This window comes from Sinohyriopsis cumingii, chromosome 13, assembly GCF_028554795.1.
Source record: "Sinohyriopsis cumingii isolate HCF-2022 chromosome 13, ASM2855479v2, whole genome shotgun sequence".
Lineage (NCBI taxonomy): Eukaryota > Metazoa > Mollusca > Bivalvia > Unionida > Unionidae > Sinohyriopsis > Sinohyriopsis cumingii.
The window spans coordinates 62948545-63092723 of record NC_142973.1 but is presented as its reverse complement, the minus strand read 5'-3'; the positions used below and the strand labels follow the sequence as shown (position 1 = coordinate 63092723).

The 144179-nt window shown below is 38.2% G+C and overlaps 1 protein-coding gene across 1 annotated transcript; it reads right to left on the bottom strand.

Moving 5' to 3' along the window:
• Positions 1–63226: 63226 nt before the first annotated feature.
• Positions 63227–124952, bottom strand: LOC149785707 (Na(+)/H(+) exchange regulatory cofactor NHE-RF1-like). The gene is made up of 5 exons (XM_089979574.1): positions 124463–124952; positions 118795–119256; positions 115386–115742; positions 88642–88691; positions 63227–71877 (listed from the first exon to the last, which is right to left on the bottom strand). Exons 1-5 carry the CDS (start codon positions 124851–124853, stop codon positions 71689–71691), a joined length of 1449 nt encoding a protein of 482 aa, XP_089835700.1. The 5' UTR covers positions 124854–124952; the 3' UTR covers positions 63227–71688.
• Between the last annotated feature and the right edge of the window lie 19227 nt (positions 124953–144179).

Below are 144179 nucleotides of genomic sequence, written 5' to 3'. Positions count from 1 at the left end.
TAATTGATATAAAGATAGGTACAGGATGATGGGATGGTATATCACCCAAAAAATCTACTTAACTTCCTTTCACATTGAATTAAAAAATTTAAAACACCTTAGTATCTACAACAAATTAGTGCAGTTTCCACTGGTGGGAAAATAACATGTCAGGAGAAAAGAAAAAAAGAACTATTATATAATTGCATTTTTTACCATGCAGCTTTGGGAGAATCATGACCTTGTCTTTAAGAGATACAATGCCTCCTAATAAAGGAAATTAAGCAGATTTATTCTAAATGTATCATGCAGCCTGACTTTGACAGATGTAAGTTTATGTGTAGGGAAATCCATGATTCATCCAAGTTAATTGAAATGAAGAGTAATTTAATGAGAAACATTGACAGCTATCCCATGATGATTCGTTGTCTGGAGTATGCCGACAATCTCAAGCATCATGAATACGGAGATAAACATTTGTGGGAGTGTAGAATTAGACTAATGCAATAGGCATGCACACAACAACAACATGCCAGCACTTTTCCAAATCCAGATGGGATCACGAAGTGCATATGGTCTAGAGATACATGAAATGTGATTCAAACTGATTGTTTCAATTATGGTTTTTACCTCCTTTGTATCAAAGTGCAGAAGATTTTACTCTTTTCATTGTACCCTTAAGCATAAAATATTGATTTTGTAAAGCACAGTAAAATCAGAAAAAAAGACCAATCATCCTCCTCCCCAGGAAGATGAGGGGTGGGAGGAAAGGGGATAGGAATGGTTTTAAGTTGGAGTAAGTCTAATCAGTTTGAATGTCCATCTGCTATGCTTTCATGTATTGGCTGTAATTTGTAGACCATTTTGTGCCTGTCATCATGACTGGGAAATGATTTGACAATATTTAGGTTCCTGTCTCAAAGGTCAAGGTCATGACAAGATTCAATGAGAATTTCTGACCTGATTTTTTTTTTTTTTGCTGTAATGCTTTTGAACTGCGTGATATATGTACTGGAAACCGTATGCATCACTTTCACTTCCACAAAATTGTTTGATGATCAGGTTCATGACCCAGATATATACAGATCAATGTCATAGGAAAATGGAACATTACCATACACAGACACACAAGATCTGTATTTAAGGAAGAAAGAAGTTATGACATGAAAACAAGCACAACACAAAAGCAAAGAGAAAATCTGAACAATCTACATGTTTGAATGACGGGTAATCTACAGGAAATAGTTCAATAAAGTAAATAATTTTTATTTTTTAAAAAACACTAAAATTGTAAACTACATGTTTGGGTTGTGTGAGAATCAGAATAGTAAAAGCCCATCAAAATAGTAAAGGGTAGTAAATGGTGATCAGTGAAAATAAATGCATGTTACACTGGACAACAAATTTTTACAAAAGTCATGTTACTGAAATAAAATTAGTCAATTCTTATCAATTTTTATGTGCTGAACACGAATATGACAGTCAAATTGCAAAATTGGCTCTAGTTTTTTTATAATCTGCAAGAAATTAATGTTTACATAACGAAATGCATTCCAATAGTAAAAGGTCAACTGTAATAGCCTACCTATAAAAAATCAAGTCATTGACTACATCTTAGATTTCTTCGCCTGTCTCTTGTACAGCTGTTCGGGAGCATCTCTGAGGAGTGTCCAGCAGTAGTCAGCCAGCATTGTAGTGGACCATTTTCCCTGGTATCTTTGTTCCATTGTTGCGATATCTTGATGAAAACGTTCGCCGTGTTCATCACTAACAATACCACAGTTGCTAGGAAAGAAATCCAAATGGGAATGAAGGAAGTGAATCTTTAGAGACATATTGCAGCCAAGTTTCTTATACTTCATCAACATGTCTTCTACTAGTTCCTTATAGTTTTCTGCCCTAACATTTCCGAGGAAGTTTGTAGAAACTAGGCGAAAAGCATTCCATGCTTGTTTCGCGTCACCTTCCAGCAAGTTGTTGAACCGGTCATCTTTGAAAAGCTCTCGAATCTGAGGACCCACAAAAACTCCCTCTTTAATCTTTGCTTCGCTGAGTCGAGGGAATTTTTCATGCAGGTATCGGAATGCTGGCAAAGTCTGGTCAATGGCTTTCACGAAGTTCTTCATCAAACCTAGTTTGATGTGAAGGGGTGGTAGCAAGATTTTCTGAGCCTCAACCAGAGCTGGGTGTTGGATATTCTTCTCTCCAATGGCTACATTCTGCCTGTGAGTCCATTCCTTCCTCATGTAGTGCATTTCCCTTGCTCGGCTATCCCACTCGCATAAGAAACACATGTATTTTGTATATCCTTGCTGCAGTCCCATTAAAAGGGCAACTACCTTCAAATCACCACAGAGGTGCCAGCTGTACTTGTTATACTCAATGGAATTCAGTAGCTGCCTTAAGTTATCGTATGTCTCTTTCATGTGGACAGCATACGCTACTGGAATAGATGGAAGAATGTTTCCATTGTGCAAAAGCACAGCCTTGAGACTCAGTTTCGAAGAGTCCACAAATAGTCTCCATTCTTGTGGGTCATGAGTGATTTTTAAAGCATTCATGAGGCCCTCAATATCGGAACAGAATATCAGATTACTTTCCTTTCTGAAGAAAGGCTCCAATTGCTGGTGGCGCTTTCGATATGCAGTAATTGTGACATCTTCTTCTAGAAGATTCCATTGTTGGAGTCTTGATCCTAGCAATTCTGCCTTGTTCTTTGATAAGTCCAAATCACGAATCAGGTCATTTAGTTCTTCCTGTGTTATTCTGTGTGGGGTTGATGATACACCACAGTGAAAATCTGGATCACTGCATGCTGATGGACCAGGAGAAGAACAGGTCGACTCACCTTTGTCTTCGTCAGATGAATCAAGAGAATATTCTGCTGGAGGTTCTGGAATAGGAAGTCCCTCACCATGTGGAACTGGTCTCAATGCAGACGGAATGTTTGGGTAGACTATTCTCGACTTCTTTCGCTTCGTTATTCCGCCGGAAAGAGGAGGAACCAAGCAGAAGTAACAGTCATTTAGGTGGTTGCTTGGCTCTCTCCACACCATTGGGACTGCAAACGGCATTGATGACCTTTTGCAATTCAACCACTGTGAAAGCTGTGTTGTACATGTAGCACAGCATATATGCGGAGCCCAAGGCTTGTCTTGGTCACCAACCTTGCATCCGAAGTAAAGATGATATGCCTTCTTCACTTGAGAATTGATACTTTTCTTCTGGTTGGCAAATGTCACTTCCCCACAAATATAGCAAAAATTGTCCGCGGTATTAACACACTTTCGAGGCATTACTGTTCTTTATTGTACGTAAATGGATAAAATAATAAGTTTCATGTAACAGTAGCTTGAACTGTCTCACACAACGTCTAAAATATTTTAAATGCTGAACCTATCTGATTGGGCTTTATATAGTACACTGCTTACGTCAGCTTCAGCAGCCGCCTGGCATTAGTATAATAGGCCTACACATGTATATTACACTGCTGACGTCAACTTACTTCAGCAGCCGCATGGCATTAGTATTGCATTGCATCAGAAAATGATGCAATCAACTGTGGATGATGTGAGCATGATGGTATTATGCAATGTTACATCATTATTCCGGATGTTGCTGCAGTCCTACTGGAGAAATTTACACAGTGAAACATAGAAAATGAGGTATATGAATATCTTCAAAACGAGAGCCAATACAAATTTTTCACGGTTATATTCGTGTTCGGCACACCAAAATACTACAGATTAGGGCCTTTTCAAGTCAGTAATGATTTCACTGTTGACCAGTGTTATCTGTTCAGAGAACCAAATTTCTTTGACCCAATTGCAGGTTAATGACAAGGATGAACACCATGCAAAGCAAAAAGCAACATCAAAGATCAAAAACTAGAAGTGATATCCAAGTTATGTATAAAAAAGGTAGTACAGAAGAAATGTCATGTGAATGTCCTTGCATCATAATAATAATAATAAAAATAATAATAATAATAATAATAATAATAATAATAATAATAATATGAACAGTGATGATAATAATAATAATAACAATAATAATAATAATGATAATACATGTAATAACAATAAGACCAATAATGATAGAATTAATGGTAATAATAAAGATAATAATAATAACAATGATAACAATAATGATGATGAAGATAATATTGATGATGATAATAAAAATAATAATAATAATAATAATAATGATGATGATATTACAATAAGACAAAAAATTATAATAATAACAATGGTAATAATAAGGTTTATAATAATAATAATAATAATAATAATACCCAGTAATAATAATAAAGGTGGTTGGACTTAAATGAGTAAACTAAATGAAGATAACAGTGTTGACAACTTGATACACAATTTTAGCATCTTCTGTCCAGGAATACAATGTTTTTATTACATATACCATTTCTTCAGCTATTGATCTTGATAGTTGAGGTGCAATCTTGATAAACCATGTACGAACTTCATAGTTTTGTCATTGATCACTGTTTTATATTCCATATCAGTTTTGTATTTTAGATTTTGGGGCTTTTAGAATGGGATTTCTTTAGTGACAGCCAGACCTGTGTTAGCAATCACCTCTATGTAATGGTCACCTGATGATAAATGTTAGATTCATTCTGTCACATTATATAGCCTGCATATAGTGGTCATCTGCTCAGCAGGGCCATTGTCAAATGTCCCAAAATACACTGTACTGTTTCTATATAAATTTCAAGTCCGTATCATTTATCTTTTTATGTCATGAATGTTTACTGTTCCAATTAGAATTTTTACTTTGCATACATTTGAAAAACAGTTATCTTATGTAATCTAAAGAAATTGAATCAGGTTGCACTATGCATATTTAACACACAATACAAGTCACACAAGTGGCCATATCAGAACACAATTTTGGACATGGCTATTTATTATACAACCATTCACCTTTCATTCTTTCTACATGTATTTTGTTGTGTGTGATCTGATATGTGAGAATTCCATATCCCTCCCTTCCATGTGGTAGAGTGGGAGTTCTCTGATTTCTATGGTATCTTTGCAGATTTTGTATTCTTCCTTCTTTTTCTCTCACTCTGTCTTATTTCCTGTACACTCTTGCTGTACAAAATACATGTATTATTACATCACTTTTATCAGCTACCCACCTTCATGTTCTAATGCCCATGTTCTCTTTTTTCAAGCTGTACACCAACACCTGATGATCTTCACACTCACATATACAAGCACACCTCACATGAAGGTTGAGAATTAAGAGTTTATTTTACCACATGGCATTTTTCTGTACACATATATGTAGTGTCTGTGACTGCATTTAAATGGCTTCTCTAGATGGTCCCAGGACTGTTACATATATTTTGTTTCCCAAAAGAACCATTAATACTAGTTAAACCTCTTTATACAGACCACCTCTGTACAATTATCAAAATCTATGGTCCCAGTTACAGTGTCAAGTTTAGAGAACTTTGTATTTAGATTGTTGCTTTGAGTTCTGATCTGCAAGATTCAATATACCAGTGTTATTTGAACTGTACCATAATGTACCTTTATTATTTGAACTGTAGCATAATGTACCAGTATTAGTTGAATGAAGTGCTATAATGTACCAGTATTATTTCAATTGTAATAGAATGTACCATTATTATTGGAATTGTAGTATAATGAACCAGTATTATTTAAATTGTACTATAATGTACTGGTATTATTTAATTGGTACCATAATTATTTGAATTGTACCATAATGTACCAGTATTATGTGAATTGTACAATAATTTACTGTTATTATTGAATTGTACTATAATTTACTGGTATTATTGAATTGTACTATAATGTACCGTTATTATGTAAATTGTACAATAATTTACTGGTATTATTGAATTTTACTATAATTTACTGGTATTATTTCATTGGTACCATAATGTACTGGTATTATTTGAATTGTACTATAATGTACCAGTATCATTTGAACTGTACCACAATGTACCTGTATTAAATGAATTGTACTGTAATTTACTGGCATTATTGAATTGTACAATAATTTACTGGTATTATTTCATTTGTACTATAATGTACCAGTATCATTTGAACTGTACCTTAATGTACTTGTTTTATGTGAACTGTACTGTAATGTACCAGTATTATTTTAATTGTACTATAATGTACCTGTAATTTATGAAGTGTACTATAATTTACTGGTATTATTAAATTGTACTATAATGTACAAGTATTATTTCAATTGTACTATAATGTACCAGTATCATTTGAATTGTACCACAATGTACCTGTATTATGTGAATTGTACTATAATGTACTGGTATTAATTGAACTGTACTATAATTTGTTGGTATCATTTTAACTGTACACCAATGTATGGCATTATCTGAAGATATTGGTATTATTTGAATTGTACTTGAATATACTGGCATTTGCATTGTAATTCAATATACCAGTATTATTTGAATTATACTTTAAGAATTCTTGCATTTAATGCAGCTATCCTATTTTACTTGTTTCAAATTAGGTACAATATAGCTTTTTTGAAGCATATACATCAGCATGAGTCTTGGTTAATTGTCGATCATTCATCTACATGGCAAAGTAGGTAGGTGTAGACTGCAATATTTATTTATTAGCTGACAATCTTGTCATTAGAGGCTTGGTTTTGTCAGTTATTTTGGAACGGTATATTGGTGATATTTATCTTTTGAGTGGTAGGTACAAAAGATGTTAATGTAGCAATCTAGGAATTTCTTCAAGCTGAACTTTAGTACGAGTACAAATGTCAGATAAGACACAACTATGCCCACATACCCAACCAAATCAAGTTATCCAATTTAATTTAAAAAAAGCTCTCAACATTTGTGGCATTTCTTTATCAAGTTTAATTTGTTTTCTGAAACATGTCACATAAGAACTCTTTGCAAGTCTTTTTCCATGAAGCTTGAAAATGCTAAAAATAGATATTGTAATTGGAAAGGTTAAAGCATAGCTGCTGTCAGGTTTTGAATACAGATCATCTGCATCAGTCAGGCGCACACACTACAAGGCTAGGTGGTCCATACAAGCTTGGTTGGTCAGTAATTGGCATGATATATGACTGACCACTACACTATATATTAAGTCACTGTAACCTAGCATGTCTTTTTTCAGATTCATCTAGACGCCAATGTAAAGTCAACATTTTTCATACTCCCCTTTAAAGTGGCTGCAATAAGTATGAAGAAAATAAAGAAGAAATTTTTAAATAAACAACAATACAATTTCCATCAAATAAATTATATAGTTTTTGAGATATCTTAATTTTAAAATTCTGTTCAAGGATAGTAAATTTTTTAAAACCCACTAAAATATGTGAAAAAGTGTAATAGATGTTGGCTAGAGGTGCGCAGTATTACCAGTATAATGCAGTATTCTGGAGGGTATTATGTACCACTGTACTTTTTCACCATACCAGTACATTGGTAGTTAAGGTCAAAAAGGAATAAACTAAAATTCCAGAGGAATCTAGATAGGACTTTAATAATATCAACAGCACGTTTTCATTATTCATGACAAAATAGTTTTTAAAAAATGTATCCTTTTTTGCAAAACAGTTGTATCTGTCACAAATAATGGTGACACATATGCAAAACAGTTGTATCTGTCACAAATAATGGTGACACATATGCAAAACAGCTGTATCTGTCACAAATAATGGTGACACATATGGTTATATTGATGATCCTTTAATCACATCTTTTCCACCTGTCCCATACATCATCATGATGGCCAAATGAACTGTGAAACAGACTAGGGCAAAATCCAACTACCGGTAATGGACAAATTTCAGATTAAAAAACCAACAAAAATCCCAAACAAAAACAAGTTTTACATATTTACTAGTGTATGTGAATGTGTTAAATATATGTATTCCTTTGTTGGATTGTGAATTATCCTACAATTATCAGGAATGCATCTGAACTATATGTAATTTCTAAAGTCCACAAAATATTTTCTTGCTTGTAAAGTAAGCATGTTTAATGTTTTCTAGTTCTTTCTGATAGATATCTTGCCTGGGTGTTGGCATCCCACTCAAAGTTTCCCTGCCTGTTATATCAATAGTGTACCTAGAAAATTGTAGGCTTCAGTATCAACAGTTGATATTTGTATCAACAGGACTCTAGTGTCAGCACAGTGTCTTTTACAATGTCAGCTGGAGTGTAAGCTTAATCATCCCACTGCAATTATAGCTTTTCCATTGCAACTTGTACAAGAATTAAACATGCGCCTAGCATATTATAAGGTACTAGCCATTTAATTATTGGGGAGGTGGATTTAATATGGTATTATTTTGATATAAATTAGGGCAAGATATTTTTTCCTGTTATTGACAGATGGAATTAAACAAAAAAGTGTTAAGCTCTCGCCGCAGAACATTAAATTGTTGGTCCCCAATATAATTGCATTATTCCATGGTATGTATCGTGGTACATTGAATTGTTGGTCCCCAATATAATTGCATTATTCCAAGGTACGTATCGTGGTACAGTGAATTGTTGTTCCAGAATATAACTGCATTATTCCATGGTACATATCATGGTACATTGAATTGTTGATCCCCAATATAATTGCATTATTCCATGGTATGTATCGTGGTACATTGAATTGTTGGTCCCCAATATAATTGCATTATTCCAAGGTATGTATTGCGGTACAATGAATTGTTGGTCCCCAATATAATTGCATTATTCCATGGTACGTATCGCGGTACATTGAGCAATACTGCAGCACAAAAATTTTCATGGTACCCAGTTCTAATGTTGGCATTATCAATTTGGATAAGTTAAACATATCAGAATTTGGAATCTGAATCATTTTTAAAAAACTTAAATTTCTCCAAGGCTTTACTTATATCATTAAAAGATTCATTTGTTGTGATAATGACAGACATACAAGAAATAGGTGATTTACTTTGTTCATTTGTCCAGGAAACTCCTATTTTTAGCAAATAATTAGATATTTCAGTTTCTCAGTAATATAAATCCTTTTTTTTTCTTTCTCACATGTAAATATTTGTATAAGGTAGTATCAATTTAGAGCTAATAAAAATAAAAGAAAGTGGTTTTTCATACCTTTAAATAATATTCAGATTATTTTTTATCTTTACTTTATATGTGATATAAAAATCTAGACAAGGTCATAAGTTTACAATGAGTTATCTCCCATGATGAATGTTTACATGCCCATAACTTCAAAACCACAATTTTGCTCATTTGACTATTCACTGCTCTTTATAGTAAAATGTGCACATCATTTATTTTTTTTTAAATATACTTTAGTGCCATTTTATTATATGACTAAAGTTTGGAGGATCAGTGCTGACTTTGTTCTCCCACCAGAATTCATTTCTTAAATACAGTAATTTCAGGTAAACCATTTAAGAAATGTATCAAGGTAGGCACTCATGGTTACTGGCATGACTTTGTTCTCCCACCAGAATTCATTTCTTAAATGGTGTACTTGAAATTACTGTATAATTTTACAGTGCAAAGAAAGAGGATAAATGCTGTTCTATTCACTCTACTGGTTTAGAGCACACGGCAGGCAGACATGTTAACCTTAAGTCTTAACAGCTTCTCTTAGCATCTGTTCCCACTTTGTTTGGCATTTACTGCCTAAAGTGGTTTGTGTTTCAAAAATGGATACTTAAGTCACACAACTTTGATTATTATAAAATAATAATTTTGGTGGCAAGATTTTGATGTATAGTCATGCTTGATCAACAGACTCATCATGGTTGATCTTCATTCCTGTCATGCTTGATCCTCATTCCCATAATGCTTGATCCTTATTCTTGTCATAATTGATCTTCATACGCATCATGATTGATCCTCATTCCTGTCATGCTAGATTCTCATTCCTGTCATGCTTGATCCTCAGACCCATAATGTTTGATCCTCATTCCTGTCATGCTTGGTCCTCATTCCTGTCAGGCTGGATCCTCAGATCTATCATGGATGATCCTCTTCCTGTCATGCTTGATCCTCATTCCTGTCATGCTTGATCCTCAGACCTGTCCTGACAATTTTAATTTCATAACATTTAATGAAAATAATCTAAGCAAACCAGAAAATATATTGCAATCTCTGTAATTTTCATACCCATTTAGTTCATTATTTTCAGGTATGGATAAAATAAAATCATTATTATTTTCTAAGGTACCTAAAATTCTGAAACTTTTAATAATGAAAACAAATTTTTGTACCAAAACAGTGGAATAAAACTATACATTTTTTAATGGATTTCTGAGAGTATGAAAAATTAGGGTATATGAAAATTTACAAGCAATACAGTATATCTTAACTCTTAAAATGTAAAAAGAGATTTTAATTCCAATGATATAAGAGGGCAGGCAGGAGCTGGGTTATATACTTGGCTTACCTGTATCCCCATTGGGGGAAGTCCCCCACCCCCACTTTGGTAACTCATCCTCCAACTTTAAATCTAATGGAAGAACCTACAATAGCTTAATTCATGTTAAACACAAGATAAATTTAATTCATGTTATACACAAGATAAATTTAATTTATGTTATACACAAGATAAACTTATTTTATATTATACACAAGATAAACTTATTTCATGTTATACACAAGATAAATTTAATTCATGTTATACACAGGATAAATTTAATCCATGTTATACACAAGATAAACTTAATTCATGTTATAAACAAGATAAATTTAATTCATGTTATACACAATATAAATTTAATTCATGTTATACACAAGATAAGGGGCCCTGAGTGGCCGAGTGGTCTAAAGCACTCACTATTACAGATCACTGCCATCTCACCTCTGTCTGTGTGAGTTCGAGTCTCAGGCTCGGCTAACATTGGTACGTGAGAAAGCCTGCCAGTAGCTTCTCGTGGGTTGGCGGTTCTCCCTGGGGGTTTCCAGGGTTCTTCCTCCACCAATTATCCTGGCCACCATGTATAACCTATCTTGTGCTGAAAAAATGGCATTAAACCCTACAACATACACAAGACAAACTTATTTCATGTTATGTACAAGATAAATTTAATTCATGTTATACACAAGATAAATTTAATTCATGTTATACACAAGATAAATTTAATTCACACTATACACAAGATAAATTTAATTCATGTTATACACAAGATAAATTAAATTCATGTTATATACAAGATAAATATAATTCATGTTATACACAAGATAAATTTAATTCATGTTATACACAAGATAAATTTAATCCATGTTATACACAAAATAAATTTAATTCATGTTATACACAAGATAAATTAAATTCATGTTATACACAAGATAAATTTAATTCATGTTATATACAAGATAAATATAATTCATGTTATACACAAGATAAATATAATTCATGTTATACACAAGATAAATTTAATTCATGTTATACATAAGATAAACTTAATTTATGTTATACACAAGATAAACTTAATTTATGTTACACACAATATAAATTCAATTCATGTTATTCACAAGATAAATAAACTTAATTCATGTTATACACAAAATAAACTTAATTTATGTTATACACAAGATAAACTTATTTCATGTTATACACAAGATTAATTTAATTCAAGTTATACACAAGATAAACTTAATTCATGTTATACACAAGATAAATTTAATTAATGTTATACACAAGATAAACTTAATTTATGTTATACACAAGATAATCTTATGTCACATTATACACAAGATTAATTTAATTCATGTTATACACAAGATAAACTTAATTCATGTTATAAACAAGATAAATTTAATTCATGTTATACACAATATAAATTTAATTCATGATATACACAAGATAAGGGGCCCTGAGTGGCCGAGTGGTCTAAAGCACTCACCGTTACAGATCACTGCCATCTCACCTGTCTGTGTGAGTTCGAGTCTCAGGCTCGGCTAACATTGGTACATTAGAAAGCCTGCCAGTAGCTTCTCGTGGCTTGGCGGTTCTCCCCGGGTGTTTCCAGGGTTCTTCCTCCACCAATTATACTGGCCACCATATATAGCCTATCTTGTGCTGAAAAAATGGCGTTAAACCCTACAACAACATACACAAGATAAACTTATTTCATGTTATGCACAAGATAAATTTAATTCATGTTATACAGAAGATAAATTTAATTTATGTTATACACAAGATAAATTTAATTCATGTTATACACAAGATAAATTTAATTCATGTTATACACAAGATAAATTTAATTCATGTTATACACAAGATAAATATAATTCAAGTTATACACAAGATAAATTTAATCCATGTTATACACAAGATAAATTGAATCCATGTTATACACATGATAAATTTAATTCATGTTATACACAAGATAAACTTAATTTATGTTATACACAAGATAAATTTAATTCATATTATACACAATATAAATTTAATTCATGTTATTCACAAGATAAACTTAATTTATGTTATACACAAGATAAATTTAATTAATGTTATACACAAGATAAACTTAATTTATGTTATACACAAGATAAATTAAATTCATGTTATACACAAGATAAATTTAATTCATGTTATACACAAGATAAACTTAATTTATGTTATACACAAGATAAATTTAATTAATATTATACACAAGATAAACTTAATTTATGTTATACACAAGATAAACTTATGTTATACACAAGATAAATTAAATTCATGTTAAACACAAGATAAATATAATTCATGTTATACACAAGATAAATTTAATCCATGTTATGCACAAGATAAATTGAATCCATGTTATACACAAGATAAATTTAATTCATGTTATATACAAGATAAATTAAATTCATGTTATACACAAGATAAACTTAATTTATCTTATACACAAGATGAATTTAATTCATATTATACACAATATAAATTTAATTCATGTTATTCACAAGATAAACTTAATTTGTTATACACAAGATAAATTTAATTAATGTTATACACAAGATAAACTTAATTTATGTTATACACAAGATAAATTTAATTAATGTTATACACAAGATAAACTTAATTTATGTTATACACAAGATAAACTTACATTATACACAAGATTAATTTAATTCATGTTATACACAAGATAAACTTAATTCATGTCATACACAAGATAAATTTAATTAATGTTATACACAAGATAAACTTAATTCATGTTATACACAGGATAAACTTAATTCATGTTATACACAGGATAAACTTAATTCATGTTATACACAAGATAAATGTAATTCATGTTATACACAAGATAAATTTAATTCATGTTATACACAAGATAAATTTAATTCTGATAGACAAACACAGCAGATAGATAGATGAACTTGCTGCTATATCATGGTGCAAAAGTTGTTATAAATACATTCCTTGATAATTTTTGGTTTATGTGTCACAGTCAATTAGGTGCTCATAGCAACTAGTATGCATACTTTGATGGTGTGTCAGAATGAACCAACTTAGGTTCTCACTGTGACTAGTATGTATACTTGGATGGTGTGTCACAATGAATCAAGGTATGTGATCATGGTGACTGGTATGTATATTTGATTGGCAGATCATAATGAATCAAATTAGGTCATCATAGTGACTGGTATGTATACTTGTATAATGTGTCACAATGAATGAAGCTAGGTGCTCATGGTGACTAGTATGTATACTTGGATGGTGTGTCACAATGAATCAAGGTATGTGATCATGGTGACTAGTATGTATACTTGGATGGTGTGTCACAATGAATCAAGCTCAGTGCTCATGATGACTAGGATATGTACTTGGAGGATGTGTGACCATGAATCAAGGCAGGCACTCATGGTTACTGGTATGTATATTTGGATGGCGTGTCACAATAACTCAAGCAACATGCTCATGGTGACTACTATGTATACTTGTATGGTGTGTCACAGCAAATCAAACTAGGTGCTCATGGTGACTGGTATGTATACTTGTATGGTGTGTCACAATGACTGAAGCTAGGTGCTCCTGGTGACTAGTATGCATACTTGGAGGATGTGTGACCATGAATCAAGGTAGGCACTCATTGTTACTGGTATGTATATTTGGATGGCGTGTTACATTAACTCAAGTAACATACTCACGGTGACTAGTATGTATACATGGATGGTGTGTCACAATGAATTAAGCTCAGTGCTCATGATGACTAGGATATATACTTGGAGAATGTGTGACCATGAATCAAGGTAGGCACTCATGGTTACTGGTGTGTATATTTGGATGGCGTGTCACATTAACTCAAGTAACATGCTCATGGTGACTGGTATGTATACTTGTATGGTGTGTCACAGCAAATCAACTAGGTGTTCATGGTGACTGGTATGTATACTTGGAAGGTGTGTCACAATGACTGAAGCTAGGTGCTTATGGTGAGTAGTATGTATACATGGCATGTCACATTTAAGCTAGGTAATCATGGTAACTAGTTTGTATATTTGGTTAGTGTGTCACAATGAATCAAGCCAAGTGTTCATAGTGACATACATGCATACATGGATGGTGTGTCACAACTATTCAAGCTAGATACACAAAGCAACTAGTATTATTATTTGGTTTGTGTGTCACAATGAATTAAGCTAGGTGCTCATGGTGACTAGTATGTATACTTGGATGGTGTGTCACAATGAATCAAGGTATGTGATCATGGTGACTAGTATGTATACTTGGATGGTGTGTCACAATGAATCAAGCTCAGTGCTCATGATGACTAGGATATGTACTTGGAGGATGTGTGACCATGAATCAAGGCAGGCACTCATGGTTACTGGTATGTATATTTGGATGGCGTGTCACAATAACTCAAGCAACATGCTCATGGTGACTACTATGTATACTTGTATGGTGTGTCACAGCAAATCAAACTAGGTGCTCATGGTGACTGGTATGTATACTTGTATGGTGTGTCACAATGACTGAAGCTAGGTGCTCCTGGTGACTAGTATGCATACTTGGAGGATGTGTGACCATGAATCAAGGTAGGCACTCATTGTTACTGGTATGTATATTTGGATGGCGTGTTACATTAACTCAAGTAACATACTCACGGTGACTAGTATGTATACATGGATGGTGTGTCACAATGAATTAAGCTCAGTGCTCATGATGACTAGGATATATACTTGGAGAATGTGTGACCATGAATCAAGGTAGGCACTCATGGTTACTGGTGTGTATATTTGGATGGCGTGTCACATTAACTCAAGTAACATGCTCATGGTGACTGGTATGTATACTTGTATGGTGTGTCACAGCAAATCAACTAGGTGTTCATGGTGACTGGTATGTATACTTGGAAGGTGTGTCACAATGACTGAAGCTAGGTGCTTATGGTGAGTAGTATGTATACATGGCATGTCACATTTAAGCTAGGTAATCATGGTAACTAGTTTGTATATTTGGTTAGTGTGTCACAATGAATCAAGCCAAGTGTTCATAGTGACATACATGCATACATGGATGGTGTGTCACAACTATTCAAGCTAGATACACAAAGCAACTAGTATTATTATTTGGTTTGTGTGTCACAATGAATTAAGCTAGGTGCTCAGGGTGACTGGTATGTATACTTGGATGTTGTGTCACAGTGAATCAAGCTAGGTGCTGCACATTCCAAGCATTTGTGAACTTTTATAATATTTCTTATCCTTTCTTCTTTTTTCTTCTTCCTTTTATGCTTTTTTTTTCTTGTTCTTTTTTGTTGTTGTTGTTGTTGTTGAGAAAGCGTACATTTCGGCATTTTGACATAAATAATTTAGCAAGAGAATACGAGATCTGACCGTAAAATACTATAACGTCTTCAAAAACACAGTAAGAAATAACAAGAAAAGAAACACTTTTTCCGCCTATGGTGAGACAAGTTGGATACTGCAGTTTTACTCAGTTTTTCTTAGAAAAACTTTATCACCTCAAATTTTAAATCGAAGACTCAAAAGCCATCATGGACCACCTTTGATTCCCTTATGTATAAAACCACAATAAATACCCCGTCTTTGTCGTTCAAGTCTTCAAATTACATCAATAAGATAATGCATTGACAGCTGTTTGTTTACATGTGTCAGTGTTAATCTTGTTACACATCGCGCAAGATTCCAAAGGCTACCTGTTGGAACTATTTCCAGTAGACTGGTTCTGACTGATTTCTGTCATGTGCGGACAGAACGCCATCATCATCAGCGCAGGTTCCGAAGTGTTAACCCTATCTACAGACTTAACACATCAGAACCTTGGCTAGCGAATATGATAGAACATATACAAAATTTCTTCACACACACCCCGCCCAAACTATAGTTTAATTTACAAAATCCGTATATTTCAACAATAAATCAGTACGTCTGCTCGAAGGTCTTTACAGCGGTAAATTTGACCGCTCCGGTGGCCTAGTGGTTAGAGCGTCCGTCTCGGATGCGGGAGGTCGTGGGTTCGATCCCCGGTCGAGTCATACCAAAGACTTTTTAATGTAAAAAAACGGTACTAACAGCTGCCTCGCTTGGCGCTCAGCATTAAGAGGTTAGTGTTAGGACTGGTCGACCTGGTGTCAGGATAATGTGACTGGGTGGGACATCATGCTACATGTCTGCGGCATGATGCCCCAGTCACACTGCAGACATCGTAGCGATATGACTGAAAAACTGTTAAATCTACGCTAAAAATCCAAATCACACACACACACACACACACACACACACACACACACACACACAGAGCGGTAATTTTGTCATACCTCTATTAGAATAACATCTAATATGTCTGCTTGTTCAATAAAATGATAAAGAAGAATTAGAGAACTGTCATCCTAAGATAAAATCATTAGAATATTGACTGTTTTAGCACGTTGTCATTTTGAATCAAAATGAACACGTCATAGAACATAAGATGCAATGCTACATTCAAGTGTACTTTCAAAAAATGAAATAGTTTATTCTATACTATTTTTACTTCTAAATAAAAGTGAAACAAAGTTCTGATAACATTGAATAGAGTGTCTATCTGGATATTTCGATGTCCTGACTGTCTGGTCACCCAGTGCTCGATTAAGGCCTTCCTGGGCCCTAAGCACTGAAACTATTATGGTGCCTCCCCCCCCTCCCAAAAAAAAAAAAAAAAAAAAAAAAAAAAAAACTGTGAAACTAACAACAACAAAATAACAAATAAAAGGCGTCTACCTGCAGATCTAAATGGTCATATATAATCATTAAATTTTGTCATCAACAATTACTTTTAATTTTTTCTGGTACTCCCGTTGGCTCGTGCATTAAGCACGTGCTGTGTGTGCTTTATATATAATCCGGTACTGTGAACACCTCTGTTAAACTCTTCATTCTCCACTAAAGTCCTTGTTACATAAGTAGTGAATGGGGTGAGATTAGCGACAATGGGAATTAGCATTAAAAACACCTCCTGGGTAAGATTAGCGACAATGGAAATTTAACATTAACCACCCTGGGTAAGATTAGCGACAATGGAAATTTAACATGGGCAAAAAACCCTGGGTAAGATTAGCGACAATGGAATTTAACACTGGAGAAAGGAAAAAAAAGGAAATATCCATTCTAGCGACAAAGGCATTCGAACAATGGAAAAAAAATATCGATTCTAGGGACAAAGGCAATTGAACATGGGGAATAGAGTTTGGGTCTGTCTAGGGACAAGGGGAATTGAACATGGGGATAGAGTTTGGGTTTGTCTAGGGACAAAGGTGAATTGAACATGTTAGAAAAAGAAAAAAAAACTACTTTAGGGACAAGGGGAATTGAACATGGGATTTTAAAAAAAAAAAAAAAAAAAGGGGTAGGCAATGGAAAGTCAGTCTCTTTTCGAGAAATGTGGGTGGCCCTGAAAACGGCCTTTGGTTTTATGTTAATATTAACATAGACGGCATCTGTCACATCTTCTTCTTCTTAAACTCCTTCTAACTGCAGGTCCATACACAAGTACCCTCTTGAGGCATCCTTGTCTTTCTATGTAAACTCTTCTCATCAATAGACTAGTATCTGTCCTATCGACAACAGTCCACTTGGATCGGACATACATGGGTATGTCCGTCCTGAACATCATTGTTGACACAAGGGTGGAAGATTGAACGTCGGTCCACATCTTGAGGCTCCGAGAACAGGTGAGTGATTGCACTGAACTGCGCTTATTTATAGGGAGAGGAAGGATTGAAACGGATTGAGTTCATTGACCAATCCAAACACGCGTGACAAAATTCAGTCAGCTCGCATCCAATCCGAAGAGAGCAGTCTGTGACGTCACGTGGTCTATATAGATTCGCTAGCGCCTGTGTGCAGTCAATCGATGCGAGACAGTGATTCAACATGACGGAAACTCAGAAAACGATTCACTGGGGTGCACCAGCAGTGGAGACCGCCCAAGGGAACCCGGACTTACTTTCAGAAGAGGTACATTGGGATTTTGTGGATTTTCTTACCTCGCAAGAATTTGTTCCGGAACCTTCGTCTCATTCTTCATTACCGCAAGTGGAGAATTTTAGACAGAGACAGAAAGAAGAATTGGAGAAATTTATGCAACGACAAAAGGAAGCGGAACAAGCTTTTCTCCTACAGCAACAGCAACAGCAACAAGAAGAGGTAAGAAAAAAAAACAACAACAGGAAGAAGTAGCAGCAAAGAAACAAGAGGGTGAAAATCAAACGGCCACGGTACTGTTGGACATTTTAGCGGAGTTAAGAAGTCTGAAACAAATGTATCAGACTCCTTTATCACGACCGAAGAGAATACGACCTTCCCGAGCTAAACACGCCAACCCTGTGACTAAGCCTATCGTACCACCCTTAGTGATTTCAACCCAATCATCATCAGAAGTAGGCCTCGGCCGTGGCAAAGGCTTAAGGCAGTTAAAGTTGATTGTTTAAACTCACCCCTACACCAAAAAAGGCCCTTTTCAGGGCCACCCACTTCTCTCGAAAAGAGATAGCCTTTCAATTTGCCAATAACTCAAAAATCAACAAAAAAAACAAAACATTTTACCCTTATAGTACGTGTCTGTGTATGAGTGCGTGAGTGTAGCTTCTTATTTAAAATCAAAACTCAAAGACACTTACCTTATATAATTAATGTATTCTTTTCTCCAGAGTTACAATCCAATTCACAATTCACAACAGAACACTTTATAAATTACATTCACTTCTTCTGTTTCTTTTTTTTAACTCTCTTTTTTTTCAATTTCTTCACCGTCACAGTCTTTCCCTTCTCTTCCTCCTCACTTTCTTCCCTTCTTCTTTTCTTCTCCTGTTTCTTTTTCTTCACCTGGCTGCTTTCTTCCTCTGAAGAATCTCTCTCTTCTTCTGAAGAATCCCTCTTTTCTTCTGACTCCTCTTGTTTCTTTTTTGGGCAATCTGGAGACCAATGTCCTTTTTCTTGACAATAACAACAGGTATCTTGACTTTTGTCTTTTCTAGCCCCTGTTTTTTTCTTTTTTGACGGTCTGGACACTCTGAAGACCAATGCCCTTTCTTCTGACAGATATAGCAAGTATCTTGACTTTTATCTCGAAAGGAAGGAAGAGTAGTTCGTCGGCTGGTCTGAAGAGAATTTTCTAATGACCCCTCGCAAAGCTCTGATGAAACGTTCCATCTGGGTAGTCTCTTCCATCGTTGTGCTCGGTTTGAGAGTGAAATGAATAGTGAAAGGACAAGACACACACCCTTTTATATACGCTGGTTTGCCATGACTATAAATTAGTCTATGGTGTTTAAACTTGAGTCATTTGACGTTTTGCACTCAAGATGAAACGATCCTATTCATTCGAGAAGAAAGAAGAAGAAAGTAAGAGGCAGAAACGTGATCTATCGCCTCGTACCAGAGCTGAAGTCTTGGCACAAATTCATGCCAATGATTTTGAAGAGGACATGAGTGAACCAGAATCCGAACCCTCGAAACAAAGTTCACCACCCTTACTCAACCCTGAAAAGTACTATTCCATTCGAGAGACGGAAAAGCGCTCCTCTAGAAAATTTAGAACCACGGCTTACACCTACACAGTGAAGTTTAAAGATTTCAAGTCCGACGTACCATTGGAGAAAGCAGAAGGGTTTATCACCGAAATGTGGGATTCTTTGCTCACCGCACTCAAGCGACAATGTCAACCCAAAGAAGACGATCGCTTGACACTATCCATAGATCACGACAGCTTGAAATCCCCTGTTTGGATCGAGTTTAGCAGACCCGCAGAACTAACCCCTTCCAAAGTCATGGACAAGATTCAACACGTACAACAATCTAATGACCAGTTTGACATCACCGATGGTAAAGCCACACCGAAAATGGCCCACGTCTCTCCTCCTCAAGGGACCGGACAACGCAATAAGGTGTTATTGGTGAACGACCTTCGCAACACCAAAAAGAGTCTCGTCCAAATTCACAATTCTCAAGACCAGATGTGTTTAGCCCGAGCCATCGTTGTGGGACGAACCTATGCCAACAAGAACGACACGGTAGAATGGAAAAGAGCCTGGAAAACTATTCAACGATCCGACCGAGCCAAACAACGAAAGGAAGCAGAACTCCTGTTACAACAAGCCGGACTGTCCAAAGACACACCCTGTGGCATTCCTGAGATGCAGAAATTGCAAGATGTCCTAGCTCCACTCTACACCTTGAAAGTGCACCCTCAAGAAATGCGCGGACCTCTGTTGTTTCGAGGGAAAGACTTTAAGGACGGAAAATACATTCATGTCTATTATCATGATGACCATTTCGACACCATTACCACTATCACTGGATTCCTGGGATACAGTTATTACTGTGAGAAATGTGACTATGGCTATAACAATCGAGAGCAACACAAACATTGCGGATGGAAATGCCCAGGATGTTTGGCCTCTCCACCCTGTCTGAGCGAAGGACAAGAAAGAGTACATTGTCCTGCTTGTCTGCGCACGTTTGTCAGCCCTGCCTGTTACCAACAACATCTGAAGACGCAAGGTTCACAGCAGAAATGTGCTTGTCAACTGCTGAGATTGTGCCCTACGTGTCGACAAGGCCTACGTACCAACAGTACCAAGATATACGTATGTTCAGGAAAAAAAAATGTCACATTTGTCACCACATCGTGGACCTGCAACACGAATGCTACGTTCGAAAATACCAACCCCCACCAGAGAAAGAGGACGGTCACAAGAAGAAAGGCAATTTCATCTTTTTCGATTTCGAATGCATGCAAGAGACTGGCATTCACATTCCTAATTTCTGCGTGGCTCATCGAGCGTGCGAGAAGTGCATTCAAGAACCTATCTTCAGTCATTGCCCTCACTGCAGCAAGATTCCCGGAGGGCGTGAAAAAATCTTTCGAGGACCGAACACGTTAGCCGATTTTGCCCAATGGGTCTTAGATCCCATCGACAAGACGTGGAGCCAAGAGGACAATTTCTCCGGATGCGATGGACAGTTTCTTCTCAGATACTATACGGAACAAGTCACCGAACGTCCTAAAGTCACTTTGAACGGAGCCAAAGTCATTTTCATGCAAGTGGGACAAGTGCAGTTTAAAGATTCGATGAGCTATTTGGCCATGCCTTTGAGTCGAATACCTAAAACGTTTGGAATGACAGAAATGGCTAAAGGGTACTTTCCACACTTTTTCAATACGGAAGCCAATCAACACGCCGTTCTACCCCATTTGCCGGAGGCTCACTATTACGACCCCGACAACATGCGTACTGAACAACGACAAGCTTTCTACGCTTGGTACCAGACTCACGCCTCCGACCCTTTCGACTTTCAGGAAGAAATGCTAAAGTATTGTCGTTCCGACGTGGACATTTTACGGCGATGCTGCGGAAAATTTCGAGAACTGTTCATGGAACACGGAGGGGTCGATCCTTTGAAAGAAGCTCGCACCATTGCCAAAGCGTGTTCCTTAGTGTATCGACAACGATTCATGCCTGAAAACACCGTGGCTGTCATCAGTCCTCAAACGACCCACTATGTCAAACGTCAATACTCGGTCAAAGCCCTACGTTGGTTACATTACTTGTGCGACAAGGAAGACAAATGGATTCAGCATGCCCGCAACGGAGGAGGCGAAAAGACCATCGGAACGCATTCGGTCGATGGCTGTGACTTAGAAAACCCCAAGATCGTGTACGAGTTTAACGGTTGCTTATTACACAGATGTCCCGTCTGTTACCCTGATCGTAGCACTAAAAATCAGTTTTTACAACGAACCATGGAAGACTTGTACCAGGACACTTGTCAGCGACGCCTAAAGTTAGAACAGCAAGGACACCAAGTGGTGGAAATGTGGGAACACGAGTACGATCACCGTATGAAAACCGATCCCGAGTTTAAACGTGCCGTGGAAAGTTACAAGCTGATGGACCCCCTAAACCCGAGGGATAGTTTGTACGGAGGAAGGACCAATGCCACCTGTTTGCTGTACCAAGCCGACGAAGAGAAAGGAGAAGAAATCAAATACTTGGACGTGTGTTCGCTGTATCCCTACGTGTGCAAATATTGTCGCTTTCCTGTAGGGCACCCGCAATTGTTCACGGAACACATCGACCTGAAAAACATTCGACAATACGAAGGCTTGATCAAGTGTAAAGTTTTGCCTCCCACGAACCTATACAATCCCGTCTTACCTCACCATTGCCAAGGCAAACTGATGTTTCCTTTGTGCCGTACTTGTGCCGAAACGTGCAACCAAGACCAACCTTGTCAGCACACCCAGGAAGAACGGGCCTTGACGGGAACCTGGGTCAGCGTAGAATTGTTCAAAGCTCTGGACATGGGATACCAACTGTTAGAAGTGTACGAAATTTGCCACTTTCCCAAGACACAACAATACCACAAGGGTGACCCCAGTCAGAAAGGCATTTTCGCCGACTACGTGGATGCCTTTTTGAAACTGAAGCAAGAAGCCAGCGGCTATCCTTCCTGGTGTCACACTTCCGAAGACGAAAAGACATTCAAAGAGAAATACTATGAACAAGAAGGCATCTCTTTAGACCACATCGAGAAAAACGAAGGCAGGCGGTCGTTTGCCAAAGTGATGTTAAATTGCTTGTGGGGTAAAATGGCACAACGACCGTGTTTACCCAAGACGGAATATTTGACAGAACCTTCCCGCTACTTTCAGATGATTCACGACAAAACCAAATGCATGAAACACGTGGACGTCGTTCGCGAGGATTTGATCTTGGTCAATTACGAAGAAGATCTGGACTTTGTACAAGACGACCCTTTTGGAAATGTCATCATTGCGGCTTACGTGACAGCTCATGCTCGCTTAAAATTGTACGAAGCTTTAGAACCGTTAGGGGAACGTGTCCTGTACATTGACACGGACAGTTGCATTTACATCCATCACCCGAGTCAACAGCACCCTGACATCGAAGGAGACCGTTTAGGAGCCTGGACAGACGAACATCCCGACGACAAGATTCTAAGTTTCGTCAGTGGTGGTCCCAAAAATTACGGCTACGAATACCGGGACCCACAAGGAGAATTGCACACGACGTGTAAAGTGAAAGGATTGACTCTGAATTATCGTATCAGTCGTGTGGTGAACTTTGGGGTATTGAAAGAAGCCTTGCAATCGGGAGAGGATGGAAACTTTAAAGTGACCACCTATCAACCGAACAAGATTGTACGTTTACGCACTCACCACATCGTCAGTCGACCCTTGGAAAAAGTCTATCAAATCGTGTACCACAAGCGAGTGCGACTTTCCAATCATTTCACCTTACCGTATGGACACGTCGGTATTGGTCTGTATATAAAAAGGAACCCTAGGCAAGATCAATAGTTCATTGTGACTACCAAGACCGAGCGAACAAGATGAATACTTTCAGAGAAACACAAAACAAGTTTAGACAGGCACAATTCAAGTGTGGGGCTTCTGAAGTGGAATGCGATTGTGAGCCTTCCGACTTTTCAACCTGTGTTAGTGACGGTGCCAGAAGAACCCGTCACCCAGGACAGGACTGTCGTGGACAGGCCTGAAAGACCCTTTCGGGAGGACACTTGTGTGACCTTACCCCCTATAGAACTGGTCAGAACATTACCAAAAACATGTTGTACAGACACTTGTGTTTATTCCACGTTGATGGTTATCATGTGCCTTTTATCCTTGTACTTAAGCCTTTGGCTTTTATGTATTTTTTGTCTTTCGTATTCATGTTTGAAACATTCAATAAACGTGTTCTGAAAAAAAGTATATAAACTCTCGTCTTGTTTGTTTTCGTGTCACAAGTGACATTCCAGACACTATGGCTACCTCTGCTGTCTCTGCTCCCTCTTACTCTACTGTCAAAGTCATCGACGAACACTTAGATCGTGCCAGTTGGGAGGCTTTGTATCTTCGCCATCCCTTTAACATGCTCATTGCGGGACCTAGCGGTTCAGGCAAAACCGAATTCGTCAAACGTTTGATCGAAAATAAACATCATTTGATCGATCGACCTCCTCAGCGGATCGTGTGGTGTTACAAAGAGTGCCAATCGGCGTTCAGCCTCTTGCGAGAAAGTCAAGGCGATTCCATCGTGTTTGTGGAAGGCATTCCTAAAGAAGACGACGGCATCGTCTCTGACTCCCGTCAAACCCATTTGGTCATTTTCGACGACATGTTAGGAGAAGACGAAGAAGAAATTAAACTGTGGTTCACGCGTAAAGGGCATCACCGTAATGCCAGTGTCGTTTACATCACCCAAAATTTGTTTCAACAAAGTAAAGCCCATCGCACCATCAGTCTCAATGCGCATTACGTGGTCTTGTTTAAAAGCCCTCGAGATAAATCGCAAGTGCAAGTCTTAGCCAAACAGTTAGGGACACCTTGGCTGACTCAGGCGTACGACGATGCCACTCAAACTCCACACGCCTATTTACTCGTCGATTTGAAACCTACGACCCCCGAGGATTTGCGATTTCGTACCCACTTGTTTCACCACTGGTGCCAAGACGGAGGGCCTGTCCTGTACACGTCTCCGTCCTCGACTTAATTTCACTCCACAAAAAAAAATCTATAAAAACCTCAGACCCTTTTCGTCTGTCTCACACACATTTTGAACATGACGTCCCTTCAGTCGCATCTTCCCGTCAAATTGATTCGTGCCTTGTATGGCATCAGTCGAGAAAAAAATCCACAAACACGAGCTCGTGTCTTAGAAGCTAGTCTCAGAGAAGTCTTACGATGGTTCACGGTGACGGCACGTCAATTACTCCAAGGAATCATCCAGATTCCTCATCAAACCAAACGCTTTTTTGATCGAAACAAAGTCGCTTTGACCCAACTGGCCGATCCCCGCATCGACACTCAAACCAGAAAACAAATCATTTTGAAACCTGGAGGGAGCGGTACTCTAGGAGGGGTCATCATTCGCTCTCTCTTAAGATGGGATCCTAATGCCCCCAAACTTCTCCCCAAGAAAAAAGTCAAACGAAGCTCCAAGAAGAAGAAAAAGACCAGGTCCCCAAGGAGAACTTCTCCAGTGGCGGGACCCTCCTCTTACCAGACGCCACCCCGGAAAAAGAAAAGAAGCCCCCAGAAAAAGAAAAGTCGACAGAAGAAAACTAGTCGCAAGAGAGGCACTTCGGCCAGGACGCAACTTTACACTCGCAAACCACGACCTGTCACGGCGGTGACTGCGTCTCCGGCAGCCTCAAGTTCATCCACTTCTCCGATGATGACACCAAGAACTGAAGAGTACTTGGAGACGTTGATCACACCAAGAACATCTCCGTTGATGCTCCCAAAAAGAACTTCCCCAGTGGCAGGACCCTCCAATTTAGTGGCAGTGGCTGCTGCTCACAAAGTACCTTCTCCCACAATCAAAGTCCAAGAAAGATCGGGCATGTTACAAAGTTTACTGGATTTGTCCAAGCAAGAACTGGCTCGATTTAGTCCCTTACGTACCCCTGCACGACGTGTCATGCCTGTCCTCAAACTGATACGACGTAAAGACAATCAGTGGCGACGCGTTCCAGTATAAAAAAGGTCTGTGACCAAGTAGGGGTATCAGTGTTTTTGGTGCTGAAGACTCAAAGATGTCACCCTCCAGAAAACATCCCTCTTCTAAACAGCCCCAAGGAAAGAAAAGAAAAGGTCTGCCTCCTCGTTTAGTTAAACATGGGGACATGTTATCTGTCCTGTCCAAAGCTTCTCCACCCCTACGAAAAAAACTCATTCAATCGGCCTCCAAAGAGGTCATCGATACCGTGTGCGAATGCTGTTTGAACGTCTTGAAAGGCACGATCCCTTTGTCCAAACACCAGAAACAATGTTTAGGTAAACATCGTCACGTTCTTCGCCAAATGGTTCAATAGAAAATTCCCATTCGTCAAAAGAAGAAGATGTTGGTCCAACGTGGAGGCATTTTACCCCTCTTGTTAGGTCCCTTACTGAAAGGAGTCTTGGGAACCATGTTGGGAGGACTGGTGGGAACAAGATAAAAAGGCCCTCGGAAGTCCCAAGATCTCAGAATTCACCCCTGACAACCCCATGGAAGGACGAAAACTAGCTTTAGTGCCTTACAAACGATGGATGGAATACCATCGTTGGCAAGAACAACGCACCCCGCATTTACCTCCCAATCCCCATTTGAGCGAGATGTCCCAGTTACAACACGAATTGCAGTCCTTGATGGATCGCCAAGATTTGTCCGAAACAGAAAAATCGCAAAAGTACGGTCAACTCTTGCAACGACTGCAACTCTTTCACCAGAAAGCTTTAGACGAAACAGCTCTACCCACTCTGAAAGATTTTAAGACCTTGATGAAAAGTCCAGCACCATCACCAGTACCAGTACCAGTACCACCACTACCAGTGACCAAGAGAGAAAAAGGAGAAGAAGAAGAAGAAGAAGGGTTTCAAACTCCACCCGAAAAAGTACGCAAGTTAACAACACCACCTACCTCCAGAATTGGATGGATTAAAAAGATGATGGCCACCCCTTCTTCATCACAAGAGAAAAAGAAAGTGAAGACAGAAGTGAAGACAGAAGTGAAACAAGAACCGATATCCCCCGCTCAGACATCCTCCTCTTCAACACCTATTGCCGGTCGCACACGCAAAGCATTGCAATCCAAGAAAATACCCCAAGAGAAAAAGAGTAGCATCCTCCAAGAGTGGGTGTCTTATTAACACACAAACACAAAAAAAATGGAAAAAGTCTTAGCCAGCATTTACTACGATCCCTCTCATCCTGCAGGTTACGCAGGAGTTCAAAAATAATATCGTGCTGCCAAAACTCGATTGAAAAGTCTCCGTTTACCTCAAGTGCAACGATGGTTACAAGAACAAGCTACCTACACTTTACACAAACCCATCATCAATGGCAAGCCGATTTAGCCGATGTCTCTCATTTGGCCAGCTACAATCGTGGCTACAAATATTTGTTTTGTGTCATCGACGTCTTTTCCAAATTTGCCTGGGTCGTGCCCTTGACTTCCAAATCGAGCAGCGAGTTAGTGCGAGCCCTGCAACGAGTGTTGAAACAAAGCGGTCGTCACCCTCTTCGATGGCAAACGGACAAAGGTACCGAATTTCTGAACCAAGCTTTCCAAAAAGAATTAAAGGAACGTGACATTCATTTATTTACCACCGAGAATCCCGAAACCAAAGCCAGCATCGTGGAACGTTTTCAACGCACTTTGAAAGAACGCATGTGGAAATATTTTACACATCACCACACTCTGAAGTACATCGACATCTTACCACACCTGGTGCAAGCGTACAACCAATCTTACAATCGAAGCATCGGACGTGCCCCGCAAGAAGTGACTCCCGAGAACGAAGTGTTGGTGTTTGAACGCCTGTTTGGTACGTCCCCGACGAGGGCTGTCCCCAAGAAAAGTGGAATGTTGGCCGTAGGAGATTGGGTGCGCATTGGCAAAACCAAACGCACTTTCGAACTGGACCACCGAATTGTTTCGTGTCACTGGACGAGTGCATGGCCGTCATCCTGCCGTCTATAAATTGGAAGACATGATCGGAGAAGTGCTCAAAGGAACGTTTTATTTGCCCGAGTTACAACATGTCACCAAAAAAGAAGACGACGTGTACGACATCGAACGCATTCTCGAACGCAGAACCCGTAAAGTAGGCAAACGACGTGTCAGAGAAGTCAAAGTACGTTGGAAAGGATATCCACCCCGTTTTGATTCTTGGATCGACGCTTCGCAAGTCATCGACTATAAAAAGAAGTGACCATCATGCCCTTTCACACAGACGCAGCTACGTCGACCACTCCTTCACCCAGTTCTTCTCTGCAAGATTTACAAAAACAAGCCTTGTGGGTGTGGTGCGGAGAACGAGTGCCTAAAACGCAAATCGTCTTTTTCTGCCAAATCTTCGTGGTGTATTGTGTCATCGGGGCAGCCATTGCCAATTTGAGTTTGCAACAAGGAGACAAACAATTGTGGACCATTTTATTGAGCAGTTGCATTGGTTACCTGCTTCCTAATCCCTCCCTGAAATTCTCTTCGAACGGGAACCACGGGAACCTTGTGTCCAGTGCCAGTGCCAGTCACCACTCCAACAACAACCACAACCAGAACCCCATTTTGCGCGGAGACACGCCTCTGACGTCCAGTAACCCCTCGGACAGCCATAGAACTCTGGAATTATGAGTCACCAAAACCAATTTTACTTAACCTTACCCAGTGACAGTTCCATGGAGGTGTTTCCCAAGAACACGTTGTGCTGTTACACGGCCAAATTACCTCAGACCATCCCCTTAGATCACGAAGCCCATTGGGAAGTGGCTTTAGTAGAAATCATTCACCCGACCCAAGTCCTCAGTGTCCTTCCCAATCAAAATTTTTTTGATGTAGAAGTTCATGACGAACAATTGCAACAGTACTTGGATACCTATGGCAAATATATGACAAGAAAACCCCTGGCACAAAGAATCAAAAGTACACCACCTATCACTTGTTCATTCCTCCAGGCTATTATTTTAGTGGTCAACATTTGGTGAGCACCATAACCTCCAGATTTAATGTCGTGTTTCTGAAAGCTTTGGAGAGTGTCAAAAAAAGTGTCACCATGGAATACCACAAAGCAGCTCGTCGCTTCTCGATGAAATTTGACGGGAGTAAAATCCTGTCCATTTTATTTTGTCCTGAATTGTTTGACATGTTGGGCGGAGACATGGACATGAGAATGGCCATGATCAAGAAAAACGAATTACTAATAGTTTACGACAACGAGTCTTTTAGCAAGTTATTTCGTGCCCCGGTAGAACTGAACCAAGGACTGAATTTGATGTTTGTGTACTCCGTTGTGGTGGAGTACAACGTGGTGGGACACACCTCCGCACCGTTACTGCGTGTCATTCCTTTCAAAGTGGATTCTGCCACGGTCACTGACGAGGAAGGTGGAAACACTTACCACGTTCACCGCGAATTTGTCCATCCTCACTATTTGCCTGTCAGCAAGTCGTATTTGGACACGGTCAACATTGCTATAAAAGGAGATCTGGGACAAAATATTTCATTCACCAAAGGAAAAGTCACGGTGAAACTCCATTTTCGAAAACGGTTCTCTCAGGACTCGTAAGTCATGTATCCAGTGTACCGAGGGGTTGCTCGACAGCGAGGACACGGTTTAGGAGATATGTTAAAATCGGTCTTTCGTTCGGTGGCCCCGGTGTTGAAACCGATGGTGACACGCGGATTGCACGCCTTGAAAGATGCGGCACTGACGCAAGGCAAAGAATTTCTCCAAAATGTCATCATCGACAAACAAAACCCTAAAGAAGCCTTCATGAGGGCAGGCAAAAATGTCTTGTTGCAAACGGGCAAAGACCTTTTGGACCGACGCGAAACACCTATAAATGCCCTGCACGCTACCGAGTCAGGCATTCAGCAAGGACAAGGCAGAAAGAGACAACGAAGAAAACACCCTTTCACCAGACTTCACACGTCTAAAGCGAGAAAGACAAAGAAAAGAAGAACCGTTCGAGACTTAGACGTTTTCGATTATTGAGACACAGAACAAAATGATGCACCGAGAGTCTTGTGCTTGTTCCAAGTCGGAACTGGATCTCTTTGCCATGCCCCCTACCATGATGACGATGCAAGAATCCCAATGGGTGGAATTTCATCCCGTCTCCTCTTTGACGGATTCCGCTCCCATCGAGTTTGAAATCAAAGGACAGCCCGAAGATTACATCGATCTGAATAGCAGTTACCTGTATTTGAAAGTGAAAGTGATCAAAACGGACAACACCAATCCAGGAGGCGATGCTAGAGTAGCTCCCGTCAACAATTTCATTCATTCCTTGTTCAGCGAAGTGGACTTGTACTTGAATAACAAACTGGTCAGCAGCAGCATGGATACTTACCCATATCGTGCCTACTTGGAAAATCTCTTGACGTACGGAAAAGAAGCCAAGAATACTCATCTGGATGCTTGCGTGGTATGGAAACCTGACACGGCAGGTGTAGGCACGTTTAGCGACACAGTCCTGACAGAAGATGACAATCCTCACAATGTGGGGTTTAACGACCGTCGTAAGAAAATTCTGCAAGGGCGAAGTTTAGAAATGATGGATCGTTTGCATTTGGACATGTGGTTACAAGAAAAGTATTTGCTGAACGGGGTGGATATCCGTCTGAGACTGAATCGTAGCAGTGCCGCTTTCCATTTGATGGCCCATGCCAACGAATACAAAACTATCATTCAAGAAGCCCGACTTTACGTGCGTCGTGTGGAAGTGTTACCTAAAGTGGGAAACGACGTCAGTCAGACGTTGAGCAGAACGACCGCCAAGTATCCGATACGACGCGTAGAAGTGAAAACGTTCACCATTCCCGCTGGACAGCGATCTATGATCGAAGATCATCTGTTCCAAGGACAGTTACCCAAGCGTTTGATTGTTGGTATCGTCAGAAATTCAGCCTTCAACGGAACCCACGATCAAAATCCTTTTGAGTTTCAACATTACAATGTGTCCAAGATCGAGGTAAGTCGCGACGGCAAGACCTTGTGTACCCGACCCTTTAAGCCCAACTTTGGTGTCGCAAAGAATTATTTGAGATCCTACTTGTCCCTGTACGAAGCCACGGGACAGTTAGGAACCAACACCAGTCACGGTATTTCGTACGACGATTATGCAGGAGGCTATGCTTTGTGGGGTTTTGATTTCACTCCAGACCAAGGCAGCGACGAGGGACATTTCCACCCTATAAAATCGGGCCAGATTCGTGTGGAACTTCAGTTTGCAAATCCACCTCCAGATCACACAGTGAACGTCCTCCTGTATGCAGAATTCGACAATACCATAGAAATCAACAGTTTGAGAGAAGTCATTCTAGACTATTAGAAGCCATGGAAGACTGTTATCCCTCTTTGCCTAGTGGAGAAACTTTAGACATGAAATGTGAGGACACCGTGGAAGGAGAATCCCAAGACAAAGACGAAAAGGACATCATGATCAAGTCGAGATGTCCAGAACAAGAACAGCAATTGGTCTCCTACTGTGCTACATACGTGGCAGACACAGTTACGATATGGATGAAGCATGATTACTATGAATGTCAAAACATCAGTCAAGAAGAAAAATTCAACGAATATCTGGACGAAGCTTGGAGTCTGTTTAAAAAAGACGTGTTACGTTGGTGGTATAAAGACTTGCGTGAACATTTCTGTCCTCCATTAACGACTCAAGAAATCCATTACATCAAAGCCCTCTTTGACAAATTCAAAGAGAAAGTCGAGATCGAAATTGATCACTTATTATCAGCAAAAGAACATTTAGTGACTTATTTTGATCATGATTTCTCTAGAAACGATGAGAAAGTAAATCGTTGATTTTGTGACTAGTATGCTTATTTTGTTGTCTTCAGCTAGGAAACGTAGTGTCCATCCATGACTCAATGACTTGCAACAGTGGAAATCACAATTTCATTCACAACGTTGCCAACCCTGTTTAAAGTAGAGTGTAAATTGAAAAAATGTTTGTCATTTGAAAAAATGTTTGATGTTATATTGTTGGATTATTGTTAAAAAATGTTAGAGTTCTTGGTTAATGTTAAGTGATTTTGAATAAAAAATGTTGTGTTTTGAAAAAAATGCCTTTGTCTTTTGTTTGGCTATAAGAATGTTGATTCATGCTCTTTGACTTCTTACTATCCCTCTCATGACACTGATTGAACGTTGCGGCTCGAAAACCGTGGAGGAATGTTTTACTTCACGTCCACGCTTTGACTTGAAGAACCGGGGGGAGTTTCCAGTCTAACCATCCATTGTCGACTCATCCTCCTACGAAGATGTGCTCCAAACTAGCTAAGCTAAACGAAGCCTACGTGAATTTGCATAGGGTCAGACACAGTCTGATACCGAAGCCAGAAGAGATAGAGAATGTGAGAATGCTAAAAGTCACTGAAGACTTGATAGAAGAGCTCTTCAGAGAAGAAGTGAACAGGGAGAAAGAAGAATGGACAGAGAAGTACAGACTTCAGAGACAGCAGCAACAACAACAACAACAGCAGCAGCAACAGCAGCAGGAACCTGAACCTGAGAGAGGCTTTGTCGATTGTCGTATCGACACCAAAGAGTTCTTCTTCTCTTTCCGAAGAAGCAGACCTATCGTCAGAAAGTCTATCCTCAGAGGACGTCGCATTCTTAGAAACTAAAAGATTGCCATAGCAAACAAAAAAACAAAAAAAAACAGCCCTTTTCAGGGCTACCCCAGTACTCTAGAAAAGAAATGACAATCGATTTGCCAATGTGTGTAGGTAGAGTAGTGTGAATATAAACACTGACTCTTTTTTATAGTGTGAGGGTATGTGTTTGTGTATAGGATTGTGCGTTTGTAAATGCTCACGTACGATGGTGTGGATAGTAGATTAAGATCATGTTTTTTGGGCTGTTTGACGTGTGGGGAGAGTAGATTTGGGGTTTGATTGCTTTGCGTATGTGGATAGTATATTGAAGTGATTAATGAAAAAAAATTTTAGAATAGAAATGGGTAGTATAAAAAAGTGAGTGTTTCTTTTAGGTCCGCGCGTTGTTTGGTCATGATCTAGGTAAGATCAGTTTTATGTTTTTAGGGGGATGTTTTCCTTCACGTCCACGCTTTCACTATAACTTGAAACTCGCTGGACAGTCTAGCTACCCTTGTTGATTGATCAACAATAAAAATGAGTAGCAGACTTGAAAAACTTTTTGAACTCCAGATGCACCTGGAATATGCCAGATGCCTCCTGAACGAGCTGGCTGCGGAGGCCCTTGTGGAAGAAGCCAGGATAGAACAGGAGGAGGAAGAGAGAAAAATGAAAGAAGAGGAGGAAAGAAAGAGAGAGATCAGGTGTCACCCTATGATGAACCCTGTGTGCAAGGTGACACCTAAGGCAAGAACATCTCCCCAACCTGTAGCTACACCACATTTACAACAGGAGGTAAGGATGCCAATTCATCCTAGAATAAGAAATAGAAGAAGAGAAAGGGAAGTCTTCACTATTCCAGAGACAGAAGATTGGAATAGTGAAGCCACTCAACCCGCCTCTGCGCTTACAGCAACAAGGGTGAATTGGCAAGGAGACTGGAGTCGAAGATGTGTGTGTGGTGCCAGACCAGGAAGGTGCCAGCATTAGATAGGTGCATCTGGAGTTAAAAAACAGCCCTTTTCAGGGCTACCCCAATCTCTAGAAAAGATATAACAATCGATTTGCCAATGTGTGTAGGTAGAATAGTGTGAATATAAACACTGACTCTTTTTTTCTTGTGTGTGTGTGTGTGTGTGTGTGTGTGTGTGTGTGTGTGTTTGTTTGTAAGCGCTCACGTATGTTTGTGTGGATAGTAGATTTGGGTTTGTTTATTGTTTCATTGCGTATGTGGAGAGTATAGTTTGGGTTTTGTAAACGCTCACGTACGATTGTGTGGATAGTAGATTATGGATTTCGTTTTAATCATTTGCGTGTGTAAATAGTAGATTTGGGGGTTGTTTATTGATGGTTCACGTATGTGGATAGTAGATCATATGAAATGAGAAAAGTAGGGGGATGTTTTCCTTCACGTCCGCGCGTTGTTTGGTCATGATCTAGGTAAGATCAAAACCTTTTAGTCCTACACCTGAGTGGCTAAATTAAAAAGTACTCTTTGAGTACATAAAAGCCTGGGGGATGAGGCTCCTTTTCCTTCCCCCAGGAGTAATTAAAAATCACGCAGTGCGTGAATAAAAAAGTGGTACATGTTCAAAAGAACGAAAACCACTATAATCCAACTAACTAACTAACTAATTTTATGTTTTAGGGGGATGTTTTCCATCACGTCCGCGCTTTTCGTATAAGAACCCACAGTATTAGTCGTTCAAACCATTCTACAGAGAAGATGGCTTCAAACCACCTGGATAAAATGCAAACATTGCAAGACGTCCTGGACAATTTGGGCATCATGGAACAAATGCTAGTGAGACTAAATGAAGACCACTATTCTTATAGTCCCCATCGAGTAAAGATGGAGATTAATAACTTAAGAAAAATGAAGGACATGATAAGTGGTGTGATGAAAGAAATAAAGGAGGAGAAGGAGGATGAAGAGGAAAGGATAAGGATAAGAGAATGGAATGAAAAAATTGAAAAAGAAGAAGAAAATGAGAAGAGGAAGAAAGAAGAGGAGGAGAAGAAGAAGAAAGAGGAGGAGAAAAAAAAGAAAGAAAAGAAGAGAAAGAGTGTAGGATAGAAAATAAGAAGTTGGTGGAGAAAAAGAAGAAATTAGAAGCAGAAGAAACCCAAAGGCCCTTTTCAGGGCCACCCACATTTCTCGAAAAGAGACTGACTTTCCATTGCCTACCCCTTTTTTAATTTTTTTTTTTTAAAAAATCCCATGTTCAATTCCCCTTGTCCCTAAAGTAGTTTTTTTTTTCTAACATGTTCAATTCCCCTTTGTCCCTAGACAAACCAAAACTCTATCCCCATGTTCAATTCCCCTTGTCCCTAGACAGACCCAAACTCTATTCCCCATGTTCAATTGCCTTTGTCCCTAGAATCGATATTTTTTTTTTCATTGTTCGAATGCCTTTGTCGCTAGAGTGGATATTTCCTTTTTTTTCCTTTCTCCAATGTTAAATTCCATTGTCGCTAATCTTACCCAGGGTTTTTTGCCCATGTTAAATTTCCATTGTCGCTAATCTTACCCAGGGTGGTTAATGTTAAATTTCCATTGTCGCTAATCTTACCCAGGGGGGTGTTTTTAATGCTAATTCCCATTGTCGCTAATCTCACCCCATTCACTACTTACATAAATTTTGTTCTGTTTAGAACAGCACTTTTAACACATTATTCGCTATATCACGCAGAGGAATGCAAGCTTCGCCAGCCAAGGTTTCGATATGTTTACAGTATCTACAGATATGGTTAACATATCGGAACCCTTGCTAACGAAAATGACCAGCGATGAGTCCGACACTCAAAGGAGCTACCATGTCTCCCCGAAGATAATAAATTATTAAATGGTTCGACAGTATCTCAAGTGTGAACATAATATACGTAAACGTAAAATAAGCATGCCTGATCATTCAGTTCAATATCTGGGGTGTATTTATGATACAATTATGATACTTCAAATAAACTGTGTCATGGAATCGAGTACATTTAGACTACTTGTATTTAATATTTAAACATATTGTGTAATGGAATCGAGAACATATGGACTACTTGTATTTAGTATGTATATATTTTTTGTGTAATGGAATCAAGTACATATGGGCTATTTGTATATATTACTTAAATATATTGTGTTATGGGATCGAGCACATATGGACTACTTATACGTAAAACCTAAGTATATTAATATTTCTTTATCCTCGTTTAACTGTACTGTGAACCGCTCTGGTTTCCTAAGTGGTTAGAGCGACCGCCTCAGAAGCAGGAGGTCGCAGGTTAGAACTCCGGCCGAGTCATACCAAAGACTTATTTAAAAAACATGGTACAGGCAGCTGCCTCGCTTGTCGCTCAGCATTAAGAAGTTAGTCTTAGGACTAGTTGGCCTGGTATCAGGATAATGTGACTGGGTGGGACATGATGCTACATGTCTGTGGCATGATGCCCCAGTACTAGACATCACTATAAACTGCATACTGCAAACATAGAAGCGATATGACTGAACATTTTTTTTTATAGCTACGTTAAAAATTCAAATCACACACACACACGCACACACTGATTTGAATACAAAGTATAAAATGTCCTGATAAAAATAAAAGTATTTCTGGGATTAAATAGTAGGTTATTGTGAGCATTTGCTTTTTCAGTTTTTACACTCCAACTAAGCAATTATTTCTACTGATAGACAACGCACAAAATATAATCTCTCTCTCTCTCTCTCTCAATATCTCAGTCTCTCGCTCGATATCGCAGTCTCTAGCTCGACACTAAATACGGTATCATTATGTGCAAAAGCCACAGTACCTTACATAAATAGTCTTTTGCTTCTTCTGCAATCGACTTTAAGTGGTGCAAATTTTGTATGCCTATCTATTTATCGACCTTTCCCTATCTATGTCTCAACGACCTGTCTTCAAGTCCCATATATATAAAATTTTGATCCCGATTGTTTACATACACTATCCCACAGGTGCTCGACGCGAGCATGATGTTGAGAAAAAATAAGAGATATATAGAGAGATATATATATAGTATGATAGAGAGGGTCCTATGTCAGAACGGGTCATGGGGGTAATCTAAGGTATTTTTGTCACTCTGTATGATTTTTTCCTTTAGATTATTTTCTTTTCTCATCATCAAGCTCGCGTCGAGTACCTTTGCACTACCCCACTTATCTGTATGATTATTCTCTTGTAGGTCAAGATCCGTTTTAGACTTGTTACTTTATCATTATGATATATGGGCAGATTACATTGGAGGTATTGACAACTTGGTCAAGTAAGTTGTACCCAGAACACTTTAAAGTCATAAGATGTCCCTGTGAACCAGGGAGTCTATGTGTAGGTCACGTCACCTTGTCCTATGGTCATATTCCTTGATCGTAAACTTTTAAGACACTTTTTTGTTCCCTTTTGAACTTATCTGGTATCACTTCTTTCATTTTGATACTGCTTGCAGGCATATAAATGTAGTCAAAATTATTTTTCCATACTTCATTTATTTAAATTACTGATTATCAAAACCAAATGTCCTCAGTTGTTGTAATCTGTTGGAACCTGAACACGTTTATCCACATTCCGGTTAATCGGAGCATTATTGACATGGATAAATGGATTTCCTTGGTATTTTTTGTTGTTGCAGTATTGTTTAGGTATTTGATCACCAGTCACCATCACAAACCCTTGCGTTGATGACCTGAAATTCAGATTCTAGTCTGCTCTCATAATGAGGGGCCCCGAGTGGCCACGTGGTCTAAAGCGCTCACCGTTACAGATCACTGCCATCTCACCGCTGTCTGCGTGGGTTCGAGTCTCGGATTCGGCCAATGTGGGTATGTGAGAAAGCTTGCCAGTAGCTTCTCGTGGGTCGGTGGTTCTTTCCGGGGTTCTTCCTCCACCATTAATACTGGCCGCCATGTATAGCCTATTGTGTGCTGAAAAATGGCGTTAAACCCTACTACAACAAAAAAATGCTCTCATAATGCCACACCTTCACTTCAGGTAAACTGGATAGAAAGCCGGGTAAATGTATCATACGTTCTACGGAGCTTTTGTACTGACTGAGAACTATCTAAAAATCACTTCAGCACAATAACATGACCATGGGTGCAATGCAGAGTAGGTTAACTAAAATTAAACCTATTCATCTGAGAGGTCAGATGAAAATCACTTTTAGGGGGTAAGTAATTGGTAGTTTAATTAACAAAGCAAGTTTATTTGATTTTCATGATAAACAGACCTAGATGTAATAAAACTTACATTGCAATGTCAAATTTCCACGCAAGTTGCAACTAAACTGTAATTTCTCTTCATTGGTTGAAATAGTTATGCTCAGACTCGCGTAATCTTGGTGACCAAAACACAAGCCTAATGAGTGACGCGTGATATCACATGCAGTATATAGGTGCGCCAGATTAAAGCCAACTCGAACGGTGTTATTATATATTGCGCTTGATGACATTTGGGGAAAATTACACATTGAAAACTCGATGTGAAACAAAAACACATACAACAAAAAGGATGACGGGGACAAACTAATAAACATCCACACACACAATTGTTACTGCATTGAGTGACAGTAGAAGGGCGGTACTCATGTCTGGAGATGAGTGCTTTGAGAGAGAGAGGCGCGCCATTTTTTGGTCCTGTTGTTTTTTTGTGTGTTTTTGTTGCGGTATTATTTTTTAAGACAATGATACATTCTATGTGAGAAATGTTAATGGACAAATGTTCTCATTCATCACTTTCATAAAAGGGTAGTGTTATATTCATTGTTGACTGACTGCAGTAAAATTTACTTTATAGCCACTCTCAAATTTAACAGATGCCATGTTCCGCAGCATACGCATTGAGGTTACAATGTTGAAATGTTTCTGTAAACCATGGACGGGAGCGAAAATAAGCCAGCTCCAAAATAAAGTTTTCTTCTATCGGCAGTCTAACCTGGGACTGGCAGAAAAATATAGCATACTGTTATGTATATTTGATTTAATTTAATTGTTTGTTTGTTGGTTTTAAATTTTTTTTAATTTAAGTCCATTACATGCTAAAGTAATGCAATTGTGTTTACTGGAATTTGATATTTTCCAGAAATTAGTTTGACCTGGGGTTTTTTCAACACCTAATAATATAACTTTGTATCTAAAGCTGACCTAGTTCCCTGACCTTGATTGAAAATCAAGTAAACAACTTCTTTTTTTATCCATTCTTTATTTATGATTGATAAGAGTGAGATCGAGGTTGACTGGCACTATGCGACATTAGACGTAAATAGTACGATGTTCTCGAAATTCTGGTTTTACCAGAGGGTTGACCCTCATCCGTTTTGCGTCTTAATTTAGTGTATAACCTTTTATTATAGAGAATTTAGTTAGTTGGGCTTCTAAACACTTAGACGTCAAGGTGTTTGCTCTGTTGTGACCAGTTGGAGTTACGTTTGAATGTTTCTTCAAATTTATTCTGCAAATGGAATACACTCCAGCCCAGTTAATCTATGTTGTGGTGTTCCACAGGGGTCTGTTCTTGGACCTGTTCTCTTCATTCTATATACTCAGCCACTCTCAAGTGTCATAGATCATCATCCAGTGTCTCACCAATTGTACGCTGATGACAGCCAAATATACAAATCTAGACACCCAACTGAAGTTGATGCTACCATCCAAGGTATAGAGAGGTGCATTTCTGATGAAATCATGGATGACATGTAACAAGCTGCAGATGAATGATGATAAAACTAAGGCCATTCTGATCACAAGACAAAGACTTTCTCATTCACATCCTTTACCTCAAACAATAAATATCAGCAACACCAACATTAAATTCACACAGTCAGTACGAAAACTAGGTGTTACTCTGGACAGTACTCTCACATTGCACCAACATGTCATCAACATATGCAAGGCTGCATATCTTGAGCTAAGACGCATCAGCTCCATTCGCAAATATCTTTCAGTTGATGCCACTAAAATACTTGTGTGTTCATTAGTACTTTCAAGACTGGATTGATGTAACTTAATTCTGTCTGGTTCATCTCAATATCTACTCCAGAAACTTCAAAAAGTTCAAAACACAGCTGCTCGGAACATACTTAGAGTACCACGATCAGAGCACACCTCCCCGCTGCTCTTACCCTACACTGGTTGTCCATTCGATCCAGAATCAAACACAAAATTTGTTCTCTGTGCTACGTTTCACTGACGGACTCCAGTCCAACATAACTATCCGACCTCACCCATGTGTACACACAAGCAAGTTACTTACGCTCCTCTTCTGACAACCGTATAGTCATTATTCCCACTATGAAAACAAAGTCATATGGACAGCGTTCTTTTGCATACCAGGGCCCAGCAAAGTGAAATGAATTGCCCACTGAACTTAGACACAAAAACGCAGTGATCCCATTCAAGAGTGCTCTTAAAACTCACTTATTTCGACTGCAAGAACAAAATTAAGACCTAATAATGTTTCCTACCTTAAATATTTTCAGCATGTTTTTTATGTTTTCTAATTTGCATGGTGTTTGTTTCTGTATTCATATCATTATATGTTTTTTATGTTATAAGTGTTGTCTAATGTTGTAAAGCGCTTAGAGCTTCTAAAGATTAGGCGCTATACAAAGTCCCCATTATTATTATTATTATTTGGATTCTAAGAGATTAATTCTTTTCCCTGGAAAATATTTAAGTGCTTCATATAGAATTCTTGGACAAAGACATTTATTGAAATTTGATTCGGAATTCAATCACCGGAATATTATTTTCCGTGGTAAAACAAAGAACTGTAGACACATCAGTACTACACTGGCTATAGCATACGTCATCGATTTCCATTTTGGATTTTTAGTCGGGACTCGAACACAGATTTACTAGAATATTTTATTACTAGGACTTCTAATTTTAATTTTTGGGTTATTCTTGGATTATTTTTGGATTTGATTCTTAAAACTGTAAGTTCTCTTTTTTCTTCTCCATTTTTCCACTGTTTTTTTTATATAGGGAAATACATTATTTGTTAAATTTTACAAAGCTTGTTGTCTTCACTCTTTCTTTGTTGCGTTTATTATGAGCTTAAACGTAACAATTCATTGTTACAGTTGTCCTGAACTCATATATTGACTCTGCAATGAGAGTGCGGAGTAGGGTGCGTTATTCTCAAGTTATTAATAAACTGTAACGCTGAGGGCCTGTTTCTTGGTGTGATATTATTTTCTTCTTCCGAAAACAGTAGAAATGTTAGAAATTTTATCCGAAATACATTGCAGTGTCAAAATAAGATACCTGAGATGCACAAGTACAATGCAATTCAAGATTTATATTTACCTATGTTAGAAAAATTGTTGTACAAGTTTGTTAAAGTTACAAGTGTTTGTAAAAAAAAAAAAGTACTAAAGAAACGTAATATTTGTCGTGACTACTGGCCAGGTTTCTGGATATGTATCTTAAATCCGAAACAGATACCATTAGGATTTCTGCCAAAATCAATTGATAAGAAACTAAAGTGTTTGTTTGTGAAACACAGAATTGACATCACGATGGAGAGAGGGATGGGAGGGGAGTGAGAAAATTGTATTCCTACTTTTAAAATTGTGAAGCAGAGATATGACATTACGACGGAGAGAGAGAGAGAGAGAGAGAGAGAGAGAGAATTTTCTTCCTACTTTTAAAAACATCACAACATTTACGTTTTTATGGTATATTTTTTTTAAAGAAATGTCAAGAACGCATTCCACTTAGAAAATGCCATCAATGGGGGGAAAAATCCCCTTTTCTCTGAAATATCACATGAGTGAACTGAAGACATATTCGACTAAAATCCTTTCTTTGAAAACATCGATGCGAAGTTCTCGCAAAATATACATCCAAACATTCCGTGATATATTTTGCAATAAGACTGACATATTTTCCATGGGTCAAAAATTGTACGAGAGTAGTTAAGGGGGGCTGTTTACGGACAATGGAAATACCAGTCAAAAAGGTCGTGGGCACGATTACGGACTAGGTTTTTCAGACACACACACACACACACACACACCGGGCACGTTTACGGACAAGGGGAATTTAACATGGGGAAAATTGAAGCCATTGTATAAGGACAATAGAAATGGAAGAGGTAAGGTGACGTCACGGTACACGAGCTGCAAGTCCTCGCTGCGGAACTACCGCTAAAACTGAGACGACAAGAAATGTACTCAGATACTCCATTCGATTAGCTAACCATCCAAACACGCATCCCACTAAAATTGCCATAAGCAGATGCAATATCACTTTTAGCCACAAACTAGTTCCAAACATACCAGGTGAAAAAGTAATCCTAGAACTTAGGGAACAACTTTCAATACTTGAACAACAGGGAGAATACACCAAACCACCTGACCAAACCCCTTGGACACAAACCAAACCAAGGTTAAACACCATGGCCACAGAATACGGAAACAAATTGGAACAAGAAAATAAACTAAAATCCATAATCGCAAATGACATACAGGACACCTACCCTGGTTTCACTAAAATATACACAGACGGGTCCAAAACAGATGAGCCACCCAGAACGGCAGCAACAGTAGTAATCCCTGAATTTAACATCCAGATAGGAACCAAGCTACCAGACCATTGCTCTATATACACTACTGAATTCTGGGCAATTACTGAATCACTTCATTGTATCAATAACAATGACATCCAATAAGCAGTCATTATTAACGACTCCCATAGTGTAATAAACTCAATTAAAAACCGAAACACTAATTCAAGACAGCTGTTCCTTGACGGGGTCTTCCATATGTTCAGAGTATTATCCACAAGAGATCAAATAATCGAGTTCATGTGGGTGCCATCACATATAGAAATCCCTGGCAATGAACAGGCTGATAAAGTCGCAAAAAGTAAGTTAGGACGTTAGCAGACCCCAACCCAGCCACACATAGATATAGCATCACAGAAGCCCAATGCTTCATAAAAACCTATATCAATCAAAAATAGCAAGAACACTGGAATTTCACCCCTAAAGGTACGAAACTTCACTCCATCCTAACAACAGTTAACAGGTCCATTAAAACACCCAAATGTAACAATGTTGACCAAAAAATAATTAACCAAATAATGACAGGTAAAACCAAATTAGCAGGCAGTTTTGGCAAGTACATAGATCCCAAACCTGTAAAAATAATAGCTCCATCAATAAAACTATGACAAAATAAACCAAACAACCGTAAAACCCACACACACAAGAACAATAAAATGCAATAACCCTCAATATTTATTTATCTATCTATTTTTAAAAAAAAAACAACAACAACAAAACACATAAATTTAAATTTAAATTTACACTTAAATTTGAATTTATATATACACCTCTACTTACATGCTCTGCTAACCTTAAACAGCACAGAATATTTTTCCAAATTCAATATATAAAAAATTTAGAACATAAATTTCAATATTCCTGCATAGCGGAACCTTAGATCAACCTGGAAACAACGGACAGCAGCCTGCCTTCCCGCACTTCTCATCCCTTGCCACGGACAGACACCAATTATCAGCACGCAATGCGCGCATACATGTTTCAAAATAAACATAGGAATGAGTGAGCACAATTCACACTCATCCGATCAAGTGAAACAGATTATTATTTCTAAAACATGAGAGTGTGTTGGATCCATTCCCACTCATGTCAGCCCTCCATTCAGACCATTATGGACCTATATTGCCCCACGGCCTGAGGCTAAATTAACAGTGCCCTTCGAGTACATAAATGCCTGGGGGATGAGGCACTGATTCTAAGTCCAGGTACGATACATTAAAGGCAGCGAGAATGTAGGAGCTGACTGCTTAAGTAGACTAGGGACGTCCGAGGTGAAAGGTTCACCTGAGGTCGTGAAACTGAATAAGATTAGATCTCCACAAATTTGGAGAGCAAAATCCCTGATTTTACTCTTCAAGAAGGGGCCTATGTGAAGTGGCAAATTTCTGGTGATCTAACAAGAATACATTAGTTGAGACCAGAGAACCATTAATTAGATTTATTGAGATAGGCGCGTATCATATCGCCATACTACCGTGTACGGTAATGTCCTTTAGAGGGAGAATTTTGTTCCTAATTAAGCATTTGTTTATACAGCAGCCAGACGAACTATTAGGGACACGGAAAACTTAATTTTTCATGGTAAAGTGTCACAATTGAGAAATCGCAGAAACTCTGTTACTCAAACTTCCAGGTCAAGCTGACCCTGACTTTGGCGCCTCTGGAAAAAGGCGGCAGAGATATTTGATTCTGACTGGTTACGTTAAATAAGTGACGTGTTTCCCACACAAAATTTTCTAGGTTTTAAAAATTGCCATATCGAAAATTTTAATCAGTCTAAGCTTTTCTACGAGAGAAAACAGAGTATGCGCCGGGGGATTTGCAAGAAATTCCTCGTACAAAAAAGAACTGTTGTCCAAAGGGGACTATTGTCGAAAGGAACCGACGAAATAATTTGCCGATTAGAGGGAGGAACGTTGAAAGAAAAGGAAGTGTGACAATTCCATGTACTTTGTTGATGCCATATATAATGCTTTGCTGAAGTGATTTACTTGTATTTGCATGAATCTTTTTTTCTACATTCGTGTAATAATTTGCTTTATGAAGTATAACTGTGTTGATTTTATGCATAGGAAGTCGTACATTAATCTTCTTTAGATAAGTTTGACGAATTGTTTGAATTTGTCGTCTCGTTTGCATAAGAATTATGTTCTAAGAATTTAATGCATTACATTAGTTAATATGATTACGAAAATCCGTGTGAATTCGCCGAATTTAGAAGATTTCACGTATGATTAAGAATAAGTGTGTATTGACTGGAATGATTTAGTAATTGATTGATGTGATGCATCATATTTATTCGCTGTGTAAATTGAGGCTGGCTCAGAACCCCAGGCCTCGCGTATGTGCTAATGTGTAAGGTCAAGGCGTAACGAATTAGTCATTTGACTAGCTAGGGTCATTATAGGATATGTGGACTTGATTGATAGCCTTAGCATCTGTTTAGCACTGATAGTAAAATCTGATAACGAGAGAGAATAATGAAGAATTAACTGTTTCATAAATAACGGGAAATTTAGGTTGTCTCTATTTATATTTATTTAAAAGGGGGAAAATAGCTCCTGAGACGTATAATCCTGAGACGTATTATCCTGAGACGCATTATTCTGGGACGTATGATGTGATGTTATTCTGAGACGTATACTGAGAAGTATAGAGAGAAGTGGAGTGAGACGTATAATCATGTGACGCAATCCTGTGACGTATTAATTTCTGAAACGTATTCTGAGAGTATCCTGAGACGGATCGTGGAAAGTATCATCCTGAGATCCAAGCGTCTGAACAGCCACAGTGGCAGCAGAACAACTGAGGACGAACAGGTTATGCAATCGTACAAGACGTTGACTTCGATTGTTCACTCGATCCTATGATGAACTAAATCTATCAGTAAACAGATCGGCTATTTTATTTAAATCTATCTGCGTTTTCTTTGTATTTCGGTGAAAGTTAAAATTTCTAAAAGCAGAGTATATTCCTGATGTAAGGAATTTTCACAGTGTCTTTTTATGCAATTGATTAAATTGTTTGTTTACATTTACGGGGGCTCGTGTTGGTTTGTTATATATACCTGCTCAGATCTCTATCTATTTCACATATAAGTTTCACCACTTATATTTATATTTACTCGAACCGGGCAATAACATCGAGGGCGGTCAACCGCTAGATAACGAAAACCAAATTTGGCGGGACACCCACAAGGGACAATTCTCCCCCCTTTACAGCTTGGCGGGAACAGGACTGGCGGGACAGAGATAGACATAACACAGACAATAGACATTATACAAACTATACAACTGACTAAAAACAAAATGTTAGGCAAGAAAGCAAATCTTTTCGACCCATATCTACAACATATACAAAAACAAACAACTATACAACCGACTAGAAAAATAATTAGGCAAGAAAGAAAATTTTTAGAGGCATATGAGCGGCCCTGAAAAAGGCCATTGGGTTCTTCTATTTTCTCCAGATCTTCCACAGTTACATCACTTTGTCAATCATTCCTTTCTTCTTCTTTTTCTCTTTCTCTGGCATCCAGTCAGGATGGCCATTGATCTAAATTTATCCTGCACTTTTATCCAGTTTTCATTTAGTCACTCAAACTCCTTTTTGTTCTTTCTGTTTTCTTTGTCCTTTCTTTCCTTAGACCTCATGTCTTTTATCTTCTTCACTTCTACTCCCAGCACTTTTCTCATTGGTTCTTCTGCTTTCTTTAGATGGTCTAGCCCCCCACTTCACAAAAGACCACTCTGTCCAATTCAATATATCTTCTAAAAAAACATCTTACTTTCATTATATTATTAAGGCCCTCCTTCAAGGTGCCCACTCTCACGTATTTTGGTTGAATGAAGCCTCGTAACTTTTCTACTTCCTCTTTGATCATGCCTTGTACCAGATCCTTGGTTACTTTCAGGCCGGTCACTTGATTTGTCACAAAGTCTTTGGCAACTAGATACCTCCATTCATGTTGTAGCTTTTCCATCACATAGGCGACATCCACCATCCAGTACCATCTGTCCTTTAACTGGTTAAACAACTCTATGGTCATCTTTTTTTATTCTGTGTAGAATGGCGCGAATGATGGTTGGTTGGTTTATTACATTTACGTCGATTTCGCGCGTTAGGGCATGCTCGAAAATTTAATCCAGCACAGCTGGATTTTTAATTACTCTTGGGGGAAGGAATCACCATAATTTCACTACCTGAGTGAATTCATTTTACTACATGAGTAAAATTCTACATTGTTTACCAGCTGAGTAAACTATATCCATCTTTTCATTGTCAAATCGTTGTGAGCCATTCACCCCTTGTCTTTGTATTTTGTAAAGCAATTTATTCGTATTTTTTATTATTAAGTCTGTGCGTTCTTATGTTAATTAAATCCAATATTTGGATTATATATACACGCACATATTCATAATTAATTGCTCATTCAAATCATTCATTATTAAACATTGTATTTATATCATCGCTAAAAGTGTTATGTTGTGAATCCGGAAGTCCCACCCAGTTATCTTGTAACAGGGATTTCGTTTACCAGCCGATTCCTTGTGGACTCTTTACGAACAGTACTTACCACCAAATAAAACATGAAAGTGGTTCCTTTAAATGTCCACGAGAGACTCACTTTGTTCAAAGCTTTGCGTTTTCATCTGGATATTTCTCGACCTCTACGGGGAAAAAAGATTCGTTAACTTTTAGATACCGAAGATGTGTATGACGATGTGTGTGTAGCTTGTGACTTACACCCTCATTGGACAGATGTACGTGACTGGAACAATTGGGGTTTTGAGGCTTGGATCAAAAAAGTGGACAATTGTCATCAAGAGTTATGCTACTCAATTGAAACGTCCAAGGAAAAAAGTCACTTTTAAAACTGTGTTAGTGACAGTGCTAGAAGAACCCGTCACCGAGGGCAACTACTCCCTTCAGGACAGGACTGTTATGGATATTCCCGAAAGAACATTCCGGGAGGACACAAGTGTGACTGTACCCCACGTAGAGACTATAAGAACATTACACACTGTCCGTAGGACACCTTGGTTACCAAAAACATGCTGTACACTGACTTGTTACAATTCCACTTTGACGGTTTTGATGTGTTTTTTATCGTTGTACTTAACCATTTGGCTTTTATGTATTTTTGTCTTTCGTCTTGTTCCATTTTAACTTGCAATAAACGTGTCCTGAAAAAGCATAAAGACTCTTATATTGTCTGTCTTCATATCAAAAGTGACATTCTTTGCACTATGGCTATCTCTGCTGTCTCCGCTCCGTCTTCCTCCACTTTCAAAGTCATCGATGAACACTTAGATCGTACCAGTTCGGAGGCCTTGTATCTTCGCCATCCCATTAACGTGTTAATTGCGGGACCTAGCGGTTCAGGTAAAACCGAATTTATGAAACGTTTGATCGAACATAAACATCATTTGATCGATTGTTCACCTCAACGAATCGTGTGGTGTTACAAAGAGTGGCAATCGGCGTACAGCCTCTTTTTAGAAAGTCAAGGCGATTCCATCGTGTTTGTGGAAGGCATTATTGAAGAAGACGACGGGATCGTGTCTAACCCCAGTCGAACCCATCTGGTCATTTTTGACGACATGTTAGGAGAAGACGAAGAAGAAATTAAACTGTGGTTTACGCGCAAAGGACATCATCGTAATGCCAGTGTCATCTACATTACTCAAAATTTGTTGCAACAAAGTAAAGCCCATCGCACCATCAGTCTAAATCCTCATTATGTGGTCTAGTTTAAAGCAAGTGCAAGTCTTAGCCAAACAGTTAGGAACGCCTTCGCTGACTCATGCTTACGAAATGTCACTCAAACACGCCATTTTACTCGTGGCTTTAAAACCCACCCACCCGCGAATATTTGCGATTTCCTACCCATTTGTTTCACGACTGGTGTCAAGACGGATGGTCTATCCTTTACACGTCCCCGTCGTCGACTTAACAAAAAAAATCTATATAAACCTCGGACACTTTGGGTCTGTCTCACACAGCGTCAACATGACGTCCCTTCAGTCTCATCTTCCCGTCAAATTGATTCGTGCCTTCTACGATATCAGCCGCGAAAAAAATCCACAAATACGAGCTCGTGTCTTATAAGCCAGTCTCAAAGAAGTATTGCGATGGTTTACGGTGAAACCACGTCAATTACTGCAAGGTATTATTCACATTCCTCATGAAACCAAAGTTTTTTTTTATAGAGAAACAAAGTAGTCTTTACGCAACCGGCTGATCCCCGTATCGACACTCAAACCAAAAAGCAAATCATTTTGAAACCTGGAGGGAGCGGTTCTTTAGGAGGTGTCATCATTCCTTCCCTTTTAAAATGGGATCCTAATGCTCCCAAAGTTCTCCCCAAGAAAAAAGCAAATCCCAAAAAAGCCAAACAAAGCCCAAAGAAGAAAAAGATCAACAGTGTCAAGACCAGGTAACAGCCCCAGAAAAAGAAACGTCAACTGAAGAGGAAAAAGAAACGTCACCAGAAAAAGAAAATCCCTCAGAAAATGGCTTCTAACCGCAAGAGAGACACTTCGGCCAGGATGCAACCTTACATTCACAGAACACGACCTGCAGCGACAGTGACCACGCCTCCAGTAGCCTCAGGTTCTTCCACTTATCCGTTGTTGGTGATGCCAGCAAAACCTAATTTGACACCCGTTTTTCCTCAGGTGATGAAACAATGGAAAGCCGCGTCTCCAAAATCTTCTCCTTCAGCGGTGACACCCTCCTCCTCTTTTGCTGCAGTGGCAGCTGCTCACAAAGTACCTGCTCCCAAAATCAAAGTCCAAGAGAGATCGGGCATGTTAAAGAGTTTACTGGATTGGTCCAAGCATGAACTGTCCTGATTTAGTCCTTTGCGAACCCCTCCACGACGCGTCATGCCTGGCATCAAGTTGATACGAGGTTAAGACAATCCGGGCCGACGCGTTCTAGTATAAAATAAGCACGAGACAAAGAATGGGTATCAGTGTTTTTTTGCTCCTGAACACCCAAAGATGTCACCCTCCAGAAGCCATCCCTCTTCTAAACCCAAAGGAAAGAAAATGAAAGGACTGCCTCTTCGTTTAGTTAAACATGGGGACCTGTCCGTCCTGTCCAAAGCTTCTCCAACTATGCGACAAAAAGCTCATTCAAACTGCCTCCAAAGATGTCATCGATACCGTGTGCGAATGTTGTTTGAACGTCTTGAAAGGTACGATACCTTTGTCGAAACACCAGAAACAAATGCTTAGCCAAACATCGTCACGTTCTTCGCCAAATGGTTCAAAAGAAAATCCCTATTCGTCAAAAGAAAAAGATGTTGGTACAACGCTGAGGAATTTTGCTTCTGTTGTTAGGACCCTTGCTGAAAGGAGTATTGGGAACGATGCTGGGAGGACTCGTGGGAGCAAGATAAAAAGGACCAAGAAGATAAAAGGGACATATGGAGTCAGAAAATCTCAGATGTGACCCTTGAAATCGAATGGAAGGACGAAAACTAGCTGTAATGTCTTACAAACGATGGATGGAATACCATCGTTGGCAAGAACAACGGACCCCGCATTGGCCTCCCAATCCGAATTTGACCGAGATGTCTCAGTTACAACACGAATTGCAGTCGTTGATGGATCGCAACGATTTGTCAGAAACAGAAAAATCGGAAAAGTACGACCAACTCTTGCAACGACTGAAACTCTTTCACCAGAAAGCTTTAGACGAAACAGCTCTACCCACTCTTAAAGATTTTAAGGTTTTGATTAAAAGTCCACCACCACCACCCACAGCGGTCAAGACAGACGCAACCGTACGAATGCCTGAGGAAGAAGAGACACGAGAAGTCTTTCAAACACCGTAGCAGCTCCCATTCCTAGTAAGATTTCAGCGTCCTTGTTGAACCCTTTCTCCACACCCCAAAGAGAAGGACTTAAAGCTTGGGTTTAAAAAAATGATGTCCACTCCTCCTTCGACAGAAGTAAAAATGAAAGAAGGGAAACCAGAAGTGAAAAAAGAAAAGAAGACCAAAGCCATTCCAATAACACCACCTCCACCACTACCTTTGATTTCTACTCCTGTGGTACATCGGACACGCAAAACCGTTTGCAAGCCACCATCTCGCCCGATCCAAAGTAGCACTAGCGAAGAGTGAGTGACTTATTACAAAATGGAGAAGGTGTGAGCCAGCATTTACCACGATCCATCCCATCCTGCAGGCTACGGAGGAGTTCACAAATTGTATCGTGCTGCTAAAACCCGTTTGAAAAGTCTCCGTTTACCTCAAGTGCAACGATGGTTACAAGAACAAGCCGACTACACCTTACACAAACCCATTGGACGAAAATTTTCCAGAGGTCGCACCAAAGTGGAGGGCATCGATCATCAATGGCAAGCCGATTTTTAGCTGATGTCTCTCATTTGGCCACCTACAATCCTGGCTACAAAATTTATTTTGTGTCATCGGCGTCTTTTCTAAATTTGCCTGAGTCGTGCCATTGACGTCCAAATAGAGCAGTGAATTAGTGCGAGTCCTCCAACTGGTGTTGAAACAAAGTGGGCGTCACCCTCTTCGATGGCAAACTGACAAAGACACCGAATTTCTGAACCAAGTTTTCCAAAAAAGAATTAAAGAAACGTGACATTCGTTTTTTCACCACCGACAATCCCGAAACCAAAGCCAACATCTTGGGACGTTTTCAACGCACTTTGAAAGAACGCATGTGGAAATATTTTACTCATCAACATACTCTCAAGTTAATCGACGTCTTACCGCACTTGGTCCAAGCATACAACCAATCTTACCATCGAAGCCTTGGACGTGCCCCCCAAGAAGTGAATGCCGACAACGAAGTGCTCGTTTTCGAGCGCCAATTTGGTACGTCCTCGACAGTGGTTGTCCCCAAGAAATGTGGAGTGTTGACAGTAGGAGATTGGGTGCGCATTGGCAAAACCAAACGTACTTTTAAAAAAGGTTACTTAGCCAACTGGACCATCGAATTGTTTCGTGTCACTGGACGAGTGCGTGGCCGTCATCCTACCGTCTACAAAATTGGAAGACATGAACGGGGAAGTGTTAAAAGGAAAGTTTTACTTGCCCGAGTTACAATGTGTCACCAAAAAAGAAGACGACGTGTACGACATCGAAAGCATTCTCGAACGAAGAACCCGTAAAGTGGGAAAACAATGTGTCAAGGAAGTCAAAGTACGTTGGAAAGGATATCCTCCCAGTTTTGATTCTTGAATCGACGCTTCGCAAGTCATCGACTATAAAAGGAAGTGACCATCATACTCTTTCACACAGCCTCAGCTACCGCTACCACTGCAGTGGCCACTCCTTCGGCGAGTTCTTCTCTGCAAGATCTTCAAAAACAACCCTTGTGGGTGTGGTTTGGAGAACGTGTGCCTAAAAGCAAATCGTTTTTTTTTCTGCCAAATCTTTGTGGTGTATTGTGTCATCGGTGCTGCCATTGCCAATTTAAGTTTGCAACAAGGAGACAAACAATTGTGGACTATTTTACTGAGCAGTTGCATCGGTTACGTTCTTCCCAATCCTTCTCTGAAATACTCCTCGAACGGGAACAACGGGAGCATTGTGCTCAACGTCAGTCGCCACCTCAACAACAACAACAACAACATTTTGGACGGAGATACTCCTCTGGCTTCCAGTGACCCCTCGGACAGCCGCAGAACTCTGGAATTATGAACAACAACAATCAATTTTATTTAACCTTACCCAGTGACAGTTCCATGTAGGTGTTTCCCAATAACACTTTGTGTTGTTACACGGCCAAATTACCTCAGGCCATCCAATTAGATCACGAAGCCCATTGGGAAGTGGCTTTGGTGGAAATGCACAAGTCTTGCATATCCTTCCAAATCAAATTTTTTATGGTCGAAGTTCATGACGACCAAATGCAAAATTATTTAGATACCAATGTAAAATATGAGAATAAAAAACATAACTTACAAACTCAAAAGTGGATCTATAACTTGATAATTCCCCCTGGCTATTATTTTAGTGGTCAACATTTGGTGAGCACCATTACTACCAGGTTTAATGTCGTGTTTCTTAAAGCTTTGGAGAGCGTCAGAAAAAGTGTCACCATTGAGTACCATAAAGTAGCTCGTCGCCTACTGATGAAATTTCCGGAGGGTAAAGTGTTGTCCATTTTATTTTGTCCTGAACTGTTTGACATTTTGGGTGGGGATATGGAGATGAGGATGACAATGATCAAGAAAAACGAATCACCAGTCATCTCCGACAACAATTCTTTTACCAAGTTATTTCGTTCCCCAGTAGAAATGAACCAACGACTGAATTAGATATTTGTGCACTCCAATGTGGTGGAATATAACGTGGAGGGACACACCTCCGTACCGTTACTACGTGTCCTTCCTTTCAAAGTGGACTCTGCCACGAACGCTGACGAGGAAGGTGGAAACACCTATCAAGTTCACGGCGAATTTGTACATCCTCACTATTTACCCGTTAGTAAGTCGTATTTCGACACTGTCAACATTGCTATAAAAGGAGATCTGGGACAAAATATTTCATTCACCACAGGGAAAGTCACGGTGAAACTCCATTTTCGAAAACGATTCTCTAACGACTCGTAAGTCATGTATCCAGTGTACGGAGGCATCGATCGACAGCGAGGACGTAGTTTAAGAGATATGTTGAAATCGGCCTTTCGTTCAGTGGCCCCGGTGTTGAAACCAATGTGACACGAGGATTGCATGCCTTGAAAGATACTGCACTGACGCAAGGTAAAGAATTTCTCCAAAATGTCATTTTTGACAAACAAAACCCTAAAGAAGCTTTCTTGAGAGCAGGCAAAAATGTCTTGTTGCAAACGGGCAAAGACATTTTGGGCCGATGAGAAACGCCCAAACGCCTATCGATGCCCTCTGCACTGCTGAGTCAGTCATTCCTGCTTCCCTGACACCACAGCAAGGACAAAGCAAAAAGAGACGACGAAGCAAACACCCTATCAGAAGCTTTCATACTCCTAGATCTAGAAAGACTAAGAAAAGAAGAACCGTCCGAGACTTAGACGTTTTTATTATTAAATCATAGATAAAAAAAAGTGATGCACTGAGAGTCTTGCGCCTGTTCCAAGTCGGAACTGGATCTGTTTATCATGCCACCCACCATGATGACGATGCAAGAATCCCATTGGGTCGAATTTCATCCCGGCTCCTCTTTGACGGATTCCGCTCCCATTTAGAATTAAATCAAATGACACCCCGAAGGTTACATCGATCTGAACAGCAGTTACTTGTACCTGAAGGTCACAGTTCTAGATAAGGATAGAGATGCTATAGACGGCGATGAGAAAGTAGCTCCCGTCAACAAATCATGCATTCCCTGTTCAGCGAAGTGGTTGTGTACTTGAATAACAAACTGGTCAGTAGCAGTATGGACACTTATACTTACTGAGCGTACCTGGAAAATCTCTTGACGTACGGAACAGAAGCCAAGAACACCCATCATGCTGCTTGTGTGGTATGGAAACCTGACACAGCAGGCAAATTCAATATCATCGATTTGGTTACAAAAGAGCAGCCAGACAAAAATGTGGGATTCGACGATCGAAGAAACAAAATCAAAGGAGTCAATAAAAAATTAGAATTGATGGATCGATTGCATTTGGACATGTGGTTGCAAGAGAAGTATTTACTAAACTGTGTGGATGTCCGCCTGAGACTGAATCGAAGCAGTGCCGCTTTCCATTTGATGGCTGATACTGCTGCTACTACTAGTGGCAATCCCAAAACCATCATCAAGAAGTAAGACTCTGCATGCGACACGTGGAACTGTTACCTAATGTGGGCAACGACATCAGTCATACTTTGAGCCGAACGACTGCCAAGTATCCGATATGACGCGTGGAAGTGAAAACTTTCACCATTCCCACTTGATAGCGATCCTTGATCGAAGATCATCTGTTTCAAGGACAGTCACCCAAACGTTTAATCGTTGGCATCGTCAAAAATACAGCCTTCAACGGAGTCTACATTTAAAATCATTTCGAGTTTAAGGATTGCAAAGTGTCCAAATCGAAGTCAGTCAAGATGGCAAAACCTTATGTATCAGACCTTGCGAACGTGACTTTACCCAGAATAATTACTTGAGGTCGTACTTGTCACTGTACGAAACTACCGGACAGTTAGAAACCAACACCAGTCACGGCATTACGTACGAAGTTTATGCAGGAGGCTATGCTTTGTGGGCTTTTGATTTCACTCCAGACCGAGGCAGCGACGAGGGACATTTTCACCCTATAAAATCAGGACAGATTCGTGTGGAACTTCAGTTTGCAGATGCTATAAATGAGACAGTGAACGTCATCTTGTATGCCGAATTCGATAATACCATAGAAATCAACAGTTTGAGAGAAGTCATTCTAGACTATTAGAAACTATGGAAGACTGTAATCCCTCTTTTAATAGTGGAAAATCTATGGAAATGGAATGGGAGGATACCGTGGAAGAAGAACCCCAAGACAAAGACGAAAAGGACATAGTCATGAAGTCCAGATGGCCAGAACAATAACAACATTTAGTCTCCTGTTTTGCCAAACGCCTGGCAGAACAAATTACGGAATTGATCAAGAAAGATTGCTATTGGTGTCAAAACGATCATCCCAATCAAATTCAACACGATAAATGTTTGATGCTAAGTCAAGAAGAAAACTTGGACGAGTATCTGGACGAAGCTTGGAGTCTCATCTCAAAAGAAGTGGAATAAAGACTTGCGTGATCATTCCTTTCCTCCATTGATGACTCTAGAGATCCATCACATACAAGCTCTCTTGGCTCAGAATGCAGAGACGAAGCGAAGAAACGGATACTCGTCAGAGATTTTCAAACAAAAAGTCAGGATTGAACTGATCACTTATCATTACCTGTGAAGAAAAAATAACGAGAAAAAAAACAACAAAAATAGATACCTGGGAACTTTATTACCTTTTGAACCACAGTTCGTACACTGCTTCTTGGAATCATATCGTGTGTTCAAAAGATGAACTGCCCCATCGCAAACCTCAAGACCATCAAGCTTATGTCATCAACACGGACGACAGTCATCTCCCAGGAACCCACTGGGTAGCCGTCTGCTTTCCCCGTGATGGTTATGTGGAGTATTTTGATTCGTATGGATTGCCCCCCCCCCCCCATTGGAAGACGATATCATTGACTTTATGAGAAGAAATGCTCAGACAACAAGATTCAAAAATGTGAAATTAAAGGCACATATTCCATGGTGTGTGAACAATATTGTGTTTATTTTCTTCATCAACGTAGTCCTGGATATTCTTTAGAACATTTATGAACTATTTTGATCGTCACTCGCGTTTCTTTAATTCTTTTTGGAAAGTTTGGTTCAGAAATTCGGTGCCTTTGTCGGTTTGCCACCGAAAAGGGTGCCGAGCGCTTTGTTGGAGGGCTCGTACTAACTCACTGCGCGATTTGGAAGTCAATGGCACGACCCAGGCAAAATTGGAAAAGACGTCGACGACACAAAACAAATATTTGTCGCCACGATTGTAGGTGGTCAAATGAGACATAGGCTAAATCGGCTTGCCATTGATGATCGATGCCCTCCACTCAAGTGCGACTTCTGGAAAAGTTTCGTCGAATGGGTTTATGTAAAGTGTACGTGCCTTGTTCTTAGAACCATCGTTGCACTTGAGGTAAATGGAGACTTTTCAGTCGAGTTTTGGCAGCACGATACAATTTCGGAACTCCTCCGTAACCTGTACGATGGGATGGATCGTAGTAAATGCTGGCTAACACCTTCGCCATTTTGTAAAAAGCCACTCACTCATCGCTAGTGCTACTTTGGACAGGGTGCAATGGTGGCTTGGAAACGAATTTACGTGTCCGATGTGCCACGGGAGTAGAAGTCGAAGGTAGTGGTGGAGGTGGTAATGGAATGGCATCTTCTTTTCTCTTTTTACTTCTGGTTTCCCTTCTTTCTTTTTCACTTCTGTCGAAGGAGGAGTGGACATCATCGTTTTACCCCAAGCTTTAAGTTCTTCTCGTTGGGGTGTGGGGGAAGTGGTCAACAAAGACGTTGAAATCTTACCAGGAATGGGACCTGCTACGGTGTTTGAAAGACTTTTCGTACCTCTTCTTCCTCAGGCATTCGTGGGGTTTTGTCTGTCTTGGCCGCTGTGGATGGTGGTGGTAGTGGTTGTGGTGGACTTTTAATCAAAACCTTAAAATCTTTAAGAGTGGGTAGAGCTGTTTCGTCTAAAGCTTTCTGGTGAAAGAGTTTCATTCGTTGCAAGAGTTGGTCGTACTTTTCCGATTTTTCTGTTTCTAACAAATCGTTGCGATCCATCAACGACTGCAATTCGTGTTGTAACTGAGACATCTCGGTCAAATTCGGATTGGGAGGCCAATGCGGGTCCGTTGTTCTTGCCAACGATGGCATTCCATCCATCGTTTGTAAGGCGCTAAAGCTAGTTTTCGTCCTTCCATACAGATTTCATGGGTCCCGTCTGAGATTTTTGGACTCCGTATGTCCCTTTTATCTTGCTCCTACGAGTCCTCCCAGCATCGTTCCCAATACTCCTTTCATCAAGGATCCTAATAACAGAGGCAAAATTCCTCAGCGTTGTACCAACATCTTCTTTTGACGAATAGGGATTTTCTTTTGAGCTATTTAGCGAAGAACGTGACGCTGTTTGGCTAAGCATTTTTTTCTGGTGTTTAGACAAAGGTATCGTGCCTTTCAAGACGTTCAAACAACATTCGCACACGGTATCGATGACATCTTTGGAGGCGGTTTTAATGAGTTTTTTTCGCCTCAGGATTTTTGTATACTAGAACACATTGCCACTGATTGTCTTTACCTCGTATCAACTTGATGACAGGCATCACGCGTCGTGGAGGGGTTCGCAACGGACTAAATCGGGACAGTTCTTGCATGGACAAATCCAGTAAACTCTGTAACATCCCGATCTCTCTTGGACTTTGATTTTGGTAGCAGGCACTTTGTGAGCAGCTGACACTGCAGCTAAAGCGGAGGAGAGTGTCACCGCTGAAGGAGAAGTTCTTGGAGGTGTGGGTTTCCATTGTTTCATCACCTGAGAAAGAACGGGTGTCAAATTGGATTTTATATGCATCCCCATCAACGTAGAAGCGGAAAAACATGAGGATACTAGAGACGCGGTCACGTCGCTGCAAGTAGTGGTTTGCAAATTTAAGGTTGCGTCCTGGTTGAAGTATCTCTCTTGTGGGTAGAAGTTGTTTTCTGAGGGCTCTTCTTTTTCCGGGGACTTTTCTTTATCTTTTTGTGTGGGATTTTCTTTTTTGGGGTTTGTGACCTGGTCTTGACACTGTTGCTCTTTTTCTTCTTTGGGCTTCGTTTGGCTTTTTTGGGAGTGGCTTTTTTCTTGGGGAGAAATTTGGGAGCATTAGGATCCCATTTTTAAGAGGGAGCGAATGATGACTCCTCCTAGAGAACCGCTCCCTCCAGGGTTGAAAATAATTTGCTTTCTGGTTTGAGTGTCGATGCGATGATCGGCCAGTTGTGTCAAGGCTACTTTGTTTCTGTCAACAAAAGCGTTTGACTTGATAAGGAATGTGAATAATGCCTTGCAGTAATTGACGTGGTTTCACCGTAAACCATCGGAAGACTTGTTTGAGACTGGCTTCTAATACACGAGCACGTATTTGTGGATCTTTATCGCGACTGATACACGAATCAATTTGACGGGAAGATGAGACTGAAGGGACGTCATGTTGTTGTGTGAGACAAACCCAAAGTGTACGAGTTTTTTATAGATTTTTTTGTTAAGTCGACGACGGGGACGTGTAAACGATAGTCCATCCGTCTTGACACCAGTCGTGAAACAAATGGTTACGAAATCGCAAATAATCGGGGGGTGGGGTGGATTTTAAATCCACGAGTAAATAGGCGTGTGGGGTTTGAGTGGCATCGTCGTACGCAAGCCAAGGCGTTCCTGACTGTTTGTCTAAGACTTGCACTTGCGATTTATCTCTCAATTGTGACTGAATTTTGTGACTGAATTTTGTAACGCATGTTTGGATTGGTGTTTCGATCCGCCATTTTCCTATAAGTAACCGGAGTTCACCGCTTTCCCTTCACCTGTTCTCGTCACAAGATGTGGACATACGTAGAATCATCTACTCTCGTATCGTCAATGCTGTTCCGTACGGACTTACCCATCTATGTGAAATCATCATGGACAATTATCCGGATCACGGATACGAGTGTTTGGAAAAGAAGAATTCATGTGGAGAGACAAGGCTGTTTGAAGAGAGTTCTCATTTACGGACCAGAAGTCACAAGAAGTTTGAGGAAAAGAAGAAGACCTATGTATTGCTCTTTAAGTTAATGGAATGATGTTAACAAAAAACCAAAGGTCCTTTTCAGGGCCACTCATATGCCTCGATAAGATTTGCTTATTTGCCTAATTTTTTTTTAGGTAGGTTGTATAGTTCTTTGTGTTTGTATGCTGTATGTTATAGATATGCCTCGAAAAGATTTGCTTTCTTGCTTTAAATGTGTTTAGTTAGTTGTACAGTTGTTTGTATAATGTCTTTTGTCTGTGTTATCTCTGTGTCTGTCCCGCCAAGCATTCTAGGTTTCCTCCCCGCTCTTTGGCCCGATTGAGGTCAGCCCCTTGCAACACTGTTACCAATCTTCAGTACCGTTACGTCACCTTACATTTTGCATGTCTATTGTCTCTATACAATAACTTCACTTTTTCTTGTCCGTAAATATCCCCAATATTCACCATGTTAAATTCCCCTTGTCTGTAAACGTGGCCGGGGGTGGTGGGTGGTATGAAAAACCATGTCCGTAACCGTGCCAACGACCTTTTGCTTCACATTTTTGTATCCACGCGCGGATTCGGCGGATGCTTTTTTATATTTCCACCAACACTGTCTGGAAATCCATGGAAATCGGTTGTGGTAATCGTTTTATCATCGATGCCTTCCGAATATAGTTTACTAATTGTGTTGAGACTGCTGTGTCACCGCGAGAATTTCTGAATAGACTCGTAGTCATTTGTGCAGCATAAAGAAATTATTTTGCCGGCACCGCTAGCAACACAGGTTGCTATCGATTTAGCCCCGACTGCAAATCCAATTCAATTACCTATAATAGTTGCCGTGTTTGCAATTCCCGCCATGCTAGAGCCAACGGAGTTCATCAGGCTGACTTAATCTTCCCCACACATAATCGAGTAAGAGCGCAGTAAGCATCTCTGATAGTATCAGCAGCTACAAAGAAACCGAACCATTCACGTACAAGATTCAACGGGTGTCGCAGAATCGTTCAATTGTACATATGCAACTGGATGGCTAACATGGCCTATTATTCTGCTGGGGGACCAGTGCAAAAAATGTATCGGAGATATTGCTGCGTTGTACGGGTTCATCGTAGATATGTCATAGGACATCTCGAACAGTCCAACGTGGACTGATTAAATCGTAACTTGCGGAACAATTACTAGGGCAAAAGTACGCATATGAATTGTTGATTCACGATCACTCTCAAAAATGGGTGTTGCGACCTTGATCGGTGATGGCAACGTTGAACAATAGAATTACACGTACGATCGGGTTCACACCCGCTCTCGCGGGTCAGTAGAAAACATTCGCGGTCACACAAAGCTTTTTACTTCCGCAGGTATCATCGCTGAACTTGGTCGAGGACAATATGATTTGGTACCTGCATGCAACGGGGAAGCTGGGGGTGGACAACGTCGTGCTATTGATAGGTTAAATTCCGTTGATGTATTTACAATCTCGGACCTGATTGCTATTACGGGATAACCAACGCTATATCATCTGGTGATATTACACAAACAAGCGGTAAAGCCGCCGAATAGATCATATGTGCTTGAAAAATTACAAGTCATTCCCGCGAATATGGAACTACCGCAAAGATCTATTTTCGAATCTGCACGTGCTCGTATGCGTAAGTAGTGATTCCGTCTGGGAAAATCCACCGCTTATTGTCCAACGGGGACAGCCTCACATTGCTGCAACAATACACACCCGCGCATTCCTCTTGAACTTCTCCGCGACTTTCTTGCTAAAGCTACTAAACAGCGGATGGTCTTCCCGATGAATTCGTGACACACGCATCCGTACCGAAAACATAACTGCAGTTTTCGTGCATGAGCCACACATTTCAGTTCCCGGCGCAGGTGCTTGACAAGCTTTGTACATTCGGTGAAATAGCAACCGGAATAGTCCACGAGCGCCCACCGGCACGGGGGCAAACAACTCTCAGGGCACCAACAGTGTTTCCAGGGCCAGTGAATAATCAATGTGAAACTCGCCCGGCTACTCGAGGTCGACTTCCAAAAAGTATCCATGGTCATTGTTGCTGTCATACTGGCGTTTTCGTTTGTATATGCTTACACCGAAATTCCCCTCCGGGCATCGGCTGCATCTTCCTCCACTCATACAGATTGTTTCCGTCCACGTATATGATGTAACTGTTTGGAAAGGCAGAGTCGTATGCATCCACGAGCGGCTTTTTCGCGTGAGCGAAATGGTTACTCATCATGGAAATCCCGCAGCGGATACCATGTTCGGCGAGCAAATGTTGATACGATGTCAGTGAGCAGTTCCAACTCGACGCAGGTTTTCGATAACAGCGCATCCCAAGTCATTCCCGATGATGATAAATAGTGCCTGGGTTTATGCTTGTAAACACGCATGGCAGTTTCGTGAAAAGCCACCACCCCCCAACAAAAACAAAAACATTCGCGATCAGCACAAATACACGGTAGTCACCGAGATTTCAACAACAAATGCGGACCAGACATTGTTCGCGTGTGTATAGTCGTCCACGAAAATTCCTTTAAGGGGCAGCGATTAATGGAAATCCTCAATCGGTGGTAGTTGAGTTTCAGATCACTTTTTCCAATCGCTCATGACTTTGCACAGGTTGATTCTTGTGCGGTTGAGTAAGCTGAAATTTTAAAGTTCAGCGTCACCCATATTGACAAGTGATTGTAAAACGATCGTTGCCTCCCTGGGAAAGGTTGCTGATGAGTTTACGCAGGCTAGAATTTAGAAACTGCTAAGTCAATACATTGCAGCTGGAACGTCGCATAATTTTCAGTGTTAACACTCACTGCTGCGTTTGATGCCGATGCAATTCCTTGGAATTTTTAAATGTAACTGCTCTGCTGTTGCACAAAGCTGTCTCACTGTTGGACGCATCTCATCCGGAAGAAGTCCTAAAAGTGCAAGGATATCTGCTGTTGCTGCAACTTCTGGTAATCTTATTCCATGATCTAGTGCAAACCGTTTCACGGCAGACAAGCTCTGAAAATAAATGCTATGTCTAATTGCTTATTTGTCCAATACAGTTTTGTAATATCATTTTTACTTTTCAGAAACTGCACTCGCTTCAGTCATGGATACTAATTCATTGATTTCATGGTCCTTTTCAAGGGGCGAGTAGTCTAAAGCTCTCACTGGATCACTGCCATTTCACTTGTCTGCGTGGGTTCGTCTCTCGGTTTCAGCCAAGGTAGGTATGTGAGAAAGCTTGCCAGTAGCTTCTTGTGGGTCTGTGGTTCTTTTTGGAGTTTTCCTGAATTTCTTCTTCCACCATTTATACTGGCCGCCATGTATAGCCAATCTTGTGCTGAAAGATGGCATTAAACCCTACAACAACAACAACAAAAGTCGTTGTCCTTTTTGTCAACGATATCTAGGATATTTACTATTTGCGTTCACAAGTCCTTGCCGACGCGCGCCTTACTGATCGCCTACAGATCCACATGGTCAGCATAGCTGATTACGCAATATGTAAAATCTGTGGCATGGTCTAGTTTCTTTGATAAGGCAGGTGTAATTAACAGTATTCATAATGTCATGTTCTGCAGCAAAGTTAATACTTTCCATTGTATACACCTTTGCGTTTATTACATCCCAATGACATTAAGCTTTATAAACACGAGGAAGTTTTAAATCTCTAATTGAAATCCTGGCCGACTCATTGCTTTTGTATGTATTGCATTTTTCTAATTTCCTATTTTACATGAGCAGTATAGGTTTTAGTAAACACTTCATAATCTAGACAATAATACTCAATTTTTTGGCTGCAAATTATTTACCTTGTTCAACCAAAGATGGCAACTTTTAATGTCACTAAACAGATTCTTCTTCCTGATCCCAGCCAAAGGTTTGGGGTAGAATGCATGGGTACGAATGCATACAGAGTTTCAGTGAGGTTGTTTTTAAACTATATGGGCAGAGTTCATCAAGGTTAAGTTTCTAAACCTTGTGGGCAGAATTTCATCGAGGTAAAGTTTCTGAACTATGTGGATTTCAATATTTTTAAACCATCTCAGTGCAAGTCCAAACCTGTAAATGAAAATAACCCAGCAGTCATTGGGAGTAAATGGTTTAGACCCAGACTGTAAATAAAATCTCAAACTGAAATTTACCAACTACTCCACAATCCTTACTTTGATCGCAGGTTCCAACATGTTGCAATTTCTGACTGCCCATCAAAGGCTTGAAATTTCCTTCACTGATGATGCTGTTGAAACAGCCATAAAAAGAAACATGGGGCCCTGAGTGGCCGAGTGGTCTAAAGCACTCACCATTAACAGATCACTGCCATCTCACCTCCTGTTTGCATGTTTTCGAGTCTTGGGTTCAGCCAATGTGGGTATGTGAGAAAGCTTGCTGTGGGTTGGTGGTTCCTTCCGGTTTTCCCGGGTTCTTCCTCCATCATTAATACTGGCTGTCATGTATAGCTTATCCTGTGCTGAAAGATGGAGTTGAATCCTACAACAAGAAACCTACACTTCTCTATTTGCTAAATATATTTGAAGAAAAATAAACCCAGCTTTAAATTCTCGTAATTTTCAATTAAGTTATTTTCATTGTCATAACTTCAAGTTAATTTTATTGTGATTATGTCCAAACTGGTGATCACTCTGTTTCTGTATTAGGAATCACTATTAACACACAGCTTCATACTTCAAGGAGATGCATTACTTTGAAATCCAATACCTGCATTACATGACAATGATGGGCTTATACAACAAAACCAGCATTACAGTTGGCATGTCTTTATTGTAACAAAATATATATACTTTTATCCTTGAATATAATATACGAATATGCAAATTTTCAAAACAACCATATTTTAGAACTATAATCAAAACCCTCATCAGAGAACCCTGCTCGAAGCAACATGTATTTACAAATTTTCACAAAATCCACTTTCATCTAGGGGTATAAATCGAATGCTGCTGATATGAATAAACTTCTATCAGTTAAGTAACAATATTTAATATTCAACAACTATGTGATTTGTGTTCCATCTAATCTGCTTATGAATCCATGAGATTTGTCTTCTTTGCCCCAAATAGTTTAAAATTTGTGATAAAAACTTCAAGGTACAGACCTATGGCACTGGCCCATATCAGAAAATGTAACCTCGAATCATCTGATACATATAGATGTCTTTAAAACACTGGACACATGTAATAAAAATGTTAGTTTTGCCAATGACAGATATTTCACTAAAAGCTGACATTAAGTATCACAAACAAATACTCGAACAGTGGAAAAATGTGAAAATATGCAAAAGATCACTTCCCAATCTAAATACATGTACTAACATTGCAAATGAGGATGATAGCAAATCTGTACGAACTTTCCAAATATAATATGTCAATATATAATTCTGCAATGAATCAAAATAACTGAATAATCACTATTCCTTAAATTGACTACATGTACTGTCTGAAATATGCATCACTAAATCCAATTTAACAAATTCTGCCAGGTGGGATCTGTTCAGATTATTATTATTCTGACAACAGCCCATTCATGAAACAGCTCAATTTGAACACACTGACTTCCTGAGTGTAAAAAAAGCTAAGCTAAATCAACAAGGATATGAAAAATATTTTCTCCTGTTTACCAATGGCTTATTCAAACAGTTTAGAACCAATTAAGTTTAATGAATTTAGCACAAGTTGTGTTAAACAGATGGTATGTAATTTTAATAGTGAGGAGACAAAAGTGTTCCCCTGGGTTAGGTGAAGGGAATCTAACTCTATTAATGTGTGCGTGTGTATATGTGTGTGCGTGTTACAATTCAGAATAAGATATTAATATAAACTGATTATGTATGAAACCAAAGTATTGGAGATACACAGAGTAAAAGGTTATTATATGAAAGACACACACACACACACACACACACACATATATATATATATATATATATATATATATATATATATATATATATATATATAGCTTTCATACAATACATACATATATAAAATCCTTGTTCTAAATTTTCCCTAAAATCTAGCTTCTGTGCTATTCTGTGCTACAAGTACCATATACACTCATTTATCAGTCAAGCCAAACTGCAAACAGCAACGATCCTGATCTGCTGTCACATAATGCACCTGCAGATCAGTGATCTATGTTGTTTGCTCTACTAACTCTTCCTAAACAACTGCACTGACCCAGATCTTCTGGTGCATTACATGATGGCAGATCTGGTTCTGTGTAGTTTGCAGTTGGACTCGTATGTACAGTAGACAAAATTACTTCATTATGTACAATTTTGTGTCCATTAAAAACTGACAAGATATTGACTGATTAGGAATAAATGTTCATTAGTTTATACCGTACAGATATGAGGAAAAAAGAGGATTTTTATCGATGTTTCAACATAGGAAGGTACATAATTTATGCAGCTCACTTATCCAAAATGCAAATCTAGCAAGTCTGTCAACTGGTTGACCAAGGACATGTATAGCAATGCCAGATTTTTTTGTCTATCTCACAGTAAGTGCATAAAACATATTGAGAAAGAGAGAGGTTACACCCTTATGGTGACTGAACTTGATTAAAAAAAGGATTCTAACTGTATGATGTGGCACTCTTCTACCGATACCAATTTAATTTGATACTGATCTTCAAGAACAAAATTACTGACATTTAAAAATAATTACATTTCATAACACTATTGAGGATGCCACTAGAACAAAATTCTCCATGAGAACAATTGCAGATAAAGAATATAAAAAGTATGGGCAAAACAATCACTTTTTGTCATTATAAAGCTTTCATGATGTAATAAAAAAATATAATGGTTTGTTAAGGACAGTCCTAACAATAAAGTAGAATGAAATCTTTGGAAAATAATCTGACAACTTTAAGCCCTGCTACAATAATAAAGAAGTAACTACGCAGGTCAAAAAACAATCACTTTGGTGTACATTATAGGAGGCATGAGTTGAGAAAAAAACAAGATGGAATGTCTATGTTAGCTGGAAACAAATTCTTAAATTTTAAATTATGTAAATTTAAATAAAGCTGTGTTTTAGCATACTTTCCATATACAAACTATAAAAACTCTGTTCATTATTAATGTGTTTCTTCAATGAGATCATTTAATTCTGTACCATGTATCATGTAGTACAATGCATCACCTACAGCCTTATCTGTGACAACACGTTTTGCTGCATTGATCTTTTTTAAAAACAACCACCAGACCTGTAATATTTTTCTCTATTTTAAAAATGAGTTTGAGATGTTTTTATACAGGTATTAATATTTACTGTGAGGAAAAATACAGCATAAAAACAATTTCATCTATGAATCTGTTGATACAGTTATTTGCCTTGTAAGGCTACATACAAATATCAATGTACATTGTCAAATAATTATGAATCTAATCCTACAGTACAGTAAAACATCAATAATTATCTATATCCAAGTTTATCATGTGAATTAACAGTGCACTCTTTATAAAACTACAGTACTCCATCGTCATAATACTATTCATGGTAGCTACTGGGTAGTCCACATTATAATGAAGTACATGTACATATCATTTTGCTACCACTTAATATGACTTAATGACAAAACTAGCCTTATAATGGGAACTGTTATAATGAAGGACCTTATAGTGAGGGAATTCTGTATTGGTAATCCATACCAACAATTATCAAAAAATGAAATCTGCATCTACCAACAATTCCAGATAAATAATGTCTTGCCATATTTCTGACTTTACCAAATGCTTTGCAAAATGTTAATCAGTGTAATTATTAAAGTCAACATATACAATGGAACCTGTCTTAGTCGACACCTCCATATAAAGAACACCTTTTGATAAGAAAAAGCATTTGAATAATCCCACGTTTGTTTCTGTATTAAGGATAACTGCTTGTTAGGGACATTATTAAAGTCACTGGAATTTCTTTTACTGAAAGGTTTCACTATACAAAGGTTCGAAAGCATAATAAGACAAGCCTCACAACCAGTATTAAAAGCATCATCTTGCAAATATTAAAGCAAATCAAACAGCCTGTGAAAGCTTAATATGGTCCCACTATCACCAAATGGTTATAAAAATATCACAAAAGCTTTTATATATATATATATATATATATATATATATATATATATATATATATATATATATATATATATAGGCATACACACACACAAAATTTAAGTGGAGAAAACGACAAAGTCAGACTGGCCAAATCTATGCAGTTGAAAACAAATGTATGCTAACTTTAAATCCTCCATGAACCAGCTCACTTAAAATGTTCCTGTGGAAGGGTAAATTGATGCCGAGGTATTATTAGTGTAAAAATAAACACTGAAAGAAGATACAAAAATACAACTTATAACAATGCTGTATTTTCTATCCTTCATAGTTGTAATATTATATGCTAACAATATTGTGAGCTACGACCAAAATTTATATTTCATGTGCCTAGGTATACAGGGTGTTCATAATATAATTTTCTCTCCACTGCTTATAAAAGTCTCTACTGTACTTTATGTACACTTTACAATGCCTGATGTCAAATAGGATTCAATTAATTGTACTGAGGGAACGAAACAAAATTAGCTTACAGAATCTGCATACAAAAACAAGTCAACAACTAAGATAAATGTAACATTTTCAAAGTATCCCTAACCAAGTTCAAACAAAATTGTTCTCAAGCATATTTACTGAAAAATTTTGACATCACAGAACAACCATCAACCATACGAAACTAGTTTTGGAACCTGTACTATAATCTCTATGAATGCACAAGTGATAAATGTAAACTGCACATCTCGTGTTGTCATTAGATTACTAGAGTTACTATATAAATAGTCAAACCATATAAGATTGTTCCTTTCAGACAATTTGCAAGTTTTTTTGTCATTTTTTTTGGGGGGGGGGGTTAGTTCTAGAACTTCTTTACAATAGTCTACAACAGAACATATTAAAGGCTTTTCTTCAATAGCCTGCAACTAAAACAAAAGAATAACTTTGTACAATGGTATCATCAACACCATGACAGGCAAGAATTTTAGGCAACAAATGCCAAAAATGTCTCTAATAACCCACAATTTTCAACCAATGAATAAAAAGAAGTAAAAGCTCTTGACCACAATGACAAATAAGGTTCTGGCTTTGGTAAAATGTCATATTTATAATAAACAATACACAGATGAAATTAGTGATTAAATCTTATGATCACTTCTAAATTAGATGGAGATCTATGCAAGGTTGTACACTGAATATACATTAATGTTACATATCAAGCCAGCACTAGTGGAAGGAATAAAACTGGAATATATAAAGGGGTTCAAAAATTAGCAATGCAATATGTAAATAACTAAGTGAGCATCTTTCTCAAGTGCTTGATGGAAATTAAAGGGCAGGTAAAGTTGCACATGAATCTTGGTATGGACATGAAGTACAATGTCTTAAATAAAAAGATACCCATGTGGACCTGCAGTCACTCACCTCAATCTAACTCGTTTTATCTCGCCCTGATAAAAAAAAATGTTGACAATAAAGGCATCATTAATATGCAAGGTCTCTTGCTCATAATCAATGTCATCCATGATCTTCATGATAATAAACCCAACAGATAAAAAAATGTCTTCAACAGTGGTATGAAGCCCAGTCAGATGCACGACAATTTCATTAATATGCATCAATTTCACTCATTATGGAAAAAGCCCAAGATCCTAGAGGCATTTATTCCAAGTTTGATTAAATAAAGATCATAAATATGGTTTCAACAGAGGTAAAATGCGAATTAGATGCAAAACTACCCATTATGATGTGTGAATCTCACTCATCAACAGACCCATCCAAATTCTTAATGATATAAACCAACATTTAAGTTTGATTAGAATCGATCAGAAATATTGCTTCTATAGTGGTACCAAGCTCAGCAAATCAGATGCAATATTAACTTATTAATATGCAAGCATCTCACTCAATATCAAACATGCCCAAGATACTGATAATATAAGCAAATATTCCAAGTGTAATTACACTTAGATCATAAATAACGTCTTCAAAAGGGGTAACATACTCGGCCAATCAGATGCAAGATCAACAAATTAATGTGTGGATCTCATTATCAAACCGACCTGCGATCCTGATGATACAAGTACACATTAAAGTTTATCAAAATTGGATCAGAAATCTTGCTTCCTGAGTAGTAAAAGATCTTGATGCTATAAGCTTACATATGAAGTTTGATCAACCTCAGATTAGAAATATGGCTTCCAGCTGGCGTAACAAGCTCAGCAAATCAGATGCAAGATCATCTCATTAATATATATATCTGTGGATCTTAATCATTACTGATCTCATGCAAGATTTTATTAATATAAGCATACATTGCAAGTTTATCAAAATAGGATCAGAAATATGGTCTCCAGAGAGGTAACAAGCTCACTAATCAGATGCTCGATTAACTCATGTATATGCCTGGATCCCTGCTCATTACTGAGACTATCCAAATTCTTGATGTTATAAACCCATATTACAAGTTTTATCAGAATCAGATAAGAAATATCCTTCAAAAAAGGCAAGAAGTTCAAACAATCAGATGCAAGATCACCTAATTAATATGTATTGATCTTGTTCATTATTGTTCATTATTGAACTCTTCCATCATGATAATGATATAAGCATATATTCCAAGTTTGATCAAAATCAGATCACAATAAAAATGCCTCCAAAGCAGTAACAAGCTCTGTGAATCAGATGCAAGATCACCTAATTAATATGACTGTACTTCACGCATTACAGACCTCTTCCAAGATCGTGAAGAGCTATGCATGTATTCCATGTCTGATCTAAACTGGTTCAGGTCGATAACAAGGTCAGCCAATCAGGTGAAAGATCAGCTTATTAGTATGCATGGCTCTTGCTCATTATTGAACTCATCTGAGATTTTGATTTCATAAATCCATGTTCCAAGATCAAATGAAAATGGATCAGAAATAAGGACTCCAGAGATGTAATCCAGTCAGTCTACAAATGGGCTGTAGTCTTAATATAACACTGTACCTAAAAGATTCTTAAATAAATCTTAAGTGTCTGCACTACTGGTATTGTCCGAAGCTGTTAAAGCCCCAATGCTGCCTTTTACAATAAATTTCACCATTCTTCCAATCTAACTAAAGTATGGAAGGCAGGAAATGATTTGTTCGAGAGGCTATCTGAGATAAACCGCTCTTGAAATAATCAAGATGTTCTGTTTAAATAACATTTAAATATTACGTTTGGAAGCAAGAAGTGACACCCCTTAATTCAGCCAATGAAGTCGCTTGTAATACCTATCTTTTTCCAGAATGCTCCAAAAAGTAGTGATGTGATACAATCGACAAATTCCGTTAGTGATTAATAGAAACATTTGCACATGGCAAACACATTCAATCAAGACTGAACAAAGAGAGGCATGTCCATTTTTTTAAAAAAGTGGATGTGAAAAGAAAAAGTGTGTGTTAAATATAAACAAGATTCTAGTGAACATTGGTGATTAGCTTGGAAATTGGAATATACACTGAAGTACAAATGTTGACTGAAGACAATGTGACATAGCACTGCATCTTATGCTTACAATGGTGATGTCATCTTATCTATTGCTGAAGCTTTCCAATGAAATTGGTTCACCCATGGATGTCACCAATCAACATCAGATTAATTCATACATATGAAAAATGGCTGGGTTTCTTACTTCATGGGAGAAATTACAGGACTCATAAAGTGATAAAACGTCACTATTATCTGGTTTTAATGGAACCCAACAATGTCAGAACCAATATCTTTCAGAATTCAGTATTATTCAGATGATTTGGAATATACAACATTTTTCACGTGAGGGCAGCATTGGGGCATTAAGACAACCTAAATTTTATCAAGTCTATGTTATAGCTATGTCGTGTACACAGACTGAAAAAGTCATCTTAACACTTTTAGCATCATGGCCAACTCCCACAATATAATGAACATTTATGAGCAAATTTCAAGTTGAATAAACAAGGCAAAAAGTTTAACACTCTGAAATGAGCTTCACAACTGTGAGTTTGAATCTTTTCTATGAAATCTATGAATGTAAAGATAAAAAAATCAAAGGATATAGTCTAAACAGATGTTTTTTTTATATAAAATGATCAAAAAATCAAACGGTGCAACCTGGCAGTTCAACCTTTAAGTAGAAAATACACAAGGTCTGATCCACTAGTAAAACAAAGTGGCATATATGCCATTTGTATCTCCATCCAGTCAGCCACAAACATGCCAGCAAACTTTCTGTCAAAGGGCCAAATTATTAGGTTTCTTTGGTCACAACATACTGATGTTTTTCTAACTATAAATCTAATCTACCTCTTTATGCAGTTATGGAGCTCAATTCTGAGAATTTAATTCAATCACTGTAAATTAGAAAGAATTATGTAACAGTGAATCCTGCCTTAGGAGACACCTGCTAATAACACAGACACTGTTTGTGGCTCTATCTTGTTAATTTTCATACTGGGTTTTACCTGCACATGCAGAAGAAAACCTGCCAAAAAAGGACAAAGTTGTATGGTTCTCTGACTGTCCTTTAAAGACAAGTTTCAATTAATTTTGTCTCAGCAAAATGACAATGCTTCAAATTTGATATTACCATATCACATTCAAATATAAAATAGTATATTATCAGCTGATTTAGCTTGAAGTACTATGTATAAAATAATAATAATTAACCTGAAGCACTGTGTTTGAAAATAATTTTTCTTCTTCTGAATTTATTAAAATAATTTGCTTTACCAGTAATTACTTTTCTGAACATTACTGGATACTTTCTTTTGCAACAATATTTTAAAATTTATTTTGAACAATGCAAAATGTATCAAATGCTTATAAACCTGTTAATCATGTAATTGGTAATTATGAATACCAATAAAGCAGAAATGATATGGACCATTGATTGGTAATTACATTTCAAATTACATTATCATGCATTGATCTGTATCTCTCTTACTATTTACATATGTATCTCAATAGTACAAAGTAAAATTGCATTATTTAAATATTTACTTTTCAACATTTTATCCACATTCAAACTAAGGTTTCTATATTTCCATAGCATTGCAGTTTGGGGAAAAAATGTTATCTACAAAAAATGAGTTCTACTATATATATGAATTGGGCTCAACATCATCATCATCATCATCATCATCTCATCACATTTTCTGGAATATTTCATATTTGGATCGGAAATCCATGTTGGACTTTATATCTTTCTTTTTGCGCTGAGCCAGACGTTCTCTCATTTCCTTGGCGGACAGGTTCAAATTAAGACCTCCATTAGTGTCAGGACTGGAAGTGGGGCGTGGGGCTTCCTTAGTAATTGGACTTGTTTTTACAGGCTCCTGAAAATAATAAAGAAATAATCATTAGTTTTTCAAAACAAGGGTTTCATGAAATACCTGGTCTCTTCTGCTAATGTAGTGGACACAAGTCCTGGTAATATCTGCATGGGAAGTTTTATAAAAGCCAGTTTGCCCAAGGCAAGTGAACTCAAAAACTGAATTTGGGAGATCTGAGATTTTGCAAAGTATGACAGCATAATTTTTACAACAGTACAACATTTGATAAAATAAAATGTGAGATTTTTAAGGAATTCATGTTAAATTTATTTCACAAAATAAAGAAGTTCTATTTGCACCTTACAACCATATGATGATAAGTCAAGTCATCAGAATGAGTGTGTAAATAATATATGTAGATAAACCCAAGCTGATGAGAAGAAAATGAAGAGTTAGAATGAATCTACTTTTTGAAAAGCACAATCAGATATCTATATTGTATCTAGACAGATAAATGGATAGGTAGATATGAATTTCGAAAATACATGTAGCTAGATTTGAAAGAGTGAGAGAGCAAGAGATATGTTTAGGTAAAAGAACTTGAATTGACATTTTAAACAACTATTTTTCTTTGAAATAGGTTCAGCAGATTTGTTTCTGGAAAGGTCAAAATTTCTTCTTATTTCTGACTAGATAGTTAGCCAAGTTGTCTCTTTAACTGGATCAACAGTAACAGAATCAAGACTTTCTGTAGTTGTGTTTTTACCCACATAATTGAATATGAAAGACTTATTTTATCCATTTACTTCATAATTATCACCTAGCTGCTATGAAATTGACAACGTACATCAAAACAGTGTTTGACAAGCCAACTTCTGAGAATGACTTGAGAATACTTGTTTCTTATTCATTCAGATATTTTACAAACAGTAAGCATGTATCAATCTACTGTAATTATTACATAAACAAAACATGAATACTGCTGGGGGGTGTGTGCTATAATTTGGTACTTTGAAGGAAATCCTGGTGCCTAAACATTAAAGACAAGTGCCTTTAATTTCCAAATACACCTGTCAAAGAAATCACTAGAGTTACAGTATTACCAACTATCACCTAACTGGCTTGAAATAAGCAACATGCATCAATATAACTTTTGACAATCCAACTTTTTAGATTTGGCAAGCTCAGCACATAATGCAGCTCACAAAATGCACATGGCTATGTTTGGACTTGAAAAGTTGGAAAATCCTGTATGTATATATATATATATATATATATATATATATATATATATATATATATATATATAATATTAAGATTAAAATGTAATTAACAAGTTAAAATGTCAATATTTATTCACATCTACTCGAGAAAATGCAAGACTGACCTTGACACAAACTACAAAATGGAAATGACAAATCTCTGACATTATATCATGCGAAATAAAGAATTGCCAAAGGAAAGAAACTGCGGGGTGTTATGTAATAGAACAATGTGGTACATATAAATGCTAAAGGTACTGACATGTGTGGCAAAATCGCAGAGAATTAAACATGCAAACTGACCTTGTTCACTCTCAATTTTTTCTGGCTTACATATGGTCAAGTATAGTGCAACCTTGAGCTTGCATAAGCCAAATACGATGTTACCCCAAGCACTGGGGAACTGAATTTGTACAGTCCAGTATCAGGGTAAAAACTTTAGGCATATACACATACTAATAATAATATAGAGGAGATCCTCGCTATAGCATGATAGTTTGGGTCCATAACCACTGATCACGTTAAAAAACCAGTATAGTGAGAATACAGTACCACCCACCCTCCCCCGCTGTAATATTTTAGTTTACCATTTATACTTGCTTACATGTCCAAATGCAAACTATGCAAACTGCAAAGACACAGATCTGCTGGTGCATAATGTGCTGGCAGATCTGGGTCTGTGCAGTTTGTTAGGAGTAATCAGAAGAACAAACACCACAGACCCTGATATGCTGGCACATCATGCTATGGCAGATCATACTCATTATTGTTTGCAGTTTGACTCAACATTAAAGCAAGTACATAAGGTTAAGTAAATTATAAATTTTAACTTCATGGTATTTGTGTAATTAATCAGTATCAAATAATGTTTAAAAAAGGATGCAAATACACAATGTACAAAGCTCAAGGGGTTTTATTTCAACCCATACTGCCATGCATATGATGGACCAATTAGCATACCAGGGTTTAAGTTTAATCAAGGGGTCCATGAGTTAGATCCAGAATCACTTTATAATATAAGGCAATAAGACAAGGGAGCTAACTTAAAAGTTTTAGCTAACTACAACCAATGATATAGAAAAAAAAAAACCTTCAACAAAGTATGTTTCACATAAATGTTGATGACACAGCTAGTCTGGGAACTGTCACCAGAATAGTAATACTTATATCTTACTACTTACTGGTGATACAGTAATATGAACCAGACCTTAGGATTAAGGAGTTTGTTTCCTTTTGTTTTTGGCATGGTGGATTGGTATCATTCAGAACATGATACAACAGCTATGCTCAGCAATGAATTTATCCAATGCAAAAATCAACAACCTTTCATAAAACTAATATTCAATGATCTTAAGCTTTGGACATTGCATCCTTTGTCCCACAAATGAAAATCTGTGCTGAATCAACAAGTTGAAGACCTTTTTGTGTAAAGGTCAAAACTGTCCATTTTTGTTTCTTCTTTGTTTATTACAGTCTAGACTGGTCTTCATGTGTCATCTCCACAGTAAGACAAAATTATTCATTACTGTATATCTGATGTAACACAGAAAGATTTATGACTTCTTGTACAATCTTTTTAATTGTTTCCTGACTTGAATCAGCAAGTACCTACAAGTTCTAATTGAATGTCAGCTGAACTTGTTAAGCATGTGCCCTATCATTTAAATACCAATTAAACAATTACACACACCATCTCCAAGTGAAACTTGTTGGCTCAGCTGATCAATCATGGTAATAAGCTTGGAAGGCTTTATTTGAAATTGATATCAAAAGAATAAATTACTGTGAAATCCATCAACATTAAGTGTTAATGTTAATTAAGTTAAATTTATGATGTCATCATGTAACTTTCTCTCTGATCCTTTCCCTCTATTACAATAACTGTTGGTCTATAAATTGTCAATAAATTCAATCATTAACCCCCCTCCCTCCACCCAAAAAAACCCCTAATGCAATTAGACCAAGTATATAATTGTACCAACCAGTCCCACATACAAAATCTCTCTCTCTCTCTTCCTCCCTCTTCCCCCCTCCCTCCTATTATTTTAATTGTAAAATATACAATACACTATAGGTGGCGCTATACAGTTTCGCATTTTGCATAGGGTTAGGAATTTAAAGAAAAAGAATGTCCCCGGCTTTCCTCACTGGTTATACTGGCTATTTAAAAAAGACCTTGTATATCTTAGGTATAATGCAAAGAACCTTTAATTCCCTTTATTTTGGTGTATGATTGATGGGTGTACTATGGGTTATAGAGTATACAGCTTGGCCTTACTTCACATGTGCACCTTTCAAAAAAGTGCTAGCTCTACTTGGTCATTTTCACTTCCTGAACTTCAGAGGTCATTTGTATAAAAAAGAGCCGATAACTTTTTTTACATTTTATATATTTGGTAATTCATTCATTGCACTTTCAGAAGCTGGTATTGTCTAGTCTGGCAAAATTCATTTTCCCTATTTTAATAGCTGCTATGTATAGTGTACTTTAGACTAATTCAGACTGATTTTTTAACACAAGGGAGCAGTCATTTTAGTTAGCAGTGTGCTTAAATCATGTAAAATTTCCAAAAGTACAATATCCAAAAGAAATATCATCCACATTACATTAATGTAGCATAGAGGTATGCAAACATTCTCTCCACTGTGCATGTTTTAAATGCAAACTACTTCACCTTACATACGTCACTCTCTCAAAAGTACTTATTATCTGGTGAGCGCCACCATAAAGAAGATGTAGGTATTATTTTTTATGATTTAATTATGTTTATATGGCTGAAACATTTAAGTCGCAAGCATCAAAACAATCCTTATGAATAATTCTCCTGCTTTTTTCCCCACAGAACAGTATTTATGAGTGTCAGAGTCTCTAACAAGTCCAGCCTCCCCCCCCCATGATAAAAGTGAGCGATTTTAAGAATGCACATTACATTTTGTAAACATAGCAACCAATGTTATGCTGAATGATAGGAACATGAAACTAGCCAGAATTATTTCTGAGATATCAACAATGAATTTTACAATTAGAAAAGGGAGGTAACTCATCAGCTTCATAAAGGTCAAAGGTCAAAGTGTAAAATATTTGCCTATTGTTTAATATGGAAGAAGCGAATTCACTTTCTCATCATTTATTTTTTTATTTCATTGCAAATAAATGAAAAGAAACATTTTCACCATATATTTCTGTCACTTATTGCAACAGTTTTAAATTTAAGTTGACTCTATTCCTATATTCTAAGTCTTCTAATTTCCCCATAATTAAGGTCACTACTCACACAAACATACCTCATGGCAAATTATGTAAGCAAGAGAAAAATGATCATAATTAGCTTATTTTCATGCTTAAACGCAATATGAATGTACCATTTTATTCAGAACATCATACATAATAATATAAAAATAAAAAAAAATAATTGCAAACATTTTTTTATTTTCTTTAAGGTGGCGCTATACAGTTTCGCATTTTGCATAGGGTTAGGAATTTAAAGAAAAAGAATGTCCCCGGCTTTCCTCACTGGTTATACTGGCTATTTAAAAAAGACCTTGTATATCTTAGGTATAATGCAAAGAACCTTTAATTCCCTTTATTTTGGTGTATGATTGATGGGTGTACTATGGGTTATAGAGTATACAGCTTGGCCTTACTTCACATGTGCACCTTTCAAAAAAGTGCTAGCTCTACTTGGTCATTTTCACTTCCTGAACTTCAGAGGTCATTTGTATAAAAAAGAGCCGATAACTTTTTTTACATTTTATATATTTGGTAATTCATTCATTGCACTTTCAGAAGCTGGTATTGTCTAGTCTGGCAAAATTCATTTTCCCTATTTTAATAGCTGCTATGTATAGTGTACTTTAGACTAATTCAGACTGATTTTTTAACACAAGGGAGCAGTCATTTTAGTTAGCAGTGTGCTTAAATCATGTAAAATTTCCAAAAGTACAATATCCAAAAGAAATATCATCCACATTACATTAATGTAGCATAGAGGTATGCAAACATTCTCTCCACTGTGCATGTTTTAAATGCAAACTACTTCACCTTACATACGTCACTCTCTCAAAAGTACTTATTATCTGGTGAGCGCCACCATAATACACTATTTGGTTGAATACGTTCATGGTTTCATGATTGAAGATGGTCTCTTTTTGTAAACCATTTGGCAAATATATACAGGAAAATATAAAACTCATAGAAATCAAAGTTTAAATATTATATAATTGAAGATTTAACTTTAAAATGCAATTATGTCGGTCAGAAACAAACTGGACAATGCTATGTTGTGAAATTTGAAAAGTGATGACTTCACTCATTTTTGTGAAAATAACCCCCCAAAAGCAGCAAAACAAATAATATTTAATTAATGAGTCACATTACTTCTAGTACATAGACAAATAACAAAAAGTTACACTGCAATCATATCAATGGATTGTTGGTTACACTAAAAAAAACTCTTTCTAAAAATAAATGCAATCACATGTTGGCTGTGTAATTCAGTTGGAAAGAATGGTTTAGTTCATTCAGGTAGGACTTTAATGCATCAGTGTGTTGTCTATGAATAGTTACAGTAATGGCTCTGCAACAAAGAAATTAGGACAAACAGTATGACCTGAGGACAAATGTTCATTTGCTCTCATAAACATGGTACTGGGTTTGTTTCAAACAAATTTAGATTTCTGCAAGTGCCATTTTATGGGTAACTTACAGAAAGCAAAAATTAACTCATTAACCCTTGGAGGTTTTTGTCGTTTTTGCCTGAAATGTGAGTAGGAAACGCAATTTGGGGTCTATTTCTGAATAGATGTACATCCTAATACATCGACATCCAAGAGATTTCCCATTAACCTAATGCCTAGTTGTGTTAGAAACATTGTTTTTATTGGCTAATTCGCTCATGCATGAGCAGAAGGGTAAAAGTTGGAGTTCTTTTTTTTTTTGGTTTAATGGACCCACCATTTTCATATCGAGACCAGTCTTTATTTCAAATGCCCATCTTATCCTATATTTTGCAAAGATTCACCTGTCAGTGTGCAGTTCAAACTGGTCTGCGTTAGATTTAAGGCTCAAAAGTCTAAAATCTGGACACAAAATCAGATTGCAACTGACAATCATTACAATGTATAGCTTCTATCGTTCTCTTTTATGTCATGACCAAAATAATGAATATGATCATTTTAAACACGTACCAAATATGTTTACAATATACTGACAAGTCAGAAAATTTTCTACTTGAAAATAAAATACTGCTTAAAACCAATGAAAGTATTCCTTAAAGCTAATGTTCAATGCAACTATGCATATAGGGAAATAGAGGGCATTATTCAAAATAAAGAGAACACACACACACACACTGCATTTCTTGCTTTGCTCCCATCTCTCCCTGTTCAGCTCTCACTTCTTCTTGCTCTGTCCAAATGAGAAGTCACTTTTCCCTAAAATTTAAATCTAGCCTGACCTCTGCCATCTATGGATTTCCAATAGAGTTTTTAGACTATTTTTACCAAATGTCATGTTAAGCATCAAAGTAGCTTTAAATGACTTAAATGACTTCCTCTTAATGGTTTACATTCCTTTTTCACTGCCTCATATGCATAAATCTGCATTTTCACTGACAATTTTTGTGCCAAAAACCAGCACTTCCCTTGGAGCTGCCTCAAATATAGATCAGGCTGGATTTGGATTTGGATTTTTTTATAAATATAACTTTAACAATTTTTCAGTCATATTACTAAAGTGTCCTCAATGTGGCAGTTTACAGATATGTCTAGCACTGGGGCATCAAGCTGCAGACATGTAGCATGATGTCCCACCCAGTCATATTATCCTGACACCAGGCTGACCAGTCCTAACACTAACCTCTAAATGCTGAGTGCCAAGCTAGGCAGCTGTTAGTACCATTTTTGTAAGTCTTTGGTATGACTCAGCCGGGGATCGAACCCACGACCTCCCGCATCCGAGGCGGATCAGGCCGGAAGTCTGAATGAAACTCGTTTGATGCAAGTGTACTGGAGAAGTTGTTTCTACACATGATATTAATCATAATTGATGATGCAATTGATATGTTCACTTTAGAAGCTCTTACAAGCCCATTTCTTTGGCATAATGTGATGAAAGTGCTGTTAACATTTATTTCCCTTAAAATCTGAACCAACTTCTAATTCCAAGGTTCATGAGAGGTATTTCAATTATGAATCTACATTAAGCAGTGTTTTTATCTGGGATGTTGGACATGTGGTCAAGTTGGTAGTTAAGTTGTATATAATATTTTTCATCCACTGAATGCTGAGTTTAACATTCTGTCATTTAAAACAGTGTTTCATTACACTCCAAAAAAAAGCATTGGTAGTACAAACATGGATATTTAATTTATTTTCCAAAATTAATCAAAAGTTCCAGGCAAGGGAAGTGCTACTGTTTGAAAATACCTCTTTTTACACTATGTTAATAGAAATTATTAGTCTTGGGAATATGATCAGTTGTTTCTTTTTGCATGTGGACACAAATACCATGTTATGTAGTTCAAAGTAGTGCTACAAATGATAGGAATTGAGATTGAATATTTAAAAGTCATTCATATTATTCAATATTGACATCTGCTTTATCTAGAAGACAATGTCACCTTTGGGAATTCTTAAAATAGCAGACTGGACATCATCAAAGAATATTATATTATTTTAAAAAATTGTGTTTGTACTTATGAAGTGACAGGAGTTGATTTTAGTTATCCTTTAGACCTGCTAATTTATACATGATAGGTTGAAAGCTTATGAAAAAATAATGGACCCCATCTAAGCATACTTTAGCAGGGGTGTGGGGGTGTTTCATCATAGGAAGGAGTAACTTGAGGCTGAGAATGAATAAACATTCCCAATGACAATACTTCCCACCTGATTGTTATATCTTATTTGATCCGGGTTCTTCCTCCACCATTAATACTGGCCGCCATGTATAGCCTATCGTGTGCTGAAAAATGGCGTCAAACCCTACAACAACAACAACAACAACAACATCTTATTTGACAAAGAAAAAAGGTTTTCAAATATGCATGGTGCAGGAACAACTGCTTTCATTGGTGTCACATGATGTTACTGATCTGTAAATAGCTCTTAACAAGCATTAGGGTGAAAATGCTAATTTATACATGCTCCACTGCCCCCTGATTCCAACAATACCCTATATCCATCACACCTAAGTATGCTTTGATGGAGGTACATTTTTCTGCACATTGACTACTACTATTACTTTTGCTGGGTTTTCTTCTTATTTTCCATTTTGGTCTTCTCACAAAAATGTTTTATGATGTTAAGCATCATGTAAAATATGGTCAACTCTTGTTACCATTAACTGACAACATTTTTCAAATGCTTAAGGGATGAAATCTGTCCTGAATATCAGCCGCCATCAAACAATTAGTAAATGATGATGAAATAGCACTTGTGTCAGAACTGGTTTCAAGAAACAGGGTTCAAGTCATCTTTTGTGACAGATTTAACAGATCTTTCTGACATGTCAATCAATCTTTCTAAACTGCTCCTCATCTCATTACCTATAACTTACTGATACACGCATGATGTCAAAAATGAACAACTATTATCCAGAGCAAATAAAATCTGCCATGTGCCGTGAAGGACATATGACAAGGCAATTTAACCATGTCAAATTACACACATCATTCATCAATCTGCTGACCGAATTTGTGGAATGCAATCATCCATTATTGAAGATCACAGCCTACAGTCATTATAGTACATCATAGGTCACACTAATAAAAAAAAGCAAAAGCATTCATAGTATTTGTATATTTTCATCTATGTCTTAATTGAATTTTTTCTCAATTGTCAACATTTGCAAAATTTAAAGTCAGACAACAGATTTTGTATGGCTATGTTTTGTTTAACTGATATGTGAAGAACTGATGTACCATGTACAAAAACAAGAATTTGTACAGACAAATGCAGAAGCAATACTTGTATAAAAATGTTTACATCCTAATCATTAACACTAGCGATATGTGCCAGTACACCACCAGAAAAGTTTTAATTCATTTTGTCTCCAAGTACCTGGCTCAAGCCCCAACGGTACTGCCCGGTAACAACTGCACATCAGCCTACCTGGTATTTCCTGATTATCTAATTAGTCACAACTGTAACAACTGGTACATCAGCTTAAAATTTAATGAAGAGTAATAAAGCAATTACCATGCTTGAAGGTCAGATTTTACCTTTCAGATTTAATCTGGAAGCTTAAGAGAACTTTGTTTGGTACCAAGAGCTGACCATGGTGAATAGGGTTGTAAATCCCATCAATGTGAATACACAAAATCTTGTTAAGGTGTAGGGTCATCAAATAGGACATTAACAGATTAAAGCTCTTTTCAAAGGGAAACTACTAAACTATGATTTTAGCCCAGTACTCATCAATGTAGTCCCTATTTTTTTCCCAGAGTATTGTTCCTCCCTGGGTGGGGGGGGGTATCTTTGGTTTAGATGCCAACAGTCTTAAGAAAATGTTAAGTTTGTTACACTATGAAGAGTGTGGTGTGCTTGTCTGTGTATCCTAGCACTATCCTAGAAGTGAAATCTTTCATCCGTAGCACAATGCTCTTTTGCCTGTTCAGCCTCTCCACAAAAATGGTGGATAACCCATGACAACTTCATTTTATCTGGAAAGATGCTTTTGATGCAAACAGAATTTGTTGGGATTTGGAAATGCAGGAAAGTACTGGGCTGAAAAGTAAATGCAGAGATTATAGGGAACATAATTTTTTAGAATCCTATCCACCCAATGAATAACTCGCAAACATGCCTGTTATATATATATATATATATATATATATGTATGTATATGGTATTTAAACCTTGCTGCTGGTCATGTCCTACTTAATGGAGTCATTCTGGGTACATAGCATTGTAACTATTTGTAATGGGAAAAGTTTGCCATAATGGTACCATACAAAGGTTCCTCTATCAATGTTCATCAGACACTGATTTTATGAAACCCGCTGAACAACAACAATATATGCCACAAGTGCTTGCAACAAGTGGCATACTGTATTTGCCAAACCAATTTCATAAATTTCACACATGACAAACAAGAGTTTATGATCGTGTAACTCCAAAGGCTCTTTATTACTCTGTGTGGTGTTACTACATGTATGTGATAGTTCTAGAAGTTATGTAACATTTGCATGTTCTGATGTTATAATGCTAATAACTGCTGACACAATGATAAAAAGATTTATTGACAATTTCATTCTATGTCAAAGAGAAATTAATTTTCAAGTTTTATTAGTGTATTATATATCTATAGTAACCCCTAATTAAAATCAGAATTTCTCATGCTGCATAGTCTGTAAAAGATGTTGAATTATTATCATAATTATAATTTAAAGGGATATTGTATAGCATGACCTTTTTGTCAGTACCTGAATATGTGGGCCTTTAAATTCATGACTCATAAATTGGTACCATGAAAATAGTCAAACTCACAGTGGTATCTAGGCAATAGAATGAAAAACTGATCATCAAGTAAACAACATAGCATGCAACACAATGCACGGCAAAACACTGACCATATATTTTTTAAACTGTCGCTTGCTTCTGCTCCAGCCAACAAACACCTTTTCTAATTGAACTTGGCAACCTTTGAACATGCCAACCTGGCATAGTATAGGCAGGATCTGAACCAAGGCCTTTTTAATAATGAGTTGAGAAAGTCCATGGCTGGGCCACCATGATGCCACCAATAAACAATCAATCTGTCGGAGTCTCTAAAGAAACAACATGTATTTGTACTTTGAATAATACTCCCCACCCTACCCCAGTTAAAGCATTCAAAGCAAGCACAACTCAAGTGATCTTTCCAGTGACTTGAAAACTTAGCTCCTACGATAATATATACAGTAGTCCCCCTCTTGAACGGCCCCCCTGACCAGCGGCCACCCGCTCCTTACGGCCAGAATCCGTTGGCACCGACGAGTTTGTGTTCAAAAGTACCCCTCGCGAAAGGCCACCCGCCTAACGCGACCAGCAGCCAGCATATTAGTGCAAAATTATAAAATTTACCCCTCACAAGCGGCCGCATTTTATTTGAATATGTATCCAGAACCAGTATTGTATTCATGACGTATGTTAAGTAATCCGATTTCTGTTTCCCGATGTCAGGTTTTCGTTACTGAAAGAAGTGTTGAGTAAAGTATATTTACCACTAAGGTTAATAATATATCATTTACGCCTCACGAGAAGCCAAATTTATTCCATAAAAACCGAGAAAGACTCAAATTTTAATCCATACAAAAGGGTACGTACATGTAATCCAATTAGCCTTACTGCTGTATTATCATAAGATGTCCGGTTTAGTCACCGTGATAATTGTTAAGATTACAATTATTGAATAGTAGTAACAGCTGAGAAGTGGCAGTATCGATGTACAATACCCAAGTCAGCAGGAAAATGGTTTAATAGCCTTTATGGCTTCCCTTAGTAAGATATTGAGCTTGTTCACTTTGGTAATCAGTGGCTATTACTGCTGACAATAATTGTCAAAATTACGAATCCTTGCGGCCGCGAGATCAAATCTGCATGATGTTAATGGTACATATCGAAGCTGTTTTGGCTTCTCTCACTTAGTGTAAAGAAATGTATAAAAACAATAGGGTACCAGACTGCGACTAACGAATCACGTGACAAGATCACTTCCTTTAAAAACACGGCAATTTGTTTAGATGCATACAAAATTGTTTTATCAGTATTGTAGTTCGCAACATGAATAACATACTGCAAAAAGATCAATATGTCATCGAGAAAAATAAAAATTCTCAGTTTAGAGGAGAACGTGAAAGTTATTCAGCGGGGGGGGGGATGTCACAGAAAAATAACGTCAGGAAGACTCGGATAAACAATATCGTAAAAGATAATGAAACAATTCTGCAGAAGTGGAAGGGTGAAATGGACAGAGAAAGGAAGATTGTTTGAGCCAGGAGACGTTTGTATGCTGATTTGAAAGACAAGAAAAAGCAAAAATTTTGTCAGTTGAATTGGAATATGACGACTTTACCGCAAGTAACGGATGGTTGCATAGATTTCAAGTGCGACACAATATCAAGAGTTCTGTCATTAGTGCCGAATCAGCTGATGTTAATAATGAAGTTGTCGAAGATTGGAACAAAATGAAATATGCAGGGGATATGACAGCAAGGATATTTTTAATGTGACGAGACTGGTTTTTTTTTTTTAAGAGTGATACCAGCAAAGTGACAGATGATGTGAACTGTAACATAATTAAAAAGACAGTTTTAAAACTATCAATGGTTATTCATAGCATTCTTTTGCAAATGATGACAAAGTTTGTTTTACATTTATTTCACATCATTCATGTGATTTTTTAATTAAAATATTAAATATTTAAAATTAAATGCACTTGTGACTTTTTTCATATGTATTTACTACTCACATTTGTCATCCCTCTCTAGAAAGGCCACCCGCATTATAAGGCCACTTTCCTGCTGCATTAGGGGTGGCCTTATAAGAGGGGGACTACTGTATAAGTATACATATTTTCCATAGTACATGCTTTTCAAAATTAGGGTAATTTAAACTCAGTTCTGATACTGGAACAGTTGTTGTGGGCTTAACATCAATTGTCAGCATATGATAGGCTATAAATGGGGTATAATTGTTGAAAGAACCCAGTAAAATGCATGCAAGAGCCATTGGCCAAAGGGAAGCCATTGGCATGCTTTCTTACGTACCCACACTGAGTGAGCTCGAGTCCCAAACCCCCACAGACAGTGGAGAGATGGCAGAGATAAGTAATAACGAGCACTTTAGATCACTCAGCCACCTGGGGACCCAAAATTGGAAAAGATTTAAGGACTGGAAATAAGCTGATGGAAAGACTGCAGGTTCTCTCCAGATTTCCAAGAAAAGGGGCCCATAGAAAGAAATCCTACCTATTTTATCACCACAATTTTGAACATTTAATAAATTCATACTAATTTTCATTGATATAAAAGAATCTATCTATCTATATATATATATATATATATATATATATATATATATATATATATATATATATATATATATATATATATATATATATATTTAAATAATGTCAAGAACTTCATCAGTGGTATTGTCTTTTAACTCTGGATCAGATGAACTACCACTCCCAGGACTGTTATCTGATGCTTCGGTCATGTCCTCATTATCATTATCATTAATATCAATGCAATCATTCCGTCCTCTTAGTATTTGCATTTGTGTCAAACTATCAATCATTATGATCTTTGCTGACTTGGGTGTTATGTGGGAGGAAAAAATTGTATCTTAATTCTTCAGGATTCATTAACTTTGTGCTCTATCAAAGCTTGACGTAAGCTGCTTCACAGCTTGTGATAAACTCAAATGTCTTGACATCTTTTTGAACATCCCTCATAGTCAGGAAAAAAAGCAAAAGTATTGCAAACAACACTGGTGACTATTTTTTGTTCATCTTCTTATTGACATTTATTGGAAGCCATATTGCATGTAGAATTGGCACCAGATCCATTCTGGACCAACTAAATCTCATAGAAAGGCTTTTGGCAAAAACCCTTTGTCAAGAAAACCATCCATTAAGGTGAAGTAATGACAACAAAATTTCAAAGATGGTTGCCATGGTGGCCATACTGGCAATCACATCTGCATAATTTTCATTTGGAAGCATCTAGACACCATTAAGATGTCTTCGGGCAAAAACCTTGTGTTGATATGACTTTGCATTTAAGAGGAACAATTAAGATTTTCAATATTACTGCAGTGGTGGACATACTGGATGCCACATCAGCACCATTTTCCCCCAGGACCAACCTGACATAATTAGTTTCTCTGTGAAAACCACATGATGATATGACTGACCATCCATCCAGAAGTAGTAGCAATAAAAATTTTCCATTTTTGGCCAAAATGGCTATCAGATCAGCACCATTTTCAGCATAAGAAGCCTTTTAGTAAAACTCTACAACAAAATGACCATCAATTTGAACGGCATAATGACAGCATTTTCAAGATGACTACAGTAGTCCCCCTTTTGAACCCACCCCACCCCCGACCAGCGGCCACCCCCACTCCTTACGGTGTGAATCTGTTGGCACTGACGAGTTTGTGTTCAAAAGTACCACTCAGGAAAAGGCCACCCGGCTAATGCGACCAGTGGCCAGCATATTAGTGCAATAATATAAAATTTACCCCTCACAAGCAGCCACATTTGATTTTAATATGTATCCAGAACCAGTATTTTATTCATTAACGTGTGTCAAGTAATCTGTTTTCTGTTTCCCGATGTCAGATTTTCGTTAATGAAAGTGTTGACTAAAGTACATGTACCACTGTGGTTAATATTATATCACGACACATGAGAAGCCACATTTATTCCATAAAGCTGAAAAAGACTCAAATTGTAATCCATACAAAAGGGTAAGTACATGTAATACAATTAGCCTTACTGCTGTGTTATCATAAGATGTCCGGTTTAGTCACTCCGGTAATTGTTGTTGTTGTAGGGTTTAACGCCATTTTTCAGCACACGATAGGTTATACATGGCGGCCAGTATTAATGGTGGAGGAAGAAACCGGAAAACCCCGGAAAGAACCACCAACCCATGAGAAGCTACTGGCAAGCTTTCTCACATAACCACATTAGCCAAATCTGAGACTTGAACCCACACAGACAGAGGTGAGATGGCAGTGATCCATAATGTAGAGCGCTTTAGACCACTCGGCCACTCGGGGCCCCTCTGGTAATTGTTAAGATTACAATTATTGAACAGTAGTAACAGCTGAGAAGTGGCAGTATCGATGTACAATACACAGGTCAGCAGGACAATGGTTTTATAGCCTTTATGGCTTCCCTTAGTAAGATGTTGAGCTTGTTCACTTTGATAATTAGTGGCTATTACTACTGACAATAATTGTCAAAATTACAAATCCTAAAGGCCGTGAGGTTAAATCTGCATGATGTTAATGGTATATATCGAAGCCGTTTTGGCTTCTGTCACTTAGTGTAAAGAAATGTATAAAAACAATAGGGTACCAGACTGCGACTAATGAATCACATTACAAGATCACTGCCTTTAAAAACACATGGGAATTTGTTTAGATGCATACAAAATTATTTTATCAGTTGGCAGCATGAATAACTTACTGCAAGAAGATCAACATGTCATCGAGGAAAAGAAAAATTCTCAGTTTAGCAGAGAAAGTGAAAGTAATTCAACTGACCGAGAGGTAGGGGGTGTGTCAAAGATCCTTGCAGAAATCTGATGTCGGAAAGACTCTGATAAACAATATTGTGAAAGATAAGGAAACAATTCTGCAGAAGTGGGAAGGTGAAATGGACGGAGAAAGGAAGATTGTTTGAGCCAGGAGATGTTTGTATCCTGATTTGAATGACAAGAGAAAGCAACAATTTTGTCAGCTGAATTGGGATATGACAACTTTACCGCAAGTAACGGATGGTTGCACAGATTTCAAGTGCGACATAATATTAAGTGTTCTGTCCTTAGTGGAGAATCAGCTGATGTTAATAATGAAGTTGTCAAAGATTGGAACAAAAGACTAAATGATATATGCAGGGGATATGACAGCAAGGATATTTTTAATTGTGACGAGACTGGTTTGTTATTTTAGACTGTTACCAACAAAGTGATAGATGATGTGATCTGTAACATAATTATGAGGACAGTTTTAAAATTATATCAATGGCTATTCATAACATTCTTTTGAAAATGATGAACCAGTTTGTTTTACATTTATTTCACAACATGCATGTGATTTTTTATGAAAATATTAAATGTTTTAGAATTAAATGATACTTGTGACTTTCTTATGTATTTACTATTCGCATTTGTCATCCCCCTCTAGAAAGGCCACCTCATTGTAAGGCCACTTCCCTGCTGCAGTAGGGGTGGCCTTATAAGAGGGGGACTACTGTACTAAAGTGCCTGTGTTGGATGTTTGATCACTAGAATTTTCATTCAAGACCAGCTAGACATCATAAGACAACTTTACTGAAAACCTGATACCATCTATTCTGGAGTAGTAGCAATAATAAAATTTTAAAAATGACCACCATGGACGCTGAATTGGAGTTCATTTAGGACCAACTAGACATAATCTATTGAGAAGTTAACAAGATTTTCAAAATGGCTGATGTGGGGATTAAGTGTAAACCTGATCCTAAAAGTCTAAGTAGACATCATCAAAAACTTGCATCCGATGCTTTAATAAGCAAAGTGAAATGTACAAGATGCTTTTTACAAGTTTGGCAACATTTTACTAAACAGTTTTGCACAAGTCATTTAAAGGTTTTCTGTACTTAGTAATTGTGACCATATTTGAAAACAGATTTGAATAAATTTAAAGGTCTCCATGTCAAGATGCTTAGTGTCGAATTCAGTTAAATTCTGTTGACTGGTTTTCAAGAAGTGATTTCAAGGTTTCATTATTTTAATTAACAGTGGGGGGCCCAAAGCACAAAAACACTGGTCTTGAAACTTTGTGAAAAGAAACTGTATACACTTACTGACTGTCTTGCTTCCCCATTCAAATGTTTTCCTGGCTTTTCATCATGACCTGTAAAGAAAAAATAATGGAAAAACTTTTTAAAAAAGTAATCAGTCTGAAAACGTAACCAATTTTTTAAAAACCGGTCTACTTTACTCGTTAAAGATGTGTTTTGGGTATCAGTCAATATAAATGCTGTCCATCTGCTGCTAACAGACATGTAAATAAATAAAAATGTTTTACATATATATTGAAAAGGAAGAAACATGTCTGCAGCAGAGCAGCATTATGCCATAATTAAAGATTTAACACCATTCTGCACATTACATACTGTACCAAATCAAATCCTCAAGTCTGAAGTCTCCATCTTAAAGGTGTAGAAGGAATTGAACAATACTGTGTCATCTACATGTGCATATATTGAGAGAATGAGTAGACAAAGCTCTAATATATTTTTTCAGATGTTTTGGTTGGTACTTGAACCCCATGTTCTTAGGGCTAAAATAATTTTTTGGGGCCTTGCTATGTTCTGGCATCCTTTAAATGCATTTTATTATGCACATATTTTCAGACACAAATGCATTAATATGAAGTGACAGGCATAAATCACTTTCAGGAAGCTCGGGAATAGCTTGATTGTAATAGGTAATAAGAGTCCCTTGAAGAGAGTGACATTCTGCTGGCTGAAAGACTTTCCAGGAATTCAAGATACAACCATTTCTTCCTTTTAACTACTGAGTGTTGAAGAGAGACCATTTTTGAATTAGCTGATGTGGTGCACATATTGGATATCAGCTGCACCATTTTTTCGTTTAGAACAGCCCAGACAGTATTCTGCCTGTGTGAAATTTGGATTTCTAACATAGCTTTAACAATTTTTCAGTCATATCGCTACCATGTCTGCAGTGTGGCAGTTTATAGTGATGTCTAGCACTGGGGCGTCATGTCACAGACATGTAGCATGATGTCCCACCCAGTCACATTTTCCCAACACCAGGCCGACCAGTCCTATCACTAACCTCATAATGCCAAGCACCAATCGAGGCAGCTGTTAGTACCATTTTTATAAGTTTTTGGTATGACCCAGCCAGTGATTGACCCCACAACCCCTGCATCCAAGGCAGACATTCTAACCACTAGGCCACCGGAGCAGTCGACAGTATTCTAAGTCTTTTGGTGAGAAACCTGATGTCATAATGAAGAATAGTGACAACAAGATTTTTAATATAGACATTGTGGCAGCCATATTGGATATATGATTGGCACCATTTTCATTTGTAACCAACTATATAAAGGTATCACAATAAGCCTATTGATGAAAACCCCATGATGATATAGCCATCCATTTGGGTGGAGCAGAAATAGCATTTTCAACACGTGACTTTCCATTCAGGAGAAGCAAATACATAATTTGCAAGATAACTAATGCTGTGGATGCATGACTGATATGATCATGTGGGCTTATGGCATGGCCCTGGATCTAGCATGATTGTAAGACAAAATATCATCCACTGTATGTACTTAAAGCTTCTCCAACACTACCAGACAAATTCAACCAAATTTGGTGGAGAGCATCTTGGTATGAAGGGCTTCAGGTTTTTATTAATGGTGCTGATATGCCCATAAAAATGGCCACCACTACCATAATAATCGAAGCACCTTTGAAAATCTTCTCTGAATTTGCCAAATGGAGTTTGACAAATTTGATGTAAAGAGCTTTCAAGTTAGTAAAATATTTTCCAAACAAATCATTCAATGTGGCTGCCACTTAAAAAAAAAAAAATTCCAATAATTTTACAAATATTTTCTTAAAAGAATTTGCTAGATGAAAAATCTGTGAAAAAATAAAAATATAAAAACTAAACATGGCTTGAAAAACTTTGAAAAAAGTATCCTGGTATAAAAAGATCTAAAGTTTTATACCATTGTAGTGAATAGCCATCAAATATGGCCACCACTGCTAAATATATAATTGGACCAAATTTGACATAATGGGCTTTCACATTTTTACAAATGATACTGAGCTACTGTCAAAAATGGCTGCCATTACTAAAGTAGAAATTTTTTGAACAGCATCATCTCAAACATCGCTAAACAGAATTTGACCACAGCTGATAAAAAGCATTTTAGCAAATTGTAGAAATGATGCCAATCCCATCGAATATGGTTTCCATTATTAAAACAAGGACAACCATGAAACAACTTTATCTCAAACTTCTTTCTCAGCTCAAAATCAATTTTAAAGAATGTGACCAAATTTAACAGAAAGCATCAGCAGCCATCTTGAACAACTTTTTATTGATACTACTGAATGAATGATTATATCTGTTTGGGGTTTTTCTAAAAAATGTATGATGTCTTATTAATCTCAAAAGTCAAAAGAAAAACTGTGCAGATCTAACATCCAGTATGGCCACAATAGTGACCATCTTGAAAATCTTGTTAAAGCTACATCTAGAAAATTTAGTCATATCATAAAAGACATCGATTATAGTTGGTCCAAAACGTATATGGTGTTGATCTTGTATTCAATATGTGGCTATCACAAAGGTCAGCTTGGAACTCTTTGTTATTCCAACTCTATCTGAATGGATGATCATATTGGCAAGGGGTTTTCAACCAAAGTCTTCTAATCATATCTAGTTGGTCATAAATAAAAATGGTACTGATTCTACATCTGACATGGCTTCCACATTGGCCAATTTGAAAATCTTGTGGCTCAATAATATCAAATATGGTTTTAGCACTCAGCAGTTAAAAAGATACAAACAGGTTGCCTGTCAGTGACAGCTTGGGACCAGACTCAAAATACGATTCTGATATTATTTTTAAGGCAGTGAAAGTAAGATCACCCACTCAACTGACTGCCTTGACGTGTCATTGTTATAGGACATGTTGGTTTGGTTTGGTTTGGTTTTCTTGTTGTACATTGTCCTGTACATTGACATTTTTATCAATATCTTTCTATCTCAATTTCTGTGAAACATGGAACATGCTTATCTCTGGGTGCACATATCAACAAATCACTTTACTCCTGCAATTACTGTTGTCTTTTTAACTTGCAGCTAACTGTAGTAAAATCTCGTAAATGCAACCAGTCTCACAGGTTTCACTGGAACACCATTGATTGCACTTCATGAGTAGTCTAGTGGTCTAAAGCACTTGCCTTTACCAATCAATGCTATCTCACCTCTGTCAATTTGGGGTAGTCTTGGGCTTGGCTAAAGTGGGTATCGTATGTGAGAAAGCTGCAAGTAGTTCAGTGATTCGGTGATTCTGACCGGGGTTTTCCCAGGTTCTTCCTCCACCAGTTACCCTGTCTGCCATGTATAGCCTAACTTGCACTGAGAAATGGCATTAAACCCAAAACAACAACTGACTCACTATGGAACTTGAAAAGTGACATAGAGTCATCATCTGAAGATGCACAAATAAGTTTCCAAGATTTTTCTGATTTGTCTTTTTTATGAATTTAATCCTGATGTAATGTATGACTGAATCATGTAAACAAACTAGTCTGAGTTTTAACTGGCATGAGCCAATATCATTTTTAGGTATCAACAGACTACCAGCCTTCTGCAATTCTTACTTTACTTTTTGCCCTCTTTTTCTTATTACAGAATGTTGCAAATGCATCATGTCAAACAGATTTTTGATAGATCCTTATGAAACTGGGTAAATATTACGGTCAGTTTGATGACATCGTGATGAGAGTGGATGACGAACAATATATTAGCAAAGGGAATCTGGGTAGCCTAGTGATTTAAAGGGCTCGCCTTTAGTGATCAGTGCCATCTCTCATCTGTCTGCATGGGTTCAAGTCTCAGGCCCTGCTACTGCTGGTATCTCAGAAAGCTTCCCAGTAGTTTCCCATGTATGTGGTTCTTACCGGGGGTTTTCCAGGTTCCTTCTCCACCAGTTATACTAGTAACCATGTATAGCCTATCGTGTGCTTAAAAATGGCATTAAAACAACAATAAATATTGGCAAACACCCCACCTTACTTCAATGCTGAATTGTCTGCCCACTGCTTCATGTCCCCTGCTTGGATTTCCCTTTTTGTTTGTACAGGTATTCAAATTACTTTTCTCCATTCCATACTGTTCAAACCACACAATCTTGTAGGTCAATCTCAATTTTTATTTTCCCCCCAAAGGAATGGAGCTTAAACACACATATACATATTTCCCCTCCCTAAATGGCCTCTCCTCCTGCATTGGAAAAACTAAAAATGGGTGACCTCTCTCGAGAGGGTGGGGGTGATAAAAAGATAATATTTTGCTGTTGAGTAAGATGTCCTCTGATCATGGAGACCACTGAATAACTGGCAAACTCATTTCACAGATAAAAATACCTTGGGTATATTCTTTCCAAATGGGCTGTTCTGTGATAAATGACAAATTGCAGAAAATCTATTGACCACCCTTACAGCAGTTACAAGGCGTACATCTTTAGCTTTATTTTAAGCAGCAGGTTTTGTTTGGTGTTATCTCTGGGGTTAAAATTTTTGTACCAATTATGAAGCGAACAACCCAGGTGCACAAAAATACCATAGGCTATACTAATCAAAATGTCTGCACCAACAACAAATATCCAGATAACCTCAATTAGAAATAACAATGTCACTGCTGCTCCCCAGGAATTCATAAGCAATCCAAGGTAATGAATAGATTCCATGCAGACAAGTGTCATGCTCTTTACCTTGATAAAACTTAATTTAGACAGCACCATGTAAACTTCTATCATATTTATCTATTTGGTTGACCCTCAAACATGTAGCTGGATGCCTGCAGCCATTGGACAGTTACCCATCATATCTAAACTTTCTTTGCTCCTCTGTTAGTACAAGGAAACTTTTAATTGCAAAAAAAAGTGTTGATCTTTTAAAGCAAAAGAAAACAAGAACTTTTATTCCCTTGAATTGGTTGTGAAAGCTGTTTACAAATCTAAACTTAATTTCAAACTAACATTACAACATGACTACCATATATGATCGCTTATCAGTCGAGCTCAACTGCAAACTGCACAGATCCAGATCTGCCATCATATAATACTTTCCACCTTCACCCACCCCACCCTCATTCTCCACATAAATATATTATAACAGAAAAGGGCCAAAGTTTCACGAAAAGAAAATAAGTCTAGGCTAAAATTTAAGCTTAGAAACCAGCAATCTCACTGGCTGAAATTTAAGTTTTACTTGAATTGACCAATAAACTGTCACTAGTCTACACTCCAGGCTTGTACCGATAAAATGGAGGCCAGCCTCCTTACAAAGAGTGCAAAAGTCTTGGTTTAACTGATGCATCTTCATGATAATAGAACATGTAAGAAAGCTAAATTTTACTCATGGACTAGCCTGTGGATGAAATAGTAACAGAACAAAACAAAAGGTTTCGATCAATCAATGCCTAGAAATTTAGCAACATTCTGATGGAGAACACTTTCACTATGAAAATAACATTTTTTCCCTGCTGCCCTAATGGAAAACAAGTGCTGACAGGTGAAAAGGTAGTATTTGGGTTGACAAAATGTTTTCCAAGCTCTGCATTATTAAGGCCTTCAGGTGAAACATACCATTAGCACCTGGCTATCAAATCTACCAGTTTATTTACCTACACATGTAGCAAACAGAATTTAATAGTTTTGCAGTCAGCCAAGAGACTACCATATCTATCCATTTCACTGCTGTAAAAATCACTTACAAATCTGTCCAATTGCAAACTGTACAGACCCAGTTCTGCTGTCACATAATGCACCAGTATCATCTGCTGAAGAAGGACATTAAACCAAAACAAAATTGAACCAAACCAAACTTTGTCATTTGTTGATAAAGTTGATGGAAAAAAAATTATTTGAAAAAATAAGGAAAAAACAACAAATATAATGTGGCCATTAATTTATAAGTCCATTGACATCATTACTACGTGTACCACAGTGTTATCTCAATCTTTCTCTCACACACACAATCCTTAGACCATGATTACTGGGGCCAGATAAAGTTGTCATGCCTACTTTATCAACATCATGTCACAGAGCATTTCTTCACAAGAAGCCACAGGTATATTATCAGAATGTGAGGGGGATATAGGATGGACTTTAACTTAATCCACTCCATGACCTTTTCACCTCCATCTACAGTGCATGAAGAGAAAAACTGCACAAGCTGTAATGTAGCTGCAGTTTAGAATCTATACTCACTTTTAAGTTGAGTCAAACTGAAAACAGTGATCCTAATCTGCCATAGCATAATGGGAGCAGTATGTAGTTAAAGAAAACCCTGGAATAGTTACCAACTCATGGGGAACTACTAGCAAGCTTTCTTGCATACACACAATGGTCAAGCCAAGGCTCGAACTCACATGAACAATGGTGAGATGCATAACTGATCCACAAACCTAAACACCTCAGCCCACTTGGCCACCTGAGAGCCTCAGAGATAAATGTACAACAAAAACAGACTGAATAATATCATTCAATTCTATTGTGCAAAGGAGGCGATGTAATTGTGACTGTTGAAGACATGTAAATATGTACTCTATTTCAAGATATATCCATTTCTTTCCCCCTAAACATTGCATAAACAATGCAAGATGGCTGCTGAATAGTGACCATATTGGACTATCCATATAGGAGTACAGTGGTACCTCGGGTTACGAACGCCTCAGGTCACGAACAATTCGGGTTACAAACAACAACTTCGAAAATTTGTTGTCTCGGGTAATGAACAGTGCCTCGGGTTACGAATGAAGGCGAGAGAGAGAGAGAGAGAGAGCAAGGTTTAACGTTGGAGACAAACGATCGCGTACAGTACAAACGAAGGCCACGCAGTACTAACTCCCAACACCACTCCTCTGCTTCAACCCATGGACCAGCAAGTGATCTCCAACTTCAAGAAACTGTACACAAAGGAGCTTTTCTCAAGGTGTTTTCAGGTCACTAATGACACCGAATTGACTCTGAGAGATTACTGGAAAGACCACTTCAACATCCTCCACTGCATCAACCTCATTGACAAGGCCTGGAATGATGTCTCCACCCGTACCTTTTAGTCTGCCTGGAAGAAAGTTTGGCCATCGTGTGTACCAGAGAGAGAAGAGTTTGAAGGATTAGAGGCAGACGCAACAGCTGTAGTGGATGAGATTGTGTCTTTGGGCAAAAAAATGGGCCTGGAAGTCGATGGCAACGACTTGGAGGAGCTGATTGAGGACCACAGTGGAGAGCTCACTACAGATGAGCTTGTGGATCTTCAGAATGAACAGCTAAAGACATTAAAGGAGGAGCAGTCGTCCGATGATGAGGATCCAGTGACCGTTTCAACTGCCAGGATTAAAGAAATTTGCAGCAAGTGGGCAGACGTCGAAGACTTCATTGTGAACCATCATCCAAACAAACTTGTTGCTAACAGGGCAGTAAACCTGATGAATGATAATGCGATGGCTCACTTCAGAAAGATTCTCCAGCAAAGGAAGCGACAAATTTCCCTTGATAGTTTCTTGGTGCAGAAAGATTCCCAGTTGGCTGCCAAGAAACAGTGACAAGGAACTCCTGAAACTAATGATTCAGAATAGCAAACAAAGTGACAAATTTCCCATGATCGTTTTCTTGGTAAGAAAGATGGATTAAATTTTTATTTTACATTTAATTTATTTGGTTGTTTTCTTTCTCATTTAATACGTGAAGTACACATATTCTTTGTGTTTTGTCAGGTAAACGACCAGATGTTAATAAAAAAGAACGATTCTTTCATCTTGAAACGGATTGTCTCTATTTCATTGATTTCAGTGTTTCAGGTTACGAACATTTCGGGTTACGAACTGAGTTCTGGAACGAATTAAGTTCGTAACCCGAGGTACCACTGTATATCAATAATGAGTCTTTCTATACAGCTGCTGTGGTGGCCATATTGTATGTCAGATCAGCACCATTTTCATTTAGGACCAACTAGACATCATAAGCAGCATTTTAGTGAATACCTCCATGTATATTTGGCTGTCCATTCAGCAGGAATAGCAACATGATTTTCAAGATGGCTGCCATGACAGCCATAATGGATGTCCGAGCAGCACCATTTCCAATTTAGAACCAACTAGACCATGGGATGAATGTATGTGTAAAGTTTTATCGTAATCCTCCAAGTAGCCCAGGAGGAGTAGTGATAACCTGTGCAAAAATAAAGATGGACAACCATCCCATAAGCTTTTCTGGTCTATGACCAAATAGAGCAAAAACAAAAGAAAAAAATATGCATGATCAAATTGGTAACGAATGGTTTTCTTTATAAGTGTGTCTGTCTGAAACAGGAAACACAGTGAGGTCCCATCGTTCATAAAAAAATTCTTTTTAACTACAGGTATATTAATATATACATGCATATAATTTTAAGAGAAAAGTAAACCACAGGGTCCATTCATAACACTGGGAAGGGAGAGGGCGGAGAGAGCAAAGTGTGAATAGTTTCTGAAATATGCACTGCAGGACACCAATTTCTATGAATGGGAAAAGCTGCAAACTTAAACTATGAGAATAACAAAAGAAGAGAGCAAACTGCATATGAAAGGGTTAAAGTTGGGGGTGGGGGGTGTGTAACAATTGGGTGCTCCTCATCTCATCATTGCAAAAAGTGAATATAAAAAAAACTCAATTTCATTAGTAGGTTATAGTCTGAAAATATCAATTACCAAATCCTCTAATTCTCAGACAGTAGGAGACGTGTACGTAGAATTGCCTAAGATGGACGACTATGCTTATCTTCACAAACAGGTACATAAAACATTCCAGAAAACAGGTATGGCTATTATTTTCCTTTCCAGATATTAAAAGTATACATATCTGATTTGGTTTGGTGTTGTACAGCACAGGAACACAGGAATTTAAGGCAGAGTTTACTGGTGGTCTAGTCCCTCAAAATCATTGACAATTCAAATGCCAAGGCCCTTAGACATTGTTTGTTTAATATGGTGTGTCTCCAATCAATGTACCTGACATTCTTTTGCACACAAAAACATACATTCAAGGTACATTATCAACAATGATCCACAGTACAGTAGCTTCAATAGCTCTATATCTTTAAATCCTGACACCAGAGAGAGAGAGAGAGAGAGAGATTGAGAGAGATTGATTTTGGACACTAGTACAATCTCAGTACAGTGGTCCCCCTCATAAATGTCCCCCCTGACCAGTGGCCACCCACTCAACACCCAGAATCCCTTGGCACCAGTGCGTTTGTGTTCAAAATTACTCCTCAAGAAAGGCCACCCCTCTAACGTGACCAGTGGTCAACATATTAGTGCACAATTGTAAAATTTACCCCTCATAAGCAGCCACATTTTATTACTAATATGTGTCCAGGACCAATATTTATTTACGGTAAGGTAAGTAATCCGATATCTTTCCTGATGTCTGTTTCCGGATGTCAGGTTTTCGTTACTGAAAGAAGTGTTGGCTAAAGTACATGTACCATTAAGGTTATTATTATATCATGAATGCCAATGTCTGCAGGGAATGGGGTCAGCAATGTTTTGATAGAGCATTGGGTTTTTAATTTATATTTTATTAATAGACGATTATGACTGGACATTTTCAACTGTCAAGATCATAACATGGTCAGATTGAAATGGGGTCAGCAGTGTTTTGAAAGAGCTTGTGCTTCACACAATGTTTTTTCTTTTTGTTTGTTTTTTGTTTTAAATTGATGATTACGATCAAAGTAATTGTCAAGATCATAACATGGTCAGAGAGTCTAAAAATAGATTTTGTGGATTAACACACACACACGTGCGAGCTACAACTAACACTGAACAAAACAGGGTACCAGACAAAGACCGAAAAATCATGTTTCATCTGCAAAATTAAATTGCAGTAGTGTACGATTAGAAACATAGTAATAAATCATTACAAAACTTAAAATGTCATCACGTAAACAAATAAATAATACTTTAAAAGAAAAAGTTATTGGACTTGATGACAATGGGGAGAGTTCACTTGCCGAAAAATTTTATGTTGGGAAGACTCGTATAAACAAGATCATAAAAAAAAGGAGAATATTCTGTAGCAATGCAAAAACGGAGTGAATGGAAAAAGAATTTTAAATACCAAACAATGTATGTACCAAGATTTAAATAATGTTTTTGAATGGTTTTGTAATGTGCATGCCAACAATACCCCACTCACATTTCATGCATAAGAATACAAACTATTAATTTATGTTACCTTGAAATAACTGTTTTTAAGACAAGAAGAACAATTTAATAATGAATTTAATAATTAATGCTACTTTTAAACGAAGTTAATAACTGCTTTAAGTCATATGTAGCTTGGCTGAAAGGTAACTATTTGGCTGAAAGATAACTATTTGGCTGAAAGATACTTAATTGGCTGTTCAGTCATTTATATTAAATTATTGTCTCTTGAAATGGTCTGCCATCAAAAATGCATGTGATCACTACTAGAAGTGCCATTTTACACTTTGAAAAATCCAAATGAATCTGTTTAATATTCTTTCAATAGTGACATAGCATTAAAAATATCTGGTAATGCATGAAACGATTTAAAAACACTTAGCATCAGTCTTTGCACAGTGGCATACATACACATACACATCTCACAGATATAGTTCCCCTCTGGAAAGAAGGCCACCTGTCTTATAAAGTCACTTTCCCAGTGCAGAAGGGGTGGCTGTATATGAGGGTAACCAATGTAGTACAATAAATGCTAAAAAGAAGAAAATACAAGAAGTGAACAAGCTGATTTCTAGCATTATGGCACCAGACATGTAGTATGATGTCCCACCTGATCACATTATCCTGACACCAAGCCAACCAGTCCTAACACTCTTTTCAATGCTGCACACAAAGTGAGGCAGCTGCTAGTACCATTTTTTATAAGTCTTTGGTATGACTTGGCCGGGGGTTCAAACCTACAACCTTCCAAATCCAAGACAGATGCTCAAACCACTACGCCACCAGAGCACAAGACCTTCCTAAGCTAAAATGGACATATTTGTTTGAGGCCAATTCTTGTTCATGTAAGTGTTGACAAATGGTTACTGCTTTATTTTCAGCAGATCTACATCAAATCTCTCTCAGGGCCAGACCACTTGTTTTCCAAAGAGGTGGGGTGGATAGAGTTGATTAGGATTCTTTCTGAAAAGCTTGAAAACAGTTGTTTTTTGCCCTGATTTGTGTGGAGGGGAAGGACCTTACTTGTTTCTTCATTTTAATGGAGGTTCTTTATCTTGGAATGAAAGAAAAACAAATAGCCTCATTAGAAAAAAATTCTCACTCCCTGCATACACACATATGGAAAATTAAATGATTGATCCCTTGATTTACACTCCAGCTGGCTCCAAACTATATATTCAATGTTGTGAGCACATTCTGTTGCTGACAGTGCATACCGCTATTAACGCTTAAGGACTAAGCATGTGGTTTGCATTTCAGTGTAAATTCAGTATGTTTTGTTCTCTTTATTTTACACAGCAGTGGTTGTCATTTGGAATTTATCTGTCCATATTCTTGATTTCTCTGAATAAAGTAAAATTTAAAATTCCTAGATATGTCAGTGTTCTACTTTCCATGGGCATGATATAAACTTCTTGTATAAACTGAAATGGGAACTGAATTTGGAACGTACACATATTCCACCATCAGCAAAAACTGTTTAGTTTGATCTTGTGAAGCTTAAAAAGCATTTTCTGCACACGATATACAATGCCTGGTAGCCAAACTACATATTGGACAGACAAAAACAAATGGCATACCAGTCAACCTTATTCAGAGGCATTTTGAAACACATGTAGAAAATGGAGAATATAAAACATACTGATCATTTATGGCTATTTTTGGATTAAGATTTCTTGCATTTGAGGACAGATTAAACAAATCTTTATGCAGGACAGGAAACAAATGTGGCAGACTTGAGGAAATGTAAAGTCTGACAAACCGAAGATCTGCTTTGCCTTGCTTATGGTGGAGTTTGGAGTGTAAACTTGCTTGTGGTGTTGATTACAAAATGAGATAAAAAGCTGCAACACACACATACACACAGAAATGAGCAACTAAAATCTGAGTGGTCTTTTTTTAAAGACATATTTGAATTTCATTAAATTTTTTAAAATAAATACAGATAAATTGCAAAGGTAATTTGTAGTTTTATCTGAATGATAAGTTCCATATGTGACTTGATACTTATAATAAAGTTCAGACTGGAATAAATACTTTTCATATAGGGTTTGTGTATTACGTACAGTACAGGCAAATTAAAAGCAGTGAAATTTTCTTTTCTAAAACAATTTTCTAAAGCATTTCAGGACTGAGGAATCTTGTGCAACATAACTATACTGCACTTTAAGAGTTAAAGGTCATTGCTTAAATGATATAGTTACAAAGTTTAGGTTAGATAGTAAAGTTCATCATCATCCGATCAAAGTTGGTCATGATACCTTATTTACATATGCAGTAACATGCACTCATCTTTGATATAACATACACTCATCTGTGATATAACATGCACTCATCTGTGATATAACATGCACTCAACTGCAGACAGCTTAGAAACTAATCTTCCAACACATATTGCAAAGAGATCAGTGTACATGTATATGGTGTTGGTTCTACAAGTGATTTCAGATGAAATGCAGTGATCTTGAATTATGGCATTGTGTGAAGTCAGATCTGGGTTTATTTTGTATGAAGGCTCTGAGTGCATTATACACTGACAACCAATATTGTGTCTACAAGGTAGTAACTGTCGACTCATGTGAAATGGCCTTCCCTTATATTATACAAACATGTATCCGAAAATAAATGCTTACATGAGAGAACTGGTATCCTAATTACCAGTATGTAAAACTACATAGTACAATGCATCTACAGAAAAGGTTTATGCAGTCAGCACAGACTGTTACAATAACTAGGGTTGGGTGTTAGCAAGTCTTTCCATATGATACTTATAATGATTTTGCGACCTTGATGCATGAACAGTATTGACAATACATATTAAATGGTTTTCAAGAATTTTTACCTTCACATCGTTGGTGTATTTGCCTAACCCTGGTATCCAAAAGTCAGGAATATTTAATGTTTATTTTCTCCAAACTAACAAAGAATAACGTAAACAGTAAAATGATTGGGGGGGGGGGGGCAGAAAAATTAATGAGAACATGTTAATTTTCATACATACACCATTAATTCTGCAAACTGATGTGAAATGAAGACATCCAGCTTTACACAGGTGATTCTATATACTCATGTCAAGAATTTTACGCACTGATCAAAACTCATGATTTTGCATTTGTAATTGTATATTATATTGACCAAAAGTGTACATGAACCATTAGGAACTGTGGAGACAGGACAATTAAATTTACAGCCATCAATAAATATGTGCAAGATGGATGCATGTCGCATTTGCTAAGCCCCAGCTATAAAGTAATGTATAAGCTACAATCTACCTGCCTTGGGAATATTACAGAGGTCTTGTATTTGATCTCTAAACACTGCCGCAGGGTTAGTGTTAAGATCTGACATAAGGTTACCATGACCAGCCAGAGACCAGAAACTTGAGTTGGCGAAGGCAACAGTCACATCACTTAACAAAAGCTTGCTGTTATCACACCTGTATGTTAGAAGTTATTTCAACAATCAAAAGGCAGTAACGAGAAACAGGGCATGTTCTCACCTGTCTCCAGGTTGACAAGCAGCGAGAGGGACATTGTCTACTAAATTTGATTCGATTGGTCCACAGCGATATCCAATAAAAACTTTCATAGATGGCATGATTGCGATTCAGACCCAAATGATACCTTCCAACTTGTAAGAGAAATTTGAGTATTCGCCTGGACGGATTGCTGATCATTAAGGTTTACTCCAAGAAGCCACTCGTAATCTGGCAGAAAATCTTAGAGGTAAATTCTAAGGAAAGACAAAGCTTTGAAAACATCAGTAAGTTATTTGCTCGATTTTTTGCAGTAGTATGTATGAAGAATTACCTTTGTAGTGTTTCATTTACATGCATATTTGAGAAATGGGCTTGAACCTTATGCAGAGAATTATGTAGATTGTAAGCTTGTGGTAAGAATTAATTTTTTAATTTGCTATTAGGTTACGTTCTAGTAAACCAGCGCACTTATTAATGTGTATGTTAGAATTTACACATGCTTCAATTGTGAAGTTGGAAATGGTTGGAGTATGTAACAGAAATCGTCCTGGGCTTCGCCAATGTTGTAAATTGTGATTTTTTTCCTTATTGGCGTCAAAATATACCATCTGGCGCTTTTTGGGTTACAGCCCTTTTGGCTGTTTAATTTGTACATAAATCATGGATTTGGAGTGGAGAAATTTAAAGGGACCATGAAAGGAAGCTACAAACTGGGATACACAATGCACTGGAATCTATCTGTTACATAAACAAATCGTTTGTTCGTATTGACAAACCCATCTTTACAGTGCATTGTTACATCATAATCCGCTTATGTTGACATCTGGACTGAGTAGTGTATGCTGTGATACACTCAATCATGCTACCAGGCTATATCTACAATCGACCAACCTCTGAAGACACGAACAGAAACAGCTACAATTAATTGAATGACGGCTAATCCTTCTGTTGTTTTTTTTTAAACATACCAACAAAAAAAAATAATAATAAAATAAATAATAAAATAAAATAAATAATATAAAGCAGTGATGTAATACACAGATTTTTCGCATACACGTGATGGTTCTTCAAACCAGTTGGAACGATCTTTCATATGTTGGATATTTTGAAGGAAAAAAATGTTATTTTAACAGAATAACGAACAACTTCATTAGAAAAAGCGCATTATTAAAAATTATTACCGACGTGATTGTAAAATGAGGAATTTATTTCCAATTTTGGAGGTGCCTCGGTAACTCGCGTATTGTTTATAGTGCGGTCTATGTTTGTGGACCCCGTTGTGCGCGAGTTATCGAGGGAGAGGTGTAATAAAAGTTTTGCCAATGAAACAAAAATCTCAATCAGAATTATATAGTGTTAACAGTGCAACATTATCACGGGTAAACAGAAGTTAAACACTGCATGTTCATCATCTCATCCTAAAAGTAAGTTAACAAAATTAACAGCATTTGGATTTAGTGCAAATTCATCAGACAACACAGTCACTAAACCTGAAGTTATGCCTGGTTGTCCAACGTCGTCTACATGTAGTGATGATAGTAATGCTTCAAGTACAACACCACATCATGATGAACGTGTCGTAAGTTCCTGAAAATTTCTCGACAGCTGGAAACTTGGGCATCCATGGCCGATATATGATACAATGTTAAAGCAAATGTTCTGTGATATATGTATTAAGGCACAAGTCGTCAATTTATTTTCAACTGGCTGTGATATTTTTAAGAAGGAGTGTGTCACCAAACATGAATCCAGGCAGGGTAAGCAATATATTTTAATTTTGCTCATTTATCTTTCACTTTTGTCGCCATTCCTGTGTTACAATTGCAGGGACTTAAACTACACAATAAGAAATAGCAAAACAAACAAGTTTTGCATAATTGAAAATAATTTATTTCTCAAAATACAAATTAACTTAACAGCAATGGTGAATGAATTCCTATTTCCTAAAAGTCCTATCAATTCCAATAGTTCCAAGAAATCCGAATTTGTTCCATTGAAAAATGACCCATCTGTGTTGAAGTTTAAAATGTACGGGAAAAATTATTTAATTTCCACAGAATTCAAATAGTTGTTGAATAAATTTAGTTAATACCGTACAGTTATTTTAGCATGTCATGAAAACAATAAATCTTTTCAAAAGCCATGTAGGGAGATTGAATCTGAAAACACATGAAATTCTCAAAAAGGACATGATGTTTCTCCACGTGGAGTGCATCATTTGCCCTCCCCATGTGCCCCAATTTCATATTCTATACAATAGCTGAAGGTTAGACTTAAACCTCTTCGACATGCTTCAAAGAAACCGTCTCTTCTACAGTGCGTGAAAGCACTAGCAACTGTCTGACAAATAAACCATAGCCATTTTTGTTATAACTAACAATGCCTTAAAAAAAATGGGTGTGAATTTATGTTAACAGTTCAAATGTTGTCTCAGGCTACCATACATGCGATAACGATTTCCCACATTTTATATTCCACCGTTATTTCCTTATTGTTAACTAGTATATACATATAACACTGTTGACTCAATATATTTTTTCTGAATTTTTTTTTTGTGGGGGGGGACATATACTCTGTGATAGGTTTCTTCACTCCTTTTAATTTAATGATGGTAATTAATGCTTATATATATGGTACATTTATGCCAGGTGTTGACTCGTGTAAGTTTCATTGGTGGGAATGGAGATCCTAGTTTGCTTGTCTAGAAAAATTCTAGAGCATTCAGTGATCATTCTTGGGATTTAGGAAGTAATTCACTAAAAGCAAAGCATGTAAAGCCCGGCAAAAATCAATTTCTCAACTCCTGGTTGATGGAGATGTTCATTGTGAAGCTAGAGCTTTAAAAAGAGGGGGGTATTTAATTACTGATGCATGAAATTGATGGTCGCATTATACATCACTTATCTTACACTGCACAGTACGATCATAGGGTTTTAGTATTAAAATGTCATTAACTAAAGTTCCTTACAAAACTATTATTTGGAAAATAATATACATAATATAGATTTGCTTAATACCTGGTGTTTCTATTTTAAAAAAATGAGTGAGACTGTAGATGTCAGGAAAGTAGATATTTTACATTTGATAATGCATTTTTTTCAGGTGACAACAATAATACCTTTGCACTAACGGTGATGCGGGATACAAAGACCATGGAAGTAGCGAAGATTGCTGCTATTAGTAAAAGTTAAAATGCCATCATCCATGTCATGAGGAACACTTTCTTTGCAGCTTACTATAACCTGGTCAACACAATTGTTCCAAAGCTCCACCAGTTGTGTATCACACAGGTATTGAGAATATTATATTACAGCTTGTTAACTGTAAAAATTCTGTGGATTTAAATGACAGTAATATGGGGGAAAACATGTGTACAACCTTAAAATATGTATTGTGATGTTACATCTGTAGTATCCCATGATTGTTGCATTAGTGCCTATATATATATATATATATATATATATATATATATATATATATATATATATATATATATATATATATATATATATATATATATTAGTAGTGGTATAATCTATTCAAACACCAATCTTTTGTCTTTGCCCATGTCAGCATCACAAAGAAAAAGTTGATTCCTTTTGCAGTGGTTATGAAAGGACCCCAATCCACCCCCTTTTGAGTAGGTAGAAAGTATAGACTAAATAGTGCCGCATGTCTTTTTTGGCCCAGCCCAGCCCAGCTTATTAATGTTTGCCTTATTCAAAACAGGAATGCATAGAGATAATAAATACTTCTGACATCAGCCATCATGGAGTGATTGTGAATCACCTGCTTCTCCATGACAGCACTATTTACAGCCAATGTCCAAGTGAACAGAAAAATAGGTGTTTGTGTGTGGATGGATGTGTAGGTGTGTCTGGAGAAAGATAAAAAGGGAGAAAGATTTTACACTGTATACATGAAATGTGGTTCCATGTAAAAGGTCTCTCCCTAGTGGACTTGAACAATGTATTTTCAGATTTCAATTGACCAAACTGATCACACAGGCCTCTAGCATACTCTATGTACCAATTAACTTAATGTGACATAATTTAGCTTTCAATATATTCATAGCAAGTGGCCTTGGGAAATGTTCTCAAATTTGTACCATGTGTATCTGTATGCAAAATAAAACCAGTTATGAATACTGTAGATCCAAATCGCCTGATCTATCTCCTATCACAAGATCAAAATCTATCTTCATCGTAAGCCAATAGGCTTCTTTTTTTTATCCATGACTGCATGTAAGAGGATTTCCTCTTTTCTAAGCAAGATGGATTAGCCAATTACGTCATCATCAACACAACAAAACAAGCTGTACCACATCAATGAGAGCGCATTTTATTGGTCATCAAGTGACTGCATTTGAAAGAGAAACTGGTTCATTCAATCAGTACGAAATGTCATAATGGGTAAACTTTTCTGAAAAAATAGTACTCTGGCTTGCAATTAGTGACTATGCAGGTTTATGCATTTTTTTATTTTTTTTTAAATGTATCGCCAGGCTACTTGATGAAAAATGAACACTGCAGATTTTTGCCAGTGGCTCATGATCAGGAGTCTATTGTGTGTAAATCAGAATTTCCGTTTACTCTTTAACAAGTTGAGTCCAAATGCAAAATGAACAGATCCAACTGCAAACTGAACAGACCCAACTCTGCTGTCACATAGCAGTTTGCTATGAGTAATAATTAGAACAAACAACAAAGACCCTAACCCTGCAGGCACAGTATGCTATGGCAGGATCTTTACTGTTTGCAGTTTGAGTTTGTACTTATGAGTGAGAATACAAAGTAGAACAAACAGGCAGTTTGGTTGCATATAAACACATGAAAAAAGCATCAGAAGGACCAGCTCAAGGTATGTACATGTACCTGCATACATGTGGTCACCTTTCCACCTTTCTGTATACCTTAACAGTCAAGATCTACAAGTGAGCCCAGTGATAAAAAAATTACACCTTTCAGAACAAGGATATACCGATCCTACTGCTACTACGAATAAAACACATTATTTACAAAGGTTCTGTGTTACAAGAATTCTAGCCACCCATCCCCACTTGAAAAGCTTAATTTCTGGGCAACCTCCCAATCAAAAAAGTTGTTTGATGGGGATTTTTACTCCCCCTCCTTCCAGATGCGAGGGTCACTATTCCACTGCAAAGGTTCAACATAAAGTTGTCTGGCCTGTGTATTTCAGCAGATTTCTGTCTCAGCAAGACAGAGGAATCCAATATATCACGGTACAAACTTTAAGCACTCATAGATGTGCCCCTGTACAAAAAGATCATGACAGCAATGATGAGAATAAAATGCATTCAGGACTTGCTCACTCAATAGATGGCACTCTGTACCAAAGAAGCATATGGTAATCACTCTGGCTAACAGAAACATCTTGCAAATTTTGATAGCATGGGCACAAATTAAGCACTCTCATTCAATGTGCATGGATAGAAATGCAAAGAGAAAGCATTATGCCCAAAGCAACAACCTTGAGAGAAACAAAAAATAATGTAGCCTCAAATGTTCAAAATAAATTCTTGAAGGGAAATGTTACTCAAAGCACAAAAATACAATTCACAGTACAGAAGGCTCACAGCCTGAGTGGCTTATAGTGACAGTATAATAAAATAAAAATGAAACGGGTTAAGAATATTTGTGATGCTTGTGATCCACTGGAATGAACACTGAATTACGGATAAAAAGCAGGCTGCCCTAAGGGATAGTCCCCATTCCTAATTACTGATAAAAAGCAGGCCCTAAGGGATAGTCCCCATTCCTAATCTAAATGGGTTTGAAACCAAATGTCAAATATTTCAAGATCATGCAGAATTACCAATTTCGGCACTTATATTTTAACGTTTCTTCCCAAATGATCCTATCTCCCCACCCAATAATGGGGCCATGCCCATTCCAAATCGCCCAAGAAAAATTCCCACCTAAAGTAATATCATAACAAAGTTTCAATTTCAGTATAACAGATGCAGAACATAAAATACCTTAAAAACTGTTAACATAGAATCTTCACAAGGACAATGGTGAGGACAATTTTAACAATATAATCCTAAGATTTATGGTAAGATTTATGATAACATTGCTGACATTACACATCACTGCTGGCATGGTAAAACCTGCCATTCACAGGGGAGATCTGGTATGTGCCATGTATACTCGCCTATAAGTCGAGAAAAACTGCAAACAACAAAAATCCTGATCAGCCAGAGCATAATGTACATGCAGATCAGTGTCTATATTGTCTACTTATTACTCCTAACAAACTGCACAGACCCATATCTGCCAGTGCCTGATGTATTAACAGATCTGTGTGCAGTTTGCATTTGGACTCATGAGTAGATACAGTAGCTGTCTATAAAGCAGAGCTCAAGATAAGAATTTAATAGATTGGGTATTTGATTCCCTAGTTTATAACTGCTATGTTTAAAATGTGATGGGAAATTTTGTGAACACTGCAAAACATAAATTGAGATAGCAGACATGATCTCACTCATCAATATACTGCTCATACCTTTTTAGATGTGTCAAACATCTTTAAAATAAATGACCACCGTTGACTCGATCATATGGCTCTATTTGAGAGAATGATCTAACACTGATCAAGTATCATTTCAAATGTGTACAGAACTGCTGATGCTTTGAATGAAATGACCATTCATACTGATCGAATGTGGCATCATATAACTTTCAGGACTTGAAAACAGGGTCTAAGAGTGGCATGTCCTGCATATGTAAGACTGCGAGGAATCTGGTCCAACATACACAGTTAACGTCGGGAACATCAAATGCAATACAAAAGAACAATTAAAATGTAAGACATTTAATGAATAAAGTATGTATTTCTAAGGAATGAGGTTTTTCTTCAGTTATCTTAGTAATAAAACGTCCAGTAGTCCATAATGGCCTTTGTTTACAGTCATAGGGGATTAATAAAATGGAGTGAAATCAATGCTGAACATGATAAAAACTGAAACATAATTATGCATTAAGCCAAAATTAAAATATGCATGTTTATAGTTGGCTGACCATTCCAGTTTCTCATTGCCGAATCTAGCACACACACCCCCGTTTTAACAAAAAATCACAATAAATATATATAGTGTTAAAAAAATAACCTGCCTACCTTAATTTTACAAAACAATGCAATAGGGGAAACAATATTTTTGGGGTAACCTCACATTCGTGTATTACATTACTCGTAAATTTGGGCTATTAATTTCATTTTCCAAGATTCTTGAAATCTGTCCCGTCAGTGATCTGCCTTGGTCTGGTGCATATGCAGATCAAGAATGTTGTTCTGATGAATGCACCCACCCTGCTATTGGTATATCTGCCCTTTAGACATGCAAATCTGGACCCTTTAACAATATCAGTAGTTGGTGATAGAAATTGTCTTGCCTCAAACTTTTTTTAATACAGCTGAAAAACCTCGCTCATATGAACTGCAAGAGGGTGAAATAATACAGAAGTACCTGTGCAATCTTGCTATAGCAGACTATCTCAGGAATGATTCTGCTATAGTAGCTCATGAATCCCATGTGCCATGTTTATGCATCATGAGGTTGTACTCTACTTCTGAGCTCCATACCAACAGTGTTTATGATGTAACAAAGTGGGTGGTATTACATTAAAGTGAACAAATGTGGCTCTACAATGATACCAAATAATGTAGACTTTCTACTTGCATTACAAAACACATGGGGGGAACAAAGTTATTTTTTAGATCTGAATTTTAAGGCCTGGAATTGCCGGTGGTCAGAACAGGAGTTTGTGCCTGGATTTTAGACTTTTTGGCCTCAGATCTAAAGCAGATCGATCTGAATTGCACATTGAAATAGCTTTGATAGCTTTGTCACTATTGCCATTTAGTCAAATAGAAAAGAAACCCATGAAACAAACTGCACCCCAAGTCAAATTTTTTGTTAGCCTGCTGTACAACAAGCAAAATATCTGTTCTGCTGTAATGTCATGCTGCACATGGATATTACAGTCTGCCATTTTTCCAACAGCATTCAGAGCATATTGTTTCTTGCTAGACAACCATAGTATTTGCTTAACCGAAAAGTGAGCAAGTTCCAAGTCAAGCACATGTGCAATTTCACTAAGCCCATTCTTTCTCTTAGGGATAAATGGTACAACAAAAACCATCCCTTTTATTGTACCCTCAGAGTTACTCATGTATGATAACCAATTCACGTACATTATCAGCAGCCAGTGCAAGCTTACAAGTAATATAGTTGCTTAAAGTATTACAGATTTCTCCTCAGTTATAACACCCGACCTATTTCCTATATCAACTGAGGCATTATCAAAATTTGCACGAGATGGCTTGTTGACTGACTAAAGTTCTGTGTTAAGTTTTAGATGTTAATACACTAAGGTCAAAGCATTTTTATGCCAACAAGAATTCCATCTGCATTTCCTGAAGCAACCATCTCTTTCCCAACTAAATTGCAAGGAGAACCTTTTTACATAATAAAAGATAGGATATATCAACAATTTCTTATTCTAGGATGGCACTGTCTGTTGATCCATAGCTTAAAACACTAATGAAATTGCACCTTTGACTGGATTCAGAAAGGGGGTCAGCAATAAATGCATTTAAGTCAGTGCATCCATAAAAACTGACACAATTTTCACATAATTTGTTGTATCTGTCAAGTTCAAAATCAGAAAATGGTTTTCATGCCTTTTGCAACACAATGGGCAGTACTCAAATGAGAAGCTGTGGGATAAACTCGTTAACCCCTGGATGTTTTTGTTGTTTTTGCGTGAAATGCGAGTAGGAAACACATTTTGTGGACGATTTCTGAATACATCCTAATACATTGACTTCCAAGTGATTTCCCATTAACCTAATTCCTAGTTGTGTTAGAAACATCGTTTTTCATTGGTTATTTTGCTCGCGCATGAGCAGAAGGGTAAAAGTTGGAGTCCTTTTTATTGCTTAACCATTTACCTCAGAGTATATGGCTTTTTAGCCCTTCGATACATACGTAGCAAAGCCACCCAGTGCAGTGCGCTATAAATAGAACATGTTACCTATTCGACTCCATCCACATAGGCCTGCCTGTTAACTGTTAAGCAGTGTAGTGTATGTTACATTTAACAGCAATTTTAACCATTTTACATTTTTGGTACACATCACATGTATAGAAAAATTGTAGATTAAAGTCTGATCATTATAGCTGTAAATTATTTTTCATGGAAAAATTTTTTTATGTGCTTTAAAATCTTGAGAGAACTCGTTCAACATCAAGTCAGTGAAGCCACGTGACCAACTGTAGCTGCCATTTCTCATACTCAAAATTTATAATTGCTTTGTCTGTGTCTACATCACTAAGTCATCTGAATTTGATAATTTATAAAAACTAATTGCTGCCTACACCAATATCAGTGCCTTTACTTAATTTACTAAAGCTTTCATAGTTGTGATTCTAATCGTGAAAACTCTGCAAGTACTTAATAAAATCTGTGACATTCATTTTGGAGAGTGGATAATACGACCCAGTTCTTTAAATAGCAGATTTCGACCAGAGCATAAACAGCGATCACATGATCTGACATAATGGTCATTCACAGCAATGAATGTAGTATCTAATAGGGGGTTTTCCCCGAAGGTGGCGCTACGAAAACCTGCTCAAAATGGCTGAATCGGGTAGAGGCATCCAAAGGCACTTGTATGAGAATCGGGTAGAGACACCCAAAGGAACTTATATGCGAATCAGGTAGAGGCATCCAAAGGCGCTTGTATGCGAATGAAGTAGAGGCGTCCAAAGGCGCTTGCATGAGGTAAAGGATTAACGGACCCATCATTTTCATATTGAGACCACTCTTTATTCCAAATGCCCATCTTATTATACTTTTTGTAAAGGTTCATCTGTCTGTGTGCAGTTCAGACCAGTCTGCCTTAGATCTGAGGCCAAAAAGTCTAAAAACATGACACAAAATCGGATTCCAACCATAGGCGAATTTTGGGCAGAAAAAAATTGGGACCTAAAAATTAGTTTTTTCCCTCTGTATTTTGTAGTGCAACTAGAACTTCCTGATTATTTGGTATCATTGTAGAGCTACATCTGTCTACCTTCTATAATACCACCCACTTAAGTGTATCATGCATGACCTTGACGCTAGAGCTTGGCAGTAGGCTACTACCTCCTGCCACGTAAACGGGGTGCCAGGGGTTAAGGAGTTAAAAAGGTGCAGGTTCATATCCTATAATCAGATCAGCCTGAGTTAGCTACTGTGACTATATGTCCCTGGGCAAGCAAATTAACTCCAGTTGCTCTAAATAAGCTACTTGTATTGTGTGCTGTAAAACATCAAATTAACAAATTCTCTTTATTCAATTTAGTCTTTAATGATGAGGGTGGGTGTCTGCTACAGCAAAATTATGATCTTTATCACTAGATTTTGCCAAGTGCAGTCAAACATGCCAAATATTCTTTGCTTCTTGCATGTGCATGAACTAGGTGAACCTTTAACTTGGCTGTACCATGGTAAAGGGCACCTGACCTATCAGTTAAACCAGGAAACTTCAAACAGATTGAAGATATAGTTTGGGGTGGGGAAGAGGTGGGTGTAAAACTAATTTTAAGGATGCAATACTTATCTGTGGCTACTTTACAGCTGGTACTTTTTTGGGTGGGAAATTATATGACAAAAATGTGTACTCCCATTAGAGTGAACCAGAAGATTACAGAACAATGGATTGCTCTTGGGATACCAAACAGACACTTGCACATGCATAATGCCCCTTAATTCTTTTCCTATGGAGCAAGCTAACTTAGTGGGACATACGGGTGGGGTGGGAGGAGGGAACCTGCAATAGCAACAGGTAAGTACTGTATCATAAAAATTAGTAAACATCCCCCCATTACATTTTATTACCAACCAATAACACCAAACCCGACGCTATTGCACAGCTGAAGTGACAGTTTGGTGGGAGACTGATGATCCCACAACTGGCAAAGAAAAACAAACACAAGGAATACTCACCCCCATTGAAGAGTAGGAGATTACTGCAGGATATAACTTGCATAAATCACAGTCTGAGCAATGATAATTGAGCCCAAGGAGAAAAAGCCTTCACACTGGTAGGCTAACAAGGACAGGTGTGTATTGTTAATGTATTATTAGGATTTTTTAATGTAGCTTTAACAATTTTTCAGTCATATTGCTACAATGTCTGCAGTGTGGCAGTGTATAGCTATGTCTAGCACTGGGGCATCATGCTACAGACATGTAGCATGATGTCCCACCCAGTCACATTATCCTGACACCAGGAAAACTAGTCTTAACACTAACATCGTAATGCTGAGTGCCTAGCGAGGCAGCTGTTAGTACCTTTTTGGCAATTCTTTGGTATGACTCAGCTGTGGGTTCGAACTCTTGATCTTCTGCATCTGAGGCAGACGCTCTAACCGCTAGGCCACCAAAGCGGTCCTAACAAGGAAAGGAGAAAGCAATGAGAGTGCCAAAACACGACTTTCATCACATCGTCCAACGATGAACAAATTAGACAGGCCCTTGAACCTCGTGGTCTTTAATTTTCAGGAGTTACAGGTTCAATCTGGGAAAGGACTGGTAAGCTCTCCCATATGCACAGAGATTCCCTTGTTTCTCATGAATATGCATAAACTGCTTAACCAAACTGCAAAGAATTTTAGAATCAACAGTACCTGAAGGTTTGGAACACAGGTCTCTGGGTAAACCTCTTTTGCAGTCAAAAGACCAGCTCTCTTCTTCCTCTACTACCTTAATCAATGGGTGGTGGTTGTTGTGGGGTTTAACGCCATTTTTCAGCACACGATAGACTATGCACGGTGGCCAGTATTAATGGTGGAGGAAGAACCAGGGAAAACCCCAGGAAGAACCACAACCCACGAGAAGCTACTGAAAAGCTTTCTCACGTATCCACATCGGCCGAATCCTAGACTCGAACCCACGCAGACAGAGGTGAGATGGCAGTGATCTGTAACTGACAGTGCTTTAGACCACTTGGCCCTCCCCCCCAAACAATGGATGAAATGGGGCAAGGGACTCAAAGGGAAGAGGTACCATATTGGCCTGTTCTGTATCAAACTTGTGCACATCGACGAGGACAAAAAGGACGTCATTTGTCTTGCTCTCTCCAAAGAGGCAGAACTATGTGACCCAATGTCTCTCTGTTGCCCGGTGAGGGGGAGGGGTGGGAGGTTGGAGGGAGAGGAAAGGGAAATCTTGAACCAGTAAACTATTACAATGGAATTAACAGGCTAACCTTAGCAGTGGGAGCAGTGAGTGGGTGAGGGTGACTCTCCACCTGCCGAATGTTTTTTTTCGAAAAAGGTTCATCAACCTCCATCTTTTCTGACCCAACTTCACAAGATGATGTAGGTACACTGCCTGCAGGAACCACATCACTACATCGAAGCCAAAATCCTTAAGAACAATGATGTCTGCATGTAGGGAAAGGGCCTATCGCTTCCCTGCAGTGAAAGGCTCCATAGCCCATAGTGATTTAGAGAGATACGTGGGTGGGGATGATCCCCTTCCCAAATCTGGCATCTTTAAGCCAATTCCTCATGGGATTAAATAACAGTCTGGACAGAGGTGGAACTTGCCCACCCCCCATCCCCATACATCAGCAAAGATAACCAAGACGTGCAGTTCTACAATGTGAAATTTTGTTTTACTTCCTTTACTCCTGAAATATCAAATATCAAAAGTTCAATGTTTATTCAAATTTTCAACTTCTTCTTGAACCAATAGTCATGAATGATTAATGATTATTACATGAGCATATAATCTTGACCTATACTGGTTATCTTCATGCTGATTCAGCTCTGCAGTGTAAATGATGCAGGTCTTGTCATATGCATGATGCATATATGCCATGTCCTGTCATATGCATGATGCATGCATGCCATATACATAATAATTGAATAATTACTGAACACAGCATAAGGTTAACCTGTCATACTGTCCTATGTGTCTGAAGGTAGTTTCAGTTGTGATAGAACACCACAAATAAGTATACTGTCTTTTGGGATATGCTACATAAACAACTGAAATATTTTTTTTTTTAATTTAACTCAAAGTTACGAACCTGTCGTGCCCCTTTTTGTTGATGTAAGATGCTTCACTCCTGGCATATCCCCCTTAACGATGATGTTGTTGCTCTTGTAATAGTTATCTGCAGCTTTGTCAACAACGAGTAATTTGGTTTCATCTCCGCCTTCCTTTATCCTGGTTATTACCTGTTGGTTGTTCTCTGATTCAATGTTAACACCATTAACTTCAATAATCCGATCGCCTTCTCTCAATCCAGCTACTTCTGCAGGTGAACCATCATCAATTTTACCAATAAACTGTCCTGATTTATCAGAGTGCAAATTAAATCCATAACCTTGAAACTCCGGCCACTTACAAATGTGGCAGAGACGGGGAAAGTATGGGTTGTTTTCTGAAAATATAGATGCATATCTTTAAATCATCTGTACATGACATCAACTGTAACTAATAGAGTAACCATCATTAAATAGAGTCTTTATTATTACTATTATTATTTTGTCACTGTTCTTTATCCATTCAACAAAGCTAAGACATTTTGGATGCACATTGTTTTTGGGAAATTGATGCATATGGTAGCAAAAGAAGAGCATGTCTTATCCTTTTATCAGTTATTCACTGTCCTGAGATGCAACTAAACATGTTTTAACAACATTCAAGTGCTTTTCTTGAGGAGGGGGGGCACAATGGTTATTACTCCACTTGTGTTCTGAGCAAGTACTCTTGCAGACGAAAGAGCATTATCAATTGACCAGTGAGAGCACACATTCCAACTGTTACATTTTCCATAATCTCGCCATGCCTTCAGGAGAAAAAACATTTGCAAGTGAGTAAATGAAATTGGAAAAACCAATTTTGGGAGTAAATATTTCATTGATAATACATGTACTTACCCAATCAAAATACATTAAGAGTACATTACAACCATTATCTCGCAAAATCCAACCATCCCAAGCATGTTTTAAGCACAAGTGTTACACGTAGTCAACCTAATTAGGTGGCAGTCAGATATGAGGGATCTCCCATTTGACAAGAAACTAATTTGGTCTAAGCTAATTCTCTATACACATGGCAGATAACACATTGTACCCATGATGATACAGACTGATCTAAGATTTGTTCTTGTCTCTTTTAGGAGTAAAATAAACAATATCTTCTTCTAACTGGCTCGATATATTTGACTTTAAAAGCTTTAAAGGGCACTGTATATGTTCTGGTGGCAAAGGGTTGAACAAGGAAACAGCAAGTCTGTTTTTGATTTTAACGTTACTTTAACAATTTTAGTCATATCACTATGATGTTTGCAGTGTGCCAGTTTATAGTGATGCCTAGCACTGGGGCATCATGCCCCACCCAGTTACATTATCCTGACACCAGGCTAATCAGTCATAACACCAACCTCTTAATGCTGAGTACCAAGTAAGGCAGCTGTTAGTACCATTTTTATGTCATTGGTACGGTTCAGCCAAAATGTTCATACCTTCGACCTCCTGCATCTGAGGTGGATACTCTAACCCCTTAGGCAAGGAAAGAGCTTTCACAACAAAGGACTGATTCCATGCGAGTGGGGGCCCATTCTAAGCAACGAAAGCTGATGTCATTTGCATAATAGTCCCATTAAGTGAAATTACAGACTGTTCAGAGAAACAGACAAAGTATATATCTCACAGATTCTACATGATGTTGCTACACTTGAATGATGTAATGGAACAAGTAGATTTGCTTTTGCAGGATTCTAAAAAGAATATGTTTCCTTGCAGAAGCAGAAGTGATAAATGGATGGGATCTGTTGCTAAACTCAAGCTTGGGAGGACCCTAATAGCAAGGGAATGGATGAACTCCTGATGTACTATGATCAGGTAACATATCTAAAGAAGAAACCACTGCTGACATTGTCTATTGATGGCACAAAGATTAATCGAAACTACCTTTCTTCATCAATGTAATAAGCAGTTGGATCAGGTATTTTTCAGCTGCATCCGATCTGATTGCAGCAAGCTACACATGTGAAACAAAAGTATAACATAAAACATTGGTTAACTTTAAATCAAAGCTGGGCACCATGTGACTTGGCTTGATCACCACCTTTTGATGGTAACAATTTAAATAAGTATGTTTGTCACTGAACTCAAAACTATTATTGGTTGTGTACATGAAATGACAAAAATGGTTATTTTATCATTTGCTTTCACATAATATGCAAGAAATCAAATTTAAAAGTCTCATTAATCTAGCAATCATTTTACTATTAATTATAATTACAGCCCTCACTCATAATACAGGGTTTGCCACAACTGAAAGTTGCAGTCCAAGACCAAATCAAATAAATAAGAATTACAATGAAATAAATCTTGTGTATAAGGGAAACTTAAAGCAATTTAAAGTTTCATTTGTCCAAAACTGTACAGTATGTGTACTTTTACATGGATTTCAGCATCCAGCAGAACCCTGCTATAATGCAATAGTTTGTTTACATTACTGCTGACCGCATTATGCACCCAACTTCAGTTTAACAAGAATCTGTGTGTGTGTTGGGGAGGGATGGATAAACAAAAAGCCAAGTCAAATGTCAAACATACAGCAATAAATTCAGTTAATATAAATTAAATATATCTTTTTATTTAATGGTTTTTGCGCATTAAATTTGGTCAAATAATAGTTTTTAAAAAGGATTTAAACTAAGATTTTATTTCATTGATCCACAGGATCTTCAAAAATAACATTTACTAATTAGGCCTAATTTCACTGATCTGAACACTCTTGTGTAGAAAGTGCACAAAATCGAATCCTTTCTGGGACACATTTCAACCAGTTGTACTCATTTTCACAGGAATTCTAGCACCTTGCAGGAACTTTAACACTGTACCAAATGTCACTTCAAAATGCAGCAAAAATCAACAACTGATCCAAAAATAAAACATGTTATTCACTAGAATTCTGCACAATGCATAGAGTCAGCAAACACAACCTATACCCAACTGAACAGGTACTGTCCTGATACTAAATCAATTTGTATCGTTAGCATTAAAAGTATTTAATTGGAACTGGGTGGCAGGTTAATTCAGTATGCACACTAAACATTTGGCCATTTCTATCATGGGCATATATATCTTGCCAAGCACATGTCGTTGCAGATACTACATTAACACAACAGATCAATTAACCATGAAAGGGTCTGCCTAGCCATGTTATTTATCAGGTACATCTAACACAACTTTAATCCAAATTGTTGAAAAGTCTACTGATGCAACAGATTTTTAGTGATCTGCCGACTTACTCCTCTCATATTAACAAATTGGCATTACTTTCAAGTCCTGAAAATGTGAATCTCTAATCAAACACACAATAATGATGTGATCACAGCCACTGAAATGGACAGTGAAGACAACAGAATATACAGCAGTATCTTGAACTGTAGGTAAAAATAAAAACTGTGGACAGCATACCCCTTTTAGGTGTGGCAATATATTTGACTTCTGGGAGATCCCCTCGGACTTGGATGTCGTTATTTTTGTAGTACTGATCAGCTTCTTTGTCAACAACTAAGAACCTGGTTTCATTGCCTCCATCTTTCACTCTCTGTATCACATCCTTGTGACTCTCCTTTTCAATATTCACACCATTAACCTCTATGATCCTATCTCCCATTTTGAGGCCAGCTGCCTCAGCTGGAGAGTCGTCATCCACTTGCCCGATAAATTGTCTATTTTCTTTATCTGCATGCAAATTAAAGCCATACCCATTAAAATCAGGCCATTTGATAATGTGACAGAGCCGAGGATAAATGTTACTCTGCCTTGGAGTTGCTTCAACCTTGTTATTGTATTCTGGCTTGACATGTACTTCTGGTTCCTCTGGTTCTGGCTCTGGTTCTCGTTCATGTTCATGATATTTTAGGCTATTTTCCACTGAAAAAAAAAATGAAAAACTTGGTAACTCTAAACAAAAGGGCAACTCAAAATGTATGTATGGTTCTGGTTACTTGACCAACCCCACATTTTCTTGTTAAAAAAAAAACAATTGAAAAAAAATTAATTTTAGGTGGAAAAAATTATAAGGATGTAACTATGATCAAAATACTTAATGATGTTTTTTTTCTTCTAGTTTATGCTTCATTTCAATCCATACAGACCAACCAGCCCCACAAAAATACTACATGCAGGTAACTTAAATCTTTTCAACATAATCTAAACTCTACACATTTTTTTATTGAGCCAAATGGATGATGAATTGTTTTACATTATCAATTACATAGGGATTCATACACTTGACAGATCATAAAGAAATTGAGTCCAATGGATCTAAGCTCTTTCCTTAGTGCTTTTGCAAATGTTTGAAAATTGCAAACCATATGATCATTGTTCAGCTGTAAATCAGATAAACATTTACACACCAAAAAGAGCTGAAGAGCCGATAATACTTGCACCCAAATTCTGTGGTTTCATTTATTTCTTGTGGTCATCAATTTTTGTGGTTTTGTACCAAAAGTACATTTTTACCGGCAGATTTTCAATAGATTTAAAAACTGACCATTGACATCAAAATCTCAAAGAGTCATTTTGTTTCTGAGTCACGAGCTTAAAACTGGGATGTTACTGTTGCTAAAAATATTTTATACAACTTTATTAGATTATACCCCTTTTCCTCAGAAGTATTGCTAACTTTCAGTTTCTTTGGAATAAGATTGATACAATATTCATTTAGGTCAAACCAGACATCATTAGAAGCCTCCTTGTGAATCCCATGTCATAATGATCCATTCAGGGGAATAGTGACAAACAAGATTTTCATGAAAGCCATCATGACAGCTCTCATGTTACTTGTTTAGGCTTGAATAAACAGTAACAAAAGAAAGTGAAAACAACAAGCTTTGAAAAATTTAACAAATAATTTATTTCCCTGGAAAAATACTATAAAAAATGAAAAAATAAGAACTTATGGTTTTAGAATCAAATCCAAAATTAATCAAAGAATAATCCACGTATTACATTTTAGAAGTTCTAATAATGAAATGTTCTGATGAATTCAAATCCCAACAAAGAATCCAAGATGAAAGGTGATAACGTATACTGTAGCCAGTATTGTGCTGTTGTTCTGTGTTATTCCAGTGTTTGAATTTCCCAATAAAATTTAACAAAATGTCTTTGTCAAAGAATTCTGGATGAACACACATGTAATTCCAGGAAAAAGAATTAATCCTTCTCAATTCAAATAATTCAAATAAACATTAAAATGTACTTCCCAAACTGATCACAAACGAACGAACTTCTTGACATCAGGTGTTTTAAGCCCAAACTGAGAAAAATGTCTATAAACAAAGATTAAACAGTAACTTGAAACGCAAAACAAATTCCCGGATGAGGGTAAACTGTTCAGAATCTTCGAGAAGTATTTACATCTAAAAGCAAGTAGGCCCAGTATGACCCTGTCAAAAACCGATCATTTTACTCTAAGAATAAGATAAAAAGTAGTTTACTTCTCTCACTGAATTTCTAAATCAAGGTCGGAAACTACGTCAGCTTTAGGTGTTTACAACTGAAGAGTCAAGGTCAAACTATTTTCTGAAAATATTCCTAGTAAACAAAACCACATTATTTTGACATGTAACAAAATTAAAAATAAAAAGATTTTGAAACTTACAAACAATTAAATTAGATCAAATATACATAACAAGCCATATTAAATGTATGACTAGCACCATATTCGATAAGGACCAACGTTAAATAATAAGAAGTCTACTAGTGAGAACCACATGTTCTGATATAGCCATGTATTTGAAAAGAGAGATAACAATAGTTTCAGGACTAAGTAGACACCACAAAACTCCTCTGATGAAACCACTTGTCAGAATGACTTTCCCTTTAAGAAGAGTACTAATATTAAGATTTTCAAGATGGCCAAATATTGGATGTTAGAACAGCAATATTTTAATTTACAAGCAACAAAACTTTTTAAGAAGTCTTCTGGTGAAAACCCCTTTGTGATACCAGGACAAGTAGTGATAACAAGATTTTCAAGCTGGACATTATGGCAGCCATATTCAACCCATATCAACCTTAGATCACACATTTTCATTTTAGACCAAGTAGACAATGTACAATGATTTTTGGTGAAATATAATGATTTTCTATTCAGAATGAAAAGTGATAAAATATTTTCTATATGGTTGCTGTGGAGACCATACTGGACTTCACATCAGCACCATTTGTACGTAGAACCAGCCTGATGACATGTGAAGATGTGTGGTGTAAAGATAAGGGGTCACACAAAAACAACCACCATTTCACAAGCTACTTAACTGCCTGAGAATATCTGGGGTGTCGATCTATCTATCACCTTTTAGAATGCTGTGGGGCAGAATGTAAGGCCAATTTGCATAGGTGAAGTGAACAATCCAACTGGTTGAAGTTATGTAACTCAAGATGTCAGAGTGCAAAAGGTATTACGAACTATTGTTGTGAATGAAAATGCTTACAGGTAAGTCATATTTACTAAAGATTATTGGCAAGTTTGTGAAAAACAGAAATGTTTCTTGGACTTTGATTTCAATGTCCGTACCACATAAACATTAGTCATTTTGGTGTATGACATCTACTGACATAGTAACACCACCAAGCACATCTGACACGCACCGTAATGCAAATGCTGAAAGATAATTTTCTGGGTGAGAAACATTTAACAAGTTCTTTTGGGAAGTTTGAACAATAGTATCCAGTAACAAATGGGTACAAAGATGAACACAAATGACACCTGCAATATTTTTAACCCCATCTACCACAGGTCTAATCAAATTTTGTTTTAGAAAAATCACCTGTCCCACCCAATGTTCATATGTCTCAAAATTTCACTCTTGGCTTAGTTTTGACGAGATTTATGCATTTTATTCCTGAGAAAATAGCAAAAGAAATAATGTACACAAATTTTATTTCTTCAATGGTCTTAACTTTTTATTATCAGGTATCTTAGTTAGTTTTATTTTCTAAGATACAGTAGCATCCATATTTTTTCTCAGCAAGAATGGAAAAGATCTGGAATTCAAATTCAGGATTCTTCTCTCAAGACAATACAACTGACAGAAAAGTTTCTTGCCCTGGGCCTCTTCTTATAATTAGCACCAAGTCTGGCACTGTTCTTCACCTGGAGCACACAAAGCATTATCATATCAGAAATATATCTTTCCATATTGGTCTAGGTATCAAGCTGTGTCAAAGAGAGCTCCCTTTTTTTTCTCTTATTATTTTACATTCATTGTCATTTAATTTAAAAATGGCCTCTCCTACAGCAGTGTTAGCAACTCTAACTTCATGGATTTTCAACACATGCTGGTTAGTGTCATGCATATACAGTGTGACCCCCACTATAGCATGCTCCATAATAACATGAATTCAGATATAATATGGTCATGGTGTGGCTCCAAAAATGTCATATTGATGCATTTTTCTTGTACATGAAAAAAAAAATCTTTCTTGAAAGTACAAAAAAAAATGTAAAAATTGTATCATCATTTTGGGGAAGAGATTGCATATGAATAATACAAGGCGATTGTGGTGTGGCTACTTAAATTTCATATGTATTTTTCTTGTACACAAAAAAAATAGTGTTTTCTTCTTAAAAGTACACAATATAATGTGCAAAAAGTTTATTCAGGGATCGTACAGGGCTTCGCCAATGTCACAAATTGCAATTGGTGTTCCTTGTTGGCAGCAAGATATACAATTAGGCGATTTTTTTATATTATCTGTTTAAACTTTTATATATAAAAACTTGTTTGGAGTGAAGAGATTCAGAGGCCCCATGAAAGAAATCTGCAAACATGATATCAAATGCACTGAAATTTATCTGTTGTTACATAAACAAATTTACTGTTCATATTGACAAACCATCTTGACAGTGCATTGTTATATCATAATCCGCTTATGTTGACATCTAGCACGAGTACTGTATGTTGTGAGATATCTACTTTTTTTGCTGTTGATACTTCTACTAGCACATATCTTTTGTGGGATTTTCAGATGCTCGCTAGAAATTAATATGTTTAAATAGACTGACATTTGTATGTGGATGGTAAGTAAAGGTCCTCTTCTTTTCACTCAGAATTAAATCCTTCAGAACATTTTATGTAGTAATCCTTGTCATCAGACCAGAACACCTGCATTTCTATCAGCCATTTACCCTTTTTAAATTTCTTATGCATGCATAAAGACAGCATACCTCTGCTACCACAGATGTAAAAAAAAAAAACAAGATCTTACTTGCTGGTCTGTTCAACATGGAGGAACAGTAGCTACAATTGACCAAATGACGGCCAATTCCTTTTTTTTTTAAATTTTACCCTGATAAAATAGTTTGTTGAAAATTCAAAGAAAACAGATTACCTCTGGGGTTTTTTTTGTTCTTTATTTAAATGTCAGGATGTGGTTAAGTGAATGTTGGCACACATGTGTGTACATGTGTAGTGATAGTATTGGACAATGCTGAATTTATTCTACCAACTTTTCTTGTCTGTAAGTACTACATGTTTCAGATTTAAATTTTCAGTAATTTTATACAAGTTTATATGAAGAGATAATTTATTCTCAATTGGATGATATTGTTTTGGGGGTCATTCACACCGAGACCACCTTGTGACCTCAAAACACGTTCTGAGTCTCTAAAAGCCCCCCAATAAAGTCTGGAAATATAGCAGGTATATAAGAATGGACTGACAGCTACATGAAAACGTCTTAAAATGATGGTTTCCTTTATCATTGGTATTGTGATTAGAACAGCTACTCTACAATAATTATTAAAGCAGTAAGAATACCCCACTCAACATACACATGATGATAATACACACCTTATATTGTTGGACTAACAACTGCTAAGGTGAATTGCGCATTCTGTCAGTTGACAGACACAGCTATTGACTCCCCCTTCCCTTTCAGGAAAAGTTATATTGAATTTTTCTCGAATATGGACAAAGACCGACTTTAAAGTAAAACCAAAAATTCAACATGTGATTAACAATTATGAAACGAATTACATATGAAAGAACATCGGACATGTGTGTGTGTGTGAGAGAGAGAGAGAGAGAGAGAGATAGACAGAGAGAGAGAGAGAGAGAGAGAGTTGTACCTGGCCGATGGTCCTCTTTCCCGGGGCGTGGTGGAGTCTCCATTCGGACGACTTCAGCCATGTCGTTTCGGACGACGATTTTCTCTTCTTTAAAGTACTTATCCGCCTCTGGATCCACTACCAACAGGGCAACTTCATCAAGTATCCCTTCATACCCAGCCTTGATTCGACTGACGACCTGCTGGTGGTTTTCGTTCCCGATATTTACGTTATTAATTTCAACTATACGGTCGCCCTCTCTCAGCCCCCCTGCTTGAGCTGGACTGTCATCATCAACTTTACCGATGTATTGCCCCGCACGGCCCTTTTCCGCGTGCAGGTTAAAGCCATAACCCTGAAAATCTGGCCACTTGCGTATATGGCACAACCTTGGATGGTAATCGTTTGCCATCTTCGTTTGTGGGTACCGTTGCAGATGTTTCTGAACACTTTCTAGAAATTACCTGTACGTCAAAAAGTAAAATGGCGACGGTCGTAGTCACATGACGTGAAATAACCAATAAAAAGAAAACTGAAGTTCCGAACAGGTAGAAGCACGTAGGCGACGATAAATGACACTATAGGTAGCCAGCCAGGTGATGTATGAAATTGGCCTTATTCAATGTACTGTCATTCCAAAGTCTATTTTATGTCGCTTGGCCCTTCTCTTGGTTTAAGTTTTTGAGCAGTCTTTATATGGTAGGTATAAAATGTGATAAGGGCTTTTGGGGTTAAAGGAACTTTTAATATGGTTATAAAAGTCATTCAATATCATTTTTCTTTTAGATTAAAACAGATAACATAAAATATAAAAAACAATGTTTATAAATTTACATGTAAAAAAGTAGCATGTAGACAAAAATATTGAGTACAGAGTACGCAAAAAGGATCTTTGACTGCAAAAAGCGACACAAAAACGGGATCTTTGTCAATAAAAGCATTTCAGGTTTTTATTTTAATATTTAAGTCAGAAAACTGTTCAAGGACAATTCTGATAAATGTTTATCATTCGAAATAGAACAAAAATTAACTAATTTTGATTTAAGCAAAAGTGTTTTACAGCGTATAAGGAATATGAGAAATTATTCTTTCTCGAAGAAAAAAACTTTTGTATTTGTTTATAAAAGCCGTTCAAGATTGTTTATAAGCAGATTATTAAAAATAATGTTTATAAATATTTATCATTTAATATAAAAATAAAGACTATGTAAATAAAGTTGGATTTAGCCAAAAGTGTTGTTAATTGCATACTAAATTAAAAAAAAGGGTATTCCCGACAGCAAAAAAAGCTTTTAATTTATAAATAAAAAATCTCCGATGTTTTTGTTGATGGTTTAAAGCAGATAACTGTTCAAAGGCAATGCGCTATAATGTTTATCATTTTAATTTTTTTTTTAAAAATTGTTTTTTAAAAAAAGGCATTTAAATAAACTTTGAGATTAAAACAAATTTATATTACATAAACTGGGCAAATGGGAATTTTTATGGGTTTGTAAAGACAAATTAATCGGGATATATCTTCTTAAAAGAAAAGAACAAATATGTATCTAAAATATTGAAAAGAATCAAAACATGTTTCGCATATTCAGATTCTGTGTAAATTAACACGCATATTGCTTAGACTTGTACAGAGTATTTTATCATAACAAATGAACATATGTGCATGAAACGTGATGATTTTTTATAACATACACATCTATATTTTATTTACTTGAACAGAGTTTAATAACAGTTATAATCGTAATATATTGATTTATAAAGTATTAAATACATACTGAGGTATTATTATGCCTGCAAGTTTAATCAAGTAACAGCTTTTCCGACATTCAGTTACTATTTTGCGTTTGACGGTTGGCGTAGTTGATCGTTTTTCACGTTTTCTTTTTGTCTGCTGTGCGGATGCCGTTGTCAGCACAGACCGTCTTCCATCAGAAGTTGATTTTAGGTTTTCCACTATCATTTAAAAATTAAAACATGCGTTCGTCTCTCTGATAGTGAGCAATGTTTCTCTGCTGCTCGATATTACTAAACAGTGATTAAATATCTCCTGTAATTTAAAGTTACCCCGATCTCGACAGCTCTCTGCTTGCTCTCCTGAAACAATATAATCTAGTGTTCGCGTCAATTTGGGCATTTATGACACTTCGCAGTCTACGACCGACTTCAAACTATGATTACCACGCCCCGCGTTGTTCTTGTCCAGTTTGTTTTTTTTAAATTTTGCCTTTCTTGGCAGGCTCCATAACAGGCTGACATAGTAAAGTAGTAGTTAGTTCTCAAAGGCTGGGGGGGGGGGGGGGGGGGGGCATCTGTCTGGTGCCCCCCCCCCCCCCCCATGAAAGGCTTGGTCCGACTTTTTTTCCACCGGCATGCTCGATGATATTTATACAATTCATTGTTTAATCAGCTTCATATATTTAAAAAAATATATTGTTACAAATCATTATTAAGGGACTTTTTGTACACGGGGAAATCCTTTTTGCAACAAAAAAAATCCCATAGTATTAACATAAAGGATAGTCTTTGACCACGTGAAAGTCCTTTCTGCAACAAAAAGTCTCATTGGTATTAACATAAAGGGTCCTTTTTTGTACACAGGTCAAATCAGTTTATTTATGGATTTAATTGTTTACTCAAGTTCACTATTAAGTAAAAAGAAAAATAGAGGGGTGCTTTGTACACGGGGAAATCTCTTTTTATACAAAAAAATCCTTTTTCCGACAAAAATGTCATTTAAGTGTTATTATTATAAAGGGTATCATTTGTATACGAAAAATACTTTTTGCAGCAACAATTCCCGTCAGTATTTAATATTAAAGATCCATTTTGTACACGCTTAATCCCTTTAAAAAAAATGAAATATTTTTATTGACGCATTTAGATCTATACAGACAAATAAAACATTAGTAGTGAATGGGGATAGATTAGCGTCAATGGGAATTAGCATTAAAAACACCCCTGGGAACGATTAGCGTCAATGGAAATTTAACATGGAGAAAAATCGTGGGTCAGATTAGCGTCAAGGGAAATTAACATGGAGAAAAATCGTGGGACGGTTTAGCGTCAAGGGAATTTAAACAGGGTGGGACTTTATAGCGTCAAGGGAAATTGAACATGGGATTTTTTTTTTTTAAAAAAAAAAATAAAAAAGGGGTAGGCAATTGAAAGGCTATCTCTTTTCGAGAAATATGGCTGGCCCTGAAAAGGGCCTTTGGGTTTATGTTAATGTATTCATTAACATAAAGGGCACCGCATTGGTCTTCTTCTTGTCCTTAGGCTGCGTCTTACTGTTGGTACGTAAATCAGCACTCTTTTCAGGCATCCTTGTCTTTCAACGTAGATCCTACGTATCCACAGGCTGGTGTTTGTCCTGTGGACAACGGTCCACTTGGATCGGACATACATGAGCATGTCCGTCCTAAACATCATGGAAGACACAAGGGTGGATGACTCAACTGTGGTCCACATCTTGAAGCGACGAGAACAGGTGAATCAATGCAGTGAACTGCGCTTATTTATAGGTAGAGGAAGGATTGAAACGGATTGAGTTCATTCACCAATCCGAACACGCGTTACATAATTCAGTCAGCTCGCATCCAATCCGAAGAGAGCAGTCTGTGACGTCACGTGGTCTATATAGATTCGCTAGCGCTTGTGTGCAGTCAATCTATGCGACAGTGATTCAACATGACGGAAACTCAGAAAACGATCCATTGGGGTGCACCAGCAGGGGAGACCGCCCAAGGGAACCCGGACTTACTTTCAGAAGAGGTGAATTGGGATTTTGTGGATTTTCTCTCCTCGCAAGAATTTGTTCCGGAACCTTCGTGTGGGGGTGTAGTGGTTGTCTAGGGGTGGGGTTCTTCTTATAGACTTTAACGAATTATGAGAAGTTCCCCTGGTCCTTATTCAGAAGGTTAATTCTGGACACTATATTATTTATTGACTAAATATATTTATGGCTACGAGCCCCCAGTCAGCAATGCCGACAGTTAAATTAAAAGAAATACAAAGATGAAATTTAAACAATAACAATTTAATAAATGAAATTTAAAAGAATTTAAAGTAATCAATGTCTCTCTTTCACCCAATGATCCCTTTGATCATCATCTGAGTTCACAGTGTGAGGAGATTTTTCCCTTCTTGAGTGCTACTCATCTAAATCTCTTCGTTCCCTTGTCTTTCTCTCCTTTCGTGATCTCCACTTCCGCTTCCTCTTCTATAATCCTTGTTCCTTGCCGTTATCTTGACTTCCGGTTCCTCTTCTAGTATCCGGAACCCTTGACGGTATCCCTTGAGGTCACCCGCAATTCACTCGGTATCTCTCACCGTCACCCGAAATTCTCGGAACTTCTCTCGTCCCCCGAAATTCTCTGAAATTCTTTCGTCCCCCGAAAGCTTCCTGTTGAAAGGTATAATGCATTAGCATAGGGTTATAAAAATCTTCCCTCACACTACGTCACTGAACTGAACCATCAGTTTAAGGCGGGACATTTGGGTCGCGCATGCGCACACATCGAAATTCCCATACACTTCCGCCGCTTACAAAAATGGCGCCATAACACAATCACACAAAGGATTCAAATATCTACATACTGAGCCCTATCAGTATATACATACAAAATATTTCAAATATGATTGTACTAAAATATTACTACGATTAGTAATATGACTATCTATATATTTATATATATTTATATATATTTCCTACACAAGCGTACCAAATCCACAATATTCACATTCAAATGGTGATAAACGGCAATCCGTTACTCAATGGCAAAATCTATCATTACGTAAACAAATTTCTTGTCTACCAAAATATAACTACGCAAAGAATTACAATATTAATTCTTATAGCGGCTAGCGAGCAATGCAATTCTTCACAAATACAAATCGTCCTTTCAAAAGGGCGTAAACGTAATAATCCACGAAATAATAGGCACACATATTACTAGCGAAAGAAGAGAACATTTTCGCCTCACAAATAAGGTGTACATAGTAACATTATGAATAATGATGCAACGAATCAACATCGTAATCAATCGTAAACAAAAGTACTAGCTAAAGTCATGAAAAAAATGCAAAATATTAAGGTCATAATTAACTATTCATACTTCAATACAAGTAAAATGTATACATACGACAAATTCTCTTCAATTAACAGCAGTCGTATCAAGCAGAATCAACGTAACATCAAACTTACCTGATCGAAGCTATTTCATGAATTTCCTAAATTCCGCCAATTTTTACGAATGGCTAACGGAGTGTGTGTCACTGCGACTCTTAAACACCAACTGACGAATTTCAGGCTTGTACAAGTCTTATGCCAGTTTCTCGAATCAAGTCCCACCTACAACGCATCCCGATTGGATGGCGACGGACTCTGGTCATTTGATCGAACTGTCAATCATAAAAATGTCAGTCTGTGTGTCCCCATGTACTGTCCAGCCTACCATTGTCGGCTTCCGGCTCTTTGAAGTTGTCTACGTCACGTGTTCCCATGTACAAAGATTCCCGCCAGATTTCCACTCAAGAGCTCAAACAAAGACTGGGTTACGTAAGAGGATTAGCCAACTTAGGTACTTGGAAAACAAAGCTTACCTGGCTCCACTTACAGACTTATAAATACATGTATAATACAAGGGGTTGGGGTAAAACATCACACTTCGTTACCTTCTTCATTACCGCAAGTGGAGAATTTTAGACAGAGACAGAAAGAAGAATTGGAGAAATTTATACAACGACAAAAGGAAGCGGAACAAGCTTTTCTCCTACAGCAACAGCAGCAAGAAGAAGAGGTAAGAAAAAAACAACAGCAAGAAGAAGTAGCAGCAAAGAAACAAGAGGGTGAAAATCAAACGGTCACGGTACTGTTGGACATTTTAGCGGAGTTAAGAAGTCTGAAACAAATGTATCAGACTTCTTTATCACGACCGAAGAGAATACGACCTTCCCGAGCTAAACACGTCAATCCTGTGACTAAGCCTACCGTACCACCCTTAGTGATTTCAACCCAATCATCATCATTACGCAGTCCAGAAGTAGGCCTTGGCCGTGGCAAAGGCTTAAGGCAGTTAAAGTTGATTGCTTAAACTCACCCCTTCACCATGAAGAAAAAAAGGCCCTTTTCAGGGCCACCCACATTTCTCGAAAAGAGATAGCCTTTCAATTTGCCAATAACTAAAAAAAAATATTAAACAGCCCATTTTACCCTTATAGTACGTTTCTGTGTATGAGTGCGTGAGTGTACGTTCTTATTTTAAAATCATAACTCAAAGACACTTACCTTATATCATTCATTTATTCTTTTCTCCATTTTTTACAATCCAATTCACAATTCATAACAGAACACTTTAATTAAAACTTCATTGACTTCTTCTGTCTCCTTGTTTAGTCTCTCTGTTTTTTAAATTTCTTCACCGTCACACTCTTTTCCTCTTCTTCTTCTTCCTCCTCCTCGCTTTCTTCCCTTCTTCTTTTCTTCTCCTGTTTCTTTTTCTTCACCTGTCTTCATTCTTCCTCAGAAGAATCCCTCTCTTCCTCTGAAGAATCCCTTTCTTCTTCTGAAGAATCCCTCTTTTCTTCTGACTCCTCTTGTTTCTTTTTTGGGCAATCTGGAGACCAATGTCCTTTTTCTTTACAATAATAGCAGGTATCTTGACTTTTGTCTTTTTTAGCCCCTGTTTTTGTTCTTTTTTTGACGGTCTGGACACTCTGAAGACCAATGCCCTATCTTCTGACAGATATAGCAAGTATCTTGACTTTTATCTCGAAAGGAAGGAGAGTAGTCCGTCGGCTGGTCTGAAGAGAATTTTCTAATGACCCTCGCAAAACTCTGACGAAACGTTCGATTTGGTTAGTCTCTTCCATCGTTGTGCTCGGCTTGAGAGTGAAATGAATAGTGAAAGAACAAGACACACACCCTTTTATATACGCTAGTCTGCCATGACTATAAATTAGTCTATGGTGTTTGAACTTGAGTCATTTGACGTTTTTCACTCAAGATGAAACGATCCTATTCATTTGAGAAGAAAGAAGAAGAAAGTAAGAGGCAGAAACGTGATCTATCGCCTCGTACCAGAGCTGAAATCTTGGCACAAATTCATGCCAGTGATTTTGAAGAGGACATGAGTGAACCAGAATTTGAAACCTCTAAACCAAGTTCACCACCCTTAGTCAACCCTGAAAAGTACTATTCCATTCGAGAGACGGAGAAGCGCTCCTCTAGAAAATTTAGAACCACGGCTTACAAATACACGGTGAAGTTTAAAGATTTCAAGGCTGAAGTGCCGTTAGAGAAAGCAGAAGTGTTCATCACTGGGGTGTGGGATTCTTTGCTCACTGCACTCAAGCGACAATGTCAACCCAAAGAAGACGATCGCTTGAGACTTTCCATACAACACGACGGTTTGAAATCCCCTGTTTGGATCGAGTTTAGCACCCCTGCAGAATTGGCCGCTTCCAAAGTCATGGACAAGATTCAACACGTACAACAATCTAATGATCAGTTTGACATCACCGATGGTAAAGCCACACTGGACATGACCCACGTCTCTCCTCCTCAAGGGACTGGACGCAAAAAGATGTTATTGGTGAACGACCTTCGCAGCACCAAAAAGAGTCTCGTCCAAATTCACAACCCTCAAGACCAGATGTGCTTAGCCCGAGCCATCGTGGTGGGACGAACCTATGCCAACAAGAACGACACGGCAGAATGGAAAAGAGCCTGGAAAACTATTCAACAATCGGACCGAGCCAAACAACGAAACGAAGCAGAACTCCTGTTGCAACAAGCTGGCCTGTCCAAAGACATACCCTGTGGCATTCCTGAAATGCAAAAATTGCAAGATGTCCTAGCTCCACGATACACCTTGAAAGTGCACCCTCAAGAAATGCGCGGGCCTCTGTTGTTTCGAGGGCAAGATTTTAAGGACGGAAAATACATTCATGTTTATTATCACGATGACCATTTCGATACCATTACCAGTATCACCGGATTCCTGGGATACGGTTATTACTGTGAGAAATGTGACCATGGTTATAATAATCGAGAGCAACACAAGCATTGTGGATGGAAATGCTCAGGATGTTTGGCCTCTTCACCCTGTCTGAGCGAAGAACCAGTGCCTTGTTCAACTTGTCTGCGCACGTTTGTCAGCCCTACCTGTTACCAACAACATCTGAAGACGCAAGGTTCACAGCAGAAATGCGCTTGTCAACTGCTGAGATTGTGCCCCGCGTGTAGACAAGGCATACGTACCAATAGTACCAAGGCACACGTATGTTCAGGAAAGAAAAAATGTCACATTTGTCACCACATCGTGGACTTGGAACACCAATGTTACGTGCAAAAATACCAACCCCCACCAGAGAAAGAGGACGGTCACAAGAAGAAAGGCAATTTCATCTTTTTCGATTTCGAATGCATGCAAGAGACTGGCATTCACATTCCTAATTTCTGCGTGGCTCATCGAGCGTGCGAGAAGTGCATTCAAGAACCTATCTTCAGTCATTGCTCTCACTGCAGCAAGATTCCTGGAGGGCGTGAAAAAATCATTCGGGGACCGAACACGTTAGCCGATTTTGCCCAATGGGTTTTAGACCCCATCGACAAGACGTGGAGCCAAGAGGACATCGAACGTTACGGAGATTGTCATCGTCATGCCACGGTGATGGCTCACAATTTCTCCGGATACGATGGACAGTTTCTTTTGAGGTACTATACGGAACAAGGCACCGAACGTCCTAAAGTGACTTTGAACGGAGCCAAAATCATTTTCATGCAAGTGGGACAAGTACAGTTTAAAGATTCGATGAGCTACTTGGCCATGCCTTTGAGTCGAATGCCTAAAACGTTTGGAATGACAGAAATGGCTAAAGGGTACTTTCCACACTTTTTCAATACGGAAGCCAATCAACACGCCGTTCTACCCCATTTACCTGAGGCTCATTATTACGACCCCGACAACATGCGTACCGAACAACGAGAAGCTTTCTACGCTTGGTACCAGGCTCACGCCTCCGACCCTTTCGACTTTCAGGAAGAAATGCTAAAGTATTGTCGTTCCGACGTGGACATTTTACGACGTTGCTGTGGAAAATTTCGAGAACTGTTCATGGAACACGGAGGGGTCGATCCTTTGAAAGAAGCTTGCACCATTGCCAAAGCGTGTTCCTTAGTGTACCGACAACGATTCATGCCTGAAAACACTGTAGCTGTCATCAGCCCACAAACGACCCACTATGTCAAGCGTCAATACTCGGTCAAAGCCCTACGTTGGTTACATTACTTGTGCGACAAGGAAGACAAATGGATTCAGCATGCCCGCAACGGAGGAGGCGAAAAGACCATCGGAACGTATTCGGTAGATGGCTGGGACTTAGAAAACCCCAAGATCGTGTACGAGTTTAACGGTTGCTTATTTCACGGAAGTCCCGTCTGTTACCCTGACCGTGGCACTAAAAATCAGTTTTTGCAACGAACCATGGAAGACTTGTACCAGGCCACTTGTCAGCGACGCCTAAAGTTAGAACAGCAAGGATACCAAGTGGTGGAAATGTGGGAACACGAGTACGATCACCGTATGAAAACCGATCCCGAGTTTAAACGTCTCGTGGAAAGTTACCAGTTCATGGACCCGCTGAACCCGAGGGATAGTTTGTACGGAGGAAGGACCAATGCCACCTGTTTGCTGTACCAAGCCGACGAAGAGAAAGGAGAAGAAATTAAATACTTGGACGTGTGTTCGCTGTATCCCTACGTATGCAAATATTGTCGCTTTCCTGTAGGGCACCCACAATTGTTAATGGAACACATCGACCTGAAAAACATTCGACAATACGAAGGCTTGATCAAGTGCAAAGTTTTGCCTCCCACGAACCTATACCATCCCGTCTTACCTCACCATTGTCAAGGCAAACTAATGTTTCCCTTGTGCCGTACTTGTGCCGAAACGTGCAACCAAGACCAACCTTGTCAGCACAGCCAGGAAGAACGGGCCTTGACGGGAACCTGGGTCAGCGTAGAATTGTTCAAAGCTCTAGACATGGGATACCAACTGTTAGAAGTGTACGAAATTTGCCACTTTCCCAAGACACAACAGTACCACAAGGGTGATCCCAGACAGAAAGGCATTTTCGCCGACTACGTGGATGCCTTTTTGAAACTGAAGCAAGAAGCCAGCGGCTATCCGTCCTGGTGTCACACTCCCGAAGACCAAATACAATTCAAAGAGAAATACTATGAACAAGAAGGCATCACTTTAGACCACATCGAGAAAAACGAAGGCAGGCGATCGTTTGCCAAAGTGATGTTAAATTGCTTGTGGGGTAAAATGGCACAACGACCGTGTTTACCCAAGACGGAATATTTGACAGAACCTTCCCGCTACTTCCAGATGATTCACGACAAAACCAAATACATGAAACACGTGGACGTCGTTCGAGAGAATTTGATCTTGGTCAATTACGAAGAAGATTTGGACTTTGTACAAGACAGCCCTTTTGGAAATGTCATCATTGCGGCTTACGTGACAGCCCATGCTCGTTTAGAATTGTACGAAGCTTTAGAACTGTTAGGGGAACGCGTCCTGTACTTTGACACGGACAGTTGCATTTACATCCATCACCCGATTCAACCTCACCCTGACATCGAAGGAGACCGTTTAGGAGCCTGGACAGACGAACATCCTGACGACAAGATTCTAAGTTTCGTCAGTGGCGGCCCCAAAAATTACGGCTACGAATACCGGGACAAACAAGGAGAAGTGCACACGACGTGCAAAGTAAAAGGACTGACTCTGAATTATCGTACCAGTCGTGTGGTGAACTTTGGGGTATTGAAAGAAGCCTTGCAATCGGGAGAGGATGCAAACTTTAAAGTGACCACTCACCAACCGAACAAGATTGTACGTTTACCCACTCACCACATCGTCAGTCGACCCTTGGAAAAAGTCTATCAAATCGTGTACCAGAAGAGAGTGAGACTTCCCAATCACTTTACGTTGCCGTACGGTCACGTCGGTATTGGTCTGTATATAAAAAAGGAACCCTAGGCAAGATCGATAGTTCATTGTGACTACCAAGACCGAGCGAACAAGATGAATACTTTCAGAGAAACACAAAACAAGTTGTTTAGAAAGGCACAATTCAGGTGTGGGGCTTCGGAAGTGGAATGCGATTGTGAGCCTTGTGATGGATACGATGCTGTACCTTGTGACCTGAGCGATGGCGTAAAGCATCATGGGAACTTTAGTGTCACTACCCCTATCATGGAAAGTGATGCTGTGCGTGTCAAACCTGATGGATGCGAAAGGGATGCCGCTCGTCCTCTTGGACATTTTGCTGGGTTTCGTTTTAAAGGGGAATGTTCACCTTCACGTTTACCCCCCTACGGATGTCATCCAGCCTTGAGCAAACTCCTGTTCCTGTCACCCAACCCTTTTCGAAACGAACCTGTGAAAGACGAATATTCGTTTCCTGTGCGTTTGTCGGAATACTGCGACTTTGAAAATCGTCTTCAATCGTTCAAAGGAAAATGGCCTAAGTATCTGGGAGGACCGACCCCCGAAGAATTAGCCAGAGCCGGATTTTTCTACTTGGGCGAAGGAGATAAAGTCAAGTGCTTCAGTTGCGGTGTGTCACTTCACCACTGGGAACCGCAAGATTCGGCCTATGTAGAACATGCTCGATGGTCACCGAATTGTCATTACTTACCCTTAGTGGGACCGAGACATTGAAGTAACTTTACCATAATAATCTGTTCATGGATACTTTACAAGAGAACATTCGTGCTTTGCCTGTGGAGTTGAGAGAACGCATTTACCGAGAGCTGGTCAAAATACAAGTGAAACGTAAAGAACAATTGCATCCGTTACGTCACCGGTGTTTGAACCACTGGTACCTGAAGGCTATACAAGGACTGATTCAAGTGAAAGTGTTCCATCGGACAGACATTGATGAACGATCCTCTAGTTTTAAAAAGGATTGGTTTGGTATGGACGATTCTACCTACATCATTGTAAACGTACTGCATCGAATTCCAGAGGAAGAGTTAACGAATTACCAACATCTTGAACACAATGTCAACTTAGTGAAAGAGGAAACTTCTGAACGAATTGTAATGTGTAGATTAGTGACTGAACGATTTAAATTCGACACTGAAGTAAAACCATGTTTGTGCAAACAGTACATTTCTTGTGTCAGACCAAAGAGGATTTAGTATGACCTATTCATGGATACTTTGTTAGAGAACATTCGTGCTTTGCCTGTGGAGTTGAGAGAACGCATTTACCGAGAACTGATCAAAATACAAGTGAAACGCAAACTCAAAGTGATTCGTCCGTTTTTAAATTATGCTATGTTCCAAAGTACAAGAAGACTGATTATGAGTGGATATTACATTAGGCACAAAGGTAAACGAGGCTATTGGCCACCACCCAACGATTCCAAAAACAGTGTATATACTTATGGATACTTTACAAGAGAATATTTTGGGCTTGCCTGAGGAGTTGAGAGAAAGGATTTACCGAGAGCTGGTGAAAATACAAGTGAAACGTAAAGAACAATTGCATCCGTTACGTCACCAGATCTTTAACCACTGGTACCTGAATGGTATAAGAGGACTGATTCGTCAGAAATTTTTTCAGTGGTCAGACCTTGTTGAACACTTTCAGTTTATGGATGATGATGGACCAGACGTTCGTAATTTTGGTTACTTCGAGATTCACTTACTGCAACGTATTGAGGAAGACGAGTTAAAGGATTACCAACATTTGTTACATGGAATCTGCTTAGAAAAAGACGAAACATCTAGACAAACTCTGACGTTTCAGTTACGGTATGTAACATTTAAATTCCCTACTGCAGAACGAACATGTTTGGTTAGAAATTACCTTTATTGCTTCCGAAACAAAGACACTATAAAATCAAGTTGCCATGCCACGGATTATGTCACATATCATTGAACAGATTCCGTGGAAGGTACTCAATGACCATATTCAAACCGTGGATCATTACCATCAATTATTACAAGAATTTTATCCATTCAATTTGGGACGACAAGTGGTGTGTGTCTTAGTGACTTGTTTTCTGGGATTTCGTTTACCAGTCGATTCTTTGTGGACTCTTTACGATCAGTACTTACCACCTCAATGGCCTTAAATGGTCACGAAAAGCTCCTTTTGCTCAAAGCCTTGCGGTTTCATCTGGATACTTCTCGACCTCAACGGGAAAAAAAGATTCGTCAACTTTTAGCTACCCAAGACGTGTATGACGATGTGTGTGTAGCTTGTGACTTACACCCTCATTGGACAGATGTTCGTGACTGGAAAAAGGGGGGTTTTGAGGCTTGGACCCAAGAAAAGGCCCAGTATGCACCAGAGTTGTTCAAGGAAAAAAGTTACTTTTCAACCTGTGTTAGTGACGGTGCCAGAAGAACCCGTCACCGAGAACAACCACTCGCTCCAGGACAGGACTGTCATGGACATTCCTGAAAGGTCATTCCGGGAGGACGCTTGTGTGACAATACCTCATGTAGAGACTGTAAGAACATTACACACTGTCCCTAGGACATCTTGGTTACCCAAAACATGTTGTACAGACACTTGTTTATATTCCACTTTGATCGTTTTGCTGTGTTTTATATTCCTGTACATCACTATTTGGGTTGTATGTATTTTTGTCTTTCGTGTTCATATTTGAAAAAAAACATTCAATAAACGTGTTCTGAAAAAGTATATAAACTCTTGTCTTGTTTGTTTTCGTGTCACAAGTGACATTTCTCACACAATGGCTACCTCTGCTGTCTCTGCTCCCTCTTCCTTTACTGTCAAAGTCATCGACGAACACTTAGATCGTGCCAGTTGGGAGGCTTTGTATCTTCGCCATCCTTTTAACATGCTCATTGCTGGACCTAGCGGTTCAGGCAAAACCGAATTCGTCAAACGTTTGATCGAACATAAACATCATTTGATCGATCGGTCACCTCAACGGATCGTGTGGTGTTACAAAGAGTGGCAATCGGCGTACAGCCTCTTGCGAGAAAGTCAAGGCGATTCCATCGTGTTTGTGGAAGGCATTCCTAAAGAAGACGACGACATCGTCTCTGACTCCCGTCAAACCCATTTGGTCATTTTCGACGACATGTTAGGAGAAGACGAAGAAGAAATTAAACTGTGGTTCACGCGTAAAGGGCATCATCGTAATGCCAGTGTCGTTTACATCACCCAAAATTTGTTTCAACAAAGTAAAGCCCATCGCACCATCAGTCTCAATGTGCATTACGTGGTCTTGTTTAAAAGCCCTCGAGATAAATCGCAAGTGCAAGTCTTAGCCAAACAGTTAGGAACGCCTTGGCTGACTCAGGCGTACGACGATGCCACTCAAACGCCACACGCCTATTTACTCGCCGATTTGAAACCTACCACCCCCGAGGATTTGAGATTTCGTACCCACTTGTTTCACCACTGGTGCCAAGACGGAGGGCCTGTCCTGTACACGTCTCCGCCCTCGACTTCATTTCACTCCCCATAAAAAATCTATAAAAACCTCAGGCCCTTTTCGTCTGTCTCACACAGTGTGAACATGACGTCCCTTCAGTCGCATCTTTCCGTCAAATTGATTCGTGCCTTGTATGGCATCAGTCGAGAAAAAAATCCACAAACACGAGCTCGTGTCTTAGAAGCTAGTCTCAAAGAAGTCTTACGATGGTTCACGGTGACGGCACGTCAAATACTCCAAGGAATCATTCAGATTCCTCATCAAACCAAACGCTTTTTCGATCGAAACAAAGTCGCTTTGGTCCAACTGGCCGATCCCCGCATCGACACTCAAACCAAAAAACAAATCATTTTGACACCTGGAGGGAGCGGTACTCTAGGAGGCGTCATCATTCGCTCACTCTTAAGATGGAATCCTAATGCCCCCAAAGTTATCCCCAAGAAAAAGGTCCAACGAAGCCCCAAGAAGAAGAAAAAGACCAAGTCCCCAAGGAAAACTTCTCCAGTGGCGGGACCCTCCTCTTACCAGACACCACCCCGGAAAAAGAAAAGAAGCCCCAGAAAAAGAAACAGAGAAAAAGTCCCCAGAAAAAGAAAAGTCCACAGAAGAAAACTAGTCGCAAGAGAGGCACTTCGGCCAGGACGCAACCTTACACTCGCAAACCACGACCTGCCACGTCGGTGACTGTGTCTCCGGCAGCCTCACGTTTATCCACCTCTCCGTTGATGACACCAGGAACTGAAGAGTACTTGGAGACGTTGATCACACCAAGAACTTCTCCGTTGATGACCCCAAAAAGAACTTCCCCAGTGGCAGGACCCTCCAATTTAGTGGCAGTGGCTGCTGCTCACAAAGTACCTTCTCCCAAAATCAAAGTCCATGAAAGATCGGGCATGTTACAAAGTTTACTGGATTTGTCCAAGCAAGAACTGGCTCGATTTAGTCCGTTGCGTACCCCTGCACGACGTGTCATGCCTGTCCTCAAACTGATACGACGTAAAGACAATCAGCGGCGACGCGTTCCAGTATAAAAAAGGTGTGTGACCAAGTCGGGGGTATCAGTGTTTTTTTGGTGCTCCTGAAGACTCAAAGATGTCACCCTCCAGAAAACCCCAAGGAAAGAAAAGGAAAGGACTACCACCACGTTTAGTCAAACATGGGGACATGTTATCTGTCCTGTCCAAAGCTTCTTCACCTCTACGAAAAAAACTCATTCAATCAGCCTCCAAAGAGGTCATCGATACCGTGTGCGAATGTTGTTTGAATGTTTTGAAAGGCACGACCCCTTTGTCCAAACACCAGAAACAATGCTTAAGCAAACATCGTCACGTTCTTCGCCAAATGGTTCGAAAGAAAATTCCCATTCGTCAAAAGAAGAAGATGTTGGTCCAACGTGGAGGCATTTTGCCTCTCTTGTTAGGCCCCATACTGAAAGGAGTCTTGGGAACCATGTTGGGAGGACTGGTGGGAGCAAGATAAAAAGGCCTTCGGAAGTCCCAAGATCTCAGAATCGACCCCTGACAACCCCATGGAAGGACGAAAACTAGCTTTAGTGCCTTACAAACGATGGATGGAATACCATCGGTGGCAAGAACAACGCACCCCGCATTTACCTCCCAATCCCAATTTGAGCGAGATGTCCCAGTTACAACACGAATTACAGTCTTTGATGGATCGCCAAGATTTGTCCGAAACAGAAAAATCGCAAAAGTACGGTCAACTCTTGCAACGACTGCAACTCTTTCACCAGAAAGCTTTAGACGAAACAGCTCTACCCACTTTGAAAGATTTTAAGACCTTGATGAAAAATCCAGCACCATCACCAGTACCAGTACCAGTACCAGTACCGGTGGTCAAGACAGAAAATGGAAAAGAAGAAGAAGAAGAAGAAGAAGGGTTTCAAACTCCACCCGAAAAAGTACGCAAGTTAACAACACCACCTACCTCCAGAATTGGATGGATTAAAAAGATGATGGCCACCCCTTCTTCATCACAAGAGAAAAAGAAAGTGAAGACAGAAGTGAAACAAGAACCGATATCCCCCGCTCAGACATCCTCCTCTTCAACACCTATTGCCGGTCGCACACGCAAAGTATTGCAATCTAAGAAAATACCCCAAGAGAAAAAGAGTAGCATCCTCCAAGAGTGGGTGTCTTATTAACACACAAACACAAAAAAAAAATGGAAAAAGTCTTACCCAGCATTTACTACGATCCCTCGCATCCTGCAGGTTACGCAGGAGTTCAAAAATTGTATCGTGCTGCCAAAACTCGACTGAAAAGTCTCCGTTTGCCTCAAGTGCAACGATGGTTACAAGAACAAGCTACCTATACTTTGCACAAACCCATTCGACGCAAGTTTGCCAGAAGTCGCACCCAAGTGGAAGGCATCGATCATCAATGGCAAGCCGATTTAGCCGATGTCTCTCATTTGGCCAGCTACAATCGTGGCTACAAATATTTGTTTTGTGTCATCGACGTCTTTTCCAAATTTGCCTGGGTCGTGCCCTTGACTTCCAAATCCAGCAGCGAGTTAGTGCGAGCCCTGCAACGGGTGCTGAAACAAAGCGGTCGTCACCCTCTTCGATGGCAAACGGACAAAGGCACCGAATTTCTGAACCAAGCTTTCCAAAAAGAATTAAAGAAACGTGACATTCATTTTTTTACCACCGAGAATCCCGAAACCAAAGCCAGCATCGTGAAACGTTTTCAACGCACTTTGAAAGAACGCATGTGGAAATATTTTACGCATCACCACACTCTGAAGTACATCGACATCTTACCGCACCTGGTGCAAGCGTACAACCAATCTTACCATCGAAGCATCGGACGTGCCTCGCAAGACGTGACTCCCGAGAACGAAGTGTTGGTGTTTGAGCGCCTGTTTGGTACGTCCCCGACGAGGGCTGTCCCCAAGAAAAGTGGTGAGTTGGCCGTAGGAGATTGGGTGCGCATTGGCAAAACCAAACGCACTTTCGACAAAGGTTACTTACCTAACTGGACAACCGAATTGTTTCGCGTCACTGGACGAGTGCATTGCCGTCATCCTGCCGTCTATAAATTGGAAGACATGAACGGAGAAGTGCTCAAAGGAACGTTTTATTTGCCCGAGTTACAACGTGTCACCAAAAAAGAAGACGACGTGTACGACATCGAAAGCATTCTCGAACGCAGAACCCGTAAAGTGGGCAAACGACGTGTCAAAGAAGTCAAAGTACGTTGGAAAGGATATCCACCCAGTTTTGATTCTTGGATCGACGCTTCGCAAGTCATCGACTATAAAAAGAAGTGACCATCATGCCTTTTCACACAGCAGACGCAGCTACGTCGACCACTCCTTCTTCCCCTAGTTCTTCTGTGCAAGATTTACAAAAACAACCCTTGTGGGTGTGGTGTGGAGAACGTGTGCCTAAAACGCAAATCGTCTTTTTCTGCCAAATCTTCGTGGTGTATTGTGTCATCGGGGCAGCCATTACCAATTTGAGCTTGCAACAAGGAGACAAACAATTGTGGACCATTTTATTGAGCAGTTGCATCGGTTACCTGCTTCCCAATCCCTCCCTGAAATTCTCCTCGAACGGGAACCACGGGAACCTTGTGTCCAGTGCCAGTGCCAGTCACCAGTCCAACCACAACCAGAACCCCATTTTTGGTGGAGACACGCCTCTGACGTCCAGTAATAACCCCTCGGACAGCCACAGAACTCTGGAATTATGAGTCACCAAAACCAATTTTACTTAACCTTACCCAGTGACAGTTCCATGGAGGTGTTTCCCCACAACACGTTGTGCTGTTACACGGCCAAATTACCTCAAGCCATCCCCTTAGATCACGAAGCCCATTGGGAAGTGGCTTTAGTGGAAATGATTCACCCGACCCAAGTCCTCAATGTTCTTCCCAATCAAAATAAATTTGATGTGGAAGTTTATGACGAACAATTGCAACAGTGGATGGATACCCATGGCAAATATGACAAGAAAACCCGTTTACAAAATCAAAAGTACACCTATCACTTGTTCATTCCCCCAGGCTATTATTTTAGTGGTCAACATTTGGTCAGCACCATAGCCACCAGGTTTAATGTCGTGTTTCTGAAAGCTTTGGAAAGTACCAAAAAAGTGTCACCATGGAATACCACAAATCAGCTCGTCGCTTCTTGATGAAATTTGACGGTAGTAAAATCCTGTCCATTTTATTTTGTCCTGAATTGTTTGACATGTTGGGCGGAGACATGGACATGAGAATGACCATGATGAAGAAAAACGAATTACCCATCGTTTACAATAACGAGTCTTTTAGCAAGTTATTTCGTGCCCCGGTAGAACTGAACCAAGTACTGAATTTGATGTTTGTGTACTCCGATGTGGTGGAGTACAACGTGGTGGGACACACCTCTGTACCGTTACTGCGTGTCATTCCTTTCAAAGTGGATTCTGTCACGAACGCTGACGAGGAAGGTGGAAACACTTACCACGTTCACCGCGAATTTGTCCATCCTCACTATTTGCCTGTCAGCAAGTCGTATTTGGACACGGTCAACATTACTATAAAAGGAGATTTGGGACAAAATATTCCATTCACCAAAGGAAAAGTCACGGTGAAACTCCATTTTCGAAAACGGTTCTCTCACGACTCGTAAGTAAGTCATGTATCCAGTGTACCGAGGGGTTGCTCGACAGCGAGGACACGGTTTAGGAGATATGTTAAAATCGGCCTTTCGTTCGGTGGCCCCGGTGTTGAAACCGATGGTGACACGCGGATTGCACGCCTTGAAAGATGCGGCACTGACGCAAGGCAAAGAATTTCTCCAAAATGTCATCATCGACAAACAAAGCCCTAAAGAAGCTTTCATGAGGGCAGGCAAAAATGTCTTGCTGCAAACGGGCAAAGACATTTTGGGCCGACGAGACACACCTATAAATGCCCTGCACGCTACCGAATCAGGCATTCAGCAAGGACAAGGCAGAAAGAGACGACGAAGAAAACACCCTTTCACCAGACTTCAAGCTAGAAAGGCGAAGAAAAGAAGAACCGTTCGAGACTTAGACGTTTTCGATTATTGAAACACAGAGAAAAAATGATGCACCGAGAGTCTTGCGCTTGTTCCAAGACGGAACTGGATCTGTTTGCCATGCCCCCACCATGATGACGATGCAAGAATCCCAGTGGGTGGAATTTCACCCGGTCTCCTCATTGACAGCCTCAGCTCCCATCGAGTTTGAAATCAAAGGACAGCCCGA

Bases quoted from the DNA above. Each gene is read 5' to 3' on its own strand.
- LOC149785707 (XM_089979574.1), bottom strand. From the start codon at position 124,853: ATGGCAAACGATTACCATCCAAGGTTGTGCCATATACGCAAGTGGCCA. The intron at 119,257-124,462 runs GTACAACTCTCT...TTTTTTTTTCAG, and splicing joins GAAAGAGGACCATCGGCCAG to TGGAAAATAGCCTAAAATAT. The intron at 71,878-88,641 runs GTAAGTGTATAC...TATTATTTTCAG, and splicing joins ATGGGGAAGCAAGACAGTCA to GAGCCTGTAAAAACAAGTCC.